The sequence below is a fragment of the Petromyzon marinus genome, chromosome 26 (assembly GCF_048934315.1).
Source record: "Petromyzon marinus isolate PM22_M1 ecotype Great Lakes invasive population chromosome 26, UKy_Petmar_22M1.pri1.0, whole genome shotgun sequence".
Lineage (NCBI taxonomy): Eukaryota > Metazoa > Chordata > Hyperoartia > Petromyzontiformes > Petromyzontidae > Petromyzon > Petromyzon marinus.
The window spans coordinates 2,365,679-2,485,936 of NC_133692.1; the positions used below are offsets into that span (position 1 = coordinate 2,365,679).

A 120,258-nucleotide genomic window follows, 5' to 3' on the forward strand; every position below is an offset into this window, starting at 1 on the left:
CTTGAAGTATAATTAGATACCAGTGTTGTGGTTATGTGAAAGATAAAAGTCCATGTCACACAACAGACTAATTCAAAATAGCAACACGCCAGATGCTGGAAAACACCTGGGATGTGCATCACTCATGCCATGACAGATGTGGAGATTTAAAGGGAATGAACCAATGCCATTTATTCCTCATACAGTACTGAACTACCAATTGTATATTTAGTTTTATCTACCTATGTCAAACTAATAATTCTATAATATTGCACGGTATGAAATGTTTTTGCGGGTTTGTCCATTGAGATTATGCTTGCCTTGATGAGATTGTACAAGATGTTGCTAAACGAATTGGGGATGTATGTTTCTCCACTTGGGCGAACGTTTCGCAATCTTTCTTTTATCTTCCGTTCCAAAGATGTGCGACTTCTTTTCGACTTTTCGGTGTGGTCGCTGGCGCAGTGTTGCCACAATTTTCAGTCAGTGCTGTGTGTTGCCACAGTCTTCAGTCAGTGCTGTGTGTTGCCACAGTCTTCAGTGTTGTGTGTTGTCACAGTCTTCAGTGTTGTGTGTTGTCACAATCTTCAGTCAGTCCCGTGTGTTGCCACAGTCTTCAGTGCTGTGTGTTGCCGTAGTCGTCAGTCAGTGCTGTGTGTTGCCACAGTCTTCAGTGCTGTGTGTTGCCGTAGTCGTCAGTCAGTGTTGTGTGTTGCCAGTCTTCAGTCAGTGTTGTGTGTTGTCGCAGTCTTCAGTGCTGTGTTGCGACAGTCTTCAGTGCTGTGTGTTGTCACAGTCTTCAGTGCTGTGTGTTGCGACAGTCTTCAGTGCTGTGTGTTGTCACAGTCTTCAGTGCTGTGTGTTGTCACAGTCTTCAGTCAGTGCTGTGTGTTGTCACAGTCTTCAGTGCTGTGTGTTGCCATGGTCTTCAGTCAGTGCTGTGTGTTGTCACAGTCTTCAGTGCTGTGTGTTGCCACAGTCTTCAGTCAGTGCTGTGTGTTGCCACAGTCTTCAGTGTTGTGTGTTGCCACAGTCTTCAGTCAGTGCTGTGTGTTGCCAGTCGTCAGTCAGTGCTGTGTGTTGCCACAATCTTCAGTCAGTGCTGTGTGTTGTCACAGTCTTCAGTGTTGTGTGTTGCCAGTCGTCAGTCAGTGTTGTGTGTTGCCAGTCTTCAGTCAGTGTTGCCACAGTCTTCAGTGCTGTGTGTTGTCACAGTCTTCAGTCAGTGCTGTGTGTTGCCACAGTCTTCAGTGTTGTGTGTTGCCACAGTCTTCAGTCAGTGCTGTGTGTTGCCACAGTCTTCAGTGCTGTGTGTTGCCACAGTCTTCAGTGCTGTGTGTTGCCACAGTCTTCAGTGCTGTGTGTTGTCACAGTCTTCAGTCAGTGCTGTGTGTTGCCACAGTCTTCAGTGTTGTGTGTTGCCACAGTCTTCAGTCAGTGCTGTGTGTTGCCACAGTCTTCAGTTGGGTGTCTTTGTCCAGCGATTCTTTTTTTTATTGCTCACAAGGTTTATTTCTCCTGCTTTTTTAGATCGTGGTTGGCAATTATTGTTATACTGTTTACTTATTTTCAATGCTGCAATATTGGCATGTATTTTGTTTTTGGTGAATGCGCATGTTTGCATTATCATACATTGTTGTAAACTTTGCTTTTCTTTCTGAAACGTTGCCCCGCAGTAATAAAAATGAACCCTGACCCCCGCTGAGGGGCAGCCGCGACCCTTAAACATGAGCCTGGCTGCACAACGAGCGACAAATCAGCATTTAACTTCTAACAATGACATACCACCTTCATGGTCAACGGGAAAATGTTTAAGACGGATATACCTTGTTTAAAGATGATAGATATATATATACACAACTCTATTCTCAGTTGTCAGGAACAGGTCAATCCATAACATTCTCTGCCTGCCACTCCTTAAACACACACAACTAAAATATTCATTCAATCGGTGGTTTCAAAGCATAAATGATGGACATTCCAACCTAAAGCAATCCAACAAGAACTGCGCAAAAGAATGTAAATGTTCACAAGGTATATTTTGTACTTGTCACTTTCTTAAACGCTTTCGACGTCGTAAAAAAGTTTTTAATTACAGAAACAAGACAGTGCAAGCCATCATTTAGGAATGTATTATCTATTAATGCAACATCACTTTTGAACAATAGTATAACCTACTTGATATAAAGAACTAGTATTTATTTTGAAAGTTGCATCACAAACTGTCATACAATAAAGGAATTTTAAAAACAATACTCACAGTTGCAGGAAAAAGACCCATGTAAACACATTGCTACTTTAAAAGACAATTATATAATATTTAACAGCATATTGTGAGTACATTATCTACAGAATGTGGTAGTTTGGAGTTCATTGCTAGATGAACATAGAAACTCATACCTGCTATTGTTCAGAAAGTAAGTTTGTAAATCACCACCGAAGCATAACATTGACTAATACTTAACACTTTAACAGTATCTAGAAACGGGTGTAATGTACAGGCTTTCCTCAAAGGCACTTTCCAACAACGTGCCTTATAACCATTGCACGTCATGTTCCACCGCCATCCAATTCTTTCCAATTTATATTAGTCAACTTCGTTAAAAAAAATAATCAGAACCGTGTCGATAGCGCCTTATTTCACAAGTCCATGTCGACCGGGCGAACACTGCCCGTCCGGGTGTCCTTCACCCAGAGCTCACGGTCTCTGTTTGGGTCCACCTTCTGCAGCGACTGGTTTACAGCCTCCATCGTCTGAAAAAAAATCCAAGCGCAAACACACAACCAGGTGACGCGAGATTGCCTCTTTGTTGCATCCGTGGCAAAGGGCAGCTCGTGCGAGGATGGGCACTTATTCCAGACAAATGTTGCAGCCGTCTCCACGCAGCTATCTCGACACGCGTTAACAACGGCCGGCGGTGACATCACCATGGCGTTTGTGCATGGGCTAGGTACACATTGAGGCCACGCGAAGTGTCGAAGGCTCGCTGCAGGAGGTCACGGCACAAACCCAGATGCCATGGGTTGACTGGCAGTTGTACCACCTGTGCTCCCTACTGCTGCACTTTAGCTGCCCGGCGCGCCGCTCGTTGTTGTGAGCGTCGCTTCTCCAACCTTCGCTGTTGTTGGAGGGAGACTGCCTCCAACCGCCGAGCCTCCTTCACAGAGCCCGATCTTGACACCGCTGGTACCAGTCATCAGCAAGTCCAATCATTTCCACATAAGTCCATCTCTTCTCTATCGAGCCTGTGTCACGCCTATTTTAGCCCCCATTGTCCAGCCAAACAGTACGGTCCTCCTTTAAAAAAAAATGGGGACCACCAGGCCATGCTTATAATCTGGCAGAACCCATCCTGTGGGCCAGACGGTTGTAATGATGACACAAAGGGCAGTCTGCACACCAATGCTATTCTTCTTCAGCAGTTCGCTTGAGATGCCATCTGCCCAGTGCTTTACCTATTACATATTATAGAATCGATACAGAAGACCCTTGGAGGCATAAGCAGCAACCTACAGATACAAGGGTACTTACTGCGATACGGCCGATACTATGATATATCGTACAATACAAGATCCACGATTGTGATAATCGTTATGTCAAAAATATATTACTTCTTGACAAAGTAGTTGTGAAAGAACAAACGCACGAATTACATTTTTTATTTAAATAGCTATATTGCCAATGTAAATTGTTGTTTTAAAAAATATTTACCCGAGTAATTGGTGATGACATGAAATGGTATTTTTTGTATCCATTTCAATTCATTCATTGTTGGTTGACTGACAGTATGAGCATTATAAGTGTTATAGATTGGAAAGTTGGATTGAACACTTTTAAGTAATCATTATTCTAACTGGAAATACAGCATGAGTACAAAAAAACTATACAAAAACAAGGCAAATCAAAAAGGTATGGGAAACCTACTATCACGACAATCTTCATATCATGAAATTTTATATTGTTTCATGAAAAAATTGGATTGCAGCAACAGACGGTGAAGCAAAACACACTGAGCATCTGTGTGCCAAACAGCATACGTACAAACCTCAATTTGGCTACTTATGACATACGCTGGTCCCTTGAAGTGCAATAACGAAATAGCACAGACTGGCTACGTATTCGATGTTCACTGGATATTCAAAGCAAGCTTAGACGAACCTCTCTCGCTCACTCTCTCTCTCTTCCTCTACCACCCCCGCCCACCAGTAGTGCCTTGTGCACTCGTATATTTTACAGAGCTTGCCAAGGCCCTATGAGCTGCCAGTGTAACATCAAAGATGCGTATTTCACCTCTAGAACCGTATAAAAAGAAGCAACGGGATTTTTATGCTTTGGCAACGAGTTATTACAACAGCAACAAAATCTCCATTATAATACTGTGCAACTATTGATGCACATCATGTGGTATAATATTGAGTGGAATAATACGTAGCATGAAAACGATTTTTTTTTTTTACCAAAATAGCACACCGTTTATAAATCTTATAATTGCCGACTGGATATACAGATGTAAAGCAATAATCTCTTATTTAAAAAGATTGGCACGGTGTACTATAAGACGGATCATGTTTATGGCGTTGTGTTTGCAGTATACCATATTTCACTGCGTACTGAGCTGTAATTGTGTGTGCCATGCAGAGTCTAATTCAAGGCAGTGTTTGCTAGAAAATAAAAGAAAGATTTCCCGTGAAATCTAAAATGTCAGTGCAAGGCATGGCTAATGAGAGGAAATATATCACTTACCAGTTTCACTATGGAATTGCACGAGTCAATATGCACCGGGTTTTTTTTCTACGCTTTGGTTATGTTTAAATGTCACACTGACACTGTGTTCTGCTCTGAAGATGGACCATGGGAGCAAACTCCCCTATTATATAACCTTTCTACTTTAGGGCAATATTATTGAATGCCTTTTGTTGACTTTATTTTGCTATCGTGTCTGGTAGGCGGTGCCAGAGCTACTTACGCTTTGGTTGAACACGTCCGTCTCATGGCGTAGCTGTGTGTAGCGGTTAAGGTGTTGCTCTATCTGCTCAATTCGCTCAACTTCCAGCCTCTCCAGCTCCTGCCAAAACCAACACAAGTTCATTAATTTCCACGCCGACCATAAGTGCCGCCCCACCCACGCACCGCGCTTGGATTTCTTCCCCCCCTCCCCCCCCCGTAAATATCCTGACGTACCAGGGATGAAGTGACCATTTCCTCAAACCACCGGAACTGAGCCTGGTTGTACAGGTCCACGCATTTCTTGAGGTCGTCGCCTGTTCAAAAAAATATAAAAGGGAGGGACCAAACCGAGCTGTGGACGTACGACGTATATGTTTCCCCGGGGGATGGCACCCACGTGCGTGGCCTTCCGCCAACTCGGTGCAACGGCCCTCTCTCACCGCCCTGAGTGGACCTCATCCGTGCCTTCATGATCTCCTCCTCGGCCTTGTTGGAAGGCTTGATCTCGTTGTGCTTCACCTTCATCTCCAGTTCCCGCTGTCGTTTGGCAAGAACCTTTCTGGCCTGTGAATGGAAGGCAGGTGATGGTGACCCATGATGATGATGATGATGGGTTGTAGAAGGTATTTTTTTTTTAAGTACCATCGGATATATGATTGCGTGTGCTTGTGGATGCTACAGAAGGAAAAAGTGCCTGACCGCAAATATTTGTTGATTCCACACTAGATTCAACAGCAGGTTATTATAACACCTTGTCACCTTCCTCAGGTGTTCAGACATCCACTTGCTACCTTCTTCAACGCATGGGGGTTGTTACGGTCTGCCGTTGAAACTAACCAGGATGAGTAAATAATCTGGTGCTCGCATCTTATGCTTCTATAGTGCTTATTAACACAATTTGTCAAGTGTTTACCAAACGACACAGTTGAATGCCGAAAGGATGTTACAACAGTAAATCTTCTCAAAATCTCACTTGTGTACAGGTCAGCCAAAATTACATTATCTTCATGTGTCTTGACAGAGAATAGGTTTTATCCTCATAGTCATGAATTTATGAGCGTACATTGCGTAGCAAAACAAAACCTTGGCTGTGCTGTGTGCCAGTGTTCATAACTCGTAGAGCATTTTCATTTTAAAAAAATTACGTTTCATATGTTCTGCGGTTTCATGTGTTCTGAAGACAGCAAATGCAAAACTTTGTCAAAGTTAAAACTCAAAAACACGTCAACACAGCAGGGGTGAACTGCAGGAAGGAGATGGTAAACACGTGAGTGCAATGGCCGTATGTATTTACTTCAAATGTACCATTCATGAAGTAGTCTTGCTCTTAAATTCTATTGACACAGCATTCGTGAAACACCGTGTGTAAGTTACCTTTTGAACCGAGCTGTATCGCGTAGTGAGCAGTTTCCGATGATTGGCGATGTGGTGTTCCTTCTTGCGCATTTCTTTTCCAAAATGTTCTCTGAAGCTGAAGAGCGGCTTTTCCACCTCGCTACTCAGCTAAAAATAACGAAGCGTTGCACGGGCATGAGAGGAATTTTCACGTAATCATTTGATATTACTAAAAGGTATATTGAAATAATTATAATTTTTTTCTCACCTTCGTGTTAATGTATCAACGGAAATATTGCGTGGCGTATATTTTTTAAACAATTGTTTATATAGTTGTAGGATTTAAACATTTACCTTGGCAGCAAACTTTAAATGGACTTCTGCCTCTGCAGACAAACTGATCTTCACTTGAGCCCAGCTTTCTCCCAGGGTGCTGTGCATAAAACATGACCACCATGAGCATTCAACAAACAACACACACATACAATTTGATTTGAAGCTTTCGTGACTGCAGGGATTCATATTCTTGGTTCTTTCGGTAAAGTCACGTAGAAGGGAAACAATAAAATAATTAAAATATTTTCATTATTTCATACGTGAACCAAGAATACACACATATATGTTTTTCCATAAACACCACTGCTCAACATATCAGGTTTTTTTGGGTTAGATCGCGTAAATATGTGTCGTTAAACCCGCCACCACTTGACACAGCCAATTAGTAAGGTTTGTCATGTAAACAAAACATGCCAATTCGTTACAAGAACTGGCACACCGGTGTGTTGGAGAGTAAACCCAAACATTTATATGTACGCGATCTAACCCAAAAAAAAACTCTTATGGACAATATTGGTCGCGAAAGCCTACGTGTTAAACTGCAATGCCATATACAATTTTCCTTCGTTATTCACGAACTTGCTATCCCGCGATTTTGGCTGGAACTCTACACGGCTGCTGAGAGAGAGAGAAAGTGATGAGAGAGAATGTGACACGAGAAAATGATGACATAAAGTGACGACATAAAGTGATGAGGTAAAAGATAGGTTTTCGTCGGCCAATATCGTTAACCGCATTTTTTTTTAATTCACGAGCATCTCCAGAACGTATCCCTCGTAGATCACGAGGAAATGCTGTACTGCTGCATAGGCAGTGTTACAAAGAAACTTGGCCAAGGCTTGAATTGCCTTAACCATTATGCAATGTGAAACCACAAGTGAAAAATGCTTAATTAAAAACGTATGCTGTCTTGATGAAAACAAACAGATGAGCATTGCATTTTTTTTGTGCATGCGAGTGAACAAAACAACCGGCACATTTTCTCAACAACGTCTCTTCCTCCGCTGTTGCCCCTCTCCTTTTAAGAAGCGCTGCGCTTTGTGTTTTCGCTGCGACAAACGCAGCGATACGTAAACAAACAGGCCAGACGAGATTTACAACACCGACACCACTCTCCGTTTTCAAACATACGTTACAGATTACTCTTTGCTTGCAGACGTTTATTGCACTAGGTAGGTTTGTTTTATTTCCAGGTCACAGGGTCAATGTGCTGAGAGAGACATCTCTAACAGCAGTCAAAGGGTAATTTGGAGTAACGTGTGAGACATCGAGGTCACCGTGACCTCTGTGCTGCATTTCCAACCGCAAATCTATAGTTTACTAACAAGCGCGTGAGACCATGTCGTTCACAAAGAACTCAATGTATGACTTTGTTGCTTCACGTAGCTATCCGCTGGTATAACTTTCATAATACCTTGCAGCCCTCTTTGTTAAACCACTCCTGAATAAGGGCCTCGCAATGTTGCGGCAGTCACGAAGGTTGTGTGGCCATACTTCAGCACACTTGTCAACAGCGGGCTGGTTAAGCGGTGGGGAATATCCAGAACTGTTTCCCCATGACGCTAGACACTGGCTTTCGCTATGGCTGGAAATTCTACTCAAACCGTCCGGTTCAGTGTTGCAAACCATTCTGCACTACCACTCCACCCCCTCCATCACTGAAATGGTTGGCTTATTTACATATATATTTAATTATTATTTTTACAGAACTAACTTTGGGAATTCGGCACTATTACACAAAGTGAACAAATGGGTCATCATCGTGTCTTGTGCTGGATATGATTCACAGGCTCTTCCAACGATCACTTTACAGGAAAACAACACACTTTTGGAATCGAAATACGAACGTCAACTCCGCGAAGAAAAACGGGGCTCGGCCGATGAGATATTCCCCACCCACTCGTGAAATGCCACAAGCGAAATTAATCGACGCACGCCCTTGTTTTAATTTGCACCAAACGTGAGAGAGCGCACGTGCCATCATCTTATCATCAAGGGAATTTATAAAGCGCCTTCAAGCAAAGGGGCGTTTAATCTAGGCGCTTTACGAAGAATTAACAACGGTACACAGCAACGTGTGTGTGAATGTAATGGTGGAGATGAGGTGAATGAAGTTGATGGGACGGAAATGGGGGCGAATCTGTGATGTGTGAATTCGGTGCAAAATTGATGACGGTAAATGATGATGAATGGACTGAATGAATGGGGTGAATGAGCGATAGGCCTGCAATGAGAACATGAAGAGGGAAGAGTAACGGTGGTGGTTATGAGGGGGAGGTTAAAGGGGTCGTGGGGTGAGCTCGGCAAAATAGGTTCTGAGTGAGGAGGGGAAACGAGTGAGCGAAGGCGACCGCTTAATATGGAGGGGAAGTTTGTTCCAGTGCAGGGCGGCGAGAAGATAACGAGAAGCGGACGCGTGGTCTTGAGCACGAGGAGGAACAGACAGAGACGGCAACGATTGAGAACTTAGAGGCAAAGAAGACGACGTAGAAAGACACAAGTTTAGCAAGAGACGGTCGGGGCAAGATCACAACGGGGATACGTAGACCAGGGCGAGGAATTTGCTCGCACCTCTTTGTTGACAAGCGTCTCAGAGTTTGCTGCAGTACGTTGAACCATCAATTAAATTCGTCGACAATTAAAAAAAAAACTTCAAGGTGTGGAAGACAAAATGCTCACCCTTCTTCCTGCAACGCCAGGGGACATTGTGACAGCTTTGATAGGTTCTTTGCGTATTCCTCCTCGATTTTTACTCTGGCAAAACAAAATTTTGCATTGCAGATGCACAGGAGGTACAACGTACTTTTTTTCCCAACGTAGCCCTTAGCTGTATCGGCACAATCGTACAGGCACAAAATTCAAATTAACGTCAACTGCAGTAACTTTTGGACGCTACAATATTTAAACATATCAGTGACTTAGATTAAATACAATGTTATTTTCTGGAAACATTATATGAATTTGCTGTTGTAATGGTCATACATTGATAAATCATTATTCGTGATGCATTTTGAACTCTGTAAACTCTCACCAGCAGCAGACGTGCATGCAAAGACAGAGAGTGATGGTTTCTGCTTATAAACGTACGAGGTGAAGGGTAATAGCAGATCACTCGCAAGCCTTCGCACGCATCAGTGATCCAAAGCTTTAAAGGCATATATCACGTCCCACCGTGTAAACCCATTCAGTCTTTACACTCGCCAGAAGCAAGACAGCATTGGATCACATGGACAAGCTGCTGCCAAATCTATGGCAAATGATCCACAAATTTAATTCCGCAAATTCCGACAGCAAATGGGAACTGCATTGAAGACAGACAGCAGCTAAACACACGTAAAAAACCCAGAGGAATGTGCTGCATTAGTTTGCTATATATATGACCTTTAAAATATAAAACCTGCTTTAATAACCTCGTAACAGGGTCGAGAATAGCAAGTACATTTATAAACATGCAACTCCTGCAGCCCAAGTGAACACAAGTGCTCATATTGTTGGCATTGCAACTAGTATCCACGTGCATGTGGATGCATGTACAGTACATGTGTGCTTTTATGCACACTTTAATCAAATTAAATGATACACAAGCACAAACGTGCAATGACAATAAGGCTCCTCCATAACACATATATACATGCAATAACTAAAGCTCCTATTTTCCTGAAATCCATAATACATTACCACCCCCCCACCCCCCGTCCTAGTAATCGCAGCACGATTTCTGCAAGCAGCTTAGAGTTGTTCTGTCATACTTAAGCGGAGCCGAGGGTAAACGACAGGGGCGGAGCCACAGGGGGGGCTGGGGGGGGCTCAGCCACCCCTGAAATTTTGGGAAAGTCGGTAATCGGGATAACCGGATATGCGGCTGCTGCAAAATGCTGCAGGCTGCCACCTTGTGCTGCCCTGCAGGCTGCCACCTTGTGCTGCCCTGCAGGCTGCCACCTTGTGCTGCCCTGCAGGCTGCTTAAACGGCAGCCTTTCGAACTTATCGAACTTATTAGCCACATCAGCGGCTCCGACCTATTAATAAACTCCGCGTTCAAATCCAATAAAATTTGTTTTACACATTTGTGGCGCCCATTGGAAAACATAAACACTGAGATATCTCAGAATACTGAAGTCAGCCCCCCCCCCCCCCAAGTCAAGTCAAAATCCTGGCTCCGCCCCTGGTAAACGAGCACAGCTCTTTGTCTAGACTTGACGCTTTTTCGAGGCAGTGACATAACCCAGATTTGATGTTCAAAAAAATTCCTCGGTGTTAGTTTCCCAGAGCGCACACAAAGTTCTTTTAACTAGCAATCAACAAGGGATTTTATTTTTTATTTAGCCTCTCTTTCCAGTTCACGTTATCACCTCTGCCGAATGAACTCTGCCATCTCCCGTGACATCTGCTGCCCTTTCATCTGTTTTGCCAACAGGACATTGAAACCAGATGTTGCCTTCTTGCTGTGGGCATCGAGCTTGTCTGCCTGTGGAGACAAGAACACAAACACTTGACGAGGCGCCGTTTTTCACACGCAGACACTTTATCACCCGCAAGCAGGTCAATGGGTCGGGGGGGTGGGACGTGTAAGGATCCAACAATATTTTTTCAATTTCCTCCCACAAAATAATTTAGATGTTTACTTTAAGCTGCAATTATTTATACGAGGTATTTTTAAACTCCTCTTGTTGGGATATAGCCTCTCGAAAGTTTGCAATGCTTCCGTAGGTTCCAAGAAATGGTGAAATCTGGAGCCTCAAAAAACATGCCACTCTGTAAAGTTTTAAATTAACTTAATAAAGTAAATAAAACTTTGTTAAGAACATAAATATTGCCTAGTTTAAAAGTGTGTGTAATTTGTACACACACGCAAACACATTTAAGAGTCCCGCAGCATTTGAAACTGCTGACTTAATCAAATCAAATTGCGGAGTTATAAAGAGTAGTTGGAAAAAAATGTAGATGGAAGTATTTAAATCGACCAATTGCACATCACAGAGGTACGAGAGGTCGGGTTCGGACCCAGAAGTGATCGCAGTAGCTCCACTCGTCCGGCTTCAGGAGGCTTTGTTCAGCTGTTGACTCCGAGCCAGGGAAGGTGACGCAGTTAGTCTGAAACAGGACAGTCAATTCACCAATTCACAAAATCCGGTATGCACCAACAATACTTAGTGTAACGGATCATCTCATTACGTAAAAATATAGGGTTTTTGTGTTTAATAAAGATACAGAATTCCATGAATGAATCAGAACTCCCATTTATGAATGAGATGAACGAATTCCCGATGCTTTACGGCTGCGTATCTTTTCGCGGTTGTCTTTTCTATGTCTCCGATGTGTTTTTTGGGTTGCACCGCATTTTTTTGTTCGGCATGAGTGCCCGACGTTTCAGTTTCCGCAGAAGCTCCCAGCGAGTGAGTGGAACATCGTCCATCGTGCCCAAAAAAAATACATCGGGGGGGGGGGGGGGGTGAGGGAGAAGAGATATCTCTCTCCTTTGCTTTATATCCCTTGGATGAATTGCTCTCCGTTAATCGTCCCCAACAACAGAGAACAAGCACCATTTGGTTATTTACACGTTCATCTCCCCCCAAGCACCCGTCCCTCGTCACAAATCAACAAATCAGCCAGAAGGGTGAGAATGCAGGAAGAAGAGGTGGGGAGGACGTGGGGAGGACCCCCCCCCCCCCCCACAGCCGACACGAGAAAGAGTTTGCCTTGCCAGCTGTGCATGGCCTGCATCCTCCCACGCAGACATTCCTCACACATTACTGGTGACACACCCCCCACCATCCGCACGGCGCGGTACACTCAGAGCAATATACATTGCCAGAGCATAACATCATGGAGAGAGAGAGAGAGAGAGAAAAAAAATCAAGAACAAATATAGAATCTTATGCACAGATTACATCAACAAATAGGTTACATATGTGTTTGTGGATTTATTTATTTTTTTAACAGAGGGAGGTGGGGAGGGGGGGGGAAGTGGAACAAACTGGGCAAAGTGAGTAGGTGCTACGAATCCTAATAGGCCTAATGCCTCTGTCTAAATTAGTTTACTTATGACAGATGCCGCGTGGCGATGAGCCTCACCGTTATTGTGGTCAATTTGCTTTTTTTGGGGGCAGGAACGTCCGTGGTAGGGCCTTGGTGCTGTGAAGTGAGTTGAAGGGCGTTGTTGTATTGGGGCGGGAGCGTGGGTGGGTTGAGACCACGAGACCGGTCATGATGGGTCATAGGCGGGGAAGAGAGGGGAAACATTCGTCAGCAATGTGACATGACACACGGCGAATGTACGAGGCGACTGGTGAGATCTGCTCCTTTGTGCCAGTGTGTGACGCACGAATCACTTTAATCTGTCGCGAGAGAGCTTGTTAAAGGACGCTTTGTTGCACTGAAGAAAAAATGTAAGTCAATCACTTGAATGTGTGGCTATATTTAAAGGCTTAGTTAATCACATGCAAGTTGTTATTATGTTCAATAGCAAATTATTAGTGGTTAGTCCTTTGGGCAGGACAGTCAAGATCTTTACTGGAATGTTAGAACGATTACAGGCAGTTGTCATACTTTTATTTTCGTCTAAAAAAGGAAGCAAGTAAAAATATATAAATCATCATTCAATGACTACTTAATATCCTGAATTAGGGACCACAATTTTGCTTCATATATCCGCCAATTAAGAGATGTAACAGGAATAGTATATTACTCAAATGCACATATGAATGCACAGATTTAGTGGTCATGGATATTTGGTCTGCAGTGGCCCACGTAAGAATGGCATTTGTGAACACGAGTCCTAATTCAATTGGCTTCTTTGAAAGAGAATATAGTTTATACTTGTTTATCCTTCACGTTTGGCCTTAAAGGGCTCCTATATCTACCAATTGACTATTTCTTTTATTTTTTTATAAATCGTCACTTTACAGTTCATCTCTATCATGCAAATTCTCTCTCCACAGAACACACAACTTTAAGACATTGCCTAGTGCACAACATGCACAGCATGTTTTGAGAATCGATTCATTTATGGGGTGGATTGGTGGCACAGCAGTTAGCGCATGCCATTATGAACCCGGAGACCTGAGCTTAATTCCTGGCCGCAGCTAACCCACGTTGAGTGTTCTTCTTGGTTCTTTCGGTAAAGTAACGTAGAAAGGGAAATAATTTAATAATAAAAATACAACATTTTATTATGTTTTATATTTATTATTTCCCCTCTACGTGACTTTACCGAAAGAACCAAGAAGATGAATCCCTGCAGTCACGAAAGCTTTAAATCGAAACGTTGAGTGTTGTCTGACCTGGTTCTGCCCGCACCCTCCACAAATCTGCGCTGACCAGGCCTACAACCTGCAGTTGACCGAAAATTGACTGTGCATTCTCATTCAATACTTTCAGATAGAGCAAGGAAAATGCATTCTTATTTTAGTAATTGTATGAAAGCAAGCCATTAATTATTATTATTTTCACCCAATGATCTTCATGAATAAATTATAAATGTAAATTGGTCTGTAATTCTTCAAGTCAATTTTCACCATTTTCTACGAGGACGATTGAGAAATAATTCAAGAATGGAAGTATTTCATATCTTTGTAAATATTCAGTGTACAAGTCTAATTTTTTTAAACAATAGTTACCCACTTCTTTGGCAATGACTAGTTATACCATCTGTTCCGAGAGCATTTTCTTTTTTATCTGTAAAAGGCCATGTTTTCATCAAAAGTCAAATATGGAACTTCATCCGAATGTTGGCGGGTTTTTTTGCTGCCGAGATCTACACGCAAAATTCCTCCGCTAACTCTAACAGTCTAGATTCATCATGTGTTACTTTCAAGTGCTTCTAAGGGGGGTTTCCCATTTGTTAATTGCTACACGTAAAAGAATGAGAGGAGAAACAAGAGAACACACCACACAGAAATGATTAAAGATGACAGATCAAGCAATGGGAGCATGGAAGCAGCAACAACAAAAAAAGTTTGCCTGGACTCTAAGGAGACGAATCATCCATCGCAAAACTCACAGATGGTCATAATGAAGGTTAAGAGAAAAACCAAGGGAGGTTTAAGGAAAGCGTACATGCCCACAAGCACTAGACATGTGTCTTATGAAGTCATTGGCAAGGCTGTATGCTAAATAAAACAAGGTGTATCCGTGGAAACCACGGGCGGAAGCAAGCTACATCTGTCCGTGCGTCTGCAAAGCTCACTGGCAGTCTCCCTTAGCGGCATACGAATTGTGTTTCATATTAGCCACTGCAGGACTAAGTGTACCCCCCTGCCACTGATAACCATGAATTGTGCATCGTGCTAAATGCCGCAGCTGTGCGAACACATTCAGTTCCATCTTGCGCACTAATAATGCAGGGCCGGTTGCAAACAGGACTCCCAACATCTTCAAAAATGTTTCACAATAAGATATGTTTATTAATCGCATGCCCTACTGTATACTACGCTTTCAGATTAGGCCGTCTCGGATTATGAACACATACGCAATTTCAGATAAATTCATACCGTATTCTCCGGATTATAAGATTGTTTGGAAAGGCACAGCCAACATGCGTGCCCGGTGTCCATGAAGTTAGATAAATCTGGTCACACATGTGCACAGCTACTGAGTGATAAGATGTGCACCAAACATTTGCTTTAAAATACAGTACAGGGGTGAAAAGGGCATCATATAATCTAGGGAATACGGTACTTTATTGAAGCGAGGAAAGGGAGGCACCACGAGTTTTGTAGAGTGCTGTTTATATTTACCAGGTCATTACTATTTGTTTTCTTAAGGGACGTCTTCTCTTCTGAGCTGACAGAGTGAAATCCATTTTCTGTAACTAAAGGAATCCACATGTCAGCCTCGACTGGGTGCACACATACATTGCTGATTCAATATTCCACAGTGCAGTAGTTTGGGGTAAAATGTCTGGTTGGGGGTTGACTCAACCCACCATCCCTCTCGATTTTGATAGAACGACTACCACTTTGCACAGAAGTCAACATTGCTTGTCCTATGGATAGGACTCGCCCGCACCATAGGAATGTGGAATTTCCACCACTGGCTCTGCAGATCAACACATTTACTCGTGATTAGCATTTATTAGATGTAACAATGTCACAAGTAATTTAATAACACGTAAGTTCCAATTTGCACACATGGCATTGTGAAACTAATTAAAGATTATTTTAATGTTACTGCGAAATATACAGTAGTAGATCAACAGATTATAGTTTTGTTTTTCATTAGCAGAAATGAAAACGCAGACGGACATAGAGGGGGGGAAGGTGGGGTCTAAAACTTACACAACAACAAGAGGCTTGTAAAAAAAACTGCCAATGCTTTAATATGGAAAGTTGCACAAAATTGTTTAAACTGACGTAAAAAAACTCATAACAAGGTTTTTTTTTCATTCAAATACATATAACGAAAAACACAGCACATACACGCGTGCGTTTCTCGGGAAACAATAGTGGCATACAGCTTAGAGCTTTGAAAGAAGTGAAACAAACTTTGAGACCCTCCCCCCCCCGTGTTTACATAGGACAAGGCATAGTGCCTAAAACAACGTTATCTTCTCACATTGGTGCACATGATATCACTCCCCACCATGTCTCGAGATAACTAAACAAACAGCACAAGTGAAAACTCCCTCAAGAAGGCAGATGACCAAAACTTCTGTTACCAAAAAAAAAATCTAACTGGGAGTTTGAGAGATGAAAATGAAACGTAGTCATGAAGGATGCTGCCACGGTACAAAAAGGGTTAGCACACTCGGTGTAATGTGGTCAGCATACTCTGCAATCCAGAGGTCAATGGTTAAATCTCCCTGCGTGGAAACTGAAATGTTTCTTTAAAATAATGTTTCTTAAATCCCCCTGCCGCTGTCCACCCAACCGTATAAATGGATACACCCACGTTAGTGTTGTGGGGTAAAGCGTGGGTACTCCCACCACGCATGCGAAATTACTCGCAAGAGAGGCTCAGTAGAGATCCCTCTCTTTCGAGGCCCTTCCACCAACAGTGGCATGAGCAAGTAATTGCAGGGCTGCATCTTTACTTTTTCATAAGTACCGTGAAATATTTCCGTAATAATTATGAATTCTCTATCCGACAAACAAGCGAGGATGACAGAAGGTGCCGACATGGATGAGAAGCAGCAGAATAGTACACCGTGAAAAAAAAAACCTCACAATCGGTAGCTTTGTATTCAAGATTAACTTTTTTTTTAAGAAAAAAAAACGTGGTTTCACACGGCACGTGTTCAGCTGTAACACACTGGGATTGTGGGATGTGCTGGTGTCGTGGTGTCGCCTACTTTTCTTCTCAGGTGGGCTCACTGGGCCGAGGCCAGGAGACGCAGCTGGCGATGATGAAGTGGTGGAACCAGTCGGTTTTTCCCAAGTCGTTTCTGTGAGCACAAAGGATTGAAAGGGGGATGTTGTAAACTCTCACGGAGGTGGATGCTAAAGAATACAAATAGTGCAATGTGTTTAAAAAGGATTGACCCGATTTGAAATCGCTATATCTCTGCAACCACGAACCGCCCATGAATGAAACTCTTACCACTTGAGAGGGCGGGGCATGTAGAGGGCGGGGCATAGAGTTTCAAATGATTACCGCTCGATGCCTCTCCCAGCGCACAAACAGCCCCTAGCCTCGGTCATTCGCAAGGCGGTGACCCCCGCAACACAAGGGGCGTTTTGCGTTCTGCAGCTCAGCAAGACTGAATCCGTAATTGCGGTGCAGCGTGCATTTCAACGGCGTTTTGGCATCGATCCGCCAATGTCAAAGAGCGTTCGTCGTTGGTACCGACAATTTGAGGAAACGGGCTGCTGTTGATGTAAGGGGAGGAGCACAGGGCGACCCGCACCTCAGAGGGAAACGTGAGAAGAGAGGCGTTTGGGACGAATTCAACTATTGTCTCTCGATGTTGTCCGTACAGCAAGTGGAGGGCACATAGAGCATTTATAAAATGGTTAGTAAAACTTGATGACTCATTAAAGCGTTTGTAACTTTTTGTGTAATTGTAACATGTCATCGTGAAATATACTGCTTTGAAATTGGGTCCAACTTTTTTAAACACCCTGTAATAACAACGCTTCATTTGAAAACATCTCAGTGAGACTCGAGCACACAAAAGGAAACATTTTTTATACAAAACGCTGATTACACGTGTTTTTTTGGATCACTTCCCCAGTCTCTTTACGAATATGTGGACGCAAACACTTCTCACGAAGATCTGCTGATGTCTTTTACAACATATGTTCAAGGCGCATGTGTTCAAATTGCTAGAAAGTAACTAAACAGAATTTAATAAGCATTTTTTGTTACTGCACAGTAATAGTATGGCAGTAATAATACGAAAAATAACTTTAAATGGGTACAGGCTGACCTACATTGGGCTCTGTCTAAACCTTTAATAAGCTGCTTAATAAATTATTTGTACCCTTATTTAATTCTAAATGCTCACATTGATTATAACCTCAGCTATTCGCTATTACCTATGCAAATTATATCTTACAAAAGGGACTTTTTATAAAAGGCATTGAGGCTGTCCAGTAGAGTAAAAAATGGGACGCGCGGTGAAGGAAATAATTATAGTAACAGTCACAAATAATAACTAACCGGTCAAACCAGCTTGGAGTTTCAGTTCGAAAACATTGATTGATAAAATAGGTCCGGATGAAATTTCACGGGTTCCACGTCATGTCTTTGTGTTGTTTTTTTAAACCTACGGATGACCGCACAGAGTGTCGTAATTTCACAGGTCGCGAAGAAAACGTAAAATGCCGTGTCGGCTCCAATACCGGTCGCCACCCAACAATGTAGCCACGTGGGGACCCGCACCCAGCCCCCAGACCCAGGCTGCCCTGCCCCGCGAGCCTCCCGGACCGCTGCACAGGAAGCAGCACCCCCCCCCCTCCTCCCCCCAGGCCGCTTCCTCCTCGTGCCCTCGCCAGCACAATGATCGCAGGGTGCTGGCGGAGGCGCCATCGATATTTGCGCAAGGAAGAGGAGCCGGCTGCGTGGCGATAAACCACGCCGCAGTTGCCAAGCCACGGCCAAAATACTCCGGGGGCAGAAGGCCCATCCCCAACTCCCCCCCCCCACCCCTCCTCTCCACTGCTCGTATCGGAGCATTGCTGCGTCTGTCTCAAGAGAGGGATCGGTGTGTTACTCGTCATGGCTCTGCTGTGCAGAAGCTCTTTGATGGGTGGTTGTACCGTGGCCGCGTGTTGTGCGGCTGTGTGAAACGTCGGACTTCACACCGAAAAACGCGTAGTACGGCCCAAAAAACACATAGGAGAACTAGATGAATAGGTTCTTGCCGAGATTTGGCTCACACGCAAGTCAGCCTGTTTACACTTTCAATGTTATTATGCTGTGATAGCAACAGCTGACAAATGACATCATTGCAATCTAATATAAAAACAAGTGATGTTATGCATTCCTATATTTGTGGTTCCTATTTAAAAAAATTAAAGTTCAGCCCTTTGTCAGTTCCACTACTAGATAAAACGCATCTTCCCATGATCAGCTTCGTGAAACGGCCATAGCTCACCGCGCTGATCGTGGGGAGTTGAAGTGCCCGTACTTTACGATGCTGATCTGTGCGGTTTGGTGAAGGGGGACTGCCCAGGACTGGTTCAAATATATTCGTGTCGACTGATCAAACTCACGTGAGGTGTCTGCGTGCATTGTAACATGGCAGGATCCACGAGAGATGGTGGTGGTGTGTTTGGGGAGTCATTCAGCCACACCGTGTCAACCCTGTATTCTTGTGCAGGGAAATTGAGTTTTCAGGTCCATACGGTGTACAGCCGTTTCAATACGGGCAAAAAAAAATGTCTATTTCTCCCTTGTGATGGGACTTTGTAGGATGAACGTTGAGATTTATAAAGGCACGGGGTGAGCAATAAGGTCTGAAATGGTCTGTAATAAGAGAGGCACTGATTCGGGGTTGACAGGTATGTTCATCCAGCAGTGCATTTGCCAAGGTTGGTGAAGATAAATATTGAGTCAGGTTTCCCTTGAAGAATCGATGTGTAAAATCAATTGGCTAACAATGAGCCTTGTTACAAAAAAAAATCCCATCTGCCTAATATACTCCACTGCCAGTTGCTAAAGTTACCAAAACTGCATTGACACGGCATTCTTCTAAAGACGGCTAATAAAGTCTGTTACACAAGTAACATTTACATAATTGATGCATACCATCTGTGTCCATATGCCTTGGCAATGTTGCAAACCTTCCAATATATTTGTTTGAAGTCAGGAAGTCTGACATTGCACATCTTGACTGTTTTCTTTCCATATATGAGTGGATGCTATGAGAAGCCCGATGTGCCTAAACATGACTCACATCCCTGCGTCACTTAAATTACTAAAGCTGCTGTGAATGGGTTGAAGGTCACCCAACCGGGTGGCCGAGCCTAATGCAGGAAATGTACTCTAAACCCTAAACTGTGTGCTGCCCAAATCCAAACTCATCACAGTATTACTACAGCAGAAGTAAAAAAATATGATCATACATAAAGTCTACATCCAAAATATAACATGAAAGTATAGTCCCATGACTACCAACATGCTTATTTTCTTCAAGCCAGCAATAAATGTGCACTCTAACCATTGGATCTTCCTGCAATTCAGGCAGTGTGTAAAAATCTGGAGGAATTATTCAGTAATCTGATACTTGAGTAGAATAAAAACACACAAGCTCTATGGAGTAAATGGAAGACACGACAAGTGTGTTGGGCTAATTGTCCACGTGATCTGTCAAACTAGGTGTCACTCATATGGAGATGCACATCCTTCAGCCAAATTCGGCTGCTTTTATAAAATCCGATAAAATAAATTAAACAATACTTGGTTTTGAATGTATATCACATGAGCATCAGCTATGACTAATGGTGGTCACTGTTATTTTCAGATCCACGTATACAATTTTCACCTTCTCTTTGCTATGCATTTCAGATAGAGTACAAGATAAAACACAATACACATGGAGGTATTTTCACAGAGTATTGAATGCACTACCATCTCTGCCCAAAAGCATTACCCAGGTCACTCTTGCAAATGAAACTGTCCTGGTCTCTTGAGTTCTCATATGGTTAAATAAAATAAACTCAAATGGTGCTCCGCAGAATGTTACATAGCAGGACAAATACTTAAACTTTATCTATACCATGCTTCCTTTAAGTATTTCAGAAATATTCTTATTTCTGAATTACTGCAGTCACGAAAGCTTTAAATCAAAATTTATTTCAGAAATGTATGAATGCATTTATGTGCGTACGTATGTTGAACTTCTTTCGCACCGTACGTAGCCAACCGTGCTAATCAGAGGTGCAGGTGGGAAGGACAACAAACTAAACACCAAATGCAATTCCAAAGATGTGAAGTTTCAATCTAGACGATATAAAAGTGCATAGCTCCAGTGGCTTCCTAATATTGGAAAGAAGAGCGTTCCAGACGGCCGCACAAGCGCATGTTAGTGCTGCAGATGAGTGCACCTTGCTATCAACCCATTGAGCCAAGTGCAATGCCTGACCAGAAAACAAATATACCGTGTGCTTTATTTATACAAAGGTGGTGCAGTGGATGATGCACTGCAATGAAAAACGGTGGCAAAGGGGCACCACGGTGGCAAGATGACACGCAATGGAGAGGCCTGTCACCCAGCATTGGATTGACAAAGGGCTGTACATTATGCTTATAATTATCGAAACGATTACAGGGGTTGTAAAATGTCGTTACAATACACGCATCATCGTGCCTTGCTTATAATGTCAATGTTACCTGCAAGCAAGGCCGTAATTATAATATATATTGGGGGGGGGGGGCACACCCCCCCCCCCCCAATATTCAAATATGCTCAAAATGTCCCCCCCAATATATTGCCATAAAATAGATTTCTGTTTATATGATTGTGGTTATGGTTGTACTTTATTAATCCCTAATCTCTGCCATTACATACAATGAAACAAAGGTCAAAAAATAAAAAACAGAGCAATGTAATAAATACAATACACTATTAGACATTATTGTAAAAAATGAATAAAAAGTTAATCCTATGTGTTAGTAATTTTTTAATATTTTAGGCAGGAAATGAGTTGTCAAATTTAGATTTTTTTTATGGGGGGAGGACCCCCAGACCCCCTGGAAGATTTGGTTCCCCCCAATGTTGACTCCATGGCTACGGCCTTGCCTGCAAGAGATCAGGCCCTCCAAATGTATGTAAACTGAACTGTAATTATGTCTTTGGTTACCGTTTGTGCTTGTGTTGACGTAATATTTAGGTCCCTGGGGAGAGCTGAAGCACTGCCAGCCTTCGGGAAGATGGGACATCTCGGGTTCCTCTGTGTCTCCTGGTTCAGGCTTCTGTTAAAACAATAAAAAAACAGCATAAGACAGATAAGAAAAACAAAATAAGCCAAAAAAACTATATTATGGTAAATAACTTTTTTAACAAAAACACAAGACAGTTTCTCCGACATGTTTTCGGGCTGTACCCTGAGCGTTGTTAGGCACGACGCATGAAGTTTCGCTCCCAGCTCCTCTAGGATGTGGCTATCGTCACGCGGTGTGAAACATCTGGAATCCTGCCAAACAACACGCTATAACAATCTGAAAGGAGAAAACAGCATCGCCGCAGAGCTCTGCAGCACAATCGCAAAAAGCTCACGCAGTAGTACAGTTCATAACCAGCGATGAGGCTCGCAATCAGAGGTTGCGAGTTTAACTCCAGGTTGGGTGCTGCTAACTCAGCCCATCATCCCTCTGGGGTCGATACAATAAAGAGCACTTTGTAAGGAAGTCAACAGTGACTACCTGTGGAAAGACTCTCCCCCCCCGGCCCCTGTCATAGGAATGTGGAATTTCCACCACTGACCCAGGGCTGTAACCATGGAGATGTGCACTGCCTCGATGTTCTTTTGAGCAGGAAGTCACTTTAACTTCATTTTTAAGCACAGTTCAGCTTTGAGACGAATTGTGAGAATGTATATTTCCATAAATGATACATTGCGTGATTTTGTATCTGTTATTTATCTATATAGTTGCAAAAACACATTTCAAAATCAGTGGTGTGGAATTTGTTTGAGGTAAGATAGAAAAAGTGTGCAGTTATTCAAATTGAGTGCCATGTCAAATTGAAAACATTTTCGAATGTTAATACGTAACACATTAATACCCTGCCATGCTGACAGGACGCAATTAATCATTGGAGGAATAACATTTTAACAAAAAACACACATTTTATCGTGTGTGTGTGTGTGCATGCAATGCTGAAAGATGCAATAACGATATTCGGCTTCGGCCAGCCAATTTCTAAAACCTACTGGGAACGTGGAGCACAGCTGCAAGTCAGTCAAGTACAATCTCCACGCCATGAAATAAAACAAAAGTGTGAAAGAGCGGGACCAGATCATGTGGCGCATTGTACATGAAAGCCCCTCTCAGCTTTCACGTTTAAGAAAACACTTTGCATTTGAACTTGTCAGCAAAGCTTTTAGTAGCCCGCAAGTGAAACCTGCAACGTACCAGCAAGCGTACGTTTGTACGCGCGCAGCCAGTGGTGAACGGGTGCACAGCCCTGCAACTGCTTGGTCGCGTCACTGGTGGCGGAAGCGCGTGCACTCGAGGAATATTTGGCCTACTCTTCCACCCTGACCAGGCATCTTGGAAGAGGTTTGAGTTACCCCCCACACTTTACCCCGCCATGGGTGACCTGCCCATCGACTGTGGCGTCCCTATATAATTAAACTTCTACAGAGGGGTGGGGTCAAGAAACGTGCCCGTTTTTTTCAACCGCCGTGCCAGGAGGGCGGACTGGCAACATCTGGATTGAAGGTCCTTTGTGTGGCCACAATTACACCACCAGGGCAGCTTCCCTGCTCATACAGTAAGTAATGGGCAGTACACGACTTTCTAACCAAACTAATGTATGCACTTGATGGTGCAGTTCACGTTTGAGGAATCCGATGGGCTATAAAGCTCTTTTTCACGGATGTCCAGTAGGGGCGGGTCTCAACGTCACAACAAAAATACAAAAACACAATAGGAGTGCAAAGCATACGGAAGGTGAGCAATTAACTAAAATAATATATAAATTAAACTAAACTTTTTATTTTACCAGGTAAAGCCCTCTGAGCTATTACCTTCTTTTTTTCAGAAGCGACCTGGCCACAAATGACAGCTCAACGAAGTGGCCCATCACGTGGATGACTTACAGCCGCCAAATCATCTAAGCGCACGTTTCTAAGGTGCGCGCCATGAGCGGTGAGAGCACAGATGGGTCGAGCAAGAAGAAGAAGAAGAATAATGAAGTGCCCTGGAAGGACGCGAGACGAGGGTTCCTTTATCACCACCGTACAGCTGCATCTGTGTGTGTGTGTGCGCACTTTGGTTGCGTGTGAGGAGCGGTAGTGTAGGGGTTAGCGCTACGGTGCACTACCAACCCGGGGATCCGAGTTCGATTCCCGCTCACGGCCAACACCGGTGACGATTATCTGAACCGGTCACAGGCATCCCCTAGGTCGACTTTAGCCTCAAAATGAGTACCTGGTGCGGTGTGTGAACATCACCGCTAGGGAGACAAAGGTGGCCGGGGGCGTGGTGTTGCCCACCCATCCACCCCCTCGTGCGCCGTGCCAACCTTCGTAGGTGCTCGTGAACAGCACTTGCCCGAACAGTCTGTTACAGGCTACACGGGGGGGGGGGATCTTTGTCTTTGCTGTTGTTGCGTGGGCAGTACGGCAGAGTGCGCAGGGTGTAAGCAACCCTCCTCCCAGTCTCTCTGCGCTGTGCCAAGTCACAGCCCTCTATCCACGGTCACGCACCCAACCCGGCATCAACAGGCAGTCAGCCAGCCGGCGCGACTGTTGTGCCAGCACAACCCAGGAGGGAAGCCGTCATCTCGAGAGAGAAAGTGGAAAAAAACACCCCCCCCCCCCCCCCCCCCGCTGCGTTCAAAACGCTTTTTGTTTTACAATGCAACACAATAGTTTGGAGCTTTCGTTTTGGCAATAAAGTGGACAGCCACCGATGCAGAGGGGAAAAAAAGGCGGAGGGCAACTTCGTGTTGCCGTTTTGTAGGTTGTTTATGTGTGTTTGCAGTGTGTGTGTGAACACTGGAGCACAGCAACGTCAGCAAACATGGTTACACCAGGGCTTTCTGTTGTTGTATACATGTATAGTGGTGGATGTGTGTGCGCACTTAACGTTGTCTGCCATCTAGTACTCACAAATCCCTCAACTGACCTTTGTGCTTCAAAAGGGAACACAAAACAACCTTCCCCACACTTATCTTGATGATAAAAAACGGTTGGCTTTACATCTTAATGAATTAAATGCAACTTCACAATATTCCCCTCTCCAACCTCAGCACTTGAAATCAGCTCTGTAAGGCTCCTGCAAAAATCCCCAGGGGCTGACCACAGACAACAAAACAAGCGTCTTGCTTTTCTCTTTAAGTGATTGCTTTTTTTTTCCTTCAAGAGGTAAGTACCCTAGAGGAGTGGTGGCGGTGCCGGCCGATATGGCATGGGAAAGCCAGCTTAGCAGCCTTACTGAAAACAAGGCAAAGAGGGAAGACAAATAGGACAGTCACTGTGCAGTGGCTAAGGAGGTCAACACAAGCCACCAGTTTTATTGGCTTGCATAGTTTTACAAGTTAACTTCCCACAGAAGCAAAGCCGAGTGCGTTATGTAAGAACCATAGAACGAGACGAGACTAATCTGCCTCGCAAACAAAAAGAATACAAAATATTTCTAAAAACAAGAAAATAAAAATGAGTAAACTCCTATTTACCCACCCTAGTTATGACTCGCTCTTATCCACGGCCAGGTTTGTGACTCTTTCCTACTGTCCACACTCTTACACAGATATGAGGACTAACAAGTGGCGAATGCATCCTATTAGTACAGCATCAGTGTTTATGTGAGCTTTTTTCCGACAGACTCAATAAAGTTGTCTGCGCAGATAAGGTCAGATATAACATTATCTGAGATAAGGACAGATTTAACATTATTTGAGATAATGACAGATGTAACATTATCTGAGATAATGACAGATTTACATTATCTGAAATAAGAACAGATAACATTATCTGAGATAATGACAGATTTAACATTATCTGAGATAAGGACAGATTTAACATTATCTGAGATGATAGATTTAACATTATCTGAGATGACAGATTTAACATTATCTGCCAAAAACTGCGCCCCCATGTCAGCTATAAGGTGCTTGTCTCGTTTAGAACATCTCACAATTCCCTCTAACATGACAGATATGTAAAAATAGAAAGCACAAACAAAATGACACTTGTATCTTCCCGATGTATTGTCACAATGTACTTGTCTCATGTAAGTTACAAATACTCAAACATCACGTTCGTCTGTCCATGTGTTTGGGCTGTACCAAGCTAAAACAAATCGGAGAGCTCTACAGGGTGGTCCAGTTGTATTGTGACCCCCCCAATTAATTTAAATAAACCTTACTTCAAAAAATATTACGTTTTAAGATAATTAAATGGGGAGGGGGGTCACAAGATATCTGGAGCACCCTGTACAGTCGTTTAACACGAACCTCTTTTTGGGTTCACAGTCACGTGTTGTGTTTCGCCTGCTTGATGAGCTCATCATCCTTCATGTTGCGAAATGCCTCACAGGGTGTACAATTATTGTGCTTTTGACTTGCCACTTGAGACAACCACATTGCAATGTCAACGTTGAATCCTGCAATTTTGCCAGGAAGAAGCAAGTTTATCAGATGGTACCAACACGCTTGGGTTGTTGTGACTTTGGACCCCCGTGGCAAACAAAGCACCCCCTCCTTTGTAGCCTGGCTCACACGTTTTAAAATAAAAAACTATCGTCATGTATGATCTCTTTCCACAAGGCAATGTCGTGTTTTAAAACAAATGAACCAGAAAAAAACTACCATAACATATTTAACAATATCCCTGTTGGAACTCCACTGTTCAAAAGATGTAATCTAAAACAATAAGTTGTTACTCTGTCACATAGAGAAAACGGCAATTCAAGTTTTACACACATATATAGCACCCATCTAACTCTGCTTGTGTTCCCCAAGCACGTGCTTAGGAGACACTTCCAGCAGCCAACTTTCTGCCAAAACACTTAACTGGAATTGAAGCCCCCTTTTTTCTAGTTTTGCAGCTCGCAAAGTAGTGACATAATCGTCTAATGCCATTATTCAAACCAAGATGGATTATGCCTTTTGCCGTCATCTGGTCGAGCACCAATTGGGTAGAGGCTCAAAAGAAAGCCATCCCTTGGTGTGGACCAATCAATTTCAAGGACATTGCATATATTATCATAGTATGTTTTTTGTTTGCATTTTGACTGCAGGTATTGTGGTTAATGCAGACATGAATCCTTGTAAAAAGGTTTCAGTTTTGTTGCCAGAAAATAGGGGAAAAACCCTATTATTATAAGATGGATTATTATTATCACACAATCGGAGACATTGGCGATGGGGAGGTCTTCATCCAGCGGTGGATTGGTCATGGCTAAGAATTATTTTATAACCAACAAGCGACCCAGACGTTCAGTAAAGATGTAATGTAGTTGTATACCATATTTGTCATTGTATATTTAAACTTTAAATCTGAATTTCAATAAGCTGGATGATAGAGAAAATAAAACCACACTGCAATTACTGTACTGCACTAATTTTGTATGCAATAGTGTGTGACCTTGGAATAAGAGGACACTCAGATGAGAAGGCCGCGCTTAACAGTTTCACGTTGTCCACCAATATACACACGGTTTGTAGTTTGCGCCAACATTATATGATTCTTTGCATTTGATCGATGTGTTGTGGCTTTTTTCACTGCATACGTTTTCACGCTTGTGCCCTCCGATGTTGTTGTTCGTCACGGGCCTTTAGAAAACATCGTAAACCTCATTATCCGCAAGTTTATCGCAGATTAGCATAGATTAATTTAGTCACGAGTCATGAGCCACGCGATCTCCCCCCCCGCCCCCCCCCCCCCGTATTACGCTAAAATGAATTGGCAGATTTTTATAGGGGAATTTTATGGCTATTTCCTTTTATAGAGTAGAACGCCTTCAGCCACGATCCCTATTACCTGCAACTCCTTATTACCCTGGGCGCCGCGGTGGTGAGATGTTAACTACCTCGCCTGGTACGCAGGAGGTCGTGGGTTCCATCCTGACCCTGACGCCTGCTGCTGCTGTATATTTGGAGTTTGCATGTCTCTCTCTCTCTCCCCGTGGTCGCGTGGATTTGTCTCCAGGTCCTCCGGTTTTTCCCTCCACATTTAGAATCAGCACGCGTTCAGAGTATTTGGCTGCTATAAATGTCCACGTGACAAGCCACTTCGTTGAGCGATCATTTGTGGCCAGGTCGTTTCTGAAAAAGAGCTACGTAGCTCAGTGGGCCTTACCTGGTAAAATAAAAAAAATAGTATTAATTATCCACTAGAAATATAGGGTGCTGGCCTTATTCTTGCGGTTTTTCTTGTCCTGTGTTGCAGAACGTATTCCTACTTAACCACATTTTTTTTCCCCCGCAAATAAGTGAAGCAAATTTTTGTTGTATATAACATCGCATTTTCCGTACACTCAAATTATCCGCGGATGTTCCCCCCCCCCCCGTCCCACATGTACTGTACGAGTGTTAGGATTTTTTTTTTCTGAATGGAGAGAGGTTTCTGAATTTCAAGCCCGCGAAGGACTGTATGTAACTGTGCCTAAATGGCCCTGTAATGAGCTCAGTGCAGTTCGCAGTAATTGCATTTAAAATGGAAGGAACATTGGCATGGGCTTTCAAGCTGGCCCATCTTGTTCAAAACAGTCTTTTAAAAAACACAAGTCATGCAGACGCGCAGTATTTAGTTTGTGTCCTCGTGGCAAGACATTCGCCCTCTGACTTCGGCCAAGAATAGTGTCTTATTAATTTGCCCGAGCAGTTTTTTGTCGGGCCTCTACCTGAATAAAATCCAACACAGCGGGCAAGCTCGACGAGTTTCTTGTTAAAGTCCACGTCAGCTTAAATCAAATGTGGTCTTGCTGGTTGGGTAACATGCGCTGCGTTTGCTCGTTAATGTTACGCATCGTGCGCGCAAAGCTCGCAATACCTTTTAATGAATAACTTTAACCTTTGTGCACAACTCATATTTGAGAAACTCGATCATTCAACAACAAACAAAAATCTCCAAATATCGCTGGTGTACGTACAGTATTAGTGTAAAAGCATATCCCTGCTGGCTCTTGGAGAACTTTTTGTGGTTTCTCCAGAACTGGCTACACTCCACCTCTTCGTGACGTGTGACATTTCATCTAAAAAAAACACATCGGTTTCTTGTGGCGCACGTGATGTCCACGTTGACAATACAGCACGCGATGAATTGTGCATCGCGTGTTTTACGTTTTACTTATGTATTACATACAGAGGGTGTGTACGTAATGAACTCCCATAATCTGCGTTGATATGGAAGGACCATATCGTAAATCCTGAAATCCGTGGCGCCCTGCTTCGGTTAAGATTTACAAAACAGCGAAAGAAATGTACGTCGGTGTGTGGTGTGCCATGGAGTACACCGAAACGCTGCAATGCAATGGGTAAAAGTGGGCGATGGTAAGTACACTGCTGTGCACGATGACCCGAGTTCGATTACAGGCCACGGGCGAATATCAGTTCAATTACAAGGCCAGACTGTTTTAAAATGGGTTGGCTGTCCGTACATTTCACCCCACTTATATGCGAGTCGTCGACCCCACAAACTGTGGTGAACCCATTTACACCGCTGGGTGGGCAGAGAGGCAGTGGCAGGGGGGAGGAATTTGAGAGACGTGACCATTGTTTGAGCTGCCACATCGGGCGATTGGATCGAACTGGTGACTCGAGAGTCAGTATGCTGACTCTCCATTGCACCATGGCACCATTTATATTACAGTACGGAATAGGTACAGTTGAAAACGTAACAATCGAGGAGTCAATGGGCATGCAACAGTTGAAAGAAAGGGGGGGCAAAAAGCCATGTGACTTGATGCCCTTACCAAAACTTCATTGACTACACACACACACGCCTGTTGACGGCATTTTACCGAGGATTTACTCTGCTCATGCTCGTTACAGCTGTGGAAAAAAATCTCTACGCACAGTGTGGTGGTTGTGGTGGTGGTGATGGTGTTGGGGGTGGCACGGGCGGATTGATTTCAAGGTGCAGCCAGATTGGCGGGTGGGCCCTTAACGGGAGGGGGCTGTGGGTGTGTGGGGTTGAGGATTCGGGCTTCTCGCAACAATTTTTTTTTACATTTGGCCGCCCATTTGTGAGCCCACAATTTGTTGTGGCGTTAGAAGGAGGGGCAGGTGAACCGCACGCTGCGCACGAGGTCTAAAGGTTTGGGTTGCATGCATCGGTGGTACCACCAAGGTTGGGATTAAAAAACCAACAACCCACCACACCCCTTTCAAGTGGCACATGGCCAGCCCTCCCCCCATGATCATAAAACCCAAGGGGGAGGGGACATGAAGGTGCCCAACACTTTACCCAAGCACAGGCGAAACCCCCGATGCGTCATGTTATACGGAACATTCTTTTTTTTTTACCCACCGTGTGATGAACATCACGAGGATAATGGTGAATTAATATTTGTAAAAAAAAGTCAACTTTTTGATCATGTTCAAAGGTGGTGGTTTAATGTTCGTCTTACCCCTCAGGGCAGTCGCCTGGTACGCCGAAAAAATATGGGGCAGTGCCATCCACATGTTTGTCAGCAGTGTGTGCCGATCCGTCGGTTCACACTTAATCTTAAGCTCTCGATGCATGCATCTAATCGCTTGTATAACAACTGATGGTTTTGTATGTTTGTATATATTATGTGGAATGGTGCACGTGACACCACCACCAGCCACTGCAAGCCGCTCCGTCACAGATACGTTTTTTAAAATGTTGATAGTTTTTCTCATTAAAAGCTTTACCATAAATTGTAACTATTCACTGACTTGCGAAGCAAGATACTTATCACACCCCTCGTGGGGGACACTGTGCACCCCCCATTATCCACCACAGATTACGGGAGCAGTTACAACCCCCACCAATAACAATTATTGGATCGCAACTTATGGGATGTCGACTGAACAGTACAACGTACATGGATGGTCTTAATGAGATAATGGTGGAGGCAGAATTGTTTTTATTCTAATTAAAAAGAGACCTGATGGTTCAATGAGCCACTCTGTCTACAGGAAAGCTACCCATACGGATGCTTATCTGAAACCGGATTCCCACCACCATCCATCACAGAAGAATTGTCTCATCAAGACTCTGTATCATAGAGCCCAATGCATATCCGACCAGGAACACATAGGCAGTGAACTCAAGCACGTACACCAAGCTCTTAAGGCTAATGGTTACTCCGACTATACAATCCGCAAAGCTATCACTCAAACCATGAAGAAGGACCCTCTTGAGGAGCCTTTCAAAACCATCACTTTACCCTACATTGCGGGGATCACAAAAAAGATCTCCAAAATCTTGAATAAACACAAGATCCAGGTCCGTTTCAACACATTACATAAAATCCGTGATCTGGTTCCGTCTGTAAAAGATGTGATTCCGGACATACAGTACCCTGGTGTCTACAAACTAAGTTGCCTCTGTGGTAGTAGTTACATTGGAGAAACCAAACGCCATGTCTCGGACCGCATTCGTGAACACAAAGCAGACCTTAAACACGGTAGGACCAACACCTCGGCCGTGGCAGATCATTGTTATAATTCAGTAGGCTCACATGACATTGACTTTTCCAAGACAGAGGTTCTTCGTAAGCCATCTGGCTACCATGAGAGATTCGTTCATGAAGCTATCCACATATACAAGCACAGAGACAATTTCAACCGAGAAGATGGATTCTGGCTTAGCAATCATTGGAAAGATTTGATTAACCATTTCAGGTCTTAATTGATTGTTCATGCTTACAGTGGCTTTCAGACAGCATACATTAATTTTTCGTCTCCCCCCTCCTCTTTTCAGAACATAGATGGACTCGTCCTTCTAAATAAACTGCCAAATCGCTGCGCGTGGCACTGACGTTTTTTTATAAATACACCGTTTAAAAATAAATGAATTAATGCAAACCGACACACCTGATGACGACCGTTTGTGTTATGGTCGAAACGTCGTGAGAATTTTATTGTTTTATATATATTTTATTATTTTATTTTTCCATTCAACGTGACTTTACCGAAAGAGCTAAGAATATGAATTACTGCAGTCACGAAAGCTTTCAATAAAAAAAGAATTGTTTTTTTTAAAGATGTAAAATCTTGCATTGTCTCCTTCTGTGTGCTTTGCTGGGTTCGCTGTGCTGCACACGTTTGCCACGACTTGCAATGTAACCACCGAAAAACGATCCGCTGGGAGTTTAAGTTTCCTTAAACTGTAGATGCCTACCTTCATTAAAATCATGTTTTGGTCCAAACCATTTGGTTCTATTTAGAACTCAGAAAATAAGGAAACTGTCAAGGACGCAAACGTTTAAGTCCTCCATGCACACATTCTGTCGCTTGGTACAAAAAACAAATGCAATTCTTCATCTGAAACTAATCAACAAAAAGAGAAAATATTTTAAGTGATTTAAGATTGGGAGTAAATGTACTGTAATGCTGAACATTTACACAGCTAACCATTGAACAAATACGGTCGGTCACTACATCGCGCGGCACTCCGAGATGCACTTCTGCGGCCGTCTGGAACACTCTTCTTCCGATATTAAGAAGTCACTGGGAGCTATGCAGGTTTGAATCATCTCGATTTAAAAGTAATTTCTTGAGAACTGTCTGTTGTGTTTGGTTTGTTGTCATTCCCCCACACCTCCAATTAGCTACGTACGGTGCGAACGAAGTTCAACATACATGCAAACTTCACTTCTCCGTGGTGACGTGGAGGACAACCATCTAGGATCCTGTTATCCACGTGGGTTATCCACACATTAGGAAGGTGTTCTTCAAAGTAGGATGGCAAAAGCCACAGATAAGCATGGATAATAGGAACAATAGTAGCACGGATAACAGGAGTGTTCAATAAACGTACAGCTATTCCCGCTGATTATAGGAATCACAGGTAATAGGGTCGTGGACAATGTATGTTGAACTTCTTTCGGACCGTACGTAGCCAACCGTGCTAATCGGAGGTGCGGGGGCGTTCTACTCTTGTATAACCTAATAAGTTTCGATCTAAAGCTTTCGTGACTGCAAGGATTCATCTTCTTTGGTTCTTTCGGTAAAGTCACGTAGAATGAGAATAAAATAATAAATTGATCAAATAAAATTACACAATAATATTCTCACGACGTTTCGGCCACAACACAAGCGGCCTTAATCAGGTGAAGGGACGAGACTGTCTGGAGGACAGCGCTGGAGTGAAAAAGACTCCATTGTTCTGCAAGGAAAAATTATACAGGTAAGCATTGGAGGAAAGTCTGACAACACACAGTGTAGCTCCTACTGCAATTACTTAAAAGTACGTTAAAACGCTACGAAAATCTTTAATTGGGTTGTTTTTTTTGTCTTTCCTTCGCGCAGAGAGGAAAAACTCCACACACACACGCACCGTTGTTTGGAAAAAGTGGAAAATAAGCTCCACGTGGATCCAGTCTCTTGGTCTTCCGTTTGCACATGAACACAGGTCACCGTGGTCCCTTTCACCATGCACGCAGCGCCCTTCATAAAACGCCTTGCTCCTGGGCACGTACAACAAAGTGCCACTCTCGCAGGTCACTTGGTCGCTCTGTATGTACGTTGAACTTCTTTTGCACCGTACGTAGCCAACCGTGCTAATCGGAGGTGCGGGGGATGGACTAAGTAATTAAACACTCAAAAAGCAGTTTTAAATAAATAGGTTTTCAGTTTAACATGTAGGCTTTCGCGACCAATATTATTCATAATAAAGGTTTTTGGGTTAGATCGCGTTTATTTATAAATGTGTCGTAACCCTCCACCACCCGACACGGCCAATCAGCAAAAAAGTGTCACGTTGACAAAAAACAAATAGTTCACTACTTTAGCCCGCCGGTGTGTTGAAGAGTGAATCCACAACATTTACAGTTTGAGTACGACGTTTCGCTGGTAATTACATCCAGCATCATCGGGCAATTCGCCAGAATGGTAAAGGCGAATTGCCCGATGATGCTGGATGTAATTACCAGCGAAACGTCGTACTCAAACTGTAAATGTGGATTCACTCTTCAACACACCGGTGGGCTAAAGTAGTGAATTATTTGTCTTTTTGTCAACGTGATACTTTTTTTTGCTGATTGGCCGTGTCGGGTGGTGGAGGGTTACGACACATTTATAAATAAACGCGATCTAACCCAAAAACCTTTATTATGAAAAATAGGTTTTCAGTATAGATTTCAAAGTGCATGGCTCCAGGGGCTTCCTAATATAGTAATGTTGGAAGGAAGAGCGTTCCAGACGGCCGCAGAAGCACATCCAAAAGCGCGCGACGCTGCAGTGACCGTCTTTGTTCGATGGCTCAGCCACCAAAAGCCGCTGCTGCTGCTGCTGCTGCTACGAGGATGACCGGAGTTTTCGGTGATGGTTAATGTCCCTTGACGACATCAGCAAGGCATTGTGGCTCATTTGTGGCAAGCACTTTGTGTGTAACCAGTGCGACCTTATAATGTATTCGTTCAGTTTTGCATGGCCCTTAAAGTCACCCATTTAACAATGGTCAGCCACTAAAGTGGTGGTTCTCCCCCTGGGGGTGCGAGATGCCCTGGGGGTGCGAGACGTGGCCAGATCTTTTTTGGAAGGTAATTCGTCGAAACACAAATTAAGCACAGGCGGCGTTAAGTTCAACTACTTTGTTTAATCGAACATGTGCATTTATTTACATTATACAAAAAATTAATTACGATAAGAGAACCAAAGAGGCGCAAGACTGCGGTAAAGTTGAAGAATCACTGCACTAAAGGAAGAAGCTCATCAAATGAGTCAAAACCCTGCTGGAGTCATGTTTTTTTGTTGAATCAGGAGAGGCCAACAATGGGGAGGGGGGGGGAAGGAGGCTGGATGCTACGAAGTCATCAAGAACCGTTTACAACTGAGAGGAAAGGAGGTGGGGGGGGAGGGAACAACAGGCGCCATACATTTAAAAACCCTTTGAAGATTTCTCACAAAGGTTTCCTCCCCTTGCGGTGGAACAACCCAACCAGGAGCAGCGAACCAGCCGTCGACAGTGATTGTTCAAAGAACCGTATTTAAAGTAACTACACGCCATGTGTTCAACTGTGCGGTACAGGTATCATCACCAGCCATGGTCAACCCACTGCTGGATGAAGGCCTCCACGAGCCGTGTCCACCTCTCAAGATCCTGTGACGTACTACTAATTCATCCAGCACCTGCGCACGAGCCGATTTAGTCGCTACATCTCCTCTTGGACGCGTTCCATTCCTTGGCTGTCGCCACGTCATTTATTCTTGACCCGACCGGCCATCATCCCTTCTTGCGACGTGTCCTGCTGAAGCTCACGTTACTCACGTTACTTTCAAGCTTACGTAACTCACGTTACTTTCAAGCTCACGTTACTCACGTTACTTGCAAGCTGACGTTACTCACGTTACTTTCAAGCTTAAGTGACTCACGTTACTTTAAAGCTTATGTTACTCACGTTACTTTCAAGCTCACGTTGCTCACGTTACTTTCAAGCTTACATTACTCATGTTACTTTAAAGCTCACGTTACGCACGTTACTTTCAAGCTTACTTTACTTTCGTTCGCTGTATGTCATTGTCCTGTCGTGCTCTCTCATCCACGTGCTCCTCTTTCTGTCTCTCAATGCAATTCCCATTAGCATTGTTGGCTACATATGATGCAAAAGAAGTTCAACGTACATTCCAAACACGCATCGCTCAATGCGTCTTTGTATAGTTTTGTGTATAATTGTTGCACTATTGTATTCCAAATTATTGTATCATAAACAATTATGTTAACTTCCAGGAGGCTCGTAATTTAAGTTTTAAACTATCTAAAAATTTGCAACAATTTAGCGGAAGGGATTGGAGTCTACGAGGGTCCCTTCACGGCGCTGCAGTGAATTTATATTTTGAGTGCGTGCACACACACACAGCTTCTGCAGCTCTGTATCTGTACGATTTGCAGAAAACATTGAAATCTATATTGGGTGCAAAAATGTGCATGCAGGAACAGTGACGTACGCGGCATGAGGGGTTATACATATACAGCTATAAACGATTTAAAAACTCTTTTGTTTGTATTTACCAGGCAAGGTCCACCAAGCTGCATAGCTCTTTTGCAGAAGCGACCCGGCCACCACTAATGATAGCTCAATGACGTGGCTGATCATCGCGTGGAAATTTATTGCAGCCAAACACTCTAAACGCGTGATGTCGATTTTAAATGTGGAGGGAAAAACCGGAGGACACGGAGAAAAATCCACGGGGAGAGACTCCAAATACACAGGCAAGGTAGTTAGCATCGCATCACCGTGGAACCCTATAAACCATATACATGCATGCGACACACAGGTAAGTGAGAACCAATTTAAATATCCATCAGAAGATAACGGTGATCTCATTATTTCAACAATGCCGTGCTGCAAATGTTTTTTTTTAAATACCCATACAGGACTGGCAATCTAAAAAAAAGTCTCCAGTTCGATATCCCAGCCACTTCCCCCACCTCTGAACACCCAGCAGTTATATAAATGGGCGTACAAGTTGGTCGCCCGGCAGGCAGGTCGCGTGCAGTAGGATAAAGTGTGGGTACCATTCTCCCACATCTTCCAAGATGCCTGGTCGGTGTGGGAACATGTGCAGAATGAACCTCGAGAGAAGCTCTCTGGAGGTCCATCTAGCAGAGGCCCTCCTGCTGTTAGTCGCGTTGAGCAAGGAATTGCGAGGCCGCGCCTTCACCTATTTTTAATTTTAATATTAAGCCCAGTTCAGGTTATTGGTCTGAGCCACTTACTTTGTAAATGTCTTATGTCTGTGCCACTGTGTTTTTTGGCCCATTTTCAATGTAACACCTGGCTACATTTTGTAACATTCAACATGCATGTTGATATTGCAGTGTAACGTTTTAATATTTTTTCTCAACATCTCAGCGCGGCTTGGCTCTTGCATGCCATCACCAGATGCTTGATGCTCGTCCCAGAACGATAGATCTATTTTTATGTATAATATCGCCAGGTTCTGAGCACATTGTGATAACCACTACGCCTCTAGCCCACTTCAAATAAGGTTCTTACCAACTTAAATACTGAATAGGAAGTTTGCAGCATTTTTAAAATTCGTAATTCTATCAATTGCATCAGTACATTATCACAATGACTTATATCGGCTGACGTTGATTATTTTAGTAATGTATTTGATTTTGCAAACATCCTCTTAAGCCTTGGTGGGTAAAGTACACACAGTTTACATCACATGCAATCAATCAGTGTGCCATATAATGAGCATGCTGGACTGTGTTAAAATTCAGCCTGCATGGCTAAGTGGCTGTCAAAAAGTATGCAGCCATTATGTTCAGGGCCATGTGATACTGTCAAACACAAGCGAAATGCGCCATTGAGTACACATTCAAAGGCTGCGCCCCTACCTAGATGCAAAAACGAGTTTTATATCATTAACAAAAGACAATTATATAATTCTTTTTTTGTCAGTTTCAAGAGCAGGGAAATACGCTGCATCTGTTGTTCAACAGGGGGGTTTTCGGCATAACGACTACCCACCACAAGATTTGGACACAAAGAAACAAAGTCTATTGTGCAGAATTGCAAACGGTTTGGGCATGGATTATACCCATTGGAATGTGTCAATTACTTGCCAATTTTTTTTGTCCGTTAGGTTCACAAGTTTTCCCATCATCCTTCGCCAACCAGATATTCTTCGGTCGTGAATGACAAACAGGAACATAATGACAACCTGTCCATTTTTGTTGTTGTTTTTTGGGGGGGGCAGAACCAGCAGCAGTGAATCCAAATCTAGGTAATATATGCAGCAAACCCGAACCAGTTCCTTCCTTGGGTTCCACGTAAAGGCAGTGGATGACGCTGATGTATGCAAGAGTGCAGTGATCTTTAAAGTATGCTCATGTAATTGACAAAGTCGCTGCAGGCAGAGTACAGTATTTTATTTTAATTAATCACAAATTTAATTTTGAGCAGATCCAGAATTGCAAACGCCGTTCTAAATGCATTTGCGAAGTTGTCTTTGTGATAAACATGGACTTAATACAAGGTTTATTGCTACCCAAGTAACGAGCCTCACGTAAACAGCCATCAGGAAAGTATGAAATGACTAAAATCAAAAGTAGGGCATACACCTCTTCCACTTATCCGCTTAAGTTGCATATTTATTTTGCTGTATTTATTAAAACCTTCATTCAAAAACAGATTAAAGCCCATTGATACAAAATAAATTTCCATAACTGACTTGGGAGAATATCAACAACAAAAACACGAAAGTCAATGCACCAACAGCCTTATTATTAATACATGGTGGATGTAGCGGTGGTGGTGTAATGGTTAGTACAATGTGCTAAGAGCCATGGTTAATATGAGTGACGAGTGATATCTTCGACGGTTTTGAGCCTCCCCTAGGTGGATTTAGTTTTCAATGAGTAACTGGTGCCATGTGTATGCATCAGCCCTGGGCCAACGAAGGTGGGCGGGCGGACGTGGTACGAGCAACACCAAGTGCTCGGATGCCATGCTAGTCTTGATAACTGCTCGCTAGTAGCTCCCCATCAACACTCCCTGGAACAACGTGATGAAGTATGGTCAAAACAACTCCCATGGCTAATAAGGCATGGGGAGGCCTTCATCCAATAGGGGATGATGAACAGAGGGCTGCAATTATTGCAATACGCGTAATTTATATGGTTAATTATTTATTGAGTGACAGTAATCATATCACACACATCACAACTTAACGAGGCATTTAAAAATGTTGGAAGGTCAGATAGTTGTATGGTCTATCCAACATACAGTGTATGAGTGGAAAGGCAAAGTCGTAACATACATCCCGTGAATTACTGTAAGGTAAACATCCTAACCATGGGATCTCATACTAAAGTAATTTTCTCTTATGGATGGCATCACCATGAGCCATGACCCGTCCACTTCTAGATGAAGGCCTGCACCATTTCTAAGTATTACGGTCTGACAGTCTGTAAGAGCCGTGGCATGAGGGCTGACTTCATCGCCGGATATCCGCAGTGGACATTCACTCAGGCGTGTGCGCTTTCCTGGGGCTGCCAATGCACTGTTGGTCTCTGGGCACCGGCCACCGTCCCCCCTTAGCCACGACGTGTCCTGCCCAACCTCGAATTACTTCTCGTAGCAGTCAATATCGCGCCTCTAACGCGCGCACATTCTCTAACATTATGTGTTCCTCTCCGAAAGCCTCTCTGTAATTCCAAACACACACCTCAACCATGCGCTGTCAATACCCACGTTTCTTATGCATGTCACACAGGAGGTAATATACACTACTCCGTTTAACACGTAGGCTTTCGCGACCAATGTTATCCATGATAAAAGTTTTTTTGGGTTACTCTCATGAAAACAAATATTTATTCCTGAGCAACATTCATTTGTTGAGTTTTATGATCAAGTTCTCCGCATGGTTTCCGGGCTCACTCTCCGTGATCGGGCCAGGAGCTCGGTAATCCGGGAGTGCCTAAGGGTCGAGCCGCTGCTCCTCCGGACAAAGAGGAGCCAGTTGAGGTGGTTCAGGCACCTGGTAGGGATGCCCGCCAGTAAACTCCCCATGGAACTCTACCAGGCAGCAGCAGCACATCCCACTGAGCCAAGACCCCGGGGCCAGCCCAGGACAAGCTGGTGGGACGATGTCGCTCGGCTGGCTTGGGAACGCCTGGGAATTCCCCAAGGAGAGCTAGAGTCTGTGTATAGTAGTGTAGTGTATAGTAGTGTAGTGTATAGTAGTGTAAAGTGTAGTGTCTAGTAGTGTAGTGCTGGTGTCTGTCGCCAGGGAAAGGGAGGTGTGGATCGCCCGACTCAACACGCTGCCGCAGCGACCCTCACCAGGACAAGCGGACTGAGAAACGAACAAACGAACATTATCAAACAACTCCCATTGATGGTTTAACCCGAGTATGATGGTTTACACAAACACTGCGATAAATCATGTCCACTCAAACCAATGACATCCTTGTCCAAAAAGCACCTGTGTGTCAAAATTTCACAAGTGGCGGTTTTCCACAAGCTAAACGTTTCCAATAAATAAAAGCACAGAACTACTTTTCTAGAGAATGGGCACGTGATAAAGTATATCTTGTAGTCCATTTCCATGACAAAGCCAGGTTCAGTAAGGTGTCTCTACAATCGACCACATCTATCAACGCAGTGATTGAAAGCATGCCCACACTATTAGAGGAGGAGTCAGAGAAGGACAGTGCTTCTGTCAAACTTATTCAAAGGTACATTGGAATGTTTTCCAGTAAACAGAACTGGAGAAAAAAATGCGTACACATATAAATGGAGAAAATAATAAACCACTTGAGATGTTCTGATGATAGTCATTATAACAACCAATGGAAATTAACTTACCGATTAGATATAACCAGCTCTAATAGGAACACATGTTGCTTACTATGCACAGCCGTACCACCTTATTCATCCATAAGAGGTTTTTTGGGTTAGATTGTGTAAATATAAATGTGTCGTCAAACCCGCCACCACCCAGCACAGCCATTTAGTAAGGTTTGTCACGTAAACAGAACACACCAATTCGTTACTAGTATAGCACACCGGTGTGTTGGAGAGTAAATGTACAACATTTACAATTAGAGTGTACGACCTTATTCATTCTAAATCATGCTTGAATATTGGTGCTGCAAAAAGGGACTGCAAAAGCTTTACATTATACTATAATTTTATAATAGCCAGAAAACTCAACCGTTGAACTTTCTTAACCTCTAGTGTTGTGTCTTCATCAACATGAACTCAAAAATGTATACCTTTTGTGTAAATATAAAGTACGGTAATTATTCATATTTAAACAACGCTTTCATAATTGTCTACACGGTACAGTACTGTATTTTTTTCCTGCTGATACATATTGATGGCAAGAACACAAGCCACGCAAAAAAACAATTACACTTTAGTACTACTACAGCATAACACCGCTCTCTTTTTTTATCACACCTTGCTGCACGCGGCTATGTGTGAAAATTAATATTCTCGAGTGCAAAGTGCGGTACTGCAGGGCCATATTAACCGATAGGCCACATTGGGCAATGTGCCTAGGGCCTACGAAAACTAAAGAGCCTACGAAAAAAATGTTCACCATGCTTTTTTCGTTTGCACGATAACAAAAAAATGTAACCAAGATATCTTCATGAATAAATATATTCATATAGCAAGGATAGGCACAGTGTGTCAAATTAAATCTGCTTATCTGCGGCACACAACGCGCTCCCATCGAATGAGGGCACAGACCGCGTCGGGAGTAGTCATCACCGAAGGCTTACGAAAAAGCAGTGCCAGGGGCCCTACACGAACCTTCATCCGGCCCTGGCGGTACATGCACGTCCCCAAGTATGTCACTAGAGCATAGCTTGGTTTCCTTTAAACATTTTGCCAATATCCCCAAATTCATTACCCCACGGTATAATTTATCAGCGTGTTCGTTATCTTACGGCATAATTCATCAGTTGGCCCGGCTGCCTTTCAGTGGTTGATGTTAAGGTTATGGCTGCAGGCAGTGTTTTCATATTTACGACAAGTCACATTTTCAGGCAACTGCCCTATTTATGTGCACGGTGTGGTCTCGGCCACATGCAGGCTTGTAGCCAATTAACATTCCAGTACACCACAAATGACCGCTTCGTGTTTAAAATGTGACCATAAACCATTTCTAAACAGTTTCTGCTATACTGTAATGACCACCACACTAATATTCAAAATATGACGGTACATTGCTGTACTTTTTGTCTACAATTTAACTTAAACGTGGACATAAATTACATCCAGAATTTCATCTAAATTGTTTTTTCCTGTGTCTTTCCAATCTTTTAAACCGATTGGTTGTGTTAATTGGCAAACGAGATGGAGCACGTGCATACGATGACAGTAATTCTCTAATCTGATCAACAATAGAGCACAGCAATTAGCTATCTATGTTGTCTCGTGTATTTACAATTCGTGGCAGCGCTATGCAGCAGCTGAGGTCCCCAAACAGTTCAAGAGGCCTTGGATGCATGAAAAAAGAGGTCCATCAAAAGCCAGCCAAAATGAAAATCCTAAAAATTATAACAAATGAATGTGAAAATCAAATGAATCTCTCTCATCCTCTGTCATGCCTGCATCTTTCTACTCGTGACACATATACGTCGACATTTCTCTGAATTCACTACATCTCTCGATTGTGTCTTTTCTGTATCAAGAGGGATACGTTAACTGAAAGAGGAGCCCCTTCCAACAATTATTTTAGCCTCTTGGCATAAAATGGCCTTGCACTTCTGCTGTTTACAAAACATGCCACACGCTCACAGAACGTGTCCTATGACTAACAGGCTGATGCCACGAATGGCAGACGCTGTTTTTTGTTAATATATATTGCAAGTATCATTATTCAGTATGTGAAAAATATTCACATCCCATCTTGGCTTTTCAACTAGAACCATCGACAGCTGGATGAAGGCCTACTCAAAGCATTGCCCTCTCTCGGGTGCTGTGATGTAGCACAACTTTGACACTAGATGTATCCAAAATATAATACTTGTTGAATGGCTCAAATTTCACATCGTGCTTCCAAAAAATAAATTAGACAGCTGGCAGGCCACAGGAATGGTGGCGCTTGTTAACAGCTTGTACATCCAAGAGCATTACACTTGCTCTCCCTGGGACCCCAGCATGTACACAGGGCATATCCAGAAAGCCACCCGTGACCAAGCGATTTAACAACACATGTCAATGAATTAATTGAAATCCCACTCTCGTTCACGAGTGTCCAGAGAACGGAGAGCATCACATCTATATTGTACGCCGACGAAAGAACCGCAATTTAAACTTTTGTTCGGGTGACAATGGTTGTATACACGCAAGGCGTTCGTCGCGAAAGGTATTAAACATTGTTAAAAATGTATAATTATACAGCAGTTTGAAGGGTGCAGTTGAATGTCGGGGTGATGTGAAGGTAAAGTCTATTCCTAAAAACGAAAGAATACGAAAAAAAGAGCTAGAGTGATCTTCACACCGTATAACAGGAATGCCTGAAACAATCACACCATGCTTAGCGAATGCCTGGATCTCTCAAATCTCAATGCTGTGTGTGTTGCCAACACCATAGGGAATACAAAGCCGGTTTGGAGGGATTAAACTCACAAGATAATATCTTCACCCAACCAAGTGTGTGTGCATATTTTTTTATTTATCAAACCTCGTTCAAGCTGCTAAATATATTTCTTTAGAAATAGATAATACCTTTATGGACATCCTGTATATTACAGTATGGTACGGTACTGTATTGTCTACACTTTAGCGTTCATAAGAATCGTCTCTTGGGAAAATGAGCCAGAGGTGTGGCAGAAGAGACCATGACAGTATTTGGATATTTGACATATGCACATATTTAGGGGCATACTGACTGTAGGAATTCCGGAAAGTTTTGGCCAGTCTGTTAAAGTAATATACGGTACCTGGGTTTTGTGGTCGAGATTCTTTGTATTTTTTTTAATGTGTGTGTTTTTGTAATGTGTGTGTGTGACGGTTTTAACCTCAGTACGATGTGTTGCACAGACAAACACAGCGATAAATCATCTCCGCTAAAACCAATGACGTCCTTGTGCACTGGTGGGGTTGTTTTCATTCCCCCCCACCCCCAGCTAAACGTTTCCAATAAATAAATGAAAGCACGGTTATAGAAATAGTCCTTGCAGAGTCTGTGCCACCAGCACCATACATTTGGGCACGTCATCCCAGCGCTGTGGAGGCAAGAGTCGGTGGACCACACGAATGTTGTGAAGCTCCCTTCCCGTGGGTGTCGAGGTGCCATACCCAGGAAATGGCAGTACAGTCGTGAATCAAGTGGACTAGTCGCCGTCTGTTTCCATCTGTATGGGGATAGAGTTGCCCCCTTGTGCGCGTGAGTTTTCTACGCGGGTGCTCCGGTTTCCTCACACTCGTAGGATACACACTCGCCATTAATTGGCTGAAAACTTTGTTTTTTTAATTAAAAAGAAAAGCAATGCAGGACCCTCCTGAAAAAGAGTGATCGGGACTCGGTGTGGCTCTCCCGCATAAATAAGTAAATAATGTGATATTTCCTGGAACTCCATTTGCATGACCAAGCCGTGGATCACATAAACTCTCAATCAGCCTCTAGAATAGTAATGAAAACAAGCATCTGTAGTAACACCAGCAAGGGACTACTGTACATCTCTTGCAGGATGTTCTATGGGGGCAACTCAGACACTTTTCACCGTAATGAATTTAAACTGTCACTCAAGAATAGATATTTACTCTACGCTTACAACTCTGAGTGGGGGCTTTATTTTTCCCAGCAGGACCTGTTTGTATATCACTAAAACAGGTTTACAATGTCAAGCAAGCAGCAGCACATTTCGACTTCTTTGTTTGTTGCCCATTCATTTGCAAACTAAGCATGTTCCACAATCGTCTGCACTTAAAACACGCCCACGTTCCAGGAATACCTTGTGTTTCCTGCTGTTGTTTTGGTGGTTTCTGTGGGAATAAAGGAATGATACATGGACATTCCTTAAAGTATGTATTTAAAAAAAAGTGTTCTCGAATACATACGACCAGACATTTTTCATCATGAGGTCTCTAGAGAAAATAAAAACTTGGGTAACTTTTATAATTTTAAGTACTGTATATGATTCACCCCACCCCTGACTCATTTATGACATTAGTCCTAACGTTAGGATTCCTGTTTCCGACAATAGTCCTGCCAAAAAGAATAAGGTCTTTCTGAGTTTTATTTGCATTTTTAAAAAAATGTTCATTACATTGTTGGGAGTCGTGGCTAGTACCCTGAAAGGTATAACCATTGTGCTGAAAAGGGGGCTTCACCCTGGTCAACTCAGTTTAAAAATCACTGCTGTGCCCGAATAAACCCATTAGTGAGAGAGAGAGACTCTACAGGATTGAGCTTCATTCTATTGCGTGGGGGAAGGGAAGTCAGGGTAAGGAGCTCGATTGTTATCTCTCCCCTTCAGTGGTAATTGCTCTACCTGCAATCTCCTGTAGTGGAATAATTGGGGACAATTTATTCCAGGACAGCTAACTTATATGTGGCCTTCCTGACGCATAGTCAGGACGAATCTTAAGCTTATTCTAAGATTCTTTTTTTTATTGTGCTTCTCTTTCTACAAATCATCATCGCCTGACAAAATAAGGGGTATACTGTACACGTCTGACTATCAGTAGCAGTTCTTTCTTTTACAAATCTCCCGCAGAGAACAGCAGACGTGACTGATAGCTTTGTAGTTTTGTTATTTCGCTTTCTTAGGTGACCACTGTAACTGTTTTGCTTTACAAGCCGAAAAGAGGCATAGCCGTATTTAATAGCGAACGATCTTCTTCATCCAAATTATTTTACAACCTTCAGCAAGGCAGACTCTTACACGTCAACACATTCGTGTGTGTCAATTGAAAGATTTAATAAGGGCGACATACATACGCCGTTCTTACAGGATATGCTTTTGAAAATGAGTAGTGTCGTGTTGTAGGTCTGCCCGCATATGCAGACAGTATACAAGTTACTTCATGACAAAATATTACATCTCACTTCACGACTTGTTGCGCACATATAGCATGTACATTTATGTATTTTAGAAAAATGGTTGTCAATAATATGCTATGTTTATTGTTACCAAATACAGGTACATGCATGCAGTATTATTTACGAATAATGGATGTGGCCTGTCATAATTTTGAGTCGACGCCCATCAATTACGGAATCACTTGGCCTCTTAACCGCATCTTAAATCAATTCCGACCAAAGTTGAGTTTTTGGAAGTAAAACTTTATTAATAGGCTTGACGAAAAACATTACAAATGTTTTGATTTAGACCGTGGTTGTTTTCATGTTTGTTAGCTGCCTTAAACAATTTGCTTACATTTTATCACGGGATTAAAAGAGTATGGAAAGTCCTCTTATTCACACAACCCTGTTCTTAATATCTGCGATTACTTAAGTTTTTACCCATAATCCTTTGCAGAATGGCTATCATCCAACATTTCTTGCGCAGGAAAAGTGAAGTAACTTTGGTGGCAACCTCACGGATAAAGGGACCACGAAGTTCACCCCATAACAGGAGCTGGCTGTCGCCTGAGTACGTCGTACTCAGATTGTAAATGTTGTGGCTTTGCTCGCCAACACACCGGTGTGCTGTACTAGTAACGAATTGGCATGCTCTGTTTACGTGACAAACCTTACTAATTGGCTGTGTCGGATGATGGCGGGTTAAACGACACATTTATACATTTATATATTTATGTGATCTCTGTATTTGCATCTTTGTGTAAAATGGCTTGGGGGGGGGGGAATCTATAAATGTGCTTTTAACTACCACATTTGCATGAGTCATCAGGATGCATTTCCTGCATCTGAATTTGTGTGTGCATGCAGGTTTGTGCGCATGGGTATGCATTGTTCATGCAGAAACATTCATTTAAGAAGTCTGACTTCTAGACAAAAAAAAATTGAGCTGGCATCAGAAAAACAATGTTGAACCGTGGCCATACAGTGAGCAGTGTCTAATCCTGGAATTGTAAAGATACAATGGATCGCAGTGGCATCAGCAGCGATTTACCCACTACACTCGAAACCCGGGGCGACTTGAGTTTGATTACTGTTCATGGCCAACATCAGTGTTGAGAGTGGTACCTGAACCAGTCGTGGGCACTCCCTTAGTGTAGTGAGGTATGGTCACGGCATAGGGTGACCTTAATCCAGAACGCAGTGAAATTACAAAGGGCTCCTAATTTACAACATATATTTATTTACTTAAACAGTTATTACAAATTATTAAAATTACTCTTAACAAGCTAATACTGTACCGTGACATCATGCCCTTGTCCTCTATATTGGTACATTTTTACTAACAGCGAAGTAAAGGCATGACAAATGAGTGACGTGCCCCACACGACTGGAATGGCCACATTCGTGTGTTTGTTTCTGGGAAGGCCCACAAGCTACGTGCTGCAGTGCTCCCGGGCAATCACCCTGAGACAAGAACCTCATTGCACGATGCACAATCGCCTCTTGAAATATGCGCATCGCTTTGCTACATTCTTTAAGGTGCACTACTGATAATCATGACATTTAAACCTGTATACAGCCCATATCTGTCCAAAAAAATAGCAGCAGAGACTATTGCTGCCTATTTGTTAGTGGTCATGAAGATGGCATTTTTACTTTTAATTGAATAGTGTTAATGATCAATATTATCTGTTGACTGGAACGGCAACTATAGATATACTTAGTAAATGACAAGTTCAGCAAATGGCAAGTTCAACGAATTAAATATTTCGTGAAGATCGCCATTATCACTTTCATAATTACAAATGTCGTTTCCGTGTCAATGCTGTGGAACTACTTGTAAAACACGTTAAGTAGGTTGGAGCTCGACTTCGAATGTTTACTACTAAAAGTCTAAACTTTGGGTCCGAATTTCATTATTTTTAAAGAGGTGACAATGGCCTGGCACGTTCGCCACTGTTGAAAAGGTTCACGGTTCAAATCCAGCGGCTGCCCTGATGAATGCACCGTGTTATTAACCGTAACAAAAATACGCCCCCGTCTCCTTCATAAGTGAACGTTAAAGAGCACGTGGTGGCAGTCGCAAGAGTAGGCCCATTGTGTCGCCAGCTTCACGGTACAATTTTTTTTACATTTGAAGAGAAAACAGTACCCGAAAATGTACTCAATTGTAAAAACTGCATCTCAATCATCGCCCTCCTACTGCGACAAAACTTGGCAAGACCCTTCCTGAAGAAGTCACGAGACTCTGGGAAACTTCCCTGGGCAAACAACAAACGTAATAATGTCTCAGGCAGACGGTGCATGCGAGCAAGATGAGACGCATCAGTATTGTTGGACACCATCTCCACAGTAATTGCACGTTAGGAATACTTCAAAACTGCCAGCCCTTTGGGGTATAGATGTTGCTCAACGTGTATCCATAGCGGTGATGATTGAATCACAAAGGAAGCGGAATAGCTTCTGAAAAATACAATAAAATCATTTCAACGTTGGTTGGCATGGTAAATAAAAAAAATGTTCAGTGGCAAAGGACTAAACTTCAGTGTTGCTTCAGTCTTCTCCGACATCTGCATGTATACAAAAACATGACGTAACAACACTGCACGGTTTAACACGTTTTAGGCTTTCGCGACCAAATATCAACCATAATATAATACAGGTTTTTTTTTTTTGGGGGGGGGGGAGTTAGATTAGATCGCGTAAACACTCACAAGTTAAACACACTGGCCTGCATTCGACGTGCCAGGGGCAGGCAAGGGTTTACCAATGAGTGCCAAACGCCCTTGGGAGATTGTTCCTCCATCACCATTTACGTTGGGACTCGCACCACACAGCACCCATCCACGTTGTAGCTACAACGTCCCAGCTACTCACACTTTGCTCGGTTTACCTCCAAGATGTGCACGTAGCTCGCAGGGAACCAGCCACGGATGCCGTCCTTCTCGCCTTCCCACCAGCCATCCTCCGTGGTGTGGAACACGCGGATTGTGTCCCCCGCTCCGAAACTCAATCCTTGCTGATTTATATCGCCCGTGTACTGATACATAGCCACGCACATTGTCCCAGCCATGGCCCCTTTGTGTCCTCGGTTAATGTATCCTTCTTGTTGTTGTTCTTCTTCTTCTTGTTGTTGTTTACTCAAAATCAATCAGCCAAGTAGGCAATGGCATCGGCCTGCTTGTAACAACAACAACAACAACCCCGAGACTGCGGAGGAGTCGTCGGCGATGCCGCTCGCTCCACACTGAGACCCCGGGGGACTCTTCCAGCGGCGAGGAGGCGCGGCTACGCAGTGTCCGTCTAGCTCACGTGTGTAGTGTAGTGTGTGTAGTGTGTGTGTAGTGTGTGTGTGTAGTGTGTGTAGTGTGTGTGTAGTGTGTGTGTGTAGTGTGTGTGTACTGTGTGTGTGTACTGTGTGTGTGTGTAGTGTGTGTGTGTAGTGTGTGTGTGTAGTGTGTGTGTGTGTAGTGTGTGTAGTGTGTGTGTGTAGTGTGTGTAGTGTGTGTAGTGTGTGTGTGTAGTGTGTGTGTGTAGTGTGTGTGTGTAGTGTGTGTGTAGTGTGTGTGTGTAGTGTGTGTAGTGTAGTGTGTGTAGTGTGTGTATTGTGTGTGTGTAGTGTGTGTATTGTGTGTGTGTAGTGTGTGTGTGTAGTGTAGTGTGTGTAGTGTGTGTGTAGTGTGTGTGTGTAGTGTGTGTGTGTAGTGTGTGTGTGTAGTGTGTGTAGTGTGTGTGTGTAGTGTGTGTGTGTAGTGTGTGTGTGTAGTGTGGTGTGTGTGTGTAGTGTGTGTGTAGTGTGTGTGTGTAGTGTGTGTGTAGTGTGTGTAGTGTGTGTGTAGTGTGTGTGTGGTGTGTGTGTGTGTAGTGTGGTGTGTGTGTGTAGTGTGTGTGTAGTGTGTGTGTGTAGTGTGTGTGTGTAGTGTGTGTAGTGTGTGTGTGTAGTGTGTGTGTGTGTAGTGTGTGTGTGTAGTGTGTGTAGTGTGTGTGTGTAGTGTGTGTGTGTAGTGTGTGTGTGTAGTGTGTGTGTGTAGTGTGGTGTGTGTGTGTAGTGTGTGTGTAGTGTGTGTGTGTAGTGTGTGTGTAGTGTGTGTAGTGTGTGTGTGTAGTGTGTGTGTGTGTAGTGTGGTGTGTGTGTGTAGTGTGTGTGTGTAGTGTGTGTGTGTGTGTAGTGTGTAGTGTGTGTGTAGTGTGTGTGTGTAGTGTGTGTGTAGTGTGTGTGTAGTGTGTGTGTGTAGTGTGTGTGTGTAGTGTGTGTAGTGTGTGTGTGTAGTGTGTGTGTGTAGTGTGTGTGTACTGTGTGTGTGTACTGTGTGTGTGTGTAGTGTGTGTGTGTAGTGTGTGTGTGTATAGTGTGTGTAGTGTGTGTGTGTAGTGTGTGTGTGGTGTGTGTGTAGTGTGTGTATTGTGTAGTGTGTGTATTGTGTGTGTAGTGTGTGTGTAGTGTGTGTGTAGTGTATGTGTGTAGTGTGTGTGTGTAGTGTGTGTGTGTGGTGTGTGTGTGTAGTGTGTGTGTGTAGTGTGTGTAGTGTGTGTGTGTAGTGTGTGTGTGTAGTGTGTGTGTGTAGTGTGTGTGTGTAGTGTGTGTGTGTGGTGTGTGTGTGTGGTGTGTGTGTGTAGTGTGTGTGTGTAGTGTGTGTGTGTGTGTGTGTGTGTGTGTAGTGTGTGTGTACTGTGTGTGTAGTGTGTGTGTGTACTGTGTGTGTGTAGTGTGTGTGTGTGTGTGTGTGTGTAGTGTGTGTGTCTGTGTGTGTAGTGTGTGTGTGTACTGTGTGTGTAGTGTGTGTGTGTAGTGTGTGTGTAGTGTGTGTGTAGTGTGTGTGATCACTGTGTGTGTACTGTGTGTGTAGTGTGTGTAGTGTGTGTGTGTAGTGTGTGTGATCACTGTGTGTAGTGTGTGTGTAGTGTGATCATTGTGTGTACTGTGTGTGTGTGTAGTGTGTGTGATCACTGTGTGTAGTGTGTGTGTGTACTGTGTGTGTAGTGTGCGTGATCACTGTGTGTACTGTGTGTGTAGTGTGATCACTGTGTGTAGTATGTGTACTGTGTGTGTAGTGTGTGTGATCACTGTGTGTGTACTGTGTATGTAGTGTGTGTACTGTGTGTGTAGTGTACTGTGTGTAGTGCGATCACTGTGTGTACTGTGTGTGTGTACTGTGTGTGTACTGTGTGTGTAGTGTACTGTGTGTGTAGTGTGTGTACTGTGTGTGATCACTGTGTGTGTACTGTGTGTGTAGTGTGTGTACTGTGTGTGTAGTGTACTGTGTGTGTACTGTGTGTAGTGTGATCACTGTGTGTGTAGTGTACTGTGTGTGTAGTGTGTAATATGTGTGATCACTGTGTGTAGTGTGTGTAGTGTGATCACTGTGTGTGTACTGTGTGTGTAGTGTGTGTACTGTGTAGTGTGATCACTGTGTGTGTGTAGTGTGATCACTGTGTGTACTGTGTGTAGTGTGATCACTGTGTGTGTAGTGTGATCACTGTGTGCACTGTGTGAAGTGTGATCACTGTGTGTGTACTGTGTGATCAGTGTGTGTAGTGTGTAGTGTGATCACTGTGTGTACTGTGTGTGTAGTGTGATCACTGTGTGTGTACTGTGTGATCAGTGTGTGTAGTGTGATCACTGTGTGTGTACTGTGTGATCACTGTGTGTACTGTGTGTGTAGTGTGATCACTGTGTGTGTACTGTGTGATCACTGTGTGTGTAGTGTGTGTAGTGTGATCACTGTGTGTGTAGTGTGATCACTGTGTGTGTACTGTGTGTGTAGTGTGTGTACTGTGTAGTGTGATCACTGTGTGTGTGTAGTGTGATCACTGTGTGTACTGTGTGTAGTGTGATCACTGTGTGTGTAGTGTGATCACTGTGTGCACTGTGTGAAGTGTGATCACTGTGTGTGTACTGTGTGATCAGTGTGTGTAGTGTGTAGTGTGATCACTGTGTGTACTGTGTGTGTAGTGTGATCACTGTGTGTGTACTGTGTGATCAGTGTGTGTAGTGTGATCACTGTGTGTGTACTGTGTGATCACTGTGTGTACTGTGTGTGTAGTGTGATCACTGTGTGTGTACTGTGTGATCACTGTGTGATCAGTGTGTGTAGTGTGATCACTGTGTGTGTACTGTGTGTGTGTACTGTGTGTACTGTGATCAGTGTGTGTAAATAAAGAATTAAAGCTTTCGTGACTGCATAAATTATTTATCGTGACTTTACCGAAAAAAACAATGAGTAATCAGTGTGTGTAGTGTGACCACTGTGTATGATCACTGTGTGTGATCACTGTGTGATCAGTGTGTGTGTGTGTGATCACTGTGTGTAGTGTGTGTGTAGTGTGTGTAGTGTGTGATCACTGTGTGTAGTGTGTGATCACTGTGTGTAGTGTGTGATCAGTGTGTGTGTGATCACTGTGTGATCAGTGTGTGTAGTGTGTGATCAGTGTGTGTAGTGTGATCACTGTGTGTAGTGTGTGATCACTGTGTGATCAGTGTGTGTGTGTGAGATCACTGTGTGTAGTGTGTGTGTGTAGTGTGTGTAGTGTGTGATCACTGTGTGTAGTGTGTGTAGTGTGTGATCAGTGTGTGTGATCAGTGTGTGTAGTGTGTGATCAGTGTGTGTAGTGTGATCACTGTGTGTACTGTGTGTGTACTGTGTGTAGTGTGTGATCAGTGTGTGTAGTGTGATCACTGTGTGTGTGATCACTGTGTGTGATCACTGTGTGATCAGTGTGTGTGTGTGATCAGTGTGTGTGATGTGATGATGACCGCCGTGACTAGTTTGACGACCACTGTTGTGACCAGCGATGCTGTACGTGTGTGATGATCACTGTCTATAACGAGTGCACGTGTTGTTGTTGTTATTTGTGCGATCAACGTGCGATGCGCGGTGTTTAACTCCACCTAGCCTCCTGTTTGCATGAGCACTTCACCGCCTCTGCGTGATCATTCGTGTCGTCCCGTGTCATGTATCCCCTGCGTGTGACAAGTGGTGATGGCACCACCGACTGACTGCACCGACGTGGCTGCTGCTGCTGACTGCCCCCCCCCACTACACACACCACCACCAACCACCACCACCAACCACCAACCACCACCACCAACCACAACCACCACCAACCACCACCAACACCACCTACCACAACCACCACCACCACCAACCACCACCACCAACCAACCACAACCACCACCACCAACCACGAACCACCACCACCAACCACAACCAACCACCCACCACCACCACCAACCACCACCAACCACCCACCACCACCAACCACCACCACCAACCACCACAACCACCACCACCACCAACCAACCACAACCACCACCACCAACCACGAACCACCACCACCAACCACAACCACCACCAACCACCCACCACCACCACCAACCACAACCAACCACCACAACCACCACCAACCAACCATAACCACCACCACCAACCACCAACCACCACCACCAACCACAACCACCACCAACCACCACCAACACCACCTACCACAACCACCACCACCACCACCAACCACCACCACCAACCAAAACCACCACCACCAACCACCACCACCACAACCACCACCACCAACCACCACAACCACCAACCACCACAACCACCACCAACCACAACCACCACCACCAACCACCACAACCACCACCACAACAACCACCACAACCACCACCAACCACCACCAACCACCACAACCACCACCAACCACCACAACCACCACAACCACCACCAACCACCACCACAACCACCACAACCACCACCAACCACCACAACCACCACCAACCACCACCACAACCACCACCAACCACCACCACAACCACCACCAACCACCACAACCACCACCAACCACCACCAACCACCACCACAACCACCACCAACCACCACCACAACCACCACCACCACAACCACCACCACTAACCACAACCACCACAACCACCACCAACCACCACAACCACCACCAACCACCACAACCACCACCAACCACCACCACAACCACCACCACCAACCACCACGCGTTGACTGAGCGGCACTGGGGGGGGTCGAACGCGAGGACCTCTCCGACTTGCGACGCTTCAGCTGGGCGAGATTTAACACTGCCCCAAAGATGATTAAAACTACATATTTTTTCATGTATAACCTCTTAGCGAGCGATTGTATTTGGCAAATCTCAAATGTCGACGTCCTTGTACTACTACGAAGCTGCTTTGTCAGTCCACCTGGTGGAGTTGACCATACTTCACGGCACGCTGGGTCAGTGCGTGTTGCTGAAGGTTCTGTGTGTGGAGGTGCTCGCTAACAGCACTTGCCCCTGCAGTCTGTTAAGTCTATACGGGGGATCTTTGTCTTTTTGTTTGGAGATGTGCAGGGTGGTCCAGATGTGACTCCCGAAATAATTGAGCCCGAACATTTTTTTTAATCGTCTTTGCATGTTCGTTTCTGTTTTTAAATAAACCATACTTTTAGAAATGTATGAAGTTTCAGAAAATTAAATGGCGGATCACAAGACATCTGGACCAGCCTGTAGAATGGATTTGACAGTGTGTATGTTCCTTGGACACAATCTGTTTTGCCAGTCAACGTGGTGGATTTAGGGGGGTGGAGCGTGCTACGTCCCCCACGCCTTGCGTTTCACCCTGAGGGTGGATATATTTGACCATACTTCACCGCACGCTGATTAGTGCGGGTTGGTGGTTGTGTATGTGTGGGGAGGAGAGATGTAAAGGGTGGTCCAGATGTCTTGTGACCACCAAAATGATTGACCCCTGACATTTTTTTCCCCAACTTTGCATGTTCGTTTCTGTTTTAAATAAACCCTACTTTTCAAAATGTATATCAAGTTTTATATATTTTTTATTGTTTCTCTTCTTCGTGACTTTACCGAAAGAACCAAGAATATGAATATATCAAGTTTTTTTTTAATTAAATGTGGGTCACAAGCCATCTGGTCCACCCTGTAGTATGGACTTTATTGCACTGCCATCTACTGGCCACAATGCCTATTACATGACTTTTGAGTTTGTCCACTCAGAATCTTACGATTTGCCCTGATATAGTCTATGTTTTCGCAGGGAAATAAATGTTACAATATGACCTTCAACAAAGTGTGTGTTTTGTTGTTGTAATATTGAGATTGATTGCATGCTGCTGCTAACATGGCATGCATTACAAAGTTGGAAACCATCAGTCGCCTTTCATTGACTGCAGCAAGGCGTGTGTCATCACAACTGCTGATGAGACCCAGAAAGTCGAGGCCAGTCCACAGCTTGCTTACTTAACAATGCTGTTGGATATTGGTGGTGGGAAAGCCGAGAGAGGCCCGTGACTAAAACATTTCGTGTATGGAAGAGGTCTGTTTTCTGACAAGCTGTCACCGGTGAGAAATTCACCTGTAATCGCCCGTGGGCTTAAGTAGACGCAGAACACAGTGAGCGGTCGACAGTTTCTTGACAGACACACTTCCGACCCCCTTGTTACCGCGCCGGATTAAGTTGGTGTGGGGCCTGTAGCATATGTTATAAAGGGGCTCTAGATTTAAAAATATAAAACGTAAAATGTTCAAACACAATTTGTTTTACTTGCATAGTAAAGTAATTGTATTTTTTCATATTTGCTATAAGCGAGATAATACCACAAATCGCTAACCTTAAACATCCAGTCGTTCATAAAAGTTGAAGGCAGTATAGTACTATAGTGATAGAGCAAGTGCAGAATCACTGAACCGGAATTGATAACTTGAAAGGATTTAGTGCCGGACCCTTGAACGTGCGTAGCCCGTAGCTGCTACATGTGTAGCTACTTTTGCGACGAGGATAATCCGGCACTGCCTGGTTATGAGCATGACACACGACTGCTTATGGTGATTACACACGTGAGTTGTGTATACGTTGAAAATAAAACTCCAGAGAAAGGTTGACTTTGAAACCATTTTATTGATAGTTCCTACATCAAGTCATTTGCAGTAACTTAATTACTGTGCTGTACTTGAGTTGCATTGCTTGTGTGCAAAGGGTTTCAGAATTATTCTGATTCTCCAGCCTGTAACAAAAACAAAAAAAGCTCATTAGCACATTGCAAAAATGTCTAAACGGTGCAGTATCAGCAGCTTTTAACGTGACTTTCAAAGTTAAGTGCTGTTATTGATATTTAGAAAGAGCAATGCTTAACAAATACCATTGCAGTTCATGAGTAACTCTCATAGATCATGTGCCTATCCCATCAATCGTGAACGGCAGACACAAAGTTGTGCTTGAACACACAAATCGAAGTAGACTTAGACATGTGTTCGGTACAATACCGTACTGTCCAGAGTGATGGGTTTTTATGTGAAACTACCTTTAGACCTGAGAATGTGATTTAATAGCTTGTGGATGCCTACATTAAAACCCAGGCAGCACGTAGTGCTGAGCTAAGCGACCTGACAAGCATTGAGTCACAACGTCCAAGCAGCCGCTCGTGTTCACCGGAGTTCCTCACTGGAATTGTGGAATGGCAAGCGTACCTTGGCAACACCGCTATCCCGGGAGCGAGCGCGCAGCTTGTTGACCTGAGACTCGGCGATGTCCGCACGCTCGTCGGCCTCCTCCAGCTCGTGCTGCAGCTTGCGGTACTTGGAGAGGTTTGTGTTGGCCTGCTCCTCCTGTGGGATTGTTCAAGCGGCAAATAAAAGTGTGAAGGTTTGCATTGGTTAAGGTGCGCAGCATTAACGCGTGCATTTTCAGGTGGTGCTGCACGTTGTTCGGGGATGATGTCCGACGTTCTTCCTCCGAGGCACGGGGAGAAAAACATCGGACACGTCGGAGAGCTGTACAAAACAACTGCGAATACCTGCGCTGCGGTGAATATGGATGAATTTTCTTTTACAAATGTGACCCAAATATGAATTTTCCATTACAGTATTATACTTGCTTTTATAGCTAAGGTTTCCGAATACGGACGAAAACCACTGTTGCTTAATTTTTGTTGTACATAGTACTGGATGTTTTGCTTTGGCCTATGCATTATTTTTTAAGTTCATCTGGATTCTTATTGACTTTCAAACACAGTACTTTTAAAACCAATTTTCATATACATTATATATAAGTATAACTTAGTGCATCGTGCATATAAACGAAAGTAAAACTAAACTAAATAATGGGTTTTCCCATTGGTCTTGGATACGATAACAGACTTTGATTCGTGATGTTTCTCTGCATTACAATGGGATGCGCAAACAAGGGAGAACGATGGTAAATCGATAGATTAATTAGTTACCATCTTATATGGAAAAGATGCAGATAAGATCTTACCGCTTCCTCCGACTGCCTCTTGTAAGCCTTCACTTTGAGCTGCAGCTTGTCGACCAGATCCTGGAGTCGCAGGTTGTTCTTCCTGTCTTCCTCGGTCTGTGAGATGAAGTGTCACAGGTCAGAAATCTGCATTGCCTTCAGTGCAGGTGACACACTCATCTCACCACAATTAAATGCACCAATGAAGTCAATGTTTTAAAATGTGTAAATCGGTAGCATACTCCTATTGACGTGTGTACATATGAAAATAAAAAAATAATCTAATTTTAATATGTACAAAGTATCTCATAGAATGCAATACTTCACGGCAATGAACACGTTGTTTTTGCAGTACAGATAAAGAGTGAAGATAAAGAGGTGCAAGTTTTTGCCTGGTAAGACAGCTCCTTGATCCTGCGCTCGTATTTGCGAGATCCCTTGATGGTCTCAGCTGTGCGCCTCTGTTCAGCATCCAGCTCCGATTCCAACTCGCGCACCTTTTAAAAAAAACACACACACACAAAAAAACGTTTAGCCAAAGGTGTGCACGCTAAACACCGCTGTAATAGACAAAACGAGGGAAAAACCCAACAGTGACAACGTTTGAAATATGTAATATTTGTACACTAACCTATGAGTAAAATTTAAGTAGAGAAAAAATAATACGTAAACGAAACGAAACTAGTTTTATTTTAGCAGGTAAGGCTCACTGAGCTATATAGCTCTTCAGACGTGACCTGGCCAGAAATGATAGCCCAATGAAGTGGCTCATCGTGTGGAATTTCCAGCAGTCAAATACTCTGTGGATGGAAAAACCGGAGGACCCGGAGAAAAATCCACACGACCACGGGGAGAGAGAAACGCAAACTCCAAATATACAGGTGCCAGGGTTGGGATTGAACCTACAACCTCCTGCATACACGGGTGAGGAATTTAACATATCGCCACTACGGCACCCCTTAATTTAACTAACACTCCTAGTTTCCAAATGTCACGTTCAATCCGTGCTCTTACCCTGGTCTCGAGCTTCTGCAGCTGCTTCTTGCCGCCCTTCATCGCGATCTGCTCGGCCTCGTCCAGCCTGTGCTGCAGATCCTTCACCGTCTGCTCCATGTTCTTCTTCATCCTCTCGAGATGGGCGCTCGTGTCCTGCTCCTTCTTCAGCTCCTCTGCCATCATTGCGGCCTGGCCAAATGGACGACAATTACGGCTCAGCTCGTAAAATTACGACCGCGTCAAACGTAAACGCACAATGGGAATTATCGCGCGAAGGATGTAACATTGTATATGTGCTCACATCGGTAATGGCCTTCTTGGCCTTCTCATCAGCATTCCTCGATTCCTGAATACTTTCTTCCACTTCTGACTGGAGTTGAGAAAGATCACCTTCCAACTTCCTCTTGGTGTTGATCAGGCTCGTGTTCTTTAAAAGAAAGTTGAATACATTTTCATCAGAAACAGTTTTCATCGTGTTTACATTGCAGTGCAATTTCAGAATTATTATTGACATTTTTTTAGGTGGGCTTTTTTTGCTTCCGTTTTTGTTGTCTCTGTCACCTGAGAATGCAGAAGCTGCACTCTCTCGGTGGCTCCCAGCAATTCCTGCTCGGCCAACTTGCGGGCCTTCTCTGTCTGCTCCAGAGCCGATCGCATCTCATCGACTTCGGCCACCAGGAGGTTGTTGCGGCGTTCAAGCATGGCAGCCTGTTCCTTGTAGTCTTCGTTTGCGCGGAGGGCATCGTCCAAATGAACTTGGAGGTCCTGAAAATTCAAAGCGGCGGCAATTACGTTCCGGTGAAGACGAATAATAACGAACGGCATTTTATAACGCGCTCACTATTGGAAGTTAATAGTTTACCAGTGATGTATGAAAGAAATGAAATACTACATTTCACATTTAGGATGATCGGTTGTGAAGATGTGTGACTCATATTTACCTTGATCTGTCCCTGCACGTTGCGCAGGTGCTTCTGAGACTCGGCCGCCTGCCTATTGGCGTGGTTGAGCTGGATTTCCATCTCGTTGAGGTCTCCCTCCATCTTCTTCTTCAGCCTGAGCGCCTCGTTCCTGCTCTTGGTCTCGGAGTCCAACGTCGCCTGCATGGACTCCACGGTTCTCTGGAAGCCCCTCTTGATCTGGTCGATTTCCTCGTCCTTCTCGGCGATCTTGCGGTCGACCTCTGCCTTCACCTGGTTCAACTCGAGCTGCACCCGGAGAATCTTGCCTTCCTCGTGCTCCAGAGAAGCCTGTACATCCGCAATGGAGTTCCATTGAAAAATTAGTTCGCTTTGCAAACGTGAAACATGTGAGGTTTGCAAAAAAAAGTGTGCATTTTACAAACTGGGAAATAATTTGTAGACATTTTAGTTTAATGCTTGATCCATTTTGTTTCCATGGCTGCATTGCTTTACCTCAGCCTCTTCGAGGGCAGCCTGGATATCGCTCTTTTCCTGTTCAATGGCCTTCCTGTTCTTCTCAAGCTCGTGCAGGCTCTTGCTACTCTCACCAAGTTGTTCGGTGAGGTCTGAAATTTCCTCTGTTGAAATAAACATAGCATGGGACCATTGCGTTAAACACAGCTCGAATATTATTACAATTCACATTGAAATAGGCCTGCTTTATTAAGGTTATGCAATGTCCCTTGAATTGAAGACATTCAATTGCATTTAACCAAAACTTTCTTAAAACTGTCTGCCTGTTTCACAATAGATTATTCGAAAATGCTATTTTGCACGGATGGAAAGTTAAATAGGCAAGGTTAAATGATAATTAACGTACAAGTAACGTTTGAGTAAATATATTAAACGTACCCTGGAGGTTCTTGTTCTCTCTCTTGAACGTTTCCAGATGATCCAGTGTCTCTTCGTAAGCATTCTTGAGCTTGAACAGCTCTGTGCCCAGGGATCTGGACTCCTTCTGTGCAGCTTCCAGCTCAGCCTGGCTTTCTTCAAACTTCTGCTTCCATTCTGACAGAACCTGGTCAAGAGGTTACAAAAGTTGTTGTTGTTATTGTTTTTTACGATACACACAATGCGTCGCAATAAATGTTCGCAACAAAGGTGTGCAATGACGTTGAGCTGCGGTGCATTCAAAGTACCTTGTCGAAGGCCTTCTGCTTCTTGTCAAGAGCAGCGGCAGCTGAGTGGGCCCTCTCCACGTCGATCATGAGGTCCTCCACCTCACCCTGCAGACGCTGCTTGGTCTTCTCGAGGGAGGCGCACTTGGAGTTTGCCGCCTCGACCTGCTCCTCCGCCTCCTGGAGACGGGCGGCCAGCTTCTTCCTGCAAGGCGTTGAAAGGCAGAGACACGTTTAGTGCCTAGACCTCCGATCGAAATCGCCTCTCATTTAAATGCTCATTGTGCAAGGGCTACAGGAAGCGTTTAGTGAAGATAATAGTTTCATGCAACACGCAGACATGTGTACATAAAACACTTGGCCTTGTGCAATATGGAGAGAAAAACAACACCAACAGTTCGTGAAGAACTGCATCACCCTCTTAACGTAAGAACTCATCGCAGGTCTCACTTGGCATCCTCCAGCTCCTCGGTCCTCTGGATGGCGTCGGTCTCGTACTTGGTCCTCCACTGGGCCACCTCGGCGTTGGCCTTGGACATGGCCCTCTGCAACTCGCCCTTGGCCTCCTGCTCCTCGTCGAACTGCTCGCGGAGGAGGTCGCAGTCGTGCCTCGCCGACTGCACGGCGTGGGCCAGGGCGTTCTTGGCCTGCACGGTCACAGAGACGCCGCTCGTGAGCTCGCTCCGTAGGGCAGCAATGGCAACGCGACTGCAGCGTTGTCCGGGTCAACGCCAGTGCTCGCCTCTTACCGCGTCGATCATATCGGAGTAAGCTACGGCGTCATTTTGAGATATTTAGCAGTGTCCGTATCACCGGGCAAATACGCACTGCATTGAAATATACCGTATTGTAAAATATACGAATGAGGAGGTCCCTTTGAGGAGATACGCCGGTAAAAATACCTTGACTTCTTCTTCAAGCTGCCTCTTCAAGTCCTCGACTTGCTGGGTGTAGGACTGCTTCCCTCTGGAGAGCTGAACGACCAGAACCTCCTTCTCCTCGAGCTTCCTCGTCAACTCACCTGTTGCATTACCGAAGGGAGCGACACACGCACGGACGTGATCATTTGACGTGGCAGTTCAACCGCAGTCCCCAATGACAACACAACGTTAAGGCTGCTTTCACTGAGCACCCGTGAACAACCGCTGCTGCAGAGCACTTGCCAGATTCAGCCTGGAGCCTTGCGCGTTGGGCTGTGATGTCATTGATGGTGCGGATGTTTTCTTCGTCCTTGGTTTTGAGTTCGGAGAGCTGATCCTCCAGTGACCGGGACAGTTTCTCAAGATTCACCTGCACGCAACAACAACAACAACAAAAAACCCCCCAGAGCGTCGCTTTTCAGTGTACGGTGTACACACGTGTTTAAAACTAAAGGAAAATTATTTTTTAAGAAATAACGTAGCTCATTTTAGAAGTGTGCAAAGGTTAAGGCAGCAAGCAGAGTTGAGCTTGCAACGAAGTTTACAGGGTCTGTATTCTTCTGTGCGTGCGGTAGCTAAGGAGAACTAAAGTGTGTCAGTGAGCGAGTTGGTGTCTCTTCAGAAGTGGGTTGTGATCATATGTTCGGTGCATATTTGTCTATCATTTGAAAACAATCTATGAGGTCAGCGTTTTCAACAATTGATGAGGTAAACTGGTTTAATTAAATTGCTTGCCCAATCATGTCCAAAGTGATTTTAAGTACCTTGGACTTTGTGATCTGCTCCATGTTGCTGCTGAGGTCGTCGACTTCCATCTTGAACTCGCTCTTCTCCTTCTCCAGCTTCTGCTTCACCCGCTGCAGGTTGTCAATCTGCTCCCCGAGCTCGGCCACGGAGTCGGCCTGCTTCTTCCTCAAGGCGGCGGCCGTGGCTTCGTGCTGCAGGGTGGCCTCCTCCAGGTCCCTCCTGAGCTTCTGGAACTCGGCCTCCCTCTTCTTGTTCATCTCGATCTGAGCCGAGGTGGCTCCGCCGGCCTCCTCCAGCCTCTCGCTGATCTCTTCGAGCTCCCGAGAGAGGTCGGACCTCTGCTTCTCCACCTTGGCGCGAGCGGCACGCTCGGCCTCGATCTCCTCCTCCAGCTCCTCGATGCGCGCCTGCGGTTGGCATCAAAACGCAAAGCTTTTGTGTCAGGAATCTTTTTTGGTCTCGTGAATTCATTTTAAAGTTCAGAGAGCTTTTTTTTTTACGTGCGGCGTGTGGACATTAGCGAACTTCACCTGGAGTTCCTTGATTTTCTTCTGCAGTTGAGCGGATAGGGCAAGCTCATCCTCAATCTTGCTGTTCAGCTGGCTAATTTCAAAGTCCTTCCTGAAAAATGAACGCGCAAAAAAAATGTGTTACCTGCACACAAATACAAACACGTGTTGCGCGACGGCTTGCTCTGATGCGATATAAAATTTGCGTCGTGAAATTGCAGAGCACATACTTCTTTGTTTTCTCGTCAATCTGCTGCTTGTCATTCTCCAAATCCATGATGGACTCCTGGGCCATCTTAAAGTCGCCCTCAAGCTTTCTCTTCGCCCTCTCAATGTCCATGCGCACTTTCTTCTCCTGCTCCAATGATCCTTCCAACTGCGCAAAGTGTCAAACGCACACAAAACAACAACAACCCAAGATGAGACACACGCACGACCAATTTCGCAAGATGCATTTAAAGAAGTAAAACATATCCGTGTTAAAATATACATTGACTGAAAAACTCAATGGCCAAATGTAGGTGCTGTATAAAAGACCACAAATTTAATTTATAAATCGTTTAAAGGATGTTTTCTTTCGGGGGAAAGTAATACTACAGGTGGAATACTACAGGAAAAAGACTGATTTGAAATGACAGCATGGTAAAGGTGTGAATGGAGGCACTTCGTGGCGAGAGAAAGTACTTTAAAGACTGCAAGAGAACAAAAGGGAGAATCGGCCGAAGTGGTGGGAAAGTCGGAGGGAATTCCAGATACGAGAGCAGCGGGTTTCTGCCACTTGCAATTATTGTTCAAGTTTTAATGCACGCCGCAGCTCTTCCATTCTCCACCAAATGACTTACATCGTCCACTTGCTGCTCAAGCTTAGCCTTGGCCTTGGTGAGGGAGTTGACTTTGTCCTCCTCCGCCTGGAGGTCGTCCAGCGTCTGCTGGTGAGCCTCCTGCAGGGCCTTCTTCTCCTTCGTCAGCTTGGATACGTTCTCGTCCAGCACGGCCATCTCCTCGGTCAGGTTTTTCACCTGGAAAGGAGAAAAAAATTAAGCTGAGTTAATAAAGCAAGAAGCGCCGAACACGTGATTGTGGCTAAGCGGACGCGCGTTTATCGCTTATTTCAGAGAGGTTCCTAGTTTGGGCACAACGGGCCACCCTGGTGATGACTGTGGCTCTTATATCTGTAGACTTCCACCACTTCATGGTGGATGTTGAAGATCCAGTGATTATCCAGAAAAAGAGTCGGCCGTGTGTTGCCAGCTTAATGGTGCAAATTTCATCAATTGTCCCCATACATTATTTTATTGGGGGGAAACATCGACGTATTATCTCCCTACTGGCAGATTAATGCCCATTTGCATTGCTGCATTCATCTTGTACGGCACGGGCACAGCTCCCGCTGCGGGTCCCCTCGGCTAGACCCCAGCAGGACACTGCAGTGGGTTGAGGTGAGATGTGATACGGGCATGTTAGCGGTGCAATTCCTTATTGTCAACATTTAAATACGGTGCGAGTCGTACAGCACCGTGGTGAACAAACCTTGTTCTCAGTCGCGTGCTTCTCCTTTTCCACCTTCGCCAGAGTCAGCTCCAAGTCATCGATGTCCTTTTTGAGCTCGGAGCACTCGTCCTCAAGCTTCCTCTTCTTGGCCGTCAGCTCCGAATTCATCTCTTCCTCCTCCTCAATGCGCTCCTGCATTTCTTTGAGTTTGCTCTCCAGCTGTATCTTGGCCTTGATCAGCTGGTCACATCTTTCTTCAGAGTCGTTTATGGAGTCTTCCCCCTTTTAGAGGCACAAAACAAAGTAAGTACGCGGTTTTTATGAATGGTAAAATTAAGTATGTATCTGTTTTTTTTATCGATATGGTTTGTGGTATGTGGGTTCAGCGAACAGACTTACACTCTGGACTTGCATGAGCAGGTCATTTTTCTCCTGCACAACGGAGATCATCTTCTCCTCCAGCTCCTTACGCCGGGCCTCTGACTTCTCAAGGGCCTCCTTGGTCTTGATGAACTCCTCCTTCATGTTCGCCATTTCCTTCTCGGATTCGGCGGACTTGAGCAGAGGCTTGATCTTGAAGTACAGGTTCATCCACGGCCAGTTCTTCACACCCATGAAGGCTCTGATGTTGTACTGGATAACGATCAGAGACTCGCTGAAGGGAAAAAAAGAAATGTATCGTTATTCACGAAGCAAAAGCTTTTCCCAATTTCCAGACGCATAGAAAACTGAATATTCAATGTGTATACTTTTACACGGGCAGCCAGATCGCCGATATGGTGATAATTTTGCTGCTTCGCATGTTTGCGCAGAGTTTGATGACTCCGTTTCGGCAGCCAACTAATGGTTATTGCAAAGAACTACCAATCTCCCAAACTGCACTGTTTAGGTCTACAGTGGACATTAGAGACTACAGTCTATTTGTAAGCATCATCATTGTTCGCCGTATACAAATTCTAAACATCGTAAAAATATATACGCACACAATGAAGCATACAGTATTTACATATGTTCAGCATAGCGTGTACGGGAGGCAGCGGTGCACTTTCTTTGCAGACTGCGTTGTGAACTCAGAGAACCGAGATCGATGCCTGGCCACAAGCGAACACCAATGGTGAGTCGTATCTGTCTGTACCAGTCCTGCCACCCTCCCCTCTCCATCTGCACTGGCCAGCGTTGGCGAAGTATGGTCAAACAGTCCCTCCTGGCCTACACGGCGTGGGAGATCTTTAATCGATCAGTGGATTGACAAAAGGAGCTCTAAATTACTCGTTTATACGCTGCGTCTATACGGTGTGCAAATATCGAAAGAGATGCGTGTGCGTGTGTGTGTATTTACCGTCTCTCCAGCATCTTCTTGAACTCGACGCGGCTCAGGTAGCCACGAGCGAGGGCCTGGGTGCGCGTGAGCAGGAGAGACAGGCGGTCGTCCCTCATCTCCTCCAGGGTACCCAGGAGACCGGCGCGGAAGAACACCTGGGAGACAGAATGAAGCGGAAGGCCAAATGAGGTTTCTCAATTGTCCTTTTCGAATGCTCATGGGTGTCCTGTTATGAGTATCAGGAAAAGTTTCATTCCCAACGTCCAGGCAGTGTGCAACAACTGCACGGTACGAAACATCTTCTGGGAAGGTGACATCACAGGACTAGGGTACTTGTGATATCCCTTCAGTTTTGGTATTTCTTGCAGTCTCATAGCTTTTCCATTAGTTTAATTACATTAATCAAGTTTGGTACACGATAACCGTTAAGAACAGGAAGTGTGCTTGGGCACCTGACGGGATGATGGTGACGATGATGATCAACGATCAATACAAACGAGAGGATAAAACACGCAACGCCGCGGAGATGGATTCATTGGGTCGGCTCACGACCAGAAGCCAGATGCACGGTTTGCGTCGTGAGAGAATGTGGGGTGGCAATATCTTTGGGAGCCTTCAGTCACCGCTGGTTACACGTGGGACCAACGATGACAACTACTACGACGACGTTTACCTTGGTGTGTCCGAACTTGTACTGCGATTCATCGAGCTCCAGGGAGGCCATGAGTTTCTCGCAGGCCTTCTTGCTGTCAACGAACTGCCCCTCGGGCATGGCATTGGGGTTCAGCACGCGGTACCTACGAGGCACGAGAGAGCAAGCGGGGTCACGTGTGACGCTAACGCTCGCGGTTTGCACGGCATAGACTTTAACGACAGACTGCTGGAGGTGACCGGGTGTTTCGGAGGTTGTAGTTGTAGCGCTCGGCTCCTGGCTTCTAATCCGTATGGCTGATGTAGATGCAGAGCAACAACTTACAGATTCTAATCGAGTGAGTCAGCCATGATTTACGGGGTTCTCAAGTGTAGTGAGATGCAGCCTGTCATTAACGACTGCTATCTATCATACTCTTTGCATATTTCGGTAAAGTCACCGAGATAGAAAAATAATGAAAAAAATGATAATTTTTCAATCTACGTGACTTTACCGAAAGACCCAAAGAGCATGAATTCCTGCAGTCACGAAAGCTGTAGGTCAAGATGCTATCTAGCATTTTACATTTGGTGGTGAACTTAATTTGACGAAATTTTAACTCTGAAAATAAAATAAAAACATCGGTTTGATTGTTGCGAGGTAATAATTGTCATGGCAGAGGTGAAATTGCAACCACGATTGGTAAGAGGACAAAGAGGACAACCTTCCACACGTGCATTCTCAGACACACACACGGCTTTTGAATATTTCTGAAGGATTATTCGTCTCATGACAGATGCTGTTAGGACAATTTTGTGGAGGGTGGGGGGCTTGTGTAAAAGAGGCGTGTGTATATATAGAGAGAAATAAATAACAGATTGCTGGGCATTCAGGAGCTAAGATCGTATGCAAAAGCGACCGTTTAGAATAGAGAATATGAGTGGACTTCTATCAGTTTCACCTTAATTGCAGCCTCTCCTTCAGGTATGCCGTGGCTTTAGCTCCATCGTAGTTTGCCAGTGACAATAACGGTGACAATATCTAGAGGGGCCTTTACGTCTTGTGACCTACGTATCGCCAAAGGCTACGGCGATCGAGTTTACAACGACGTCACACGTCTATCTGCACTCACCGCTGCTTGAAGTCACCGTAGACGATCCTGTTGGGGAAGCCCTTCCTGCAGATCCTGATGCCCTCCAGCACGCCGTTACAACGCAGCTGGTGCATCACGAGGTTGTTGTCCATGGTACCTGGGCAAATCACGGTGAACAATGATGGCCACTGAGCGAGAAAAAAAAACTTCACGTCGTTTTTTTTTTCCTGGGTCATAGTTATTTGAGAAATAGTCATAAGTAGGTTTGCCCTAATATCAATTTCCATTATATACTTTATAAAATGCCACGGTCTGATGGTTACTGCGATGTAGGTTTCTCATAGCTTAGTACAATAACTGTAATTTGTCATTTATTTTGTACTTTTCTGTTCTTCAAGTGTTAATAAGGATGTCTTTAAAGTTGTTTAACTGCGTTCCACTCAATGTGAGCCTGCAATGTCTTATTATCATTGCAGCTTAAAAAATAAAAAATGTAATCAACTATTAAATGTACGATGCCCTATAACCACCAACCATTACTCTAGACAACTATTACATAGCGCTAATTTAATGGAAAATATGTATTTGTTTACAACTTTAATGACGAAGTGTTTCTTTCGTAAATATTTTGTCAGTTATAACATAATTTTTGGAAAATACAGCCAGCAACGGCAATCACTACGGGACGATCTTTTACAAAGCAGACGATGTCATTATTTTTAAATATTATACCGATAAAAAATGCATTTTAAGCATTGCTGCGTGTAGGAATTGTCAGTGTGAGCATTGAAAAACAAACCGGGGGTCTTGGTCTCATTGGGGATCAGGCAGCGCACAAAGTGGGGGTGAGTTGTCTTCAGGTTGGCCATCAGCTTGCTCAGATTCTCCTATAACCAAACAATTTAAAACAAAAAACACGTTAATGTCGCAAAGTCGCTCTTCAAAATATGCATTGGATATTGGGGCAGTGGGTCTGCTCCCAATGTCTCTATCCCCTGGCTCTTCACACCCGGTTTCGCCTATGCGTGCGCCACAACGTGGTGTAGCGGGCCTGCGCATTGTCTCGACAATAGTAATTGGAAGAAAAAAATACTTTAAAATGTATTTGATGCACGCGTGAATCATTTCGATGAACCAAAATCCAATTCGTCACCCTTCGCGTGACTCACCCTGTGCAGCGCAGACACGGTCTGGAAAGAAGAACCCTTCTTCTTGCCCTTCTTCCCACCGGAATCTATTTGCGTGATATAAACACACAAGGTTAGGGTGAAGGGGGTGGAGGTAACGGAGTTAACTAAAACACCCACTGCAGCATTGCGGATAATAACAAACTGCGTAGATTTCATGACGTACACACAAAGATGGTCCCCACGTTGACCGCTCACCTGCATCAGCACCGGCAAAGGTGGCGAAGAGAGCGCCGAGCACTTTGAGGCTGGCCTTCTGGTAGACTTGGACCACAGAGTCGTTCAGTGGATCCTTGTTCTTCTCCAGCCAGCCAGAGATGTTGTAGTCCACGTTGCCGGCGTAGTGGCCGAGGGAGAAGTGAGCCTCGTGTTTCCCCTTAGAAGGCTTGGGCTTCTGGAAGAATTTGTTCTTGCCGAGGTGCTGGTCGTACAGCTTCTCCTTGAAGGTCTGATCGTTGGCTTTGGGGAACATGCACTGCTCCTCGAGGATGGACATGATGCCCAGAGGCTGTGAGTAAAAAAAAAGGGAAGGAAACAATTGTATCATTTTTAGATGTTGTTATTGCCGTACTTGTTTGTAAACTGTCACTATAAGTGCCAAGCTGTGCTTTACGGAATCTGAATATTGTGCAACCCGAACCTTCTCGATGAGGTCGATGCAAGCCTGCAGGTCCATGCCGAAGTCGATGAAGACCCAGTCGATGCCCTCCTTCTTGTACTCCTCTTGCTCCAGCACGAACATGTGGTGGTTGAAGAACTGCTGCAGCTTCTCGTTGGTGAAGTTGATGCACAGCTGCTCGAAGGTGTTGAACTGTGTTGAGAGGACAGAGGAGACATGGTTCTCAAAGGAGGTATGGTTCGCAGCTCAGAGACCAATCCACACGTGGCCTCTATTGCATGTAAAGATTTGTTTTGATACAATTATTGTAAAGAGGAAGAAAAAAAGCACTTACATCGAAAATTTCAAACCCAGCAATGTCCAAGACACCAATGAAGTGCTGTCTGGCTTGCTTAGTGTCCAGTGACTGGTTAATGCGGATAACCATCCACAAGAAAAGCCTCTCAAAGCAAGCCTTTGCAAGAGCACCGATGTTGTTGTACACCTGTAAGAAAGTTTAATTTAGAATATGTCAGATGGTGGAATATGATTTACGATGATACGTAACGAACAATGGGAGAAACACATTTTAATGCAACTTTAAAAAGGGGGAACCCCCCCCCACAAATGTAATCAAAGTACCTGTGGAACGGTCTGGCCTTTGGTGACATACTCATTTCCGACTTTGACCCTTGGCAAGCAGAGGGCTTTGAGCAGATCAGCAGAGTTGATTCCCATCAAGAAGCAAGCCTTGTCCGCATCTGTGAATGCAGATGCATACTTGTATTATGATGTACCGGTCAGCACAAGCTGGACTGTTAAATCCGATTCGATCTTCCGGCATGGCATTTGAAACAAAGAGGCAAAGTTGATGAAAACTTCTGTCCACCCAGTTTGTCGATCTTGGAGTTCTTGCTGGTGGGGTAAAGTGTGGGTGCTTCCCCACCTATACCATGACGTCTGGCCAGCGTGGAAGAGTAGGCCAAATACCCTCTCTCGAGCTCCCTCTCTCTCTAGTGGATACCTTTCTGACAGCAGTGACGCGAATAAAACATGCTCACTGCTGCACGTCTTTTCGACTCACACATACGCTGGCAGACTAACAAAAAATACTGTAAGTATTAAACTCTAAAACTGGTGTTACTGGCCTGGGAATTCCCCAAGGAGAGCTAAAGTCTGTGTATAGTAGTGTATAGTGTAGTGTATAGTAGTGTATAGTGTATAGTAGTGTAGTTTATAGTAGTGTAGTGTATAGTAGTGTCGTGTATAGTAGTGTATAGTTTAGTAGTGTTACGTGTAGTAGTGTATAGTAGTGTATAGTGAAGTGTATAGTAGTGTATAGTGTAGTGTATATTAGTGTATAGTCTAGTGTATAGTAGTGTATAGTAGTGTAGTTTATAGTAGTGTAGTGTATAGTAGTGTAGTGTATAGTATAGTGTATAGTAGTGTATAGTATTGTAGTTTATAGTAGTGTAGTGTATAGTAGTGTAGTGTATAGTAGTGTATAGTTTAGTAGTGTTAAGTGTAGTAGTGTATAGTGTAGTGTATAGTAGTGTATAGTGTAGTGTATAGTAGTGTATAGTGTAGTGTATAGTAGTGTATAGTGTAGTGTATAGTGTAGAGTATAGTAGTGTATCGTGTAGTGTATAGTATAGTGTATAATAGTGTGTAGTGTATAGTAGTGTATAGTGTAGTGTATAGTGTAGTGTATAGGAGTGTATAGTGTAGTGTATAGTATAGTGTATAGTAGTGTATAGTGTAGTGTATAATAGTGTATAGTGTAGTGTATAGTAGTGTATAGTGTAGTGTATAGTGTAGAGTATAGTGTAGTGTCTAGTAGTGTAGTAGTGCTGGAGTCTGTCGCCAGAGAAAGCGAGGTGTGGACCGCCACTACTCAACACGCTGCTGCCGCGACCCTCACCAGGACAAGAGGACTGAGAAACGAACAAACGCTAAGGAACGCAAAGGAGATGGGCATTTTAACTACACTCGTTGCACCTTAAGTTCAACACGATAATATACAACTGGAAAGGTGTCGTTTGGAGATTGAGATTGACATTTGCCATCAAACATTTGGTGGGGCGTCATTGCTGACGCCCTGATGGGTCCGCGTTTCGTACCCTCTGAGCCGTCGGGCTCCGCCTGCTCCTCCCGCTGTTTCTGCTTGAACTTCATGTTGCCGTAGTGCATGATGGAGCCGGTCAGCTTGTAGATGCTCATTTTCTCATCGTTGGTGAAGCCCAGGATTTCGATGGCGTTCTGAAATTGAAAATAAAATACCATTGCACATGCGTTGTAACTGCAAATTGCTGAGTGCCAATCATTTTAACCAGCATGACCCCGTGGCAGACAGTGGGTGAATATATATACATTGCTGGAGCATGCAAGCCCATGGGGGTTTCTGTGTAGTTTATCATATTTATGTTATTAATTACTTGCTTATAATATGCATAATATTCGTAATTAACAGAAGTGTTTTCGAAATTGAGGTTATTTTCCATAATGTTTTTAATTAGTGGGAGCTGATCCCTAATGAATGATAAGCCATCACCCAATATGACATCTGTAACTATCACTTAAAACATTGTTTTATTCATTATAAAAAAAAAATACTAAGGTTTCAACAGAACGGTATGTTGGAGAGCAAACCACAACATTTTAAATCTGAGAACTTTTGCTGGTGAGTGTAACCAGATTCGTGAAGAAGCATCCCTGTTTTTGGTCTTAAATAGGGAAAGTTCACATCATCAGTGTATCCCTACAAGTCCAAAGGACCCCGGGGGTTATAATATTCGTGTAAATTCGAATTGTTTATGTTAATTGCGTGCATGACATTGTGCGTAAGATACTGAATTATATTACAGCTATGTCCATTTCAATTGAGGTACACTAACTATCTGTTGCTCTCATTACTTACTAATACTCTTCCAAGAGGCACTGAGCATATAGCTATCAAAATGGCCAGTAATAATTAGTTTTCCACAAATCAACGTCATCATAATAAATGTTTTAGCTGTACACTGCAGTGCTCACATCCGTTGCCATCAGTTCTTCTTTGTCGTCGATTGAGGTGACAGTAATTTCACCCTGGCTGATGAATGGGTAGTCGTAAGGGTTGGTGGTGACCAGCAGCATATCTGTCCACGCATAGTCACATCCATGGAAACAGACACGGGCATCAGCCTAAGGCATTGAAACACGACATGAAGCGTGGATTTGTCAGGAATATTTGACACACGCATTCACTTGCACTTTAGGCTGGTTCTAGAATTAAAATTAATGGACGAGGATTGTTTATTTCATTGTTCTCAACAAGGTTCTAACCCTACGTTTCTGGGGATCATGGTCATGTAAGTCGTAACGATTCAGCACACGTGAATTCAGATTCAGCACACGTGTATTCAGTTTGCTTTTGTTTCACTACGTGACATTCTGACCTAACTGGGTGAAAGTCATTTCGACAATGCAGAGAACATGACTGTGGAGAAGGACGTGTCACGGGAAACATACCCAGGAGCTCAGGCTTCTGCTGAGACAGGATTTGGAAGAAGATGTGGTAGTTTCTCTCTGTTGGGAGCTGGAAGGTGACACGGGATTTCTCCAGCAGATCTGTAAAATATTAGAATGTGAAATATCAGAAACAAAAAATATACCCATTGCACGTGTTCATTTTTTCGTACCATGCCAACACATAGCAAGGTATTTGCAAAACGGTGTTCAATACTCACAAGTTTCAATATCTGCAGAGGCAAGCTTGCCAGTGGCACCAAAGTGAATTCGGATGAATTTTCCCTGGAGAGTTGGAAGACACATTTTTTTACGATTATTACGACATTGGCTGAGACACTGATGAACCGCCATTCGCTTGCAGTTGATACACAGATATGAAGCAAGGAATAATAAGAAAATGAAATAGAGAGAACACTCACGAAACGCGACGAGTTGTCATTTCTCACGGTCTTGGCGTTACCAAAAGCTTCCATCAGAGGGTTGGCCTCGACGATTTGATCCTCAAGGGTCCCCTGTTAGAGAGGCAACACAGCACCACAACATGAATCTTTTGTGACTCACACTTGTCAAGCACTTGGGTTTTTTTGTTTGCAAACCCACCCACTACGTATATATCAGCAGTGCATAGCGTGTAATACAGTATATAATGTACTGTGCTCGCTTACACAATAGTTGTGATATTCTTAACACACGTTGAAAGTTACATTTTGTGCATGTATGCATTAAGGCCAATTTATAGTTACGTTTATATTTTTCTCACGGTTATCACCTGATTTTTATTGCAAAAGTTTTACTATTATTACTCTGCTTGTTTACCCAGAAATGCCTCACTGAGTCTCAAGATCCTTGTTTTTAGAAGGGTCCTGCCAAGTATCCCCACTAGGGGACGATATTGCTCTGTGTAATCCCAATTGAGTAAATTGTTGATAATCCTTCAGCATTGGGATGTTTATTCTCATGCTGATCTAGTAACTAATTGGCATGTTTTTTTTTTACGTGACACTAAACCTTACTAATTGGCTGTGTCGGGTGGTGGCGGGTTTACCAACACATTTATATTTACGCGATCTAACCACCCCCCCCCCCCCCCAAAAAAAAAACCCTCGATTATGGAGCATCGGAATGTTAGGGCAATACCAGCTCCACTGCATGCTCTTCATTTAACTATGGGAGAAAGCCCGAGGAAGGCAGAGGAAACCCATGCAGAAGAGGGGTAGAATAAACCAACGGCACACAGAAAGGCACCTTGAGTTAGGATATTAACCCAGTCCCCGCTTGTCGTGAGGCAAGTGGTTAACACGGTGCCACTCCGCCACCCAATCGGTCTCCAGTGTAAGTGGCACTTCGTAGCGACACAACTCCCGTATCCGAAGGGTCGTAAGATTATAGTTACATTTTAATACAAGCTACAATCTTGAGTCAATAAGACCAGAAGTGTTCAACTCTGCATATTAAGAAGGCACTGACATCACCATGCTGCTCGCTGACACTGAAGCTACCGGGGATTGAGCTTTACACCCATGCCGATGTAGACGCAGCGTGCACCCACGTGTCTATTTGCAGCAACAATACCTTAATTTTACCCTCCTGCTTCTTCTTGGCAGAGTCTCCCAGGGCCGCAATTGTTGCGAAGTACTGGATGACTCTCTTCGTGTTGACAGTCTTCCCTGCACCAGATTCTCCGCTGTGGCATAAAACAACAACAACAACAATTGGTACATTTCACAGTCGCACCATGCCCGCTCACCGTTTGACGCAGTACGATGAGTAACTGATATTTTAAAAAAAATGCATTTAACGCAAGAAAAGTGTGCGTTTCATGTATAACAAACCCTCACGCAACGTGCAAAGCCACCGGTTGATAACTACATTGTGGTCATTTTGTCGAAGCCTACTTTCAATAAATGACCGAAAAAAAATATTTGCAATCGACAGGCAGCAATGAGAAGTAAAATAGACAACTATAGACCGGCATCATCAGTGTTAGGGCTCATAAGTGCGAGCCCTGTAAAGGCATAAATGTTCACTGCTGCCATCTGCCGCTGCTAGCCTCGCAGAGGGCAGAGGGCATAGGGCAGTAAACATTTGTGTGCCGTTAAAAAATAAAATTCAGGGCAGCACAAATTCTTCTGTTGTGATGGGTTTTCTCGACATTAACAGATTTTTTTTTGTGACATTGCAAAGTTTACAAATTACAATATCCACAGTAGGAGAAGTGTAAATGTTGAAAATAGTCCAAAAGATTTTGTTCAAATGAGCAAATGATCACAATTATTTTTTTTTACCTAGGGTAATTACATTCCAGTTGTCAATAGGTTGTCATGTTCGCTGCTTATCGTTAGCATGTATACTGAAAAATTAAGCCACACTGTGTGATGGAGAATGAGTTACACTCACGTGATCAAGATTGACTGGTTCTCTCTGTCTGCACGGGGAGAACATACAAGAAGATGCAATGAACAAAAGCAGTACGATTCAACAATTTAAAAAAACACATGTTTATTATAGTCTGGCCAAAACAATGTTTAATTTGTGATTGAAAAAAAAACAGTGCAGTAACGATGTGCTTACCGCTCAACATGAACTGATAAGCGTTATCAGAGATGGAGAAGATGTGTGGAGGAGCCTCCTGACGCTTCTTCCCTCTGTATCCAGCCACAACTATTGGGTCGTACACCGGCAGCCATTTGTATGGGTTGACGGTGACACAGAAGAGGCCGGAGTAGGTCTGCAAAACAGCACGAATCTCAACGTTACGCGGCGCTCACCCACACGGCGTCGTTGCTCCAGAGCTGGATCATCCCAAGCAATTACAACAAAGCACAACCCCCAGAAATATCGTGAGAAGAAGCAGAAGAAGAATATCTCACAAGAGCAGTGGAGGGGAGAACTAGATATTTAAAGATTCGCAGATTTCACAGATTTCTCAGGATGGCTGACAATGTTTAAAGAGTCGCAAATTTCCCAGGATGGCTACTGTCAAAAAGAGGACAATCCTAGGAACATCAGGACAGGGGGCAACCCATACTACAAGCAGCAACACAATACTGTGCATGAAACACGGAGTGCCGTTCCTTACGTAAATCATCCAGGCTGCGTATCTTTCCTTCAGGTTAAACAGCACAGACGGTTCGTTCAAGAAGGTCAACATGGCCATGTCCTCAATTTTGTCGAACTTGGGAGGATTCATCTGGTGGACTTGGTCCTCCTTGACTGTCACAGTCTGCGGGGAAGAGAATAACTCATGTCAGACACATTTTACTTCACACTGTTGAAGTAATTTATCCGAATTAATCCAGGACGATCGTTACACTGATTTGTTTATACATTGACTTACAGCTTTCGTGACTGCAGGAATTCATATTCTTTGGGTCTTTCGGTAAAGCCACGTAGTTAGGTTCATAGAAAAAAACTACGACGTTTCGATCGCAACACAAGCAATCGTCATCAGGAACGCGTGTGTTGCGATCGAAATGTCGTAGTTTTTTGTTATTTTCGTTGTTTATACATTGTAACATAAAAAATAAAATAATGTGTGTATATATAATCGTATTCTCGAAATAATGGTCATTGAAAACTTTAGAACACATTTCGTAATGCATACCTGGCCTTTTTCAGTTTCGACGGTGACTTTGCCACCCTCGCTGCTCTTGATGGTGGCCTTCACGAACTCGACCTTCGGGTCGTCCACGTAGCACTCCTTCTTCATGTCGAAGGGGCGAGTCTGGGCCTCCAGACGCTCCTTCTCGGACTTGCGCAGGAAGGGAGCGGCCTTCCCGAACTCGTGCAGGTCTCCCATCTTGCCTGGTTTCTAGGCGTGCTAAGGACAACACATGCAGGAATGGTATATATATACATATAATCTTCATCTGGTGTGTGCATGATCTTCAAAATAAAATGTGCATTAGACGTTTATCAAAAGAAAAAAAAGTGGGTTATGATCGTCGTTTAATAAATATGCAATAAGTATTGGCTCTCCGCATTGAAATAGAATGAAAAGTGTTTTAGTCTATGGACCTAGGAGCCTTCTGAAGCAATGTTGTTTCAGCACGGAGCAGGCAATCTCTGGACCCAGTTTGAACTTTATGAGGCTCACCAGCAGAGCGAGTTCGCTCTGATGAATGCTGCTAATTGTCTGATGTTACAGGTAACAGCCAACCAACAGTAATGTGGTCTTCGTTTAGCACTTAATACGTTTTTTAGGTTTACGTTCTTTGGTTGCATTTTTTCCACAGTGTACATTAGATAATGGCCTAAAACATTGCACAACGTAAATTAAAATTAATGTTTTGATGGCTGAATAGACCAGCAGTTGGAAGCGGGGACTTCATGCAAATTGGAGCGAGTTTGGCGTTGAGATTATGAGCTCTAAATCTTCCGGCACGCAAAGATATGTAAATATGAACTCAAGTTGTATACATTTCAAGTATGTTAGAGACTCTAAAACATACTTGTCTGGAGTAGGCAACGTTCATGTCAGTGTTTTACTTAGTGTCTCAAATTTGAAAGCGACCTACAACGTAATGATAATCCTTTCTGTGTAGCAATCACGTGTCGTTTTTTGTTCCCATGAAAAATAATCAAGTTGGTTTCCCAGCTTATGAATGATGAATATTATTTTCATGAAAAATGAATAGTCGTATCAAACACTATTACAGCTGCAGCCTCTCGTTCTAACTGCTTATAGTGTATTGCATGAAACAACAGTTCACTTTCTTGTTGTCTTTGGAGTTGAAACTTCCTCCCATTGTGTCTTTACAACAACAACAACACATCCTAAAGCATTGCTCAATTTTAAGAAGCAAGTTTTGTTCTGCTCTACCATCATTTGTCCTATTGACTGCTGCTTGCTTTGTGCTGTCGAGCATTGTTTCTGTGCTGAGCATTCATGATTTAGAACAAAATTCTAAAAATTAAGGCAATATATCCAAGGATCAGTTCAGGTATCACTTGCCCTATTTTTTTTAGCCATGGCGAGATGTCAAAACTTGGGTGAAAAAGGTCATACCCCACTCTGATCCACACTTGTGACTTAACGATACATCGGAAGACATTTTCCATCTTCGGAATTTCTCCCGTATCCGATCCCTTCTCTCTGCCTCAGATGCAGAAAAGCGAGTTCATGCTTTCATCTCATCTCGCATAGACATATTGTAAATGTCTTACTCCTCCCTGGCGTGGCTAAGGTGCTCATCAATTTGCAGCATGCAGCTGCTACGGTGTTAACCGGAACACCTTCACATCATTTTACACCCGTTTTGGCCTCACTGCACTGGCTTTCAGTTTCCCATATAATAAGTTTAAAATCCTATTGTTAACTTACAAAGCAGTGAATCATCTTGCCCCAGCCTACATCATTGACATGTTGCACCCATATCTCCCCTCAAGGTCCCGAAGATCTGAAGATGCAGATCTTCTCTGCATTCCTAGGTCGGGGTTTCGGTCTATGGGTGACCGGGCCTTTTCCCGTGTAGCCCCTAGGCTATGGAACGCTCTTATTTCACGAGATATGAGGGATCTCTCTGAGTCTGTGGACATTTGTATTATGCCCATTAAAACCTATTTATATGCTTCCGCTTATTAAACGTTTAGTTCATTTAGTAAATGATTATTACAATGTTTTATAACATTATTTTTATGCTGAGTGTCTGCTGCTGTGCCCTATACAGCGCTTTGAGATCATTAATGAAAATCGTTATATAAATGTAGTTATCATTATATTTCAACTATTTAATTTGATCCTGATTTGAAGTTTTCGTGACTGCAGGAATCCATACTCTTTGGTTCTTTCGGTAAAGTCACGTAGGTAGAAAAAAATAAATAGTTATTATATATCTGAATTTGCCCGTGGGATGGTTATGCAGTACTTTGCTGCTGTTGCGTTTTAATATTTTCTTTTACAATGTGATGCAATAAGAGCAGCTAAATCAAATGTGTAGTCCAGTTGTGTTCGAACCGTAGAATAAAATATTATTTTTGTTGTTAAGCTAAGCTCTTTGTTACATGTAATATGTGCATTCACGTGAAAACGTAAAATACTCAAAAACGCAAAATATAGGAAAACTCACCTCTTTGTATAACTTGAAGGTAAAAGCAGCAGCTGAGCCTTAAAGGGAAAAAAATAGCAATTACCACATACGTTTCGTGAAATATCGTTTTTTTATCATCAAAGTGTGATGCTATGCAAATGTACCAATTTGCTTGCGAAAAGTTCATGGAGAAAGAGAGAGAGACAGAGACGGCGCTGGTGGGCCAACCCACAGCACGTACCTCCCGCTGCCACCCCAGGGTCTGTGCCCTCTGAGACGCTGCGGTAACAATTTTATAGTCGTGCATTACTCCAGACACAGCACAAACGTCGAGCACGCGCGCACGTGCCCTCATTTGCATGCGGGCACGAGAGAGAGAGAGATTGACATAGATGCCACCCGTTGTCAACCCGTTACGCCCACAAGTGGCAAGGTCCGTTGCCTTTAATGGTCGTTAGCATCCACTTTAGCTTTTTCTTTTTTTAAAAATAGACCCTTTTCTGATTCAGCGACATCCCGACTCCGTGGCTGTCATGAGAAAGAAGCTGCCCCCCCCCCTCCTCCTCCTCCCCTACAGCTCCTGCCTTTGCTGCTGCGGCTTTGGAGGAGACAACGCTCCCTTGTCTCGGCGGGCTGAAATCGTTCGTAAACTTTTGTTTCCCCCCGATGTGTTTTCACAACTTTATTTCGTAGCCTGTGGTGCGCGCACGAAAAGAGGCGACGCATAGCGCGCGTGTCGATTCCTGGCCACGTTTTTAAGGAACGTTTTTTTTAATGAAAGTTGTTTTTTAAAAAAACCGAAAAGGTGGAAAGAAGAAAATCTGCGAAAAGTACGTATCGATATCGTTACTTAATTTTATTTAAGAGGACTCCGCAATTACATCGGCAACCGCCAGTATACAAGCTTAAGACATTCTTAACTGTAATTTGATCATCTGTTACGCAATATATTACAGGCAAGTGACTAGCACCTGCTGCTGCCAGGCTCAGCGCTCGAGGCTCAGGCAATGTCGCAGAGTGCAAAGCAAATAAAGTCCTCAACGTTTTCGTGGTGGCAGCGTTTACATTCTAAGGTGGCTTTCTCGCTTAAATAGACTTCGGACGAGTGCTCTGATATTGTTCAGTTAATGCAAAGGTTTTGAATCGCAGGGGTTATCGCGTTTTTTTTTTACAATCTTAATTGCGTGCGATTCAGTGTTGTCTCATACCTGTCACAGTCTCCCTGAGAGACCTTGTAGTCGCTATGATTTCAGATTTAACGTGAACTATATTCAGGGTGAAGTATTTGTCGCCAGCATGGGGCTGTATGACAATGAAACTATTGAAGAACACTCTGTATAATTTTTGCTGTTCATCGTGCACATATGAATAAGGGAAGCCGAATAAAAATACATGTTGACAGTTAAGTATTGAGTTACAGTGTCTGTGAGTGCAGCGTTTCTCAACATATCCAAGCCAGTGGAAAGCGTAAATGTGAACGTGAGATTTTGAAGACCATGCTTGATGTATACAGGACGTGCACAGAGTTAAAAACAGAATCTGTAATAAGCATCTGTTAAAAAAATCAGTATCTGTAAATAAAAAAACATAATACCAATGTGCATACATTATTGTGGATTACTTTTAACACCTTGCAAGATTTTTGTTTATCTCCTTTCAGCCATTAAAACTTAACATTCCACGATTAGAGGACTTTACATGGAGCATGACAGCTTGACATGTTGAATGAGGGCCACGTGGGACATCTGTCACTCACGGAGTCCAGCGAAGTCACACGTGTCGCTGTCACGAGGAAGGGGTGAAGAGGGACAGCACATGCAAGCGAATTTGCAAGATGACTTGAACAAACGTTCCTTCCCGAACCTCGTCAAAATGTACGGCGCATTTCCTCGGCTGGAAATCACACGTTGGGGTTTGTGTCAATAATTTGCTGTGCTAATTCATTGGTAACGCACGATGCATTGTTAAGTCGGTAGAGAACCACTGAAATGAATTCAATCTTAAGGGTAGGGGGGGAACTGTCGACATTCAAATCTTAATAATAATTTGGAGGTGTCTGTCAAGCCAGTGTTGTTTGAGGGCTCCCCACAGTGTTATTCATGGAGGTTAAAGAACACACTTTTCCACGCAGGTCAGTGCGGTTTGGTGAAACGGGACACCGAGACCAGTTCGGTTATCACTCGACGTTCATCTTAGCCGTGCTTGGCAATGATGAAAGAAAAAAATATGTATCACTCACTGCTGATATCAGCTGTGGCTGGGAATCAAACTCGGGTGGCCGGGGTTTGATAGTGCAGTGCACAAATCACTTGCGGCACGACATCAGAGGCACAATGGCCTCCTCTTGGAAATGGTGTCACAGGACATTCAGGCACTATTTTCGGAATTGCTCAACGAAATCCTGTGACCCTCTAGGGTTCTGCCTTGTGCCGCACAGGGCCTGCTGCCACTGGGGGCCCCATGGCGAAACTGCAGCAGAGAAATGTGAGGTGCTTTGAGTTGCTGAGGCATTTGAAGCGTCATACAAATTTTTATCAGTAATTTCCCTACGATGTAGAGGTGTGGTTTTTTTTCCCCCCTTCTTAAAACGGTGTTCCCATCTCGATGCCACTCAGGAGGCACTGTATCCATGCACACACGTCTCGCTGCCTCTCACAGCATGAGACTGCTCATACCGCATTCAGTACGGGGAACATATGTGTATGTCTCTGTTACGAGGCTGGCCATCAAACAAAGACGGTCGCCCCATCGTGTGGCGCTTTCAGATGCGCTTCTGCGGCCGTCTGGAACGCTCTTCCTTCCGATATTAGGAAGCGACTAGAGCTGTGCACTTTTCAATCTAGATACAAAAAAAACTAATTCCTTTAGAACTGCTTTCTGTGTTTAGTTTGTTGTCCTCCCCCGTACCTCCGATTAGCACGGTGGGCTACGTACGGTGCGAAAGAAGTTCAACACGCATACGTGGTCAGAAACACAAATAGGATTGCAGATGCAATGAACATTTGGGACATTTGAATGTGGATACCTGCCCCGCACTGCATTGTTGTGGGAAGCGGTAGTGTAGTGGTCTGCGCGCTGCGAGTTCAATTCCTGTACACGGCCGACACCGGTGACGATTATCTGAACCCCTCCCCCCCCCCTAGGTCGACTCAGCCTCAAACGAGTACCTGGTGTGATGTGTAAACATCGCCACTGGGGAGACAAAGGCGGCGGGGCGCGGTGTTAACCACCCCCCACCCCCTCGTGTGCTGTGCACCTGCCCCAACAGTCCACTCACAAGCTATAGGACAAATCTTTGTCTTGTTCAGTGGAAGTGCCAGAAGCGAGCTGTGCACTGCCCGAAGGCAGCGTGAGCCTTGAGAAGCCAATCGCCTGAATAATGAGTGATAAATGTGGCACATCTTTCAACGTAATTAGGCACACACTGAACTATGTCAAACTGCCTTTGATAATTGCAAAAAAAATCCCCCCCCTCCCTCCAGTTGTGCAACTGAGTTCTATACAGTAATAATAAAATATGAAAAAAGTAAGAATAAGCAGAGTTCAGTTTTCAGTGTTTTTATTTATTTTATTATTATATGACTGTACCTCTCACACCAAAGTACTGCATATCTGCATTATTTGAGAACATTATGTAGTAGGCATGCAATAATAACAATGGGTACAGTTCAATGCATGTGCTTTTTTATTCTTCATCATCACCTCTCACCTAAACAAAAAAAACACACAAAAGGCACGTGTTAAAATCAATTGTACATCGGTAAAAAAAAAACATAGCACCTCTGAGGGAGCGAGAGAACTGCTATCAGGGGGGTTCCCTGAGGCAACACCAACAAAAACGCCACTCCCCGCTGGAATAATTGAGATGAAATGTAACGCAAGGAGGTCCTTTGGCTGGTGGTTCAAAACGAAGAAGAGAGCGGCAGTCAAAGGAGGAGGCGGGGGGGGGAACGGTTCGATGGGATGCAAATAAAACTTAGACATGGCAAGGGCACGGCAAGAGACTTAGCCCAACAGTGGATAGATCGTGACTACCGGTGATACTTTAAAACGTTGGACAGATTTTCCAAAAAGTTATTGAACAAACGGCACGGTTGTTTTATCCCTTTTCTGTCTCTTAACTCCCTGGTTAGGGCCATTAATCAATTTCTTCTCTAAACTCTGTAATTAGATTCATGTCAGTACATGTAATTCAAATCAGCAATTTGTTTATCATTATAGTCAGTAATCGTGCCCTACATTGATAACACCACAATAACTGATCAACATTCTATTGTAAATGCTATAATTCTAAAGATCCTGTTACATGAATATTAGATGTCTGTGAATTATGCAATTTCTTATTCATTCAACCATGAATCTCTGATGCTTTGACCCGATTTCAATAAAATATAAAAACAAATATACGTGTTTGTCTTGTGTTTGTTTGTTATCACAAGTAACATTACAAATGTATTTTGTAATTCCTGTCAAATATTAGCTTGCGGTTATCCAAAAACATACGCCCTCACCAAAATGTAAACTTCACCAAACTTGAACTATTTCAACTGAAAATGCCGTTGTTACCATGATCATATGGAGCTCTCAGAACTTTGCGTGTCAAGAAGTGTGCTTACCATTCAAAGCTATGTCCCAATAAAGTACATGTATTGTTTATATTAAGATACGTTATTTAGTTGGCCACAGGTACCGGGTCATTTGCCCATCAAGTGAGAAACAGAGGTGACGCTCTAGCGGCGTTCTTGGTTGCAAGGCCCCGCGGGGTCACTGACGGCCCCTGGTGGCCTTTAGTGCGGCCCCTGACGTGTGGCACCCCGACAATAAAGACAAAGCTCCCCCGTATAGCCTGTAACAGACTGTAGGGACAAGTGGTGTTAGCGAGCACCTATGCAGGCCGGAACGGTACACGAGGGGGTGGGTGGCCAGCACCACGCCCGACCGCCTTTGTCTCCCCAGTGGCGATGTTTCCATACCGCACCAGATACTCATTTGAGGCTGAGTCGACCTAGGGGAGGCCCAGGACCGGTTCAGATAATCGTCACTGGTGTTGACCGTGAGCGGGAATCGAACTCGGGTCGCCAGGTTCGTAGCGCAGTGTAGCGCTGACCGCTACACCACCGCTCCCACCCCGACAATCGACACAAAGTGACAACACTTTCCAGCCATTACCATCATCGTCATCGTACTGCTGGCAAACCCCCAATGGTTTCAAACGTGTGGTAGCACCTCACGCTGATGATGTCTTATCGGCGAAAGTGGCCCTCCTCTGCAATTAGTGAAGAACGCTGCACTCAACAAATGCAAACTAAGCAAACGTTTCGCGCCTCAAAGCCATTCAAGGAAAACAATTGGGTGAACCAAATATCAGCTCGAATTCGAATCCAGATACTACACATGCATAGATGATTACCATAACAATCAAATCTCTCATCGTTATTTTGCCGCTAATCTCAACTCTCATCTAACTCCATATGTGTCACCGCTGTACATCTCCCTCATCCGTATCTCTCCTCTGAGCTCACCACATCTCCATCTCTTGCCTACATCTATTCTGTCGTGTGACGAGGGGTTCATAAAAAAACAGCACGTAAGGGCAGACACCAAAAAATAAAATCTACGTAGAGCCTCCCGAAGGAGTCCGCACCACCACTGCCAAGAAAAACAGATTGGTCAAACGCTAATCAGAGGATCTATGTGAATACCACGCGCTGAAGAATATTGTGCGTATGTGGACTTCCTCGTGTCCCGCTTACAAGGGACGCTGCTGTCGGGTGATGGTTCGCACACTTGACCTGTAGAACCAGAGTTCGCCTGTCCAATCTCTGCAGTTTAAACCATGGGGTAAATCTCTTAAATTCTTACCACGTCTCTGTCCACGCAGCAGTATAAATGGGTACACCGCAGTTCGTTGAGTGGCAGGTTGTGTAAAGTGTGGGTGCTCCCACCTCTAAACTATTTATATTTTACCAGGTAAGGGACCATCCATTTAGTAGGCACGGAAAATCTGTCCAAACTTGACCCCCCCCCCTCCCTGTACGCACGCGTACTTTTTACCCCCCCTCCACCAGCGTACGTACGCTTGACGCACCCCCCCGCCCCCTCTCCGAATCCTATGGAACGGCCGATATTTAATCCACGCAGAAACGATCAAGGATTAATAATAATATCAACGTGTTTAAGCAAACAGATAGTCCACCGCCGAACTATCTAACGCATTTGGAGACCAATGTAGACAAATTATTATCGAGGCTTCACCCCCTCCCCCCTCCATGCGTACGTACTTGTCTTTTTCAGAAGCGAACTGGCCACAAACGATAGGTCAACGTAGTGGCTTATCACGTGGACATTTATAGCAGCCAAATACTCCAAATGCACGTTGAGAGAGAGAGAGAGACGCAGACTGCCAATATACAGCAGCAGGCGTCAGGGTCGGGATTGAAGCCACGACCTCCTGTATACCAAGCGAGGTAGTTAACATTTCATAGCCACCGTGATGATGATGATGATGAGAGAGACACGCAAACTCCAAATATACAGCAGCAACAGGCGTCAGGGTCGAGATTGAAGTCACGACCTCCTGTATACCAGGCGAGGTAGTTAACATCTCATAGCCACCGTGATGATGATGATGAGAGAAACACGCAAACTCCAAATATACAGCAGCAGGCGTCAGGGTCGGGATTGAAGCCACGACCTCCTGTATACCAGGCGAGGTAGTTAACATCTCATAGCCACCGTGATGATGATGATGAGAGAAACACGCAAACTCCAAATATACAGCAGCAGGCGTCAGGGTCGGGATTGAAGCCACGACCTCCTGTATACCAGGCGAGGTAGTTAACATCTCATAGCCACCGTGATGATGATGATGAGAGAGACACGCAAACTCCAAATATACAGCAGCAGCAGGCGTCAGGGTCGGGATTGAAGCAACGACCTCCTGTATACCAGGCGAGGTAGTTAAAATTTCATAGCCACCGTGATGATGATGATGAGAGAGACACGCAAACTCCAAATATACAGCAGCAGCAGGCGTCAGGGTCGCGATTGAAGTCACGACCTCCTGTATACCAAGCGAGGTAGTTAACATTTCATAGCTACCGTGATGATGATGAGAGAGACACGCAAACTCCAAATATACAGCAGCAGCAGGCGTCAGGGTCGGGATTGAAGTCACGACCTCCTGTATACCAGGCGAGGTAGTTAACATCTCCTAGCCACCGTGATGATGATGATGAGAGAAACACGCAAACTCCAAATATACAGCAGCAGCAGGTGTCAGGGTCGGGATTGAAGCAACGACCTCCTGTATACCAGGCGAGGTAGTTAACATCTCATAGCCACCGCGGCGTCTCTTTCAAGACGTCTGTCCAGCACGGAAGAGTAGGCAAAGTACCCTCGAATAGGGGCTCTCTATGGCTCCCTCTCGTTGAGGCCCTTCTTCCAGCAGTGACATAAGCAAGTTTATTTTCAAGGCCACGCTTAACCACGTCTTCCTCTGTGCTGACTTCGTGAACGTGGCGTGGCTGATGGGCCATGAGGAATGGGATTGCGCAAAGCGCCTGCAGCTGCTCTCTCTGCTCACGGTCTCAGATGTCCTCTTTTTAAGTTTCACCCATGGAAGCATTTCCTTCAGAGTTAAAATGTTATTTGTTTATTTACCTATTCAAAGCTTTAAAACCCCTTGATTTGCAGATACGTGTTGCTCAATAACTATTAAGCTATTTAAAAATATATATATATTAATTTGACTCAAACTTGATTTGAAGCTTTCGTGACTGCAGGAATTACTCTTTGGTTCTTTCGGTAGAGTCACGTAGAAAGAGAAAATAAATTAAATAATAGAGTACGACGTTTCGATTGCAACACAAGCGACCGTCATCAGGTATAACTAAATTTAGTTGCATTCGAAACGTCGTACTCTATTATTTAATTTATTTTTTTTCTACGTGGCTTTACCGAAAGAACCAAAAAGTAATTTGACTCAGTAAGGCCCACTGAGCTTTTTAGATATTTTTCAGTAGCGACCTGGCCACAAATGATAGCTCACCGAAGTGGCTTGTTATGTGGAAATGTATAACAGCCAAATACTCTCAAAGCATGTTTCTAAATGTCGAGGGAAAAACCAGAGGACCCTGAGAAAAATCCAGGCCACCACGGGGAGAACATACTAACTCCAAATATACAACAGGTGTCAGGGTCGGGATCGCATCCACGGCCTCCTGTATACCAGGCGAGGTGGTTAACATTTCACCACCATGGCACCCATTTTCATAGCAATCAATGTTATAACCTTTTTGTAAAACAAATCTTAGCTGGCTTCGTCTGCTTTGGTTCTTTCGGTAAAGTCACGTAGAATGAGAATAAAATAATAAAAAAACAATAAAATTCTCACGACGTTTCGGCCACAACACAAGTGGCCTTAGCTACGTCGTCCCGACAGGTTTGTTCCTTTCACCTGAAGAAGGCCACTTGTGTTGTGGCCGAAACGTCGTGAGAATTTTATTGTTTTATTTTATTATTTTATTCTCATTCTACGTGACTTTACCGAAATAACCAAAGAAGATGAATCCTTGCAGTCACGAAAGCTTTAAATCGAAACTTAGCTGGCTTGTTTACACTTTTTAAAGTGTTTGTGTGGTGTCACCGATGTTTAACAACTCCTCTGGGACCTGGCGAGATGCTCGTATTTTAATGTGCGCTGTCGAGTATCTGCGAAGCTTGTGTTACACCACCATGCCCTTCCACGCCGCACTTCCACCTCCACATTTACTCTCCACACGCCGCTATTGAGCCCATCACGTGTGCATAATCACCAGCATAATTTTTTTCCCACAACTAGAATTGACAGAACTTGATTCCTTCCCAAAAGCACTTCGTCTATTCCAATAAAAACGACATGCAATTGCCTGAAAACTGCCCAGTGCACTTTTGATGAAGTAAACATGTCAACAGACTGACGTTATTATTTACCAATGCATTTGAAGCTCAATTGTATGAAGAACTGTTTGCGTTAAGGACACGTAAACAACAATATGATCACAAGTGAATAGTTGCAATGTGAAATCTGTATTTGTGTGAACATTTTGATTCTCTCTCAACGTTGGCACTGAGTTAGTGACAATGACGTCCATTAACCAGTTGTTAATTCGTGGGGATAGGGGAAAGTCTCTGTCTAAACACGTGGTCTTCTTTTGCTAGTTGGCTGTGTCGATCTATTATGGACGTGGTCTTCTTTCTGTACAAAGTACTTTCCCGTACTTTTTAATCGGGATACTGCCGAAGTGAAATAGTTAGCACCCTATACTTGCAATCCAGAGGTTTGCTGGTTCGATCCCACCTCTCAGGGTAGGGGGGTGGGGGGCTCTCTCTTGAACCCCTTCCCACCAGCAGCGGCCTGCCTCAGCGAGTTAATTTGCGAGGCCTCGCTTTTTTTACCTTTTGATTGGCCACATCACGAGACTTGGCCCTCAGCTTGTTGACCTGAGACTCGGCGATGTCAGCTCTCTCCTGAGCCTCATCCAGCACGTGCTGCAGGGTGCGATACTTGGACAGGCCCACGTTCGCTTGCTCCTCCTGCACCGCGGACGATGGGATGCAGCTTTTACAAGCGACCAAGGTTGTGGGTTTATGGGGGCCTTAACATTTTAGGGCTACACGTCCAAGATCACATTTCACCGGAGCATGGAATTGAAGATAGTAAATTAAATACCGACGCTTGTGATGTCTTATAGCAGCCACTAACGCCTTGGTGGCTGTCAATTTTTGAAATTGAAACCACTGCGTCTGCCAGATCGAATAGCTGTTTTTAATGTCCCAAGTGGAATGTAATTGCTCTGTAAATAGTGTGAATTTAATATAACATCCCAGACTGATTAATAACCTGTTGAACATCATGTGTTGATTTCTCTTGAGTGAAGGATTTACGCCTGTGGTTGTAATATTTAGCACTTTTTAATGTACATTTTTTTTCCTGTTGAAATTATTTATTTCACCCGTGGTGATTTGCAAATGCAGCATGTCGAGTAAATCGGCAGAGCCACGGTTAAGTCTATCGGCTGGTCGCATGTCCGTCTGGACAGTGTTGAAGGGAAGCCAAAACACCCTTTTGAGGAGCCCAGTAGAGTGGAGGTGTTACTAGTGGAGGCCCCTTCTTCAAAGCAGCGCGCAAGCAATTGCAGGGCAGCACCTTCACCATAAAAAAAACTACTCAACGTTTTTTGGGAAAGTGCAACATTGTAACTGTGTTCGGTGGAGCCCCAGTATAAGTGATCTGTCTGGGCATTGTCACAACTCACAGCTTCCTCTGAATGTCTCTTATAAGCTTTGACTTTAAGCTGTAGCTTGTCAACCAGATCCTGCAGACGCAGCAAATTCTTACGGTCTTCTTCAGCCTGTGGATATATCGCAGCACCCTTGCACTGCACCGCATTCAAGCAATGCTTAAAATCTATGAGAATACATTATCGTAAATGTCTATTGTTGGGTTTATCGCAATACTGCTCACAGCAGTTACCTGAAAGGAGAGTTCCTTGATTTTAGATTCGTATTTCCGTGTCCCCTTGATTGCTTCCGAATTCCGTCTTTGTCCAGCGTCAACTTCAGTCTCCAACTCGTGCACCTGGGAAAAATAAAATGTATCGGTGGTGCCTTTTGCGTGTTTATTTCAAACAAGCATATGAGCAAGCAAGAGCAGGAATGCCTGTCTTACAGAAATACACTGACTTAGACATGATTGGCATGTCGCACGGGATGGAATCTATCTCGGTTTAAAGATGCAGCAATGTACAAAGAGAAAATGGAAAGACCGCTGCCTGGAGATTTCGTGAAGAGAAAGAGTCATGCATCTCATGCATCACCAGTCCAAAAGGCCAAAGCACTATCAGAGGAATCTCTGAAGTTGAGTGTCAACTATTTCTGAAAATTCCAACTTCCTCTGACAGTACTCAACCAAGTCTCAGTATAGGATGACGACTGGTGACTTCCCACAAAATGTGGAGTCACTTATCGCAGATGCATGATAGACTGAGTCAACTCTGCTTGGCATTTGAAGCCAGTCCCGATTAAATCCTCTAGCTCGGCAATTGTATGTACATAATGAGACACAGAGATAGACATCGACTAACATTAGTTCCAGTCTTATAGTGTTGGTCTTTTGTCAATCCACTACTGCATAGATTCCTCTCAACACCGTGTTGTCACGGGGGGTAGTTTGGCCATGCTTCACCGAGCTGGTCAATGCGAGTTAGTGAAGGAAGGAATCCAGGACTGGCGTTGGATATCAATCATCCTGCATGTTATCAGTGGAACAGCGATCGAACCCAGGTCACCAGGTTTGTAGTGCAGTGTACCGACCAATGCGCCATTGCTCCATCCTCCGGCAGTATGCATACACTACCGAGGGGAAAATTACCCTGGCCTCGAGCTTCTGAATGTGCTTCTTGCTGCCCTTCATCGCGATCTGCTCGGCCTCGTCCAGCCTGTGCTGCAGATCCTTCACCGTCTGCTCCATGTTCTTCTTCATCCTCTCGAGATGGGCGCTCGTGTCCTGCTCCTTCTTCAGCTCCTCTGCCATCATGGCGGCCTGGCCAACCGGGACGGCAATTCGTCACGTCGCGACTTAATAAAGACACTGACATCGCGAGAATACTCATGTGCGTATGTTGGACTTCTTTCGCATCGCACGTAGCCGACCGTGCCAATCGGACTCGTAACGTGGACGTTCGTATCACGTGATGTTGTTTCGTGGGCAACCGTATCGGTGGAGTTTGCTCTGCCCTCAGCGAAACATTCAACATTCAACGGAGCGATGCGGTTCCTCACGTCAGTGATGGCCTTCTTGGCCTTCTCCTCCGAGCTTCTCGCCTCCAGGATCGCTTCCTCAGCCTCAGACTGAAGTTGGAAAAGGTCGCTTTCTAGTTTTTTCTTCGAATTTATCAAACACGTATTCTGAAAAACAAGAACGACGTGACAGCACGTGTTGTATATGCACATGTCAATAATAATTATTAACAATAAAAAAACTGTTCATCAAGAAACCTTTTTTATTTCTCTATTCTGATCGAGCCACAACTCTTAACCACTCCATCACTATGCCCTCTGAACCCATTAACGAAAATGTCACCTATGATATAGTTTTCATTTTAAGGCCACAAAGTTATCCATAAACGTGTTAAGTATTCTACATTTTAAACTTGGAATTATTTGTATCGATGTATATTTTGAAAAATGCTTTTTTTTGCAAACACATGTTTAGATTCATCGTACAAAGTATTAACGGTACATACAGAATGCCGAAGCTACAATAACTCACGTCACCAATAATACAGGAGTACAAGCCTGTGTATTAAAAAATATATCTACCACTGAGCTCATTCAATCCAATGCTGGATAAAGCCCCCCCCCCCCCTCCCTTCCCCATGCCAACTCATTCAGGGCGCTCTGTGACCACTCCACCACCGCCACGCTGGTCAGCGTGGGCTGGCGAAATTGGGGGGGGGGGGGGCTGCCCAATCCCGGTTCAGATATCAAATCGCCACAAATAGGCAGCAATCGAGTTGGGGTCACCGGGTTTCCGCCGCAGTGTGCCAACCCACGGTTCCAATGCACCACCAATACGGAAAAAAATCACTGCGACTTTACACGCTTCGATTTTTCCCATCACGATGGGGAATCTGGCTCCTCGAAGCGTGGCATATTTTAATTACTTGGCCATAATACGGATCAATGCTACATCAGACTTGTTTCAAGTGCGATTACAGTATTGTGTAAAATATATTTTTACAGAATTGATATATCTAAAATATCTGCACATACGGCTGTCTAGATTTGATTGTTTTGTCTCATCCATGCTGCGTTCAACCAGCGCGGCATGTTAAAACAGGCCCCAACACTCTTTCTCTCCCTCTCGTCATTTCTACTTTTGACGTTCTTATAATATTTGTCATATCAAGAGTTGCAGCAACGCTTGTTCACGACACCTTCACTCGTCCCACGGGGTGTCCTTGGGCCTGTGCTCAGAAATGGCGCGTTATACTTTTACCCTTCAAAACCTTCAAAATCTTCAAAACCCACGCCTGATATTACAGTGGAAGAATTCAGATGTACTGCGTGTCACTCATCAAACACATTTAGTCGTGTGTGAGAGTGAGAGTGTGTGTGTGTGTTCATGGTCATTTGAGACCGGAATAAATCCATCAAGCACCGCCACTGGAGCTTCACGATTAATCACGGGATTTATACGCCTTTTATCTTTGTTGTTGCCTGTGAATGCAGCAGCTGCACTCTCTCGGTGGTGCCAAGCAGCTCGTGTTCTGCCAGCCTCCTGGCCTTCTCCGTCTGCTCAAGGGCGGCACGCATCTCCTCGATCTCGGCCTGCAGGAGGTTGCTGCGACGCTGCAGCATCGCGTTCTGCTCCGTCAAGTCCTCGTTGCCGTGCAGCGCCTCGTCCAAATGCACCTGAAGATCCTGGAATCGGGGCGCATTTGAAAGAGTGGGGGGGGGGGGGGGGTAAGTGGGAAAATAAAGTTGAGATAAATGTGCGCGGTGTTGCTTTTTTTGTTTCTGATGATAATGCCACTGCTAGCGGAAGCTAATGCCTTGACTGAAGCCTTGCACCCCTTTGGTTCTCCATCGCTAAATGTTGACAAATACATCGATTTGATTCAACAAAGAAGTTGTACTTACGTGCCCGTGCTTAATTTGTGTTTCGATGATTTACCTTCGAACAAAAATCTGGCCGGTGTCTCGCACCCCCCAGAAAGGGCACCTCGCACTCTCACGGGGAGCAGCGTGCACCCCAGGTGAAGAACCACTGCTCAAGAGCGACATCAAAGGTGTGACTAGTTAAAGAGCGTTAGCTGGAGCCCCGATTCACGTGCAGGTTCTGAACCAGAGGTGGAAGTTTATTCACCCCTATGGCAGACACGAGACTCTCTAAAGAGGATGAGTGGGATACCTATGGCCCCGCTTGGGCCACATTTCTCTCACATGGCCTGCAATCACATGAGGCCTACTACCACATTCAAACTCCCCCCCCCCCCATGCCCAAATATGTATCTATCACTCCAATAATGATGTTTGCCACGCTTATTGTAAGATGCAGGAACACGTTTTGTACCCGGCAACAACAACAACACCACCACCACGGTGTTTCTAATTTTAACACCCTCAGTCACTTCTGCCACTGCTAGGGCACCTTGCAGGGCACATTGAGCTGTGTGTGTCTGCAAATGCGTGGCCTTCATAGGTGCTGCTCGCTAACAGCACTTGCCCCAACAGTCTGCTAAGGCTACACGGAGGAACCTTTGTCTCTGGTGGCAAGCGATAGTGTAGCGGTTAGCGCCCGGAGCGTACGAACCCGGCTAAGCCGAGTTCAATCCCCGCTCACGGCCACCACAACACCAGTGACGATTATTCTGAACCGGTTCCTAGGTCGACTCAACCTCAAATGTGTATCTGGTGCGGTGTGGAAACATCACCACTGGGGGAGACAAAGGCAGCGAGGCGTGGTGTTAACCACCCACCCCTTCGTGTGTCACAGTGCCTAGCCTTCATAGGTGCTACTCGCAACAGTACTTGCCCCAACAGTGCGTTAAGGCTATAGGGGGATCTTTGTCTTTGTGCAAATGCATGGCCCGCCAAGGTGCCGTTCAACCCTCAGTCAGGAAATTATTTCCCCACCCCTGCCATAGAGCCAACAACCACTCTTGGCATCCCACAAAGTAGTACTTGTTTTTTTTTTTATCAACCAATAGGGATGATTAGTTACATTGAATGAATATTTCAGTGAAAAGGCCCAACCACAAGGGCAGAGGTAACGGTGCAGTCTTACATAAAGAAAACCAGGCTCTGAAATTGTAACGTGTCAAATAAAGGCTGGTGAAATGATGCACAGAGCAATACCTTCATTTGGTTCTGCGCGTTGCGCAGGTGCTTCTGAGACTCGACCGCCTGCCTGTTGGCGTGGTTGAGCTGGATTTCCATCTCGTTGAGGTCTCCCTCCATCTTCTTCTTCAGCCTGAGCGCCTCGTTCCTGCTCTTGGTCTCGGAGTCCAACGTCGCCTGCATGGACTCCACGGTTTTCTGGAAGCCCCTCTTGATCTGGTCGATTTCCTCGTCCTTCTCGGCGATCTTGCGGTCGACCTCTGCCTTCACCTGGTTCAGCTCGAGCTGCACCCGGAGAATCTTGCCTTCCTCGTGCTCCAGAGAAGCCTGTAATAAAACATTAAAACCACATTTTCTCGCGTTATTAATATCTAATACTAGATAGCCATTAATTTGCCATTTAATGTAATTAAAAAAAACGTCCTTGAAATTCTATATTTGTGTATATATTTTTATTATCATAGACCCGTGGTTTATAATGGAATCTCTGAACCAACCTCTCTGGCATCTCCACACCTCCACTATGAAGAAGGGCCATTGTTAAAAATGTTGCCTCACGCAATTTTTTTTCCTCTTTATTCGGGCACTGTTATTCATGAACGTGTTGACGTTTTTGTAATGCAATTGACAGTAGTTCTGCAGAAACTGCAGATGATGCGGTTGATAATGGAGGCCGCCGGCCACGCGCTCACACATCGGCGTTCACCTCTGCCTCTTCGAGAGAAGCCTGCAGGCCAGCCTGGTCTTGCTCGAGCTGCTTCCTGTACTTGTCCAGCTCGTGTACATTCTTACCACTCTCTCCGAGTTGTTCGGTCAAGTCCAAAATCTCTTCTGAAACTCAAAAAAAAAGTTAACATTTCATTCATCGATTCAAACGTACAAAGGGAAACGACTCTCCCTGGTGCGTCCTTCGGGGCGCAACCACGTGTTGTATGCATGTTCGACTTCTTTTGCACCGTATGTAGCCAAGCGCCCTGATCGGAGGTGCGGTATAATTTGGCGCGGTGTCTAAAATTTCCCTCTTAGCGCGGGAATCGTTCCTTGAAAAAACCCCCAGGACGTGCAGCGAAACGACGGACATCGTTGCCAAACGTCACGCTGTGCTTCCCCGAAAATCACACCGCAGGGCTGCGTAGCACAACCGCGAGAGCCGACGCGGTGGAAGAGCGAAATGGCATGAAAAATTTTGTTGACAGAATTATTTCAGTCGGCAATAGGACAATGATGCGCTCATAAGACAACGCGTCACTACCCTGGAGGTTCTTGTTCTCTCGCTTGACTGTCTCAAGTTGTTCCAGCGCCTCCTCGTACGCGTTCTTAATCTTAAACAGCTCCGTGCTGAGCGAGCGCGTTTCCTTCTGGGACCCCTCGAGCTCAGCCTGGCTTTCCTCGCACTTCTGTTTCCACTCGGACAGAACCTGAATGACAGTTACATGGCCATCATCCAAAGAAGCACAGCGGCACAACTTTATCCACTCGTGCACAATATGTGCCTCTGCGCCGTTTCGTTGTGACAGATTTTTTTTTATGGAATTAAATGTCTCATTTAATTCCCTTTGTAAGTCCACCGCCATGTGAAAGCCTCATCATTGCTGCGTCAGTCATGGGGCTTGGTTGACCATACTTCAAATACATATCGGTGATCAACCACATCAGGACTGTATGAAAAATAAGAATAGGTTTTACCCCTTTTTGGCAACAAAACAGGAGTTGTTAAGATGTTTAAACACCAAATAAATACCTTTTGCAAGGAATCAAGTCTGCATTAACCGCGCGTACTAGTGGTGAACATGCAAATAAAAATCATGCTCTGATAATTACATATGGCATTGTACAGCCTCACCAGTGTCAGACCAGAGAATGCCTAAAGGCGAACAGTACAAAGACAATGTACGTATCAGAGCATCTATAGCTCGGGTTGAGCAGCTATATCTGCGAGGACCTTTTTGTTCCAGTATCAGAGTATGAAAAATGAGAATAGGTTTTACCCTTTCTGGCACTCAAACAGGAGGTGTTAAGATGTTCAATGTGCACAACTCCTTGGCCACATCATCCAGGACCTGCCATCCATCTACACTGCTGGGTGGATGGACGCAGGGCGCTGCATAGGATTTAAGAAACTTGCACCGTTGCTTCAATTGCCACGCGCGTGAGAACGAACCGGCGGCCTCCGGGTCGCAAGTCCAGGGTGCTCGAACACCACGGCGGCATCTCACATCACAGCACAATGTCGTCGTTCGCATTGTGCTGTGATGTGTTCTTACTTTGTCAAAGGATTTCTGTTTCTTGTCGAGAGCTGTCGCGGCCGAGTGTGCTCGCTCCACGTCAGTCGTGAGGTCTTCGATCTCCGCTTGCAGACGCTGCTTGGTCTTCTCAAGAGAAGCACACTTCGCGTTGGCCATTTCAATGTGCTCTTCTGCCTCCTGGAGACGGACTGCAATCTTCTTCCTGCAAGGCAGCGACACCATTGAACGTGGACGGGTCCTTGAGCTCACACTGTGCCTCACCGCCCGCGTCCACGTGTCCGAGGGTGCCCGCGTTGCGTTGCAAAATCTCATCGCTGGTCTCACTTGGCTTCCTCCAGCTCCTCGGTCTTTTGGATGGCGTCTGTCTCGTACTTGGTCCTCCACTGGGCCACCTCGGCGTTGGCCTTGGACATGGCCCTCTGCAACTCGCCCTTGGCCTCCTGCTCCTCGTCGAACTGCTCGCGGAGGAGGTCGCAGTCGTGCCTCACCGACTGCACGGCGTGGGCCAGGGCGTTCTTGGCCTAAATATTTCGAGAAATTCGTTAATTTCGTCAATAACGGAGAGGGTTTTTTTGGGCTTTAATCGCGTTAATATAAATGTGTCGTGAAACCCCGCCACCACCCGACAGTCAGTTAGTGAAGATTGTCACGTAAACAAAACGTGCCAATGAGTTATGAGTTCAGCACACCGGTTGTGTGTTGGAGAGTAAACTCACACAAATTTACAATTCGAATATTTAGTCGATAATTACAACCAGCCTCATCAGGCGACAGCCAGAATTGTGGAGAGTTCCTCCCGTTTCATCATCATCATCATCAGCCATGATCAATCTACCGCCGTATCTCACAGACCGGCTGCGATGCACAAATAAATTTCGTTCCCGGATATGTTCCGATTTCAGCACTCCGTATCCATGACGAACGGAGAGCCTCTTGGGCACGTTCGTCGATTTCGTTCCCGTGGAACGTCCCACCGTGCGGAGTGAAACACCGCGCATCACGGCAAACAGCACAAAGGTAGCACCCGAAAACATATCGGTAGAACATTACGCATTCGTGTTGTGTTAAATAGTGAATGCACAACACGTTTACAGGTTACTCTCTCATTTACACGACGTAAAGCATCACTTCCCATATTCAATTACTTGTTACAAATGAGTACTGGAAATAATGCACACATTTGTGGTGGTGGTGGTGGTGGAGGGGGGGGGAGGGGGTGCCACTCCTGCCCTCTAATGTTCCCATAGCCATAATTACAATCAAGAGGTTATATAATTTGACTGGCTGAAATATATATTTTGTCTTCCTTCAGGCTCACACAAACAAACACTCGCAGGGGACAACGTGCGTACCGTGCGTGCTAAATACAGCACCAGTGCCTGTTGAGTCTAATAATAGGAAGTCATTCCCAAAGCGAGATATTCTCCAAGGGACAGCTGCAGCATAAGACATTCTTTAAGCTTTCGGCTGCTTGGCACCGCAACTTTTTTTGTTCTGCTACAAAGAATGCACGGGACCGACGGCCAGCTCCACGCACATTTCCGGGACTGCATGCAACTGACCACGGGATGCAAATTAGACGCGCGTGGGATAAATCATGGGCGAAGGTGGCAGCTGTCAATCGATCAGACGGGGGACCGAGTGGGAAATGAGTCGGCGCGCGTGTGTGTATACAAATGAAATGAAAAAGGCATGCGAATGCGGAGGAGCGGGGGGTAATGGTCACGGGGAGAGACTCACTCGTGTGATGTTCATGAGGAGTAAAGCGATGATTGGCAATGACGATGGCCGTTATCCGAGTCGGCATCTCGGGTTTCGTTGGTACCTTGACTTCATCCTCGTGTTGTCTCTTCAAGTCCTCAATTTGTTGGCTGTTGCACTGTTTTACTCTGGAGAGCTGCCCATTCAGAGTCTCCTTTTCTTCCAGCTTACGAGATAATTCGGCTGTTGGCGGTCAACGTGTCGTGTAAAAAAACAGAGTCGAGAGCATTTTAAATGTGAAATGTGAATGTTATGTTATATACAATGTTGGGAAGTTGAACTGTACCACGTGATTTCTTTTCAGTATTTTAACATGAACATTTTAATGCATTCATTATGATAGAATACATATTTACCAACTTCTGTCTGCATTCTGGCTTTTTGAGTGGTAAGTTCATTCACGGAATGGAGCTTTTCCTCGTTAATTGACTTCAAATCAGAAATCTGATCTTCCAAGGACCTGGATAACCTCTCAAAATTAATCTGCAGGAAAAATGAAAAGAAAAAGAGCTTATGAAAGTACGAATAAAACACGATGGGCACGCCAGAAACAGCTCAGGCAAGGTAGCAAAGGTGTTACAGGCACAGTTGCCTAAACTGGTCAGGATAAGCAGGATCTACGGTTGGAATTTTCTGCCTCAGTACCGCCCAGAAACAATATTCATCGATGCTATACAGGGAGCGAATGCTTTCACGGGTTTCACCTTGGACTTTGTGATCTGCTCCACGTTGCTGCTGAGGTCGTCGACTTCCATCTTGAACTCGCTCTTCTCCTTCTCCAGCTTCTGCTTCACCCGCTGCAGGTTGTCAATCTGCTCCCCGAGCTCGGCCACGGAGTCGGCCTGCTTCTTCCTCAAGGCGGCGGCCGTGGCTTCGTGCTGCAGGGTGGCCTCCTCCAGGTCCCTCCTGAGCTTCTGGAACTCGGCCTCCCTCTTCTTGTTCATCTCGATCTGAGCCGAGGTGGCTCCGCCGGCCTCCTCCAGCCTCTCGCTGATCTCTTCGAGCTCCCGAGAGAGGTCGGACCTCTGCTTCTCCACCTTGGCGCGAGCGGCACGCTCGGCCTCGATCTCCTCCTCCAGCTCCTCGATGCGCGCCTGAAATTCAACGGGGGGATTCCATGGGGTGGAAGTTTACGTTGCTCTCCGACGTTCGTTCAGGTCGCACCACGCGTTGTCCGACGTGCAACTGAAGCAACGTGGAGCGAAACGTCGGTGCATCACGCCGATCATAGACATGGCAAGTTCCCCCCAAAATTTTAGACGGGGATGGTGGGGTGTGTGAGCCATAAGTTGTGCCCCTACAATCATCTCGTTGCGTGACCCCAATTGATTCTTGACGCCGGTCTCCATGGCCTGCGTCAGTGTGCGTTATCTAAGGATTAAACACGAGTCATCGTACTTTTTCCCCCAGGACACCCCTCAATTGAGCTTCAGTACGTCTTATCGGCGCCCTCCTTTTACCTGCAGCTCCTTGATTTTCTTTTGTAGCTGAGCTGAGAGAGCCATTTCATCTTGCATTTTTGAGTTGGTCTGTCCGATTTCCACGTCTTTCCTTCATAAACATAATCCAAAAATGATTACACGTTGTAATGCGCAGTATACCATGCATATAAACGCACGTTTCAAAAGCAGAATTTTCAAACTGGGCATGTCGTGTGCGATTCACGCTTCTGCAACAGGGCTCCTTCTCCCGTGTAAGCTGAAGACAAAGAATTGCACACACAGCACTGACCTTACAATAAGCAAAGCATCATTGGAAACAACGGCATGGGCGGTCTGGCAGATTTAACCTGCATCCACTCATTTGAAATTACAACCCTACATTATTGTGCATATACATGCCCAATTTCCCCACGTGAAAATGCAGATCCCACTGTTGGGTACAGCCTCTTCATATGCGGTTGCGTTTAGGTACCAGGAAAGTTCACATTGCAAAACGGTCGTGAATGGTAATGGGCGGTGCTGTGGGCGGTGTGCGAATGGCACACACAGACAATATCGCGGCGGTGCACCGAGAGGGTTCCGAACGGTCAGTCGCGCGTGGTGGCGCATCGCGAGGTGAATTCGGTGCTCGGCTTACTTTTTCATCTTTTCTTCCAGCTGCTGCTTGTCGTTTTCTAGATCTGTCACAGCCTCCTGGGACATTTTTAAGTCGCCGTCCACTTTCCGCTTCGCTCTTTCGACATCCATGCGAGTTTTCTTTTCCTGTTCCAAAGAACCTTCAAGCTGCGCAGAAATGAATGTCGGGCGTAATGAATGATTGTACACATTAGCATTTTGCCCTGGAATGGTTTAAATAAATACTGCATATACAGGGTGTTTAAAAAAAATGTTAACACTAACATGGGACTATCGTTTTTTTTTTGTGGAAAAAGAATGGATGATGCATTGTAACGTGATAACAAATGCATGTTAAGAGCTTTAAAAAAAAATCACTTGTTCGCCATCATTGTCAACACGTGCCTCATGCCTGGAATCTTCTCCAGGTGGGGTCCAGAGCCTGGAGGCACATTTCCTGCGGTGTTGTTGCAATTTCTCAGAAGTGTTAAAACTATTTTGAAGCACCCTGTATTATTCCTTGAAACTCAAACCGCTCATGAGCTTCAACCAGTAATCTCCCTGCCCTTGCTTCCTGAGTTCATTGTCAGAAGAAATTCAAAGCAGTTTGAGCGAAACGTGATCGTGCGTTGATGTTGAATTCAGCCGTGAAAAGTCTGAAGCCACCATTGAGGAGCTTTCATTGGTCAGAATTTGGTCAATACATTGGCAACGTATGAATAGTAATACTGATAATCCATAAAAGCGATTTTTGATGTTAAATCGCGTAAATATAAACGCGTGGTTAAACCCGCCAATCAACAAGGTTTGTCACGTAAGCAAATCGTGCCAATTTGTTTTGAGTTCAGCACACCGGTGTGTTGGAGAGTAAACCCACAACATTCACCATTCGAGAACAAAAACTAATAATACCTGACAATCTTGTCAGGTGGTTGGAGGGTTCGTGACAAAAATTGTGTCAAACAAATTCTACAACACCCAGCTCATTTGCGGGATCGTCACGATCCATGGTCGTGATCAATTAATTGGGCAAGTTTATTCAATGCTCCCCCCTCCCTTCCCGCCTCGCACCTCTGTAAACGGGTTGACCACAGTTGGGTCGATCGGCCGGTCACACGCGATCGGGGCAAAGTGGTGCGTGAGCAAACGATTCGCGGGGCTGCGCGATCGCACGGGAGACGTACCTCGTCCACTTGCTGCTCAAGCTTGGCCTTGGTTTTCGCCAGGGAGTTTGATTTGTCCTCCTCCGCCTGGAGGTCGTCCAGCGTCTGCTGGTGAGCCTCCTGCAGGGCCTTCTTCTCCTTCGTCAGCTTGGCGATGTTCTCTTCCAGCACGGCCATCTCCTCGGTCAGGGTTTTCACCTGCACGAAAATGAAACGTGTAGGGTTTTTTTGCTAGTTTTTGTTGGTTTATTTTTAGTTTTTTTGTTTATTTTGTTTTGTTTATTTCTTGTCTTTTTTGCTTTATTTGGTGTATTTTTTTGTTTATTTTTTTTGGTTGTTTATTTTTTGTTTATTTTTTGTTTGTTTATTTTTTGTTTGTTTTTTTATTTGTTTTTTTGTATTTGCTGCAAGGCACCGCTCATAGGCAGAGTTTTGACTCCTATATTTGGGGGCGGCGGGGGGAAGAGGGCAGGGGTTCACTTTGTCCCTCACATTAGGAATCGCGGGTGCATATAATAAATTTATTTTGAATCTTAATTGTAAACTACTGAAAATAAATTAATAAAGGTGTCCAGTTTGGAGGGGGGGGGGGTTGCCCCCCAGTTCTCCCCACCCAAAACTCTGCCCGTGGGCACGCTACACGCATATTTGATGAATATCTCAAGATGCGTTTGTGTTACTTTTTGCTTGTGTACCATTGCAGAATCAGAATCACAATCTGTAGTTATACTGGAGGAATCTAATGCGCCGTGAAGCTGCATTGCAAACGAGAGCGTCGCCAAATACTTTGACACCGCATATATGTTAAGCGACCGTACGGCGGTGAACAGGTTTGGTTCAAGGATGTCTGAGGTTTATTCCTCTCCCAGGTGCCCGTAGCCACCTTACAACACGGCTCGTCACAACGCGCCCCAACGAGCCCACGGCGCGACTCCGAGAGCACACCCGGGGGAATCGGGTGCCGTGCGCCCGAATGAATTGTTGCGGACCGCGGCGATTCATTCGAGCGCCACACGCACACGCGCGTGAGCGAGTGAGCGAGCGAGCTAGCGAGCGAGAGCTTGAATTGAACCCACCTTGTTTTCAGTGGCGTGCTTCTCCCTTTCGACCTTGGCGAGGGTTAACTCGAGGTCATCGATGTCCTTCTTGAGCTCGGAACATTCGTCCTCAAACGCTCGCTTCTTGGTCGTCAGCTCGGCGTTCAGTTCCTCTTCCTCGTCGGCCCTCTCTTGCACCTCCTTGAGTTTGGCTTCCAAGTGGATTTTCGACTTGATCAGCTCGTTGCATCGCTCCTCCGCATCACCCATCGTTCCTTCAACCTAGAGCACAAGGTAATGCCGACCTTGTTGTTGTTGTTATCTATTAGAAGTTACGTACATCTTGTTTTAAAGTCATCGATCTTTCAAGAGTTACATTAAATAGAAATTAGGACGTTCTTTTAAATCACTCGAATGCTCTAAATATGGTGATTTTGAAAGCGCATTTTTTCCTACGTATATTTTAATCTTATTTTAAGAAAATGTAAGGGGACTGATACGTTGACACGCGGACACACGGTATTTAGTATATGTTTCCATGTATTCTCAGTGCATTTTGATTTCTTCTCGCAGTCCTCTGTGGAACCGGATCGATATGTTCAGTTCACACGCAGGGCTGAGATCGATGGTGGCAGCAGCATCGGACCATGAGGGTTAGTGACGGCATGATACGGGGGAGGCCTTCATACAGCAGAGGTTAGACAATTGGCGAATGAGAATGGTGCTGTGACAAATGCTGTGGCGGTAGCAGCGTTAGGGTGCCTGATGAATAGAAAGGAGACGCTCGTTTTCAGGTTGATGCTCGCCAAAGACAACGATTTAACCTTACGCTCTCAACTTGCATGAGGAGGTCGTGTTTCTCCTGCACAACGGAGATCATCTTCTCCTCCAGCTCCTTACGCCGGGCCTCTGACTTCTCAAGGGCCTCCTTGGTCTTGATGAACTCCTCCTTCATGTTCGCCATTTCCTTCTCGGATTCGGCGGACTTGAGCAGAGGCTTAATCTTGAAGTACAGGTTCATCCAGGGCCAGTTCTTCACACCCATGAAGATCCTGATGTTGTACTGGATAACAATTATTGAATCCCTATACACACACACGCGCGCGCGCACATGCAAAACAAACATCCCATTTAGTGCCCTGCCCTTACACACACAGACACACACAAAGATCCCAATATAGCCATATTGATTGCTAAGATTAAGTACTGTTAGCAAGTACCTATTAAAGCAAGCACAGGACACTTAGCTGTCAACCCATACGGTTTACCCGTATTCTTGTACAGGGAAATTGAGTTTTCAGGTCCATACGGCGTACAGCCATTTCAATACGGGCAAAACAATGTTGTCTATTTGTTTGTGTTTCTCCCTTGTGATGGGACTTTGTAGGATGAACGTTGCGATGTATAAGGGGCATGGGTGACCAATAGGGTCTGAATTGGTCTGTAATAAGGTAGGGCACTGACAAGGGGTTGACAGCTGTGAGGACATGTGGGTGCTATTGCCAGCACTCTGCCCAGACCAGCTGACTTTGTCTTCCTAGTACTGTACTGATGTTTGCACAGAGGAATACATACTAATTTCAGGCTGAGTTTACCTAGTAGTAGTCCAGGACAGGCTGAGTAAGATACCACATGTAAATCATGACATCCACGGCCATGATTTGAACCCATGTCACCGTATTCATCATTGTGGCCACCACTCCCCACCCACTCGTACACGCATGCACATCCCAAACAATTCAGTTAAAACTAAACTATAGCACATTTAACTTGCGCTATCTCACCCACCAATCAACAATGCGTCGCAACATTGGTCGCGAAAACCCGCGACTAAAAACAGATACTGAAAAATAAAGCATATGTTAGTTGACGTTAATTCAAACGTGATTCCTTGCAAAAGGTGACTATTTGGTGTTTGAACATCTTAACATTCCTGTTTTATTGCCAGAAAGGGTAAAACCTAATCTTATTTTATTCATGTAAAATAACCTTTGGCTGTTGCCAGCATGAGAGAGAATGCATTAGAATTCAGCGCACAAAAACTAATTTAGACTAAATTAAGCGCGTGAACATCTCTGATGGACGAAGTTGTCGCGTTCTACTCGCGTGGACACACACAAAAACAAAGATCCCCCGTATAGCCTTAACAGACTGTAGGGGCAATTGCTGTTAGCGAGCACCTATGAAGGCCGGAACGGCACACGAGGGGGTGGGTGGCCAGCACCACGCCCGACCGCCTTTGTCTCCCTAGTGGCGATGTTTACACACCGCACCAGGTACTCATTTGAGGCTGAGTCGACCTAGGGGAGGCCCGGGACCGGTTCAGATAATCGTCACTGGTGTTGGCCGTGAGCGGGAATCGAACCCGGGTCGCCAGGTTTATAGCGCAGCGCGCTAACCGCTACACTACCGCTCCCCACAACACACACACACATGCGCCCACACGCACACACACGCACACACACGGGCACACACGCACACACGCGCACACACGCGCCCACACGCACACACGCGCACACACACGCACACACGCGCGCCCACACGCACACATGCGCCCACACGCACACACACACACGCTCACATGCACACACACGCACACACACGCACACACACGCTCACATGCACACACACGCACACACACGCACACACACGCCGTCGCTCAACCTTGTTTCCATCAGCTGCTTCATCTTCTTTCGCATGAGGTAGCCGCGCATGACGGCCTGCGTGCGCGTGAGCAGCAGGGAGAGTCGGTCGTCCCGCATCTCCTCCAGGGTTCCCAGCAGGCCGGCTCGGAAGACGATCTGGAGCCGTGAAACGAGTCGAGCGGACTTACAGGGGGCGAATTAACGCAGGCGGCGGATTTCAAATTGCAATCCAGAGCGCGGCTGAGCGCGGGATCTGGTGACACTTTGGGCAATGACACTTCTTGAGAACAGAGGGACGAGGAGCCGTGCTGTATTTACACAGCTGGTTAAGGTTCTGAGATCACTGGAAGGTACACTTCAGCTGTACTGAATACTTTCAAGGATTCCTCATTTCGTGTCCCAAAGAGTCCAGCCACTCGGTGGACTAAAGCCTGACTCCTCCTCCCAACCTCCCGCACGATCTCTCTCCCTTCTCTCCATGATCTCTCTCCCTTTTCTCCATGATCTTTCTCTTTTTTTACGATCAGAGGAAACAAGATGCTCGGTGTAGTTGGCACTTTGCTCCGCTCATCATTTCGTTTTTTTATGCTTTACTTTATGTAAACCCCCCCTCCCCCCCCCCCCCTTTTAAATGAAAGACCCAACAAAATATTTTTTTCTTCTTTTTTTCTGCTCTCCTTACCCCCTTCCCTCTCTCTCTACCCCCCTATCTGCCCCCCTCTCTCTCTCTCTGCCCCCTCTCTTTCGACTCCATTTTGCTTTCTCTCGCTCAATCTCTCGCTCTCTCTTTTTTATATAACTACGACAAGTGCTGCATCTGCACGCAGCCCTTCCCACACTCAAACGGCCTCCGACGGGTAGCTTACATCTGCATGCAGAGCTCTCCGTCATCTGCCACCGAGCACACGGCCTCCTCCAGCGCCCACTGCTCCTTGAAGGCCGGCACGGCGTGGGTCAGCCGCGCACGGCGGAACCCCGGCCACACCCTGGCTCCGACCAGAGCACGGAAGATGCCCAGGCTGCTGGCTGGACGTTGCCCCTCCAGGGCCACCTTCCTCGCTCTGTTTATGGCGAGCTTGGCGTAGCCGACTACCATGTTGACCAGCCCCTGAAGATGTTGGGGTCCGTCGCCCTTCTCTCCATGATCTCTCTCCCTTCTCTCCATGATCCCTCTCCCTTCTCTATATGATCCCTCCCCCTTCTCTCTATGATCCTTCTCCCTTCTCTCTATGATCCCTCCCCCTTCTCTCTATGATCCCTCCCCCTTCTCTCTATGATCCCTCCCCCTTCTCTCTATGATCCCTCTCCCTTCTCTCTATGATCCCTCTCCCTTCTCTCTATGATCCCTCCCCCTTCTCTCCATGATCCCTCCCCCTTCTCTCTATGATCTCTCTCCATTCTCTCTATGATCCCTCTCCCTTCTCTCTATGATCCCTCCCCCTTCTCTCTATGATCCCTCCCCCTTCAGTCTATGATCCCTCCCCCTTCTCTCTATGATCCCTCCCCCTTCTCTCTATGATCCCTCCCCCTTCTCTCTATGATCCCTCTCCCTTCTCTCTATGATCCCTCTCCCTTCTCTCTATGATCTCTCTCCCTTCTCTCCATGATCTCTCTCCCTTCTCTCTATGATCTCTCTCCCTTCTCTCTATGATCCCTCCCCCTTCTCTCCATGATCCCTCTCCCTTCTCTCTATGATCTCTCCCCCTTCTCTCTATGATCCCTCTCCCCTCCCCCCTGCACGTCCGATCAGCACGGTTGGCTACGTACGGAGCGAAAGAAGTTCAACGTACGTACATACAAAATAACCCCGGAAACAAGATGACTCTTCCATGCTGCCCAGATGCCTTTGAAGAGGAGGGAGTATGCAGCGTGTATTGGATCTACGTACATGATTTAAAATGTATTTGTGCATTTTGGAAATTACCTTTGTGTGCCCGAACTTGTACTGGAGTTTGTCAAGTTGCAGAGAATCCATGAGTTTCTCGCATCCAGTCTTGTTGTCAATGAACTGCCCATCTGGCATGGCACTTGGATTAAGGATGCGATACCTGCACATGAACAATGGCAGAATTTCTATTATGTATGTGGTCAGAGAATGTTCATCACATCGGTTGACTTGGCATTTTGATGATCGTTAGAGATAATTTGATTTGACTGATTTTATATTTATTTGTTTATGCGGGTAAGAAACATTCAGCCTTAATCTGTTTTTAAAGAATGGTAGTTAGATATCTATAAAAAAAAACTAACTCAGAGTAAAAACTGAACAATTGACTGTCATAATTAATGATGGATGTGTTGGCATTTATGCAGAATTGAACATCAAAAGTAATTGCGGTAGTTTGAAGCAAAGTCAACCCTCCTCCACGTGGCCCTATGGCGCACGTTTAACTTGCACTATCTCACCCATCAATCAAATACGCGTCGCAATAGTGGTCGCGAAAGCCCGCGACTTAAATTCACGCTGCGCTCAAGACACGCGCGCCCACGTCTGTCTGCGCTCACCGCTGCTTGAAGTCACCGTAGAGAATCCTGTTGGGGAAGCCCTTCCTGCAGATCCTGATGCCCTCCAGCACGCCGTTACAACGCAGCTGGTGCATCACGAGGTTGTTGTCCATGACCCCTAGAGCGAGTGAGGGGCATCGATGAGCAATGGTGTTTACATTTCAGAAGCCCTTCAATTGTAGGACTAATGAAATGATGAGGGGGGGGTCCCAATTGGCATTTGAGATGTTTCGAGGGCAACGATTAATCAGTCCAAAAACCTCACGTGACTGGAGTCCCTAAGAGAGGGAACGCTAAGCCCACACGACCTGCTGTGACCACACGTGTCAGAAACATGGCCATTAATAGACAAAATAAAATTGAGCTTAAACTGAAAAAGCACAAAAATAAACACACTTGGGATTGCAATGCGAGGTCGAAAAATGAACACTTGGGTTAGGGAACGTTACACAGATTATAAGATCACTCAGACTGTTAACAAAGTGGGTATGGGCAGAACCCGTCGCTCGAAGGGATGATGACAGACGGTCAATGGAGTGGCAGCCAAGTGTGGGAACCTCATCTGAGAGGACTTCCACCGAGAGAGGGCATGGAAGCGAAGCGATCGGCTGTGCCAGGCGGATCGCTGCGTCGCAGAGATGGCCACAGCTTGGGGGAGGTCTTCATGCAGCAGAGGATTGACCAAGGCTGATAACGACGATGACGATCATCATCATCGTCATCATCGCCATCTGCTTAAATCTAAAATGAAACAATCTTTAAAATCCATAATTTAGGTTTTTTTTGGGGTTAGATCATGTAAATATATAAATGTGTCGTTAAACCGGCCACCACCCGACACAGCCAACTTGTAAAGGTTGTCACGTAAACAAAACGTGGCCAATTCGTCACTAGTACAGCACTACACCGGTGTGTTGGAGTGCCAAGCCACAACATTTACAATCTGAGTACGACGTTTTGCCAGTAATTACAACTAGCTTCATCAGGCGACAGCCAGATTCGTGGATAAATCCTCCTGTTTTGTTCTTAATTGAATTGGCATTTGAGATGACATTTTCTGTTTACGTGACAAACCTTACCAATTGTCTGTGTCGGGTGGTGGCGGGTTTAACGACACATTTATATTTACACGATCTAACCCGAAAACCTCGACTATGGATAATACCACGTGTTAAACTAAACTTAAAACTAATCTCACGTGTTAAACTAATCTTTTAAAACGCGCGAGTGCGGTGCTCTCGGTGCGAACGTTCACGAGCGACACACGGACGCACCTGGGGTCTTTGTCTCATTGGGAATGAGGCAGCGGACGAAATGAGGATGGGTTGTCTTCAAATTTGTCATCAATTTGTTCAGATTTTCCTACAGGAAAGAAACGCGTTCGTTGCGAGTATAACACCCCCCTTTCCGCGCAAATATTAAAAACAGCCACGTCAAGTGCACCAACGTACCCTGTGCAAAGCAGACACAGTTTGAAACGAGGATCCCTTTTTCTTTGCCTTCTTTGCACCTCCGGCATCTGTCAATACATGACAACTGAGAGGTTATGGCTGGACGTGCATTCAGATTAAATCAGTGACTGTCGGGTGGAGCGCTGGCACCGTGCTGACTGCACTGTGCTCGGTGAGTTTGAGTGCCAAGCGTGGCTAATTATCCAGTCGCCTTTACCCAGCAACGGCTTGACACATGCCTATAATATAATAAGCGATTATTATCTGAACAGGTTTTGCTTGAGAATGTAAATTAATTTAATTTTTTCTCACTTGGATGGTCAAAGGGCTGTGCATGGTTTAATTTATGATTATTTTAAAATAAAGCTATATCGAATGCTTTATCTTACGTAACATAATAGATGTATATAAAGATGAAGACAAAGGTCCCCCCTATAGCCTTAACAGACTGTAGGGGCAAGTGCTGTTAGTGAGCACCTATGAAGGCCGGCACGCCACACGAGGGGGTGGGTGGCCACCACCACGCCCGACCGCCTTTGTCTCCCTAGTGGCGACATCTACATACCGCACCAGGTACTCATTTGAGGCTGAGTGGACCTAGGTCAGGCCCAGGACCGGTTACAGATATTCGTCACCGATGCTGGCCGTAAGCGGGAATCTAACTCATGTCGCCGGGTTCGTAGAGTGTACTGACCGTTACACTACCGCTCCCCACAATAGATCTATACACACACACACACACGCGGCATGTAATATAAATAAAACTAATGAATATTCGGTATAGTATTAGAATCGTCGCTGCCTACCGGCATCGGCGCTTGCAAAGTTGGCAAAGAGAGCGCCGAGCACTTTGAGGCTGGCCTTCTGGTAGATTTGCACCACAGAGTCGTTCAGTGGATCCTTGTTCTTCTCCAGCCAGCCAGAGATGTTGTAGTCCACGTTGCCGGCGTAGTGACCGAGGGTGAAGTGAGCCTCGTGTTTCCCCTTCGACGGCTTGGGCTTCTGGAAGAAGCTGGATTTGCCGAGGTGCTGGTCGTACAGCTTCTCCTTGAAGGTGCTGTCGTTCGACTTGGGGAACATGCACTGCTCCTCGAGGATGGACATTATGCCCATGGGCTGAAACAATACGATGAGCATTTTAAGTGCACGTCACACGTTGCTGCGTTTCACGCAGTGGGCATGGAAATTGACAGGCTCAACAGTGGAGACCATGGGTCTGCAATGGCTAATGCAATGCAGAGTAGACGGTAAAGGCGCAGCCCCTGCAATTGCTTTCTCGCATCAATGCCGACGGAAGGGCCTCCACTCGACGGAGCTCTCGTGGGCTCCTCTAGATGACATTTTGACCTATTCCTCCACACCTCCTGAAACTGTTAACAAAGTGGGTATGGGCAGGACACGTCGCTCGAAGGGATGGAGTGGCAGCCAAGTGTGGGAATCTCATCTGAGAGGACATCCACCGCGGGAGGGCATGGAAGTGAAGAGATCGGCCGATGCCAGGTGGATCGCTGTGTCGCAGGATGACGAGAGATGGACACAGCTTGGGGGAGGTCTTCATGCAACAGAGAATTGACCAAGGCTGATCACGATGATGATGATGATGATTATCATAATCATGATTATCATAATCATCATCGTCTGCTTAAATAAAAAAACTCAACAATCCGTAAAATCCACAAGAGGTTTTCGGGTTTGATCGCGTAAATATAAATGTGTCATTAAACCCGCCACCACCCAACACAGCCAATTAGTGAGGTTTGTCACGTAAACAGAACATGCCTGATAAGGATGATAACGACGATGGCGATCGTCATCGTCGTTTGACCTGCTGATCGACGGGCTGCGGCGTACACTGCAGAATGGACACAATGCCCAAGACCGCCGCAGTAGATACATCCGGGGCAAGTCGCTCGCGCTCCGAGTTGCGGTGGGCGGCGTTGTGTGCGAACGAAACCTTCTCGATGAGGTCGATGCAGGCCTGCAGGTCCATGCCGAAGTCGATGAAGACCCAGTCGATGCCCTCCTTCTTGTACTCTTCCTGCTCTTGCACGAACATGTGGTGGTTGAAGAACTGCTGCAGCCTTTCGTTTGTGAAATTGATGCAAAGTTGCTCGAAGGTATTATACTGAAAATGCATAAAAAAAAACTATTGAGAATGTACTTATGTAAAGCGCATGAATATTTTTTAAAAAATCAGTAATTATCGAGTATCTCTTGCAAAAATACATAATTTAAAATACTCACGCCTGTTTACCATAGCTGATACATAAGAATCATAGCTGGATAACATCGTACCACGGTGGCGAGATGTTAACTACCTAGCCTTGTATACAGGAGGTCGTGGGTTGGATCCCGACCCTGACGCCTGTTGTATATTTGGAGTTTGCATGTTTTCACCGTGGTCACGTGGATTTTTCTCCGGGTCCTCAAGTCGTTCCCCTCCACATTTAGAATAAACGTGCGTTTAGAGCATGCGGCTGCTATAAATGTCCACGTTATAAGTCACTTTGTTGAGCCATCATTTGGGGCCGAGTCGCTTCTGAAAATTATCTACATAGCTCAATGAGCCTTAACTGGTTAAAATAAATACAGATATATAAATAAACAGAATTTCACGTATATACAGAAATGTTTCATCTCAGAATCTCTGTTGATCCTGGAGAAATCCTCTGAGCAATGAAGCTCTTTTTTCACATGTGATAAACGGAAGAGCTTCCTGGAAAAAATAGTGTCTTGGAATGCAGTATGGATTTAACAAATAAGTGTTAACTACTATTATTATGATGCTAATGACCGAAAGACAACAATGACACCGGTACTTACATCAAATATTTCAAAGCCAGCAATGTCCAGCACGCCAATGAAATGTTGCCTCGCCTTCTTTGTGTCCAGCGACTGGTTAATGCGAATGACCATCCACAGGAAGAGTTTCTCGAAAATAGTTTTTGCCAGAGCACCAATGTTATTGTAAACCTGCGAGAGAGATTTAAGTCGGCATAATTAATCAAAAAACGGTTCAAACGCCACTTCAAACATCAACCAAAACGTGCCTGTTGTAAGTGCCTGCAACGTTGCTTTAATTTCCCACCTGTTGGACTGTCTGGCCTTTGGTGACAACCTCGTTTCCCACTTTGACCCTTGGGTAGCAGAGGGCTTTGAGGAGGTCAGCAGAATTGATTCCCATCAAATAGCAAGCCTTGTCCGCGTCTGTCGGTGGAATAAAACACACGTACACGTCGCTTACTCCCTTTTATGTGGCGGGGGGGGGGGGCGGTGGGGTTGAATTTTTCTCAAACACTGTAATTTTAATTATTATGGCCATAAGAAGCGTGGAGAGATACTTGCTTGGAATCACACTGAGAGCCAGTTAAGAGAACACACAAGGATAAGAGAACATACGCGGGTTAATAACATCATCCAAATTGTTCAGAAAAAGTCAGTGGGCTTGAGAAAGACACATCGCTACAAGGAAAGATGGACAGCCAAGCAGTAGAACACATCCGCGAAGGCCATCAGTGAACAGATGGAGCAATGGCATCAGCTCGCTCGTGGGTTGTTTCGTGGATTGTTGCTTTGTAGATTCACGGCGGCTTCATCCAGCAGTGGGTTGGCCATGGTCGATAACGATGAAGTTAACATCCTCAGTGATGGCCCTAATTCTACTGGGGAAAACCACAGCTCTCAAATGTTGATCTGGTGAAATGCTCAGGTTTTAATGAGTCAATGTTGAAGATGGTAACGTTTAACCCCATGCAGAAATCAGTCGGGCATGGACAATGAATGCCACCGAGATCTGTGTGTCTTATACAGTGTGTCTATGCACTTCTAAATCTAGATTGAAGACTCAGAAAAATTGTCAAAAATGTTAAATGTAAAACTGTTTAATGTTAAATGTAAAAATCTTTAAATCGAAAAATAAAACCGTTTAAGCAACCAAGTGGTAGCCACTTTGTATTGTATTTGTGGTAAGAGAAGTGCTGCAGTATGACTATTCTTTGTATGTTTTAAACTCATTTGTTTTGTGCTCAGTTTGTTGTCCTTCCCCTCCCGCACCTCCGATTAGCACGGTTGGCCACGTACGGTGCGAAAGAAGTTCAGCTTCCACACGCAAACACGCGCACAAGCACGTACCCTCCACACCGTCGGGCTCCGCCTGCTCCTCCCGCTGTTTCTGCTTGAACTTCATGTTGCCGTAGTGCATGATGGAGCCGGTCAGCTTGTAGATGCTCAATTTCTCATCGTTGGTGAAGCCCAGGATGTCGATGGCGCTCTGTCCGTACAATGGCACGCAGGTGGATTGACGCGGGGTAGCAAACCCAGCCGTGACAACAGCGGCGCTCTGCACGCGCGGCGTTTGATGGGCCCAAGCGACGGGGCTCCTGTGGCGGTACGCCACAGATGTCCCCCGCCAGCTCGGCGATTTACGGATGGACGGATACTGTTTGTGAAGGAGTAGGAAGGTGCGAATGCACCTTTGGAAGATAACGGTTGTACCATACGCGGATGGGTTGCCGGACCAAAAAAAATTGAGCGCAAACTGCTTTGAACGTGGAAAAATAATAGGTTTATTGCCAGAAAGGCTAAAACCTATTCTTATTTTGTCATGCTTTGATACTGGCAAGAAGGTTTCATTGTGCGTGGAAAGCTAATTACCCGTGCTTTGGAATAAAGTGAATGTACGCGAGATGAAGGGCGCATGATTGTATGCGAACAAGTCGGAACAAATTTTGATTTAAAGCTTTCGTGACTGCAGGGATTTATATTCTTGGTTCGTTCGGAAAAGTCACGTAGAATGGAAACAATAAAATAATAAAATATAAACCAATAAAATTATCACGACGTTTCGACTGCAACACAAGCAATCATCATCAGGTGTGAAAACCACAGCAAGAAAAATAAACTTTTCCGTGGTTTTCACACCTGATGATGATTGCTTGTGTTGCAGTCGAAACGTCGTGAGAATTTTATTGTTTTATATTTTATTATGTTATTGTTACCCTTCTACTGTACGTGACTTTACCGCAAGAACCAAGAATATAAGTCAGAACAAGTCAGATGTCTGAATGTCCATGGGAAATAACTGCAAACCCATACGGTTTAACCCGTATTCTTGTACAGTGTGCAGGTCCACGCGGTGTACAGCCGTTTCAATACGGGCAAAAATGTTGCCGATTTATTTGCGTTTCTCCCTTGTGATGGGACTTTGTAGGATGAACGTTGAGAGTGCACGGGGTGACCAATGAGTTAATTGGTCTGGAGTAATAAGGTAGGCACTGATAAGGGGTTGACAGGTGTGATGGGAAGGAACCGGTATTTCCACCGCACACAAACACTGCACTGGGTGTGGATGGTCAATTGGTCAAGGTGGATATGTGACAGTCAGATATGTAACAGTCAGATATGTGAACAGCCTGCACGTTAAGTAATGAAGACACGTTTGCTGATTCTTGTTTCTGCTTACATCAGTTGCCATGAGCTCTTCTTTGTCATCAATAGATGCCACGGTGATTTCACCCTGACTAATGAATACATAGTCATAGGGGTTTGTAGTGATTAACAGCATGTCTATAAAACAAACAAACACACGATAGGCATTAAACTACAGATACACTAGGAATAATAACAATTTGGAGCTTCCGAAGCATCCAAATACTGTTACACTTGCATTCAAAGTCACTTGATGATTGCGCAAAAACATTCAATTAATTAAATGTAATAAATTAAATTGATGGTAGAAGTGGACAGAAGGGAGGTGGAAAGTTTATCTGTACACGGGGGGGTGGGGGGTGCATTCAGTGGGGAGAGGAAGACAAACACAACATTTGGACATTCAACAACAACAAGACTGAGCCAGTTTCCAGATGGACAGAAATGTCGGCAACAGGGGAGAGCCATGAGAACCTAAACACCTTCATCTGTCAAATGAACGTGAGAAGCAACATCCGGCCCCGTGACATTTCGACTGGCCCATTTAAAAAAAAAACCCACCGATGAGCTCCGGCTTCTGCTGAGAGATTATTTGAAAGAAGATGTGGTAGTTCCTTTCGGTGGGAAGCTGGAAGGTGACACGGGATTTCTCCAGCAGATCTGCAAGGACACATTGCTCGTTTGGCAGATTAAATCGTTAAACGCCAACGACGCCGCCACTCACACGCAACAACAACAAAAAACTCCACGCGGCGGTGTTGTGACTCGACCAAATCAACGTCGTGACAAAAGCAAACGCTTGTGCTCACAGGTTTCTATGTCGCAAGAAGCCAGCTTTCCGGAGGCTCCAAAGTGGATTCGGATGAATTTTCCCTGGATAAAAAAACAACCGTGATTCATTATAATAATGAACAAATATACATTGGGAGATTCGTCACGGGCAGGCAATTCACCAACACGAAACAGCAACTGGCGTGGGGAGTTGGGGGGGGGGGTGACAGAGTAGCTGGGCACTGCGGAATGCTTAATCCATAAAACTTGAGTTCTATTCCCGGCCACGATCAACATCAGTGGCAGGGGACGTCTTGACCCCCACGCTCATCCACCCCCTCCCCGCCCCCCTTGCCCAACAACCCTCTCACCAACCGGGACCCGACCAATGTGGTGAGGTATGAACCCGCACCTTGTCGGTTGTGGGGGGAGGCCTTCATCCGGCAGCAGCGGATTGACTGACAGAGGGCTCGACATTACAGCAGAAGTCATTATGCAGCAACCACCCGGGAAATATTACAACTAAGTTTCCGTCTGGAACGCTCTCCTTCCGATATTAGGAAGCCACTGGAGCAATGCACTTTAAAATCGTCGAGATTGAAAACCCGTTTCTCCGATTAGCACGGTTGGCTACGTACGCTGCAAAAGAGGTGCAACATGCCTACACGCAAGCATACTCACAAAACGCGAGGAGTTGTCGTTCCTGACGGTCTTGGCATTGCCGAACGCTTCCATGAGAGGGTTGGCCTGGACAATTTGATCCTCTAGGGTGCCCTGCAGCATTGAAAACAAACACCGCACAACCCTCTGCAGTTAGACATGCGACGTGCCGACAAATGCCGTGGCGCCGGACGTATCGAGGCGCTCGGCGCGCGACGGTGACTGCGGGTCAGGCGTGCCTTCATCTGAGACTGCGAGGCCTCCTTCTTGGTGGCGTCGCCCAGCGCCGCGATTGTTGCGAAGTACTGGATGACTCTCTTCGTGTTGACGGTCTTCCCCGCACCGGATTCTCCGCTGAGGACGTCAGAGGCACGGTGGGAATGTCGAATAATTATCAAGGCGTCGCGATGGGCAATGTGGCACGTGCGGTGCCATCCAACACGGTATAAGCACATTCAATACAAATATATCGCATTGGTAGCGGTTAAACATTCACAGTACATATTCTAAATTTTTACTTTTGTGACACAACACAGTGAGGTTCGTCTAAGGCTCCCTTCAGTGGAGGCCCTTTCTGTTAGCAGTGGCGTGAGCAAGCCGATGCAGCCCTGCGTCTTTGCCAAACCTTTAACCGATCAAAACACAGGAGGCACAACAATACCGTCACCAGTGGCGTCCACGTGGATGGCATGGGCCCTGGTGCCAAAGTAATCAAATCAGGGTCCCCTACATCGAATGTCCTCCTCTCCTTGTGGCCCAGTGCCTGGGGTCCCTTACTCTGGGCTGTGTGCGTCTCGGCGCGGTTGCCATTCCCGCAACACCACTCCCCCCCCCCCCCCCGAACTCACTTTCTCACACTTTGATTCAATACGTTGCGAGAAGCATTTTTTTACTTCTTCACACGGATGATACAATTGTTGCACACCACAGAAGCGCGCGACGTTTACTCACGTGATCAGAACCGACTGGTTTTCTCTGTCTGTCGACGGGGATATGAAAAAAGCGTTGGTTAAAGCGTCACAAGAAAAACGCAAAAATTATGCGGCGTTATCGGACAGACACCGGATGTGCCAAAACAAATGTTTGCAATGCGCAGCTAAAGTCCATGCAAGTCTTCACGTGTTTGTAAAAAAAATATTAACCCTTCAAATATTTTCTACTCATTAAATTGTCACATATTCACTCCAGTAATTATATATTTCTGCATGAATTTCAATAATCCAGTACCAGCACGTAACTGACAATAAAGAATGCTCTGCAATGTTACGGCAACTGTTTAAATTAAATAAAGCATGTAAATAAGTAGACGAAATGCCTCCTTTCATCGCCCCAATTGTCGACTTTATTATTTTGTTGCTGTTTCCACAACATGCTAATTGCTATTTGTGTTAAGTATGACATGGTTGAACGTTGAACTGGGACCTATATCTAACACAGAGGGTCCTTGCCTATCTATAAACATCCGGCAGTTCACCAGCATTGGTTTCAACCAAGCCTGCTGACGAGACACTGAATGCTGAAACCGATCGAGAGTTTGCATGTGTTGAACAAATGTCACTTAGATGATACACTCCCAGAAGGCCGTGTGGCTGACGTTACGTCTAAACGATAATGCTCATGTTGTTTATGTGGAGGGACAGATTCGGCAAACAGGCGGGAAGTCTGCTTGCTTTGTTGTTCGTATTCTCCAAAAGTGATATATGTCGTGCTGTGCATAAATGAAAATCGTGTACAACGCACCTGTCAGCATGGACTGATAGGCGTTGTCAGAGATGGAATAAATATGAGGGGGTGCCTCCTGACGCTTCTTCCCTCTGTATCCAGCCACGACCTCCTTATTGTACACCGGCAGCCATTTGTATGGGTTCACAGTGACGCAGAAGAGCCCAGAGTAGGTCTGGGGATTGCAACGTTTCGTGGTCAGAGAGTGACAGTTCAGAGTCTATCAATGTCACGTTGAGTGCAGAGAGCAATCACAAAACCTCGCTCATTCCAAACGACTATGGAGGCTAATTGTAGTGAGTAATGTTTTCCAATTAAAACGCTTCAGACGAGACCACGACGTTCTGACACGTATCACGTTGACATCTTAATAATGTATCCACGGTGCTGAGCCACGGTTAATATACTTAGCTGGAATTATGTAACTTTGTTTAGGTTAAAGTATCTCATTCGTGCATTAAGCCATTCCAATTGTTTAGATATTTGTTTTCCTTTTGCCACTTTAATAATTGTCATTCATTTACCAATGCTTAAGTTAGAACTTTTACAAACGCTGATGTTACAACCGTGCCAACAATATGCACGCGTTGGTCGTAGAACGTACGTAGATCATCCAGGCAGCGTATCTTTCCTTGAGGTTGTAGAGAACAGCCGCTTCATTCAGAAACGTCAGCATCGCCATGTCCTCGATTTTATCGAACTTGGGAGGGTTCATTTGGTGTACATCCTCTGCTTTCACTGTGACGGTCTTTGGGCAGAGTTTGACAGGCCATGCGATAACAACACAAATGAGAGCAATAGAACACTCGAAACATCTGCAATGCATCAACACCAAACGTTATGCACACGTTTAACATTAATAAGCAATTATGAGCTTTATTTTTTTTCATGAAATATAGCACACAAAGAAAAAAAACGTTATCATATGCATATAGACGATTGCGAATAACATTTATACAAAGGGCTAGAACGATTACATTTGGCGCAATAATAGTCAGATCTATGTTCACAAATTTATTGTTATTTGGGTCTCCCTTACGTGACAGCCCAGAGCTTGACTGGTGTCACTCATAGGGACGCATCAGCCAAAATCCATACATAGCTTCACGTCTCATGCAAAATACTTTAACATATATGATCCCCATAATCAGTAAACAAAGTCAATTGCCTTGCACGGAGTTCCTGTATAATGTGAAAGCTGATGGAAAAGCAGGGCACACCCCACTACCAGTTACCAGACACAATGATGATCAAAACAGATAGATTTTTTTTCTACTTGTCAACTACAGTACCTTTAACAATCAATATTAAACATTTCTCTCCGATGTTTTTTTTTCACGTTGTACCACGTGTTGTTCTGCACGATGTCCGACGTTTCACTCAGCATGCTGGGAGCTTCTTGAGGAACTGAATTTTCCCAGCACGCAAAGTGTAACATCGAACATTCATCAAATGCGTAATTGATTATAAAAAGACAGAAACATGTCTTATTTATTTTGTTTTAATAGTGCAGGCTGGAAACTGCGTTTCAAATTATGCATACAAATCTATAAACTAGACATACAAATATATAAACTAGGCATAGAAAAAACGTCGTACTCAGATTATAAATGTTGTGGCTTGGCTCTCCAACACACCGGTGTGCTGTACTAGTGACGAATTGGCCACGTTCTGTTTACGTGACAACCCTTACTAGTTGGCTGTGTCGGGTGGTGGCGGGTTTAACGACACATCTAACACAAAATAATCCTATATTATGGATAAAAAATATATAAAAGCACACATGCAATATGCATATACAACAAACCATCAGCATTTCCTGAAGGACATTGTGGTCCGCTTGTTTGAGATTGCCATCAATTTCCTCAAATGTATTTTGATCATTTCAGACAAGTGTACCACAATGCATTTCTTCAGGAAACGTTGACGCTTTTTGGCATGCACACGATGGCTGTGTGCTTTTTACACAATTTTATTTGCGTGTGTGTCTTGTTTGCAACAGCACAAAGGCACACACTGAAGAAACTACAACGGCTCAACCACGAGAAAACCCTGTAAAGTGTCATATGTCATATTACACACACATCAGGTGTGTCCAACAGAGACCCATCCCTGTCAATCCCTCATTAGTGCCCTACTTATTACAGACCAATTCAGACCGTATTGGTCACCCCGTGCCCTTATAAATCTCGATGTTCACCCAACACTATAGTGTAGTGTATAGTAGTGTATTGTGTAGTGTATAGTAGTGTATAGTGTAGTGTATAGTAGTGTATAGTGTAGTGTATAGTAGTGTATAGTAATGTCGTGTATAGTGTAGTGTATAGTAGTGCATAGTGTAGTATATAGTAATGTATAGTGTAGTGTATAGTAGTGTATAGTGTAGTGTATAGTGTAGTGTATAGTAGTGTATAGTGTAGTGTATAGTAGTGTATAGTGTAGTGTATAGTAGTGTACAGTGTAGTGTATAGTAGTGTATAACAAACCTGTCAAGCCCTTATTAGTGCCTACTTTATTATAGACCAATTCAGACCTTATTGGTCACCCCGTGCCCATTATAAATCTCAACGTTCATCCTACAAAGTCCCATCACAAGGGAGAAACACAAACAAATACACACAAAAATGTTTTTTTTTTGCCCGTCTTCAAACGGCTGTACGCCGTATGGACCTGTAAACTCAATTTCTCCGTACACGAAAACGGGGTGGACCGTGTGGGTTGACACGGTGTGGAGAACTGGACACACACATGGTATGTACCCGGCCATCTTCAGTCTCAACGGTGACTTTGCCACCGTCACTGCTCTTGACCGTGGCCTTGACGTACATGTCCTTGACGTCGGCCACGTACATTTCCTTCTTGGTGTCAAAGGTACGGTGCTGAGCTTCCAGCCGTTCCTTGTCAGACTTCCTCAGAAATGGAGCGGCTTCCCCAAACTCGTGCAGGTCACCCATGTTTGGCTGGCGATCCCTCACAGTTTGCAAACAACTCTGTCTGAACGTTTACGGCAAACAGAAAACAACAACAACAACAATAATGTTGTTTCAGACTCAAACGCATTTTGGTGTAGCTTAAAAAAAATTGTATCTAAAGACATATATAGAGAACGCATTTTTATCATCATCAAAACAAACACTTTCTCGATGCATACAATATCATAATATTGGCATTGCATGCAGTTAACTTACAATTCCAAATATTGACTTTTACAAAGATGGTTATGCGTATGACTACAATTTATTCATTGATTCGAAAACATTTTTCTAGGAAAGAAAATGAATGAAGCCAGATACGTACACTGCACTGGCTGGAGTTCTGGCTGGAGTTCACCACGGCGTTTACCCACAAATGTATCGGTCTACTTTTATAATGGTAATTTTTGTTTACACGTCAAATAGCTAAACTAATTAACGAAGGCGTTAATTCATCGGTAATTCACTTGGAAAATTGGTCCTTCACTTTCCAATCATACAATTCAATTTCCAAAGATAGATTAATCTTGAGCAGCAAAACATGATCGCACATAGGAAATACGCTCCAACTGATCTTCTATTGCATAATTTTACGTGTCTTTGATTAGGTGCTTATATGCTTACATGAAAAATGAGAAAATGTGAATCGTGCTGCCTTCGCGTGAACCAAGGATTATAGCAAGACAGCCGCGTGGTGGCTTATGGGCCCGGAGGGGAAACACGTGTGCTGATGGACGTGGGAGCTCGTAACCACAGAAGATGAAAGCAACGGCTACAATTCTCGGGGGTGATATTTAGAAAGAGCTGCGGAGAGGCGCTGTGGTAGCCTTCTTAGTTCCGCCAAAGTGTTTGCACACAGGAGAGGCTATGGAGATGCCGACGACACGCAAACACAACCAGAGGCCATCACACACAGGGGAGGCCATCGACATGCCGACAACACGCACACACAACCAGAGACCATCACACACGGGGGAGGCCATCGACATGCCGTTCTCCATAAAAAAACAGCTGTGAATGTTTCAGAGTTAATTAACTATGCACGCGTGACTACTAACTCACACGTGCTATAATGTAATCTCTTTTGAGATATATTTAGGATTGCATCGTGTTGCATGTGCTTGCTTTTTAAGATATGAAGTTGTTTTAATTGAATGTTCTCATGTCTTCTTTAAAAAAAAAAGCTGTACATCAGGTATCATGTCCATATGATTCTGGATATAGCTATAAAACACTTTATTTAA

General features: G+C 44.8%; 3 protein-coding genes across 4 annotated transcripts; all 3 read right to left on the reverse strand.

Moving 5' to 3' along the window:
* Positions 1–1,999: 1,999 nt before the first annotated feature.
* LOC116946144 (growth arrest-specific protein 7-like) lies at positions 2,000–48,621 on the reverse strand. 2 transcript variants are annotated; one of them, XM_032961037.2, is made up of 14 exons: positions 48,239–48,621; positions 21,842–21,953; positions 16,888–16,980; positions 15,335–15,408; positions 12,672–12,731; positions 11,601–11,690; positions 10,949–11,064; positions 9,278–9,352; positions 6,617–6,695; positions 6,302–6,430; positions 5,368–5,491; positions 5,162–5,241; positions 4,947–5,045; positions 2,000–2,733 (listed from the first exon to the last, which is right to left on the reverse strand). In XM_032961037.2, exons 1-14 carry the CDS (start codon positions 48,416–48,418, stop codon positions 2,620–2,622), a joined length of 1,425 nt encoding a protein of 474 aa, XP_032816928.1. In that variant the 5' UTR covers positions 48,419–48,621; the 3' UTR covers positions 2,000–2,619. The 2 variants fall into 2 exon arrangements, with proteins under 2 accessions (XP_032816928.1, XP_032816930.1); XM_032961039.2 differs by lacking the exon at positions 48,239–48,621 and adding an exon at positions 22,085–22,181.
* Positions 48,622–55,244: 6,623 nt separating this feature from the next.
* Positions 55,245–78,091, reverse strand: LOC116946143 (myosin heavy chain, skeletal muscle, adult-like). Its single transcript, XM_032961036.2, has 41 exons — positions 77,953–78,091; positions 77,751–77,788; positions 75,287–75,502; positions 74,762–74,905; positions 74,254–74,410; positions 74,080–74,107; positions 73,255–73,366; positions 72,102–72,194; positions 71,901–71,964; positions 71,683–71,781; positions 71,206–71,309; positions 70,293–70,431; positions 68,815–68,933; positions 68,528–68,677; positions 68,215–68,385; positions 67,773–68,082; positions 67,557–67,621; positions 67,187–67,274; positions 66,427–66,544; positions 65,337–65,460; positions 64,682–64,818; positions 63,742–63,997; positions 63,382–63,624; positions 62,694–62,870; positions 62,082–62,227; positions 61,873–61,963; positions 61,360–61,749; positions 60,839–60,965; positions 60,578–60,696; positions 60,126–60,322; positions 59,697–59,880; positions 59,410–59,575; positions 59,011–59,135; positions 58,537–58,845; positions 58,157–58,360; positions 57,897–58,022; positions 57,614–57,784; positions 56,992–57,096; positions 56,621–56,716; positions 55,834–55,971; positions 55,245–55,370 (listed from the first exon to the last, which is right to left on the reverse strand). The coding sequence occupies exons 3-41, from the start codon at positions 75,479–75,481 to the stop codon at positions 55,353–55,355; spliced, it is 5,805 nt and encodes a 1,934-aa protein (XP_032816927.1). The 5' UTR covers positions 75,482–75,502; positions 77,751–77,788; positions 77,953–78,091; the 3' UTR covers positions 55,245–55,352.
* Positions 78,092–81,245: 3,154 nt separating this feature from the next.
* On the reverse strand, positions 81,246–119,420 carry LOC116946142 (myosin-1-like). Its single transcript, XM_032961035.2, has 40 exons — positions 119,340–119,420; positions 118,802–119,036; positions 116,647–116,790; positions 116,061–116,217; positions 115,272–115,299; positions 114,560–114,674; positions 114,342–114,434; positions 113,699–113,762; positions 113,451–113,549; positions 112,924–113,027; positions 111,594–111,732; positions 110,551–110,669; positions 110,286–110,435; positions 109,417–109,587; positions 108,269–108,578; positions 107,463–107,530; positions 107,286–107,373; positions 106,012–106,129; positions 105,431–105,554; positions 103,526–103,662; positions 101,691–101,946; positions 100,901–101,143; positions 99,846–100,022; positions 98,684–98,829; positions 98,065–98,155; positions 97,309–97,698; positions 96,961–97,087; positions 96,669–96,787; positions 95,168–95,364; positions 94,862–95,045; positions 93,850–94,015; positions 93,304–93,428; positions 92,616–92,924; positions 90,975–91,178; positions 89,535–89,660; positions 89,125–89,295; positions 88,228–88,332; positions 88,010–88,105; positions 87,150–87,287; positions 81,246–81,420 (listed from the first exon to the last, which is right to left on the reverse strand). Exons 2-40 carry the CDS (start codon positions 118,994–118,996, stop codon positions 81,397–81,399), a joined length of 5,817 nt encoding a protein of 1,938 aa, XP_032816926.2. The 5' UTR covers positions 118,997–119,036; positions 119,340–119,420; the 3' UTR covers positions 81,246–81,396.
* Positions 119,421–120,258: the final 838 nt, after the last annotated feature.

Excerpts from the sequence above, each read along its gene's own strand:
- LOC116946144 (XM_032961037.2), bottom strand. The coding sequence starts at position 48,418 with ATGGCTGGGACAATGTGCGTGGCTATGTATCAGTACACGGGCGATATA. Across the intron at positions 15,409-16,887 it reads GAGCCCACCTGAGAAGAAAA|TTACAGAAAATGGATTTCAC; the intron begins GTAGGCGACACC and ends GGATTCCTTTAG. Across the intron at positions 6,696-9,277 it reads CTGGCGTTGCAGGAAGAAGG|CACCCTGGGAGAAAGCTGGG; the intron begins GTGAGCATTTTG and ends TTTTATGCACAG.
- LOC116946143 (XM_032961036.2), bottom strand. The coding sequence starts at position 75,481 with ATGGGAGACCTGCACGAGTTCGGGAAGGCCGCTCCCTTCCTGCGCAAG. Across the intron at positions 61,750-61,872 it reads AGAAAATCAAGGAACTCCAG|GCGCGCATCGAGGAGCTGGA; the intron begins GTGAAGTTCGCT and ends TGCCAACCGCAG. Across the intron at positions 57,097-57,613 it reads TGCAGAAGCTCGAGACCAGG|GTGCGCGAGTTGGAATCGGA; the intron begins GTAAGAGCACGG and ends TTTTTTTAAAAG.
- LOC116946142 (XM_032961035.2), bottom strand. The coding sequence starts at position 118,996 with ATGGGTGACCTGCACGAGTTTGGGGAAGCCGCTCCATTTCTGAGGAAG. Across the intron at positions 111,733-112,923 it reads AAGAGCTCATGGCAACTGAT|AGCGCCATCGACATCCTGGG; the intron begins GTAAGCAGAAAC and ends TTGTACGGACAG. Across the intron at positions 97,699-98,064 it reads AGAAAATCAAGGAGCTGCAG|GCGCGCATCGAGGAGCTGGA; the intron begins GTAAAAGGAGGG and ends GTTGAATTTCAG.